General features: G+C 41.0%; 4 protein-coding genes and 2 long non-coding RNA genes across 11 annotated transcripts; 4 read left to right on the top strand and 2 right to left on the bottom strand.

Annotated features, from left to right (window-relative positions):
* Positions 1–15447: 15447 nt before the first annotated feature.
* On the top strand, positions 15448–18216 carry fzd9b (frizzled class receptor 9b). The gene has a single exon (XM_023282894.3). It carries the CDS (start codon positions 15936–15938, stop codon positions 17691–17693), a length of 1758 nt encoding a protein of 585 aa, XP_023138662.2. The 5' UTR covers positions 15448–15935; the 3' UTR covers positions 17694–18216.
* A 22089-nt stretch (positions 18217–40305) lies between these two features.
* baz1b (bromodomain adjacent to zinc finger domain, 1B) lies at positions 40306–58079 on the bottom strand. Of its 3 annotated transcripts, none has more exons than XM_023282890.3 (21): positions 57288–58079; positions 55792–55908; positions 54746–54890; positions 54254–54446; positions 53911–54032; positions 53480–53677; positions 53207–53395; positions 51778–53098; positions 51346–51513; positions 50249–50387; positions 49602–49777; positions 49405–49519; positions 49211–49309; positions 48471–48648; positions 47581–47766; positions 47308–47455; positions 46461–46608; positions 45708–45823; positions 44854–44993; positions 44584–44690; positions 40306–43116 (listed from the first exon to the last, which is right to left on the bottom strand). In XM_023282890.3, exons 1-21 carry the CDS (start codon positions 57404–57406, stop codon positions 42414–42416), a joined length of 4827 nt encoding a protein of 1608 aa, XP_023138658.2. In that variant the 5' UTR covers positions 57407–58079; the 3' UTR covers positions 40306–42413. The 3 variants fall into 3 exon arrangements, with proteins under 3 accessions (XP_023138658.2, XP_035809973.2, XP_023138659.2); XM_035954080.2 differs by having other exon boundaries at positions 49405–49516; XM_023282891.3 differs by having other exon boundaries at positions 51778–53068.
* Positions 58080–58521: 442 nt separating this feature from the next.
* bcl7bb (BAF chromatin remodeling complex subunit BCL7B b) lies at positions 58522–61444 on the bottom strand. Of its 2 annotated transcripts, none has more exons than XM_023282901.3 (6): positions 61286–61444; positions 60726–60801; positions 59920–60007; positions 59601–59759; positions 59293–59396; positions 58522–59179 (listed from the first exon to the last, which is right to left on the bottom strand). In XM_023282901.3, the coding sequence occupies exons 1-6, from the start codon at positions 61396–61398 to the stop codon at positions 59108–59110; spliced, it is 612 nt and encodes a 203-aa protein (XP_023138669.1). In that variant the 5' UTR covers positions 61399–61444; the 3' UTR covers positions 58522–59107. The 2 variants fall into 2 exon arrangements, with proteins under 2 accessions (XP_023138669.1, XP_054868242.1); XM_055012267.1 differs by lacking the exon at positions 61286–61444 and adding an exon at positions 60909–61064.
* A 3399-nt stretch (positions 61445–64843) lies between these two features.
* On the top strand, positions 64844–130696 carry hip1 (huntingtin interacting protein 1). Of its 3 annotated transcripts, XM_055012119.1 has the most exons (34): positions 64844–65148; positions 65483–65635; positions 67924–68092; positions 68232–68354; positions 94663–94726; positions 95571–95713; positions 95945–96001; positions 99116–99196; positions 101143–101219; positions 103221–103282; positions 104452–104592; positions 106166–106223; positions 106421–106496; positions 108013–108156; positions 109342–109439; positions 110354–110426; positions 110537–110720; positions 111184–111272; positions 111478–111594; positions 112458–112559; positions 114900–115094; positions 115276–115423; positions 115523–115609; positions 116986–117093; positions 119269–119405; positions 119624–119734; positions 119843–119901; positions 122728–122821; positions 123066–123166; positions 123415–123520; positions 124549–124672; positions 125961–126022; positions 127816–127933; positions 128034–130696. In XM_055012119.1, exons 4-34 carry the CDS (start codon positions 68238–68240, stop codon positions 128042–128044), a joined length of 3144 nt encoding a protein of 1047 aa, XP_054868094.1. In that variant the 5' UTR covers positions 64844–65148; positions 65483–65635; positions 67924–68092; positions 68232–68237; the 3' UTR covers positions 128045–130696. The 3 variants fall into 3 exon arrangements, with proteins under 3 accessions (XP_054868094.1, XP_054868096.1, XP_054868095.1); XM_055012121.1 differs by lacking the exons at positions 64844–65148; positions 65483–65635; positions 67924–68092; positions 68232–68354 and adding an exon at positions 80037–80488; XM_055012120.1 differs by lacking the exons at positions 64844–65148; positions 65483–65635; positions 67924–68092; positions 68232–68354 and adding an exon at positions 88218–88334.
* Positions 130697–137064: 6368 nt separating this feature from the next.
* LOC129349295 (uncharacterized) lies at positions 137065–140471 on the top strand. Its single transcript, XR_008602246.1, has 3 exons — positions 137065–137293; positions 139238–139338; positions 139910–140471. It is a non-coding gene; the product is annotated as an uncharacterized LOC129349295 (long non-coding RNA).
* A 13-nt stretch (positions 140472–140484) lies between these two features.
* LOC129349294 (uncharacterized) lies at positions 140485–141313 on the top strand. The gene is made up of 2 exons (XR_008602245.1): positions 140485–141028; positions 141092–141313. It is a non-coding gene; the product is annotated as an uncharacterized LOC129349294 (long non-coding RNA).
* Positions 141314–144179: the final 2866 nt, after the last annotated feature.

Here is a 144179-nt window from a genome sequence, read left to right as displayed (position 1 = left end):
CAATTCTCTGTTCAGGTCATGCAGAAATAACACAATTAGATGAAATAATAACACAGTAAGAAAGCACAATGTTATCCTATTGTAGGGCTCCGGACGCACAGCAGCAGTGCGGTCAGACCTTGTGGCTCCTGAGCTAATCAGCAGCACAACACCATTTATTCTTTATCGATGTCACCACACATAGACTCAGTTGTTAATCTGTACATCAGCCCAGTGAGTAGTAACACAGAGTTTTGTTATTTGTTATTTTTGACCAAGAGTGAAATGAGAAGAGTGATAGCACTCTGCACAGTAAATATACACCTACATGCAGCAGCAGGTTAGTGTTTCTAAAGGTTTTTCTTACACAGGAAACTCCTGAGCAGTGGTGGATGTAAAGCACTTTTACTCAGGTTCTGTATTTAAATACAAATTGAGGTACTTGTACTTCTGCTTTTTTGCACTTTTGACTTTGCTGCGTTTATTTGACAGCTTTAGTTAGGAATAAGACACATACGAAAAACATATAAAATGTGTTTTCTTAGGTATTAAACCACCCAACACTTTATACAGATAGAGATTAAATGACTGACCCACTGATCAACTAGTTAATTGACAGAGAATTTATTATTTTGACGATCATCTATTTTCTTTTTTGTTTTTTTTTTCTCAAACCAAACAATCAGTCTGCAGTTTAATCGGGAATGAAAATAATTATTAGTTGTACGAAATAGTTTTAAAAAACAGCTCCATCTCAACCAACTAAAACAGTAAAATCCTGTTTTCACGTTACTGTAAGAGTAATAACAACCTAGCCATAGTCCCAGTGGAAATTGAGTATTTTTAAGTATATTTACATGATAATACCCACATAGTTTTACTTAAATAACACTGTGAATGGAGGAATTTTTCAGTGTTTTTCCTGGACAGAGTACTTTTACAACGTGGCATCAGTACTGTTACTTAATCCAAGGATGTGAATACTTGCTCCAGAAATGATGGTAATTAGTCAGTTTCACAGTTCAGTTCTGTGGAGTGCATTCATTTCTGTACACACTAAGACCAAGCAGATTTAATACTACACATATAAGCGCTATTCCAGTTCAGGAACTGCATCTTTTAAGGATGCAAAGGTCAAACTGAGTGTTGTTAAATGACACGGTCTGGCCAAAAGACAACTTCCTATTTGCGTCACCAGCTGTTTCCGCTCTTGCCCCTGCGTCTCGGAGCACTGCCACTGTTGCCAAGCAGCCTTGGCAGTCGACACTGACATTTGGGACAAAAGCTGGGACTTTAGCCATTTTGACAAGATAGAGCTTAAAATTAAGGTTTTCCAGTTTTGTTTTAAGATATACTGAATGACATAGAGACAAGTAAATCCTTCTTTTTAAAAATGTAGTCATGAGACACCAAAGTTCTGCTTGCGGCGTTCCCCATACTCTCAAAAGTCCAACCTTAAACGGCACACAATGAATCTTGGGATAAGTCTGGCCGTGAATGATCCACACACTGAATTCTTGAAAGCCCGAGAAAAGAAGGGGGCATTTCAAAGAGTCTTCAAAATGGGACAGCCTTGGTTGCACCGCTGTCATGTATTTGGCCTTCAAATGAAGACTTAGAGGACGAAGCCTTTGAATTTTGAGACACAGCAACAGTATAACCACTGTTCCCTCTAAGCTGCGCACGTGCGCATTTGCGCACTGCTGACACGGTCTCCGCGCACAGAAAATCTGCGCTGCGCACAAAAAAAAATCCAACCTAAATTGTAAATAAAATAAACACGTAACAATTCATTCTGTGCTATTTTTCAATGTGAGTCAGTGAGTGACCGGTGACTGGCTGCTGCAGCCAATGATGCGATTCACATACGTATTTACCATAGACTGTATATAATGGTATTTACGCAGCTAATCAACGTCAGGCGTCCTTATGTGCAGCCATCGTTGTTGTCATAGATATGAATGAGTAGATAGGACACGCCCCTTTGAGCTGCGTGCTACAGCGAGGCTAAGCTAGTGGGGGAAAAGTTTCAGTGCATTCCGTTGATGTAGACGGCGTGAAAACGGAAACAAGTATGCCGTCTCACTGTGCTGCATACAATTACACACTACGTCGTACGATTGAGACAAGGAAACTTGGAATGACTTTTCATAGGTAAGAATAGTTTTTGGCTCTCTTTTGGCTCTCAATGTCTGATTTGATTTCCAAATATTTTGTCTTTTTAATGTTTGTTTTTTCAAATGTTTTATCAGCTTGTTTGAGTTTCTTTTTCTTTCCCAATATTTAATGTTTCGATTAAATCTTTAAGGTTTTTCTTTTTAAATGTTTTACCACCTTTTAATGTTTAATTTTCTTTTTAAATGCTTCATTGTATTTTCTGTGTAATTCCTATTTGAAGTTTTATTGTCTTTAAGATGTAATTTTCTAATTAAACATTTAATTTTTTAATTAAATGTTTTGTTTTTTTTGGCCTTTTTCAGCTTTTTATTGGATAGGCGTAGTGAGACACAGACAGGAAACGGGGGAGAAGAGTCGGGGGAAGACTTGCAGCAAAAGGCGACTAGCGAGACTCGAACCCGGGACGCTGCGTCAGGAACCAGCCCCTGTACATGGGTCACCCGCTTAACCTGTTGAGCTATATGGGTACCCGTGTTTCGTCTTTTTAAGGGTTTAATAATCTGATTGAATGTTTTGCATTTTTTGAAATGTTTAACATTCTTCTTGTTTAATTGTATTTTTTAAATGTTTAACTGTGGAGAATACTTTATCTGTAATTTCTAATATTTGTATTTTAAAAATTTTGTATAATTTCATAATGGCATGTATTGTATCTTGTTGAATTATCTCATTCAATATTTTTGTCTGTTTAATAGAGTTAAACATTAAATTACATTAAATGCTATTAAACAGACAAAATATTGAATGAGATAATTCAACAAGATACAATACATGCCATTATGAAATTATACAAAATTTTTAAAATACAAATATTAGAAATTACAGATAAAGTATTCTCCACAGTTAAACATTTAAAAAATACAATTAAACAAGAAGAATGTTAAACATTTCAAAAAATGCAAAACATTCAATCAGATTACTAAACCCTTAAAAAGACAAAACATTTAATTGAAAAATTAAATGTTTAATTAGAAAATTACATCTTAAAGACAATAAAACTTCAAATAGGAATTAAACAGAAAATACAATGAAGCATTTAAAAAGAAAACTAAACATTAAAAGGTGGTATATGTATATATAATTTAATTGTATTTAATGTATAACTCTATTAAACAGACAAAATATTGAATTAGATAATTCAACAAGATACGTCATTATGAAATTAAACAAAATGTTTAAAATGAAAATATTAAAAATTACAGATAAAATATTTTCCATAATTAAACATTTAAAAATAAAATTAAAGAAGAATATTAAACATTTTAAAAAATGCAAAACATTAGATTAAACCTTTAAAAAGACAAAACATTTAATTAAAAAATTAAATGTTTAATTAGAAAATTACATCTTAAATTTCTTAAATCTTTTTAATAATAAAACTTTTTAAAAGTTTTATTGTATTATTTTTTTCCCTTTGATTTAATTGCTTTTTGTTATTTTAGTTTATTTCTTTAATCTTCTTTTTCTGTCAAGATTTTAACCCCAACCTTAAAAATGAAATAAACCCTTAAATCAAAATGAAAATACTTCTGTTGTCACAATCATGAGTTAGTCAGTTATTCAGTTTATCAATTCAACTTTATTTGTTTAGCACCTTTTACACAGATGACAAAACTAAACAAGCAAAGAGAAAAAAACTATGATTAAAACTCAAAAACCTTTTTTAAAAAAACATTTAACATGGTAATAAAATATGTTGTGTCCAGGGGATGGAGGGAGTTTATTGAAGTCTGCTTGGGCTCACATGGTAAATCATTTAAAATATAAACTTGATATTCAGTCTAAGGAAACTGGAAACTGCAGAGCGACAGAAAAACCAACATCTCCTGTTTTCTCCTTTAATGAGTCGACTCTTCTTGTGCTTTCAGACCAAAGAACTACAGACTCTTCACAACCTGCTCAAACTCTTGGTACAGGACCTCACCACACGGGTCAAGAAGGTTTCCGTCTCATTTCTACTCTGAAGCTCACCTTCTCCTGCTCAAACTGCTGACAAATGTTTCTGCTGCTCTAAAGTCTGGTCTACAGAACTTCCTAAAAACTCTCAAAGTCTCTTCTGCTGCAGGTTGCTTTGTAGAACTGTTGCAGAAAACCTCACTAAACCACATGGAGGGGCCTCAAGATAGTCGTCCAAATGAAACCATACAAAAACCAAACTAGCACAACCCAAACGCTAAAGTCTCCTGCAGCCTACCAGAGAACCTCTGAGAACAGAGAATCAGGACAGGAACTCTTACCTTCTGGACAACCAACACTGGTTCACAAACAAGAATACAGAATGTGTCTGACCAAAAACCTCTACAGACTCACTACAGCCAAGATAAAGACACAATTCAGCTGCAACAAATCCACTAATCACTGCACACATTAGCACCATGTGCTAACTGTGGCTAAAGAACCACATTTACCAAGACAACTATCCAGTACAAAGCCCTAAAACACACCAAGAAACACATTAAAGACGATTTTACTGCTGGAAGCTGCAAGCCAACGCCTAAAGAGCACCCTAAAGCAACGGAGCCAAACCCAGTTCTGTGGTGAAGGAAGCAGAGGAAATGTTTGTCTGCAGCCAAATAAAGCAGGAAGACACTGAGCTGCTCAGGTGTTCCTCATAACACCAAGCTGCTCAGGTGTTCCTGATAACACCAAGCAGCCACCTGGACAGCCAATAGGAACACAGCTTCCTGGAAGTCCAGAGGGCTGGCTTAGTGAAGGAAATTTAGTTTAAAGTTGAAGCAGAAAGTTAACAAAGAAAGTTGAAAACCACCTTCTGATACCTGAAATATGAGTTTTCACACAAAGAACACCTGAACATGTCAAACTGGTTCCATAGTAGAACCATCATTGTAAAAATGTCATAGTATGGTGTGTTGCTCAAAAAACATTAGGACCCGGCTGTCAGGGGACAAACATGTAAGAAACATGAGAACAGAGAGAACCCAACCAGTAGGTCACAGTTTATCATCCCCCAGTCATCTCCTGAAGTCCATATGGTGAGAGACATCAGTATCTGGTTGTTCATTTACCAGAGGATGCTTATAATCATGCTGATGTGGTCTGTACTCTACAGTATTTTAGTGACTCAATAAATGCCTGTTGTTTTTTTTTTTTAAATGCTTTTTAGTTTTTAATAAACATTTAACAGCCTATATGTAATCAATAAATGGCCTTTGCTTATCTTAAGAAAAATTCACTCAGAACTCTATGTTAACAGTACTAAATAAATCAATAAATACATGCATACACACAAAAATAAGTTAATACATTAACTGTGTTAAGATTTAGATTTTTTAAAAAAGTTAATGTTTTTGCAGAATCCAGTATTACTCACTGGTTGGTCATTACATTTTGTTAGTTTGATTTCACTGTTTAAAATGATGCCACCTCTTTTCAGACAGAACCTGTGATAATAAAACAATACAAAATTTTTAGTTCCGTGTTAATAAAGCACCTAAAGCTTTAAGTAGGGCTAAATGTTTTTTTCAGAGTTAAATATATCACTCCTTAGGTGGTAGTGGCCCCAAGTTCAGTAAAGTTGGAAAGATATTCACAGATTCGGGCTTCCAGCATCAATAACTCATTAGATATAGGTTGTCAAAACATAAACGGTGCCTCTTTCCCATTGTTGCAAGGCAGACAATGTGCTACAAGCCCAGTTTTATCAAAAGTAGCTTTCTTTCAAGCTACAGGAATAACATTGGTGTCTATGAAGTGAACAGGGTCCGTCTGCAATTTGCAAAACTGCTGCAACAGTAAAGAGAGACAAATATTCAATAACTTCACTCTTATACATTGTAGTGTCACTAAAATCACTGCAGCCTTCAACTGGCTCCTGTTGACAAAGTGTTTTAACAGAAATGTAAATGCTGTAATTTGATTCTTTTAATGAACCATGTAACTTGAATGGACGTGATGCTGGTGTGACCACAGTGCACACGTCTGATGTTGCTCACAGTGGTCCAAGGAACGCTCAGGGAGTTTGTGTGTTTGCTCAGACTCATGAAAAATTACAGGGAACATTGAGTATAACGTCTGCTTTTAAATTCCTTTAAAGAGATATTTAATCAAAAACAACATTTTAGGAAGTAGATTTCTTGTCAAGAGACTGCACATTAGAGTGGTGGCTAGTACTTCTGCCTTGCAGCTAGAAGATCCCTGGTTCGCATCCTGGCTTTTCCGGGATCTTTCTGCATGGAGTTTGCATGTTCTCCTTGGCCAATACCAATCTTAAGATGCATTTTTGTGTTAAATATAGCGCTAGAGCCAGCAGCCAGTTAGTTTACCTTCATACGGCTTTGGGCCGTAGTTTGTTCATTCGTTTGGTGGACATCCGGTTGAGTGAACGCTGGCGCGACTTGCTGCCGCTGCTCGCTGGTACTTTTTTAAACTTTTCTTAAACTTTTAGCTATGCCGATGTCGTATTGTTAATAACCTGACTAACAGACAGACGTTCAGATCGTTCGCAGTGAGTGTTTGATCTCTTTACCTGTGGCATATCGGCGGTCTCCTACTCCTCACCTGGTTGCTACTACCTGACGGCTACCACCTCCGCCCATCCATCATGTGGATAAACAGGCTGGTTGTATGGTTTATCTTCGCTGGGACTTTACTGTCCACCTTACTCAGTCCATCGGCAGCCTTTCTTCAGTACACGGTTGCTGAGCTCCTCCAGCTGCGGTTCCATCTACCTGCTCCACCTCCGGTGCTGCACCTCTCCCCAGGCATCGCTGGCCTCCCGCGTCGGAGGTACATCCACCGTGGGTCTCGTCGGAGCTTCCATGTCAACAACTCGTCGGCCATCAACTCCATCTGGTCCACACGTCGTCGTCCTCGGAGAAGCTCTGGCAGGAAAGCGGACCGCGGTGCGTTCGCCAATCTTGCCATGTCGGCTAACGTTGGCACAACCTCCGACCGCAGCGATGTCAACGTCGGACTATTTAACATCCGGTCCCTCACCGGCAAAGCTCTTCTTCTTCGGGACCTCCTCCTCGACCGTAAACTGGATTTTCTGTGCTTAACAGAGTCATGGCAGCAACCCGACGACTTTTCCCAGTTGAACGAGTCTACACCACCTGGGTTTGTTTACCTCTGTCAGCCTCGTCTCACCGGTCGGGGAGGAGGTCTCGCGATAATTCATCGCGAGAAGTGGAGAGTCTTGCCTCTCTCAGCCCCGACATACTCATCATTTGAATCAGTGATATTACAGGTGATTGGACCAAAACCGACCCTAATAGCCACTGTTTACCGTCCACCCAAACACAACAAGGACTTCATTGATGAATTCTCCTCCCTTCTCACCCACCTCTGCACCTTCTCCTCCAATGTCATTCTGCTTGGTGATTTCAACATTCACATGGACAATATGAATAATTTTCTCACTATGGATTTCTCATCCTGCCTGGACAGTTTCGGTTTTCAACAACATATACATTTCCCCACCCATTCCAAGGGTCATATCCTTGACCTGGTCTGCTCCTCTGGTGTATCCCCCTCTAACTGCTCTTCAACACATCTCCCCATCTCTGACCAGATGTTTATATCATTCAATCTAAATCTGATCATCTCCACAACCAAACCATCACGTACAATGTCATTTCGTAACATCAAGGACATTAACCCAACATCTCTCACCACGGACATCAAAGCACTCCCCACTATCAGCTTCACCTCCACTACAGATGAACTGGTTTCCCACTACAATAACAGTCTCCATACTCTGTTGGACTCACTTGTCCCCATAAAAACTCGGACTGTATCCTTCACTCAATCTGCTTCCTGGTTTACACCCCAACTCCGCCTCCTCAAAGCCAAAGGTCGACAACTGGAGCGACTCTGCAATAAAACCGGTCTAACCATCCACAAAGAAATGTACCATCACCACATTCTTCATTATAAGGACTCAATTAACACAGCCAAATCACAATATTATGCAGGTCTCATCAGTGCAGTTGATGGGAACACCCGGACTCTGTTTTCAGTTCACCCCCCCTCCGATCCCTTAGCTCCCTTCTCTTAGCCACTCTCAAGTTTCCACCTTCCCTCTTCTGCTAAATGTGAACTAATCAGAAAATCTAAAACATCCACCTGTCAACTCAACCCTCTCCCAACACCCCTGATCAAAGCCTGTCTCCCCTCCCTGTCACCTCTGATCACTGCCATCATCCACTCCTCCCTCACCTCTGGTTCTGTCCCATCACCTCTGAAATCTGCTGCACTAACTCCAATCCTCAAAAAACCTGGTTCAGATCCCAACAACTTCAATAACCTTCATCCCATTTCCAACCTGCCATTCCTCTCAAAAATCCTGGAAAAAACAGTTGCATCGCAAATCCACTCTCACCTCTCCAATAACAACCTCTTTGAGCAATTCCAGTCTGGTTTTCGTCCCCACCACAGCACAGAAACAGCTCTACTTAAAATAACCAACGACCTCCTGATGGCAGCAGACTCCGGACTTCTATCCATCCTCATCCTTCTCGACCTGAGTGCAGCTTTTGACACCATCTCCCATTCCATCCTCCTCCACAGACTGGCATCTATTGGTTTATCTGGCACACCCCTGGACTGGTTCACATCATATCTCTCTGGCCGCACTCAGTTCATTCAGTTAAAAACATTCACATCCCATCCACCTCCCCTCTCCTCCGGCGTTCCCCAAGGCTCTGTTCTCGGTCCCATCCTCTTCATCATTTATCTTCTCCCCCTTGGCCACATATTCCGGAAATATAACATACAGTTTCATTGCTATGCGGATGACACCCTGCTCTACCTCTCCACCAAACCCACTTCCAGCCTCCCTCCCACCTCCCTCTGTGTCTGCCTCCAGGAAATCAAATCCTGGTTCTCTTCCAACTTCCTCAAATTGAACAGCGACAAAACTGAGGTTCTCCTCACTGGCTCCAAATCAGTTCTCACTAAAACCAACAGTTTTACCATCACCATCGACAACTCCTCTTTTTCCCCCTCCCCGCAGGTCAAGAGTCTGGGTGTCGTGCTTGACGGCACTCTGTCATTTCAAACTCACATCAATAACATCACTAGGTCTGCATACTTCCATCCCCGTAACATTGACTGCCTCCGTCCCTCCCTCACCCCTGTCAGCACCGCCATCCTGGTCCACTCTCTTGTCACCTCCCGCCTAGACTATTGCAACTCCCTTCTCTCTGGTCTCCCTCTCAAGTCCCTCCATAAACTCCAACTAGTCCAGAATGCAGCAGCCCGGATCATCACCAGGACACCCTCTCTCCACCACATCACCCCAGTTCTCCAACAGCTTCGCTGGCTTCCAATCACTCACCGCATCATCTACAAAACCATTCTCCTGACCTTCAAGGCCCTCCATAACCTCGCCCCTCCGTACCTCGCTGAACTCCTCCATATAAACACATCCAGCCGGACTCTCAGATCATCTTCTTCCCTCAGCCTCACCATCCCTCCTGCCTGCATGACCACCATGGGCCTCAGAGCCTTCAGCTGCTCTGCTCCCCGCCTCTGGAACTCCCTCCCACCTGACATCAGAAACATCAACACACTGGACATTTTCAAATCCAATCTCAAAACCCACCTGTTCAAAGAAGCCTACTCACTTTGACTTCCATTCCTCCTTCTCCTTCTGTTGTTTTAAAATTGCTAAATTTTCTTCTTTTAAATTGTTTAAAAAATCCTTACATTTTATACTGTATATTTGAATGTGTTTTTATTTGTGTTTCCTCTGTACAGTGACCTTGAGTGTTCTGAAAGGCGCCTATAAATAAAATGTATTATTATTATTACCTTAGGACAAAGACTGGAAACGGGGTAAGTTGAGTTGAGCAGTTCTGATAGAATCAAGTCTGTCTGCCAGCACCTCCAACAATCACCATGCTATTGCTAATACAAATTGCTACATTATTTCTTAAACGCTTAATCCAATTTAATGCACCAAACTGTAAAAATTACACAACAAAAGTGTTAGCTTGAACCACACCTGCTGTTTCCTCATTTCCAGTCTACATGCTGAGCTAAGCTAAGCTAAATGGGTCCCAGCAGCTTCATATTTACAGTAGTCTTATCCTACATGTGAGTAATACCAATCATCTCAGCAAGAAAACAAATTAAAATCAAAACACAAGTGCAAGGGTCAATTGACTGTAATGCAGACTACTTCAAGAGTCAAACCTTGATCCACCAGCACTTGCACCTTAATAGACTAACTGATTTTAATGCATCCTGATATATGTTGCTTACTTTGGAGAGACTTACCTCTCTGATAATAATCTGAAGCCTTCTGAGGGCACACTCAGGCTTCTCCAGCTGGCCCCTCTCCAATGACCCCGTGTCTTTGAAGTGTGAAGTTAAAAAACGTTTAAGTGGAGAGGCTGCTGAGTAGTAATGGAACTTCGGTCAAAGGATTTCTGTTTGATTCACCAAAAGCCTCAGCCCTGACGTACAATGCGATACCATCTCAGAGGCTGGAATGTCTTTCCTCCCCCGCTCGATCAGGCTTAATTTGAAGTTGGAGGCTTTTTTTTTCTACCTGAAGCCAGATCTGATAACGCAGCCTTCATATAGCGTTCATCTAGCTCAATTTGTCATCTAGAAACCATTAGAGGAGATTTCCTTTTGTAAAGCAGAGGTAAATTAATGCTGATAATATAAAGTGCAGTACTTAAGCTGCAGTATTTTCACACTTGATTGGACGAGATGAAACTATTGGGGCATTCGGCGCTACTTCACAGTTTGGGGAAAATTTGCTTTCTTGTTGAGAGAGTGATGATGCCAATCCCATCGCTGTAGATATATATTAATGACATAATAGGTGGTTATCTTGGCTGAGTAGAAGACTGGAAAAAAAAGAGGAAAACAGTTACAGTTCTTATGAAAAGTCTTCACACCCCTTTGATTCCCTTTGATTGCTTTTCAGTATCGACTCATGGTCAATTTAGTTTGGCTTTTTGTACGAAAATTTACAAAAAAGATCCTCTAAATAGCAGTGAACGGCTCTTTTAAAATCCAGCTACAAATTCTCAGTAGGGTTGTGGTCTGGGCTCTGACTTGGACACTCCAGAACTTTCTTTGTGTTTGTCTTTTAACCGTTTCTGTGTAGCTTTCACTGTGTGCTTTATGTTAATGTTTTGCAGAAAAACTGATCTCCAGTATCCTCTGTGATTTCACTATACTTTGCTGCATCCATTTTACCCACTACATTTGCAACCTTTCTATAGCCTACTGCAGAAAAGAATCCCTAAATCATGATGCTGCCACCACGGTGCTTCACAGTGGGGTTGAAGTGTTTCTCATGATGTGCATTATTTGGTGTCTGCCAAACATAGCATCTAGTCTGATGGGCAAGAAGCTCAATTTTGATATCATAAGACCAAATAACTTCCATCCAGTTGATGTAAGAGTCTCCTAGATGCCTTCTGATGAGCTCTAATCAAGATTTAATATCAGCTTTTGTCAACAGTAGCTTTCTCTTTGTCACTCTGTCACAAAGCTTTGACTTGTATGCACAGTCTCTTCCATCTTGGCCACTGATGCTTGTTATTCCTTCGGAGGAGTCATAGGTGTCTTGGTGGCCTCTTGCACTATTCTTGCACAGTCACTCAGGTTTTTAGGACAGTCTGCTCTAGTCAGATTTGTGCATGTTCCATATTCTTTCAGTTTGTTAATGATCGATTTACCTGTACTCCCAGGGATATTCAGTGACTTGGACATTTTTCCTTTGTCCATCCTTTGACTTGTGCTTTTCAATAACCTTTTTAGTGAGTACTGATTCACCAGTGACTGGTCCTTCCAGGTACAGGTGTGTTTATCAACCAAGACACATTAACCAGTTGGCTACTTATGCAATCACTTATTATACATTTTACATGTTTATTTAATTTACATTACTTTGTAAGAATCACTTTGACATGAAAGAGTCTTTCTTTGTAGATTCTTGTCAAAAAAGCCTAATAAATTGACCATAATTCAGTGTTCAAAAGCAATAAAAGGGACAAACTTCCAAGAGGAGGGTGAACATTTTCTAGAGACACTGTATATTCAATGACAGGTATGAGAGTGGTATCAGTCTTCTCATGTAACTCACTACAAGAAAGCAAAAAGGCATATTGCCAAAATTTATTTCCACATTCAAGAGGCCATGGCATCTTGCTTATTTCCCAACATATTCATTACGCTGTCAGCATTGATCTACATGTTACAAACACCAGGTCAAGCTCAGGCCAGACAAGTGCAAAACTACCTCCAGCAGACAGACCTTTAACATGGGGCTAATAGAGACAGTATGCAGTTGACAACCAGTTCAGTCCTGCAGGGCGAGAGGCCAAAATCCTCGAGTTCCACCCATTTGAGAAAAAGATCAAATGCTCAGTGCAACAGCTGTGGAGCTGCAGACTCTTCCCATTCAGCCACTAGATGGAAACAATAGCCTGCTCAGCACAATCACTGTTGAATTCATTCGTTGCATGTTGTGTCTGTGCACTGCGCTGTCTTTGCTTATCATGCCAATCAAATCATCATATCTGTTTATGGATTCAGTGTGTGCATGTGTCTTTGTGTTTCTAGAACAGCTGCCCTTCAACTGCTCCACCCTCAAGCACTTGCTCTTTCTGCAGTTTCCTTCAGCAAGGCAGTAGACTCCATGCCAGCTGCAGCACTGCTTCGCTTTTTGGGGGAGCTGGCCTGCAGGGCTCCATAAAGTTTCACATTATATTGCACGAAAACATTAGCAGAAACGGTGACAGAGTAATTTTGAGTCAGCAACAGTGAATTGCCATGGGGACTATCATTTTACCAGAGAAGTGGGTTATTTTCTACAACCACACTGGAGAAAAATAAACTACTCAGTGTTTGACTCAGAGCAGTAGTGGCAGATTTCTTAATAGGGATCCAGAGGGGAAAGTTTTGGCCTCACCTTTTTTAATTTTTGTGTAGTTCTTGTAATTACTTAATAAAGGAAAATAATCATGTCAGCTCCATTTGGTAAATGTTATTAATGTGACTCAACGTGTTGAATGCCGGGCTATAAGGTTTTCTCTTGACACTGCCACCCACCACTGGTGCAAAGCAACTAAATAATCTAAACTAGAAACCATTTATTACTTTTCTTTTGCTTGAGTTTCATATTCCTCCATTGAATTATAGAGGGGAATATTGTATTCCTTACTACATTGACTTGACAGCTGTGGTTATGTTGCAGATTAAGATTTTATCCTATATGCAATACAAGTCCGTAATACAGTAAATTTAACTACTCAATTGTGTACCACAACAAACAGCTATGCTACTTTATACTTCAAATCTGCTACATATCCAACATCTAGAGTTCCTTTACAAATTAAACGCTATTCACAACATAAAATGTTGTTTACAGGTCAATCCACCTGAAATAATAATTCAGTGGATTCATATAGTGAAAAATAACAATGACAAAGGTCATTCTGCTGTATAATGAGCTTTACTTTAGTAAAAAATATCGAAGGCTACATGAAAATCCAGCAGTAAACCAGTAAAAGTACCGGTTTGATCCTTCTGACTAATATATTACAATATATGACATCATTAGATTGTTAATAGTGAATCACCAGTGTGTCAGCAGCTTATTACTGTTGTAGCTGCTGGAGGTGGACCTAGTTTAAACTACTTCATATGCAGTTTAATAATGTGCAAAATCTTTATCTTAAAAGTAACTAAAGTTGTCAGATAAATGTATAGTACAAAGTACAACAAGTCCCTCAGAAATGTAGTGAAGTGGAAGTTTTAAGTGACATTAAATGGAAACACTCAAGTAAAATACAAGAACTTCACAACTGTACCAAGGTACATTACTTGAATAAATGTCATTAGTTATTTTCCACCACTGTTTGCCATTTAAGACCTTTTGCTGATTTAGCTGTCTCTCACGCATGTCCAGATTGCCAACTGGACCATGTAGACGATGACAATAAAGGCTCCAAAGGCTCATTTTTTCCAACTATACCTTTATCTTTGGTGGCCTTTGCTCTGCAGTGCAGCATTTTGTTTTCGTTTGTTTTAATATTAGTTCTTAAGTTGATATTATTCTTATGATGTAGATCCCTGAAAGTCTCTGTGTGGCCTTTCATGAAACCTAAAACCATATTTCTGTGGATCAAAGTTATATATTTAGTTTCAGTTACTTTAAGGTTTTTCCATGGAAATTATCCCGTCCTCCCTTAAAAGGACTTAAATGTATCTCTTCATTGTTTCTTCCTCTAGAAGGTGCAGATGTATGAAGTGTACCCCTTCCTTTCCACTGCAGCTCAGGCACACCAGCTCACCTACACCTCTGCTCAAACACTGCAAATTCAGGTATATATGTTTAAACCGGAAACTTATTCTGAAAAAAAAACTAATGATATGGAAGCCCCCTAGCCTGCAAGTTGACAGAATTAGTCCTTTAGGTTTGTTACATATAAAACCCCAGAAGTCCATTGCAGTTTCAAGGTGGGAATACTCAGCCATAGTGTTATTTCGTTCAGGATGTGTCTTCCAGCATTTAAAAAAAACAAAACAAAAAAACACTATGAGCATGTTAATAAGAAACCATGTGGTATTCACTAGAGGGGGTTTTTATAAACCGGAGTCTGCAGAATGAGAGAGGGGTTAGTTGGGGCCCCTACAGCATATTTTAGCCCCTAGGGCCCCTTTTTAAGTTAATACGACCCTGCTCATACTAAAGAATAGCCTAAATGCAGGACTTTATACATAATGTATTTTCACAGTGTGGTATTTCTCCCTAAATAAATGATGTGAATGGAGGGTGATCCTAATAAGGCTACTTATAAGTCTTGCTTTCAAAATTTTGAAAATATGTTGGCAAAAGTATTCAACATATGAAGAAATGGAACCTCAAGTATTATTATTGTATCAGATGAGCATTTTTTGTGTTGCATTTTGTGCTTTTCTGATGCAATCTTTATAATTCCAGCGACAAAGGTGCTTGATTTTCCTCCTAAAAATGTAAAATGTAAGAGCTTCATGTGTGCACAGTAGTTGAGTAAATGGGATATCGCACCACCCGCAGAGTATTTTTGATGCTTAAAAGATCATTTTGCTGTGGAAACTTCTGCAATTTTTCCCCAGACTGCAGGAGTTTGAACTGTAAAAGAGCTTTAAATACTGTGGCTGCTTTTACTCAAGTAAAGCCTCTGAGAGTACTATTCGGGGCAGAAATGTCAGAGGTATTTGACCATCCTCCAGCATCTGTCTGATAATTTTCCTTGTGTGGTGCTCGCGTTGAAATGTGAGCGTCACGCAGCGCCCACCCTCCTCCTCCTCCTCCTCCTGTCTGTCTCCCCCGGACTGAAGTCCCACTGAGCGGCTCGCAAACTTCAGTGTCGAGGCTGAAAGCGGAGGACGAAGAGCCGGAGCCGAGAAACAGTCAACAGCAGCCATCTGGAGCCGCAACAAACCGCACCGACAGCCGTCTTCCTATCCGCCGTGCGTCGGTCGGAGGATTTTACGCACAGCTCGATGGTTTCCCTCCGCTGTTTATCGAAGTTTCCGACTGTCACGCTTTAGTTACGGACCTTTTATCGCGACTGTCTGTGGGAGTAATCGCTCCAATTCAAGGCTAAATAATCAGTTCGCTACTTCGTGTGTGCTGCTGTGCTTTTTGGGGGAAGAGATTTTCTAACGGAGCGCCGCTAAATTCGCCTCCAGCATGGGGAAATAGCTCCGTATCCGAGCCCGTGTGTGTGTTTTTTTTTTCTTTTTCTTCCTCCACTCTTTTCGTGATCATTTCTTCAAAAGACAGAGCTTTTGACTGAAGAATAATGAGCATGGACGGTTGCCCGTTGAAGGTGGTGATTTTTCTGTGGTGTCTGCTGGTTATTTCTGGCTCCAGCTTCGAGATCGGCTCTTACGACCTGGAGCGAGGCAGACCGGCCAAGTGCGAGCCCATCGTCATCCCCATGTGCGAGGGGATCGGCTACAACCTGACCCGCATGCCCAACTTCATGGACCACGACGACCAGAAGGAGGCTGCCATCAAGCTCCAGGAGTTCGCCCCTCTGGTGGCTTACGGCTGCGACGTGCACCTCCGCTTCTTCCTCTGCTCCCTCTACGCCCCCATGTGCACGGACAAAGTGTCGACCTCCATCCCCGCCTGCAGACCCATGTGCGAGCAGGCCAGGGAGAGGTGTGCCCCCATCATGAAGAAGTTCAGCTACACCTGGCCCGACTCGCTCGACTGCTCCAAGCTGCCCACCAGGAACGACCCCAACGCCCTGTGCATGGAGGCCCCCGAGAACGAGACCAGGACGGAGGGGAAGAAAGGCGAAGGCATGCTCCCGGTGCCCCCTCGGCCCCGGCAGCCGGGCACCAACAGCGGTCGCTCGCCGGGCAGCATGGGCTCCTGCGAGAACCCGGACAAGTTCCAGTTCGTGGAGAAGAGCCAGTCGTGTGCTCCTCGCTGCTCCCCCGCTGTGGACGTCTTCTGGTCCAGGCAGGATAAAGACTTTGCCTTCATCTGGATGACAGTGTGGTCCATCCTGTGCTTCGTCTCCACTGCCTTCACCGTCCTGACCTTCCTCCTGGAGCCTCATCGCTTCCAGTACCCCGAGCGGCCCATCATCTTCCTCTCCATGTGCTACAATGTCTACTCAGTGGCCTTCATCATCCGCTCAGTGGCCGGGGCTGAGAACATCGCCTGCGACCGCGAGCACGGCGAGCTGTACATCATCCAGGAGGGGCTGGAGTCCACCGGCTGCACCATCGTCTTCCTCATCCTCTACTACTTCGGCATGGCCTCCTCCATCTGGTGGGTCATCCTCACCCTCACCTGGTTCCTGGCTGCAGGGAAGAAGTGGGGCCACGAGGCTATTGAAGCCCACAGCAACTACTTCCACATGGCTGCTTGGGGCATCCCTGCTCTCAAGACTATCATCATCCTCACAATGAGGAAGGTGGCAGGAGATGAGCTGACGGGGCTGTGCTATGTAGGAAGCATGGACTCTGGGGCGCTCACCGGCTTTGTCCTCATCCCTCTGTCCTGCTACCTGATCATCGGTACGTCCTTCATCCTCACGGGCTTCGTGGCTCTCTTCCACATCCGGAAAGTGATGAAGACGGAGGGCACCAACACGGAGAAGCTGGAGAAGCTCATGGTGAAAATCGGCATCTACTCCATCCTCTACACGGTGCCGGCCACCTGCGTCATCGTCTGCTACTTCTACGAGAGGCTCAACATGGACTACTGGAAGCTGAGGGGGCTGCAGATGAAGTGTGGATCTTTCAACGGTCACAGCAGCGACTGCTCGCTGCAGACGTCGGTGCCAACGGTGGCCGTGTTCATGCTGAAGATCTTCATGTCGCTGGTGGTGGGCATCACCAGCGGGGTGTGGGTGTGGAGCTCTAAGACCCTGCAGACCTGGCAGGGCCTGTGCAGCAGGAAGCTGGCGGACAGGACTAGTAGCAGGAAACCGTGCAGCGGCGTGAGCTGCGGCAGCACGCACTGCCACTACAAATCTCCTGCTGTGGTTCTGCACATGGCCAAGACTGACCTCCACTCAGACAACCCCACACATGTCTGAGAGGGAACACACACACACACACACACACACACACACACCTATGCCCTGTGTAAGGAGCTGCTAAAAGACTTTCTAAAGGAGATGAGTGTTTGAATTGAACTGTCAGTCACTTCTCTGCTGCTGCCAAGGGACACACAGGTACAGGCGTCACTATGAGAAACTATCTATAAACAGTATTCAGTGCATAAAGGGAAGTTGTTCAGTATTGTTACCCATATTTTCCTGTTCATAGTGTTCTGTGCAGTAGACATGCCCAGTGTTGCAAAGCAAAAAAGAAAAAAAGACTGTTATGGGAGGTATCTTGGGAAATATTAGTCTATTCTCCTCCCTTCAAGTGGCATGATTAGCTGTATAAATCTGTATAAATGTTTTATTTATTGTAAATATATTTAATTTAAAGTTCACCTTGGCTCTTACCAGATTTGTTGTTTAGATGCATTTATTAAAGGTCAAGGGAAATTAAGTGCCTTTTATAAGAACTCTGGTTTTGGCCTTTTGGAGGATAATAAATTTGTGGAATTCATGTTCAACTCTCCTGCCTTGTTGTTATTTTGGTATCTGTTCCTGATTATGCAACCATTTTAACAATCCTGAGGTTTAATAGTGGCAACTGATTGTTCATATTTCAGTCTAGCTTTGCTGCCATTCTTCTCCTGGGAGTTTTTTTTTTTTTTTTTTTACAGCAGGATTCCCGCCACATGTGTTGTCTTCCCAGTGCACGCTACGTCCCAGAGGCATCCCCGACAATAATCCTCAAAGAGAATCACTGATGAATAGAGTGACAAACCGTGGCAAGTATTAATGCTTGCATCATCGGCTTAAAAATGCAGGAGCAGTATGCGGAGGAATATATTTAATTAATGGCTGTTTTAATCCCACCACACTATCGCTGTTGTTGCCCTCTCGTTGCTCCATTTGATCCTTGTGCAAACACTCAGCACTTTGATGTGAGAGGACAAATGTGAAGTGGATTTCAGCCTTATTGCATGGTTTCACTGACAGATTTAAGTTTAGCACAGGCACTCAGAACTGTGGTTGCTCACTGAGTAGATGGATTATTGATATTCAAGTTTATGTGTGGTTTTCGGTGCTTGGAAGCTGCATTTCTGATATAAATTAAGGGAATTCTGCTAGACAAGGAGTTTTCTGCAGAAACAGTGTACCTTCAGGCCTTCAGAAACTAACTAGAGGTATTAATAATCACTGGCCAATTCAGAGAAAAAGAATGCCAAACATTATTTTCATTAAATAAACACTCTAAGTTGGTTCTTGCAAGTAACTTTTTCGTAATAAAGTCAGTTTTATTATGCACAAGAGCCACCATGTCCTCAGATGGTCCATAAAAAAAAGTGAAAATAAATAGCTTTTACATTACGGGACTTTAACAATTTAAGTGCCAGCGTAAATTGTAGCCTCACACAGTGGAAAGTAGAGTGTTTGACAGCTGATTGTTTATTATGTCTGTGTGTAATTGTGTGCTGTGTCACCAGCAGCAGTAGCCGCAGCAACACATGGGAATGATAGTTTGGAAAAATTGTGATGACCAGGAGCTTGTTTTCATTACATTACTGGAACGTCAGCCGGGTGAACCAGGCGTGTGCTCACTGACATCTCCAGAGGTTAAAAGTTGTTCTGTTTTCATTTTTCCTCCATTTGCATTCCAGTGAAGTTAAAGCAAGACTCGTGTACTACAGCTTGTTCCATGCACACTTTACAACACGCACACCAGTTTGAATCAAAGATGCATTATGTCTCAGTAGTAAATTAACCACATTTCCGCCTGGCGCGGCGTTGTGTGGATCGGTGCAACGCCTCAGTTAACTTAAATTACTTATTCCTTCCTTCTCCAGAACAAGATGTGGGTTAACTACCAGCATCCTCCCCTTTTTCTGTTTTCATTACTCAGCCATTGTAGACGTCCACGGCTTGGCAGGCGAGCGCAGCCAGTCCTGGACTCTGACACTGTGTGGATCACATTTAACTATTAAAAAGGGGTGTTTTGCTTGGAGCGCGCTCGCAGCCAGCGTCTCGACTGGTGGTGTTTCAGCCACATGTTCCAGTTCATGGGTGCCTGAACGGGGGCGCGTGCTTCCTCCCTAGTTTACACTCCAGTGACACGACCCAGAGAGGCCAAACACTTGCTGCGTGAGACACAAACCAGCGTGTCCCACCTGCGCTGAGCTGCACTGATTAGATAGGAAGGAGGTAGCTGCAGAGGGTTAAGCATGCGGTGCAGCACGGAGGGCAAGTTTGTCAGCTGCAGCAGTGTTTTGTTTAAACTTCTTTCCTCCTCAGCATTTCTTTTTTTTAAATTTCCTTACCCTGCCTGTGCCTCTTTCATTGTAATTTTTCCATGTATTTGCTGAATATGACTAAGATAGGTTCTAAAAAATCACAAAGGTCAACAGAAATGACTTGTAATAGCAGCAACAGGATGTCTTTGCTGTGTTTCTTTTTCCACAAATATAAATTCTATCACTACATTTCCAGGTCACTGGCGGCTATTTTTAGCTTCTCTCTCTTTTGCAGAGGAAAGGAATCACACAGAGCGTCAGATAGAGGCAAGAAAGAAAAGGTTCTCTCCAAAAGCAGAGTTTGTTTGAGCTGTGGTTCTTTTGGCGCCAGAGATGTGGCTGCCGGGAACACCTTCCCTTCTCACACACGCATGCACGCACACACACACACACACACACACACACACACACACACACACACACACACACACCTGAGGTCTGCAGTGCTGGAGCAGCGCCAGCCAATCAACACTGAGCTTGTTTTGACGAAGACCCCACCCCATCTCCAGTAATGCCCAATTTCAGGAGTAAGTAAGCTCGGTCTCACTGGAAAAGATTTAGTTTGGCAGAGCCTCCGCGCTGTTTTTCTTCTCTTCTGGCTCAGGAGGTTAAATAGTGTGAGGGTCAGTCGCGCTGTGCAGTGAGTTTGTCTGGGCCAGAAGTGAGACTACTCCCAGAAAAGGCAACACTTTTCCTTATAGGCTCCTTCAGGAACATTTCATTGTGTTCGCTGTGAGCCCGACTGTATTTATTGATTCAAAAGCGACAGAGAACAGGTCTATTTACTCAGGATTTGTACAATTTGTTTTTGATTAAACAGGCGTGGAAACACCTCAGCAGTTATCCTGCTTTAGCTGCTGACACCATGTTTTTGTCTGCTGAGGAGAAATCCCTCCATCTGGTCATGGGTCTGATTAAAGGCGATCATTATGGCATCAATGCGCCTCCCTCGCAGACTTAAACCCCTGCCCACCCCTGAGGGTAAAAAAGAGAAAATAAAGCATCCTTCATTACCCTGGCCTCCCTCCTCCCGCAGTCCCTCGCCCCCCTTGAGCACTATCCCTTTCCTGTGCTGTTTTGATGTGTAAATGAGCGTATTGAAAACCTGCAGGCCCCCAAAGAGATGCTTTCCATGAAAATGCAGCAGTCAGAGAGCACCAGAGTTCACACAGCTCACCACTCCTCGTAACCGGACTCCAATCAGAAGCCCAATACGCCGCCGCCGTCTCCACTGTTAGGGCAAGACACAAACAAGCACAAAATCACACAATTACACATGCACGCTGACTCATATCATTATGTAGACATGATCATTTACATGGTGGCTTCTGAGAAGAACCCGCTGCAGGGCTGAAGACACTGTTAGAGAATTTGGCTTTACAGTGTCTTCTTGTTGAAATGAGGATACAGTGTCAAGTGGCTGAAGAGATACAGCAGCTGGAATTTTTCTGCAGCATTCATCAAGTCAATGATATGAAAGTTCGACAGGCTGAGAGATTAAAAGTCCATGTTGGAGTACAGTGGATTGTTCAGTGTCTCGGAATGTCAGCAGCACAGAGGAAATGCCTAAAGGTGTTTTTTTTATTAAGAATCACATGTTTTATCAGCAGCAACTCATTAATCCATGGTTTATGTACAGTTCTCGCTGTCATACTGACTCCCAGTACAATTTCTCATTTTTTTTGTCTCAAACAATTAAACTGTTGCAACAGATCAAAGAAATTACCCTTCATTCAAGAGAATTGGATTAAAAAGACATATATCTCTACCCAACTAGAAGTTTTGCTCACTTTAAAAAGTAAAATATTACATCTCAGTACAGACTGCTGATTTAATATTAGCTAAATGTCCATGCTCAATTTCCAGGCGTCTTCATTTAATCTTTGGGTAAAGATGTGAAGACTTAGAAGAGTTAACTATAAATTAAACATCAGCCAAAAGAGACTCAAATCAAGATTTAAACTTAGACGCTTAGAGAGTCCCTCCACACTAGTTTCGGGACATATAAAATGTTTTTGCACATTTCAGAAATGTAGCATGTGACATGTTATATTTATATGGCAATTTATTATTATCTCTCTACTCTTATCATTTCGTAAATATGAGCAAATATATATATGTGAAAATATAAAATAGTGATGCATTAAGAGTTTCTGTACAATAGGAATGGTGCAGAGTTTTCAAGGTGACAAAAAAGACAAACAACTAATCTGCATTTTCACTCACTAGAACTACAGAAAGTGAAACTGACCTTTTCAGACACCTTGACACCACTAGGCCGAAATTCTAGTTTTGTGTTTTTTGAACCTGTCTTTGATATCTGGATCTTTTTCTTGAAAAGAATGACTGCATTTATTCTGCCGTTATCAACAAATTAAACATTGTGTGTATTGTAAGTAAGGTCAAAATGAAAAGAAGGTGGAGGAAAAAAGCAGGCAGATTACATCAAGAGCACTGTGCAGAAAGTGAAAGTTTTGAGTAGAAGTTTCCAGATTTTTACTGTATCTTTTTTGTGTGTGTTTTTTTTCACGTCCTTTGATCAATAAGCAGAAGACAGAGAAGTAAAGCTTTCTCATCCCTCTATACTTATTCCTGTGCTCCGTCTGCCTGTGGCTGAAGGAGAGATGAATCAGGGAACAGAGGGAGGTTCCACCGCTCGCTCTCGCTCTCTGAAGCCAACAGCATTGCTGTGATCACTGTTAATCTCCTTTGCCACTCTGCTGCCATCTCCTCAAATACATTCATCTCATTTCCAATAGCGTTCACGGCCTCTTCTTCCTTTCTAATTAGGCACCGTCAAGATTTCAGAAGTCACCCTTTGGTGTTCTGCAGCATGCGAGATCGCTCTTTGAGCTAGGGGGTCAGCGATGGCAAGTATTTGTTTGAGGGTTAAATCACAGCAGGCCTTTCATCATGTTGTTATGTTGCACGATCAGAGGCTTGGGATTATGTAGGTCAGACGTTGGAGAGTGAGAGCGCCCCTTTTGTAGCTGCCATTTTTATTCAGTTGCTAGGCAGCACCCACTCTAATCTCTTGTACCAAAGAGTGTCTCCCCAGAGAAAAAAGAGAGGGAGCAGGAGTTACAAAGGACGAAAAAAATGTGAAAACAGCATCAACAAAGAGCACAAACCCATGCAAGGACTGCTTTTACAGACATTCTGAAGGGAGGGAGTGGAAATGGACAGGATGTGGGAGCCTAAGCTCGGCCCTGAAACCTGCTCCGACCCTCCTGAACATCCTTAAACCCCTGTGGTTTGTTTGTGCCATTGACTGGATAAATGAAGGATCACACAACTCCAACAGCAGGCACAATTCAGAATCTGAATCTGTGCCGCTGTGCAAACGCTGGGAAACGAAAGCAGGAGTCTAGCGTTTCAAGACAAGCGGAAGAGGTCCAGCGGGTCAGTGGAAGCAGGACAGTCACAGTTTGGACCCAGATTGTCTGTCAACAGGCAACGAAATGGATCAGACCCACTCAGAACCAGAGCTCCGTCGTCTGGCAAGTGTGTCTACTGTCACACTACTGCTGCACCCCCATCCTAAATGTGCTCATGTCACGCTCCGCCATCAAAGGCTCACCCCTCGGCTCTGTGTTCTCAGAAAGGAGGCACATCCCTCCTCCCCCCACACACTGATCCTCCCCTCCCACCCCAGCCCCGGGCTCAGTAAGGATCTGCTATTCTCCGTTGCATTTCACACTCTTTGATTTGGAGTTTTGAAGTTTGTTCTTGTCTGCCTTTTTTCCCTCTTTTTTGACTTTACTTGTGTTTCATATTGACTGTTTTGACTCATGACGTTTTCAGACGATGTGTGCTCTGCAGACCTGGCACTGTGGTGCTGCTGACTGTGTCCCTGCCTGTAATCACTTCATTCAACATTTGCAAAGACAAAGACAAAGCCACTGACTGTCTGCAAGGGTACAAGTTAGTCTTGTTTTGGAAAATATAGTTATTCACTTTCTCACTACAAGTTAGAGGAAAAGATGGAGGCTTCTCTCGTGTCCATATGCTATGCACAAAGCTACAGTCAGCAGATAATTAGCTTGGCTTAGCATAAAGTGGGGGTGGAAACAGCTTGTCCGGCTCTGTCAAAATGCAACAAAACCAACACCTCTAAAACTCTTTCATTGACATAATATATGTTGTTGTTTTTTAATCCTTTAAAAAACCAAGGGGGTCAAACGCAGAGCAAATTTGACATGTCTTTGCTTTCTTTGTGTCAGAGGGCTTGACAAAACCTAAAAACCCCAGTCAGAGGAAATAAGTATCACAATGGTGGTTAGCAGCGTTCATTGTTAACTCAGGTTTTCTCCCATAAAAAGGGGCATTTGTCATTTGACTCTTCTTCTACACAAAATGGACCAGTCACCTACTTCAGTCATGAGAAATGGGTTGTTGCAATGGAGAGCTATGGGGGATATAAAAAGTGCTGTTACTGCAATTGATGCAAGAGAGAAATGCTGATAATATGTAGTTAATAGAGTAAGTTAATATTTAAATTTTACCACTCTGTGTATTTAAAGTACAGCTGTTATTTCTAATGTGACACCTCTGCATTAGAGCTCTTAAGCTTTATACATTTCTATGCGATACTCATCAAGTGCATGAGTGCACTGTCCCATAAAGAAGGATGAATGAAATTAGTTTTTGGCCAAAACAAAGTTAAATTAACGTTATTAATTAAATATTATCTGCGGTAAGTACACATAGACTTTTCAAATGTCCTATCTGTGTTCTATTTGCTGCAGTTCCAGCAGTGTAAAACCGACGTAGCACTAATTCAGGACCAAACACCAAAACATATTTGTGTGTTTTCTGCGTCACCAGCTAAATACATGTAGCAGCACAATGCACACCAGCACATGCGCTACTGTAACTGCACAGCTTAATTCAGTGGGTTTACTGATATATGGCTGAATAGGTTTGCAGATACAACATATTTCCTCAGTTGAGCATCTGTACTGCTCAAAGATAATATCATCAGGAACAGTATTGGGGAAATTTTGGTGCCGCCTGCCTGCAGCCAGTTCAAATCCTACACTCAGAACAGAACCTCCTCTGGTCCACATTAGCTGTGCAGCATCAGTTACCATGGTGATCTAGCAGGTCAAAATAGAGCCTCCTTCATGACACTGAAACCTGCTAACCCATTAATTTCACTTCATAGAGCACCCCTCAGAGAGTGTTAAAAAAAAAGAAGAAAAAAAGTGATTCAGAGGTGCTGGTGTGCTGATGTTAAAAACTTTTGGACAAAGCCAGGCTAGCCGCTTTCCCATCCATGTCTACAGTCTTTGTGCTAAGCTAACTGTCTGCTGTTTAGTCTTTTGACATAATACACTATTTCAGGTCAAAAATGCATTCACTTTCTTCGAAGAGGTAGACAAAAACTGGTATCAATCTCATGAAGCTGCAGCCAACAACCTGTTAGCTAGCTTTGCATAAACACTGTTAGCAATGGAAAGCAGCGCTCTTTGGTTTACACACACCTAATTATAAAGTCAACTTGTGGTTTCATGGGACATTATATGCACTTACTTTTTGCACAAATTATATAAACATGATTTTACATGTTAATTAGAACACTTTAGCTTTTTTTGTCACCTAGCAAGGCCAGCTGTTTCTAAGTTTATGCTAAGCTAAGCTATGCTAACCAGCAGATGGAGGCAGCTGTATATCTCACACAACGGCATCAGTGCTGTCTTCTAACTCCTGCAAAAGTAGACGGTTTCACAAAATGTTGAATGACTACTTCATAACTAGACAGAGCTAGTGGGGCACAACGAACAGAGGAGCGATTTTACTCCACCAGGCTGAATTGGCTAATTAAATAGATGCTGTGTGTTTGTTTTAGTGCCTGTGAATGTGTGTGTGCAGGTAGAGGTTGGAGGGTGCCCTGATTGTATCATCAGCAGTGTTTTTAGTCCTGGTTTCTGTTCGCAGTTTCTCCAAAAGAACATGTTAATTAACTTTGCGTGTACTGCACATTGTGTAACTATTTGCCGAGGCTGTCCAGGATTATTTGTATTTTGTGGATAAAATGAGACAGAAAATTCAACAGGACATTTCGGGGCAGTTCAAACACATTTAGCCCAAAAAAACTTTCCTATCATCAATTAAGGCCTTTTTCCGGCCAGCACTGTTGACTCAGGCTGATCACTGTACATTAGCCAGTCTGTGTAGTAAAGGGAACCAGCTGGGGCAGCACACACTCTAACACTGGACCTTTTGTCAAGGTCTCAGCCCCCCTACAAGTAAAATAAAAACCTTGTTGTATGAGAGATACTCTTTGTGTAGAAGCAGACATTGTTCCTATTGTGGCGTGTCAGAGCTGACATGCCAGGTCTAACACAGTGCTGAATAAACTGTGGTTTGTGTACATACTGTAACTGTAGGCTGTGGAAAAGGAGTGAGGCAACGGTCTGTGATGATCTTGGCGGCCGGTGAGAATTTGGCATGCAGAGCCAGAGCTGGAGCAGCAGTACCACATGCAGCCCTTTCCCTCAGGATAATAAGTGCTTGTGGAGCAGAGCGGGAGAAAACCTGCAAGGATCAGCCTTCCTGTTCACACCCCATCATGCATGAGCTGGCAGGATCCTTGTGTTGTTATGGTCATGAGACATTTCCTGTGTGTGTTTTGGGGTTGCATCTGGGCTTGTTTACAGCCCAGCGTAGAGCCTCATTAAGTGGAACATGGTACCAGGCGGATGTGGGGGGGCTCAAGTGCCTATTAGTGGGGCCAGCCTGTAGCCCCAAACCAGAACCCAACTGGGCCAGGTGCTCCACGCTGCAGCCTGGTCTCCACAACACAGCCAAACAGGGAGAAAGAAGGCTTACTCATAAGAAAAGTGCACAAGTAATTTCCAACAAAAAATAGCCCCTAAAAACCCTGCATATTTTATTATCCATGATGATTCAAAAAGATCAAAACCAACAGTGGAATAGCTGATCTCTTAGTGCTTTAAGTCCATCACCAGCTTGTCTTTGGCTCTCAATGCCATGTTTCCAGTAATAACGTAAATCTTTGACAAATGTTGATGATACATTCTTACATTTTTATGTAATTAGTTCCTAAAACAGCTGGGCATTGTAGTTTTTAGCAAATGTTACTCAAACAGGAGTAAAATGGGCATCAGTTTGGGTTTAATTACAGCTGTGAATAAACACATTTGGTTGTATTTACAACAGCAAATTACAGACTCAAACTACAACGTTGACATTTTTCATAATGAGTTAAGGAACAAGAAGGAAATCACACTTTGGCCACATGGACAGTACTCGTTAATAGGATCAGTTCATTGTTGTTTTTTGTGTCTTTTCTTGAAATGTATTGGTGATGAGGGAAATATCATTTAAGAAGAAATGTACCTCATGGCATAAGTGTGGCCCCTGAATGCAAACCGAGCCAGAAATATGGTCGTGAACTGATTATACAGAGGTGTCTTTGATACAACCTTTGTTTCTCTTTCTCTTGCATGTGCAAGTAGAAATTTGTCATTGGTGTTTTTTGTGTGCACAGACAACTATGAGACCCTCAGAGCCCCTCACCAAGCTGCAGCTTCATGAATTCCACCACAGTTTCAGTGTGAAGTGTCCTGCAAAGACTAAAACTGTGCAGCAGAGGACAAAGCAGAGAGGGATTAGCATCACCCCCCCCCCTACAACCAGCCCTCCGCCTTCCTGCTCATGCACACCATCACTGTGTAACACTCAACATAATCAAACACTCACCCAGTGTGACACACAACACAACCAAACACTCTTCTGGGGCTATAGCTACTAAAACAAACCCCATGCTGGAACCCCAGGGGCCGAGGAGAGAGGTGGAGGAGCTGAGGAGGCGGATGTGAGGGAGGCCAAGAACTCGTAGTGTTTATGCTGAGCAGCCAGCGAGTGGGAAACGCACGGAACACGATCCTCATGTTTTCCTTACCCCGGCTAATCCGACAAAACGACAGAGGGAGCAGATTCCCTTACAGAGAAAGCTGCCACTTAGATATTTATCCTTGCTAAGGCAAACATCTGGCCCCGGCGGGCTCTTTTCATAAGGCGATATGAGTGGGTGTGATATTCGGCTGCATTTGTTTGGGTGTGAAGTTTTAATTAAAAGTGAAAGCGATGCCCGCCGGCCAGCCACCCCAGCTTTGTCTATCACCCGAGGTTCATCTGAGTGTGGAGTGAAGAGAGAGAATAGCATGATTACAGAGCAGGAGACAGGCGGATGTCAGAACAATGACGAGAAAATACAAACAAATGCAGAGACGAGTAAAAGAAGACAGGAGATATGGAGTAATTCATCTCCTTATGAGGTGCCCGGGGTGTGAAACTTCCCCTCTTGCTGTTTGTTTTCAGTTGCAGTCAGATGGAACAGCCTGAGTTACAGACAAAGTGCCCTCACACACAGAGGAGGGCGTATTGCTTACAGAGAAATCTGCTTACTCTCCAGAGTCTGGTTTTCCAGAAGCACCCTTGCATGCAAGATCACCTCTGTCCACCGGCTAAGAGCAACAAAGGCCTTTCCTACCTAGAGCCTGGAAGACTAGGGGGTAATACCCAACTTCCACCCATCCTGCTTTGTGTTTTTTAGCTGCCTTTATCATACGATATTGCCCTCTGCTATGGTTTGTACATACGGATATGTTTTCGTTAATGTAAATCCTGACACCGCCGCTGCAGCTTTTTGCATTGTGGTCACATTCGAAGTTGCAGTTTACGAGCAGGACTGAGCTCATGTTGTGTTTACCAATCGCCTCTGGATACAAAGTGCTGGGGCTTCGTTTATGAGCTGGCACATGGATTCCCTCATCACTTTAAACTAAAAAAAGCTCATTGTACGTACACCTTGTTTATAGCAACACAGGTAATAAAGCCAAACCTGCCATCTATCAGTTGTAATTGCCTGTAGGAGGCAGAAAGTGTGTGAATGAGCCTCAGTGCCCCCATGTGATAAATGTTTCAGGCCACTTTTAATTAAAGCTGGTTTTGCTGACAGAGCAGGGAACTTTTTTCACATTTGTCCAGTTTAAGTTAAAAAAAAAATGTAAATGGAGATTTCTACATGAGGTACAGATGCAAACATTCATTGTTTCGTCAGTTCATTGTCACATTTAACACCCACAGTGGACCTCTATGTCTTTAAAAAAACTATATTTTCACTGCAAAGCAATAATATTATGTTATGCTAGGATCCTCTCACACACTCTCACAGCTTGTTTTATTGCTGTGACCCACCAGTGGCTCCCCACATTTGAAAAAACACTTGCCTCGGGTCATATGACTGACAGATGTCCGGCGCATGGATAAGCTAATGAGTGTCACCCCACTAACTGTCTGCTGAGGTCTCTGCTAGAACCACTCAGGCCTATCATGTGTTACCTGGCCGTGCTCTCAGTGTGAGAGGATGTTAATTGGCGGTGAGGCGCCAGTCTCTCCCTACCCCTCCTCTGGCGTCAGTCAGAGCCAGGAAAGGTGGCATAAAGCCTGGCCTCGGAGCGCTCCAGACTCCCTGGGTCCAGAGGGAACCGGGAGGCTCGATCCAGTTTGTGGAGGCCATCCCTGAAGCACACACCTGGCCTGAACTTGTACACTGGAGTGGAAAAGCTGCCCAAAGAGCAACACAGCGCAAGTGAAAGCTTTTTTTTTTTCTTTTTTCTGTCGGGAATAAAAGCGAGAATTATTTTCAATTTAAAAGCCAGAGTGGTTCAAAGAAAAACTCCTGTCTCCTGCTTAGTGCAGTGCAGAGTTCCCTCCTGGCTGATTGGAGTTTGCCCAATGTGTGTGTGTGTGTGTGTGTGTGTGTGTGTGTGTGTGTGTGTGTGTGTGTGTGTCTCCTGGCTCCTGTCTGCCGTCCGTCTGCCTCCCCTGGATTGGACTCATGTCGCCTTCGCAGTGAAGGGCCACTCAACCTGGGTGGATATTCTTTCCCTCACATCTGCTATGAATTTACCAGAGCCAAGCCATTCAAAGACTCCTTTATGGAGCCGTCAGCAGCCCTGTGACTGCTTCCTATAAGACACATGCACATTGGCACCCTCATACACACACATAGCGTACACACACATAGCGTACACAGGTTTATATTCATGCACACTTTTATCTTTATATTCATATTTAAATACACATTTTATTGCACTGTGTTTTTCTCTGCCATCAAACACACTCACATTTACATGTACACAACTACCTCCAGTTTCTTACTTAACAAAATTCAGGACTTACCCAACAGCTGCAGCCAAATGAATCACCCATGCATTGTGGAGGAGTGCAGGGGTGGTTATTGGGCCATTACACACTTTAATCTATTTATTGCTGACATCCCTCTCACTGGGCATATGCACACTCCACAGAAACATTAGCTGTGACAGCATCGTGGCCATCATGTAACTTTATAGGATCTGATCTGAACAGAAAAGAGAAAAAAAAGATGTAGTAGAAAGAAAACTATTTGATCTGCCAGGCAATTCTCCATTTACTCCCTTCTATGTTAGACTGCATTTTTAACTTCTTCACTGGGAGGAAACACAGATTTATATGTTTGGCAACTCTGCTTTTTTTTCTTTTTCAAACATCCTTATCAATGATGTGCAGACATCATTTTAAGGCAGCCTTCTCATTTGCTCTAGTTAGATTAGAAGAGAGATACTACTATGATGCCTGTATGCTAAATATTAAGGGGATAGTTTGACTTCTTTCATGTGAGGTTGTTTGAGATACTCAGTAGTTAGTGTACTGCTTGCAGTAGGTGACTTTGGAGAAGCAGACATGTATTTTAGCTACACCTGAAAAAAGGCTCAGTTAGAAAATCTATAACAGTTTAAGTGTGCTTAGTCTAATGGCTCTGGCTTGCTTTTGTTTCTTTAAACCAATTGCAATCATATTGGTCAGAGCTAAGCCCAGGATGCAGCAACAGTGTCCTATCAAAATACTGACAGGGAAAGTATTTTGGTGAAACATTTACACACAGAGAAGCGGGCACTGTCATTAAAATAACTAATTCACCTATAGAACCAAGCAAATCTATCTTACGACACTATTCAAATTGTCTACAAAATTAGAATTTTTTTTGTAGGGTAGGTTGCTAGCCCAGAAGTTGTTGTTTCCTCTAATGAGTATTTTCTCCACTTTATCTTCTCATCAAAGAGCCTTTTTCGATCAGGAGCTGAAGCTCTCGTATCTCTCTTTGTGCTCTTCAAAGCCACCAGATTCCACTGAAAAAACAGTGATTTTACCTTGCTCACGATAGGAGTTGCTAGTTTACCACGTCCTTGATCCTCCTGCACATGGCTCTCTTTCGCTCTCACGTACGCTCACCACTCCCACCTCGACCCCATCGCTTCCCACCATTACAGCAGTCCAAGTGACAACTGAGCTGCTACATCTACACCCTAGGAAGGCAGCAGGTCCGGATCAAGTCTGTCCACGGCTCTTGAAGACTTGTGCTGCTGAGCTTGGAGGACCTCTACAACAGGTCTATAACCTGAGTCTGCGTCTGGGGCGAGTACCCTCACTGTGGAAAACATCTTGCATCGTTCCAGTTCCAAAGAAGGGCCGCCCTCAGGAGCTGAATGACTACAGGCCAGTTGCGCTTACATCGCACTTGATGAAGATACTGGAGCGTCTGGTCCTGCAGTTCCTACAACCTCAGGTGCAGCTGGTAAAGGACCCCCTCCAATTCGCCTGTCAGGAGAAGGTGGGGGTTGAGGATGCTGTCCTCTACCTTTTACACCGTGCCCTCGCATACCTGGATGTTTGGGGGTGCATGGTGAGGATGCTATTCTTCGACTTCTCCAGTGCTTTTAATACGATTCATCCCAGCCTTCTCCAGGAGAAACTTAACATCATGGCTGTGGACCCCTACCTCGTTAACTGGATTACGGACTACTTGACCAACAGGCCACAGTTTGTTCGAGTGGGAGGTGGCAGGTCCTCAACACTGACCTGCAGCATTGGAGCACCTCAGGGTACGGTGCTGTCGCCCTTCCTCTTCACCCTCTATACTTCAGACTTTCGGTACAACTCAGACACATGCCACATGCAGAAGTTCTCTGACGACACTGCAATTGTGGCGTGTATCAGGGGAGGAGAAGAGGGTGAATCTAGGGACCTGGTGAAAGACTTTGTGGGGTGGTGTCAGCGGAACAACCTTCAGCTGAACACCGCTAAAACAAAGGAGGTGGTGCTGGACTTTCGCCGGGCACCCTCCTCTCTGCAGCCCATCGGAATTAATGGATCTGCTGTTGAGATGGTTTCCACCTACAGGTACTTGGGGCTGCAGCTGGACAACAAACTGAGCTGGTCAGCAAATATGGACTCTGTGTACAAGAAGGGGCAGAGCAGACTGTACTTTCTTAGAAGGCTGGCTTCATTCAGGGTCTGTTCTAAGTTACTGTACATGTTCTATCAATCCATTGTGTCCAGTGTCCTTTTTTATGCTGTTGTGTGCTGGGGGGGCAGCGCTAAGAGGAAGGACATCCAGAGGCTGAACAGGCTAATACGTAAAGCTTGCTCTGTGGTTGGACTGAGTCTGGACTCTGTGGAGAAGGTGCTGGAGCAGAGGACACTCTCTAAAATCAGGGCCATCCTGTCCAATGAGAGCCACCCCCTGAATTCGGTCTTCTCCCATCAGAGGCGCACCATGAGCTCCAGACTCCTGTCACTGAGGTGCTCCACTGAGAGACTGAAGAACTCTTTTGTCCCACATGCCATCAGGCTGTATAATGCAGCCATTTCAGGTAGGAGCAGGAGAGGAGTGCTGGAGATGTCCTGAGCATTGTTTTGCTGTGTCTGATAACTTGCACATTTCAGTGTTGTTTTAATTATTTATTTATTTATTGCATTTTTTAAATATGTACTCTATCTTTTATCCTTGTTCTGTGTCTGTGTGGATGTGAGCAACAGACTGTTGTAATTTCCCTCGGGATTAATAAAGTACTTTGACCTTGACCTTGACCTTGACCTTGACCTTGATTATTTTGGATTGTTATTGTGTGACAGACTTGCAACTCCTGCGTTGTGTAAAGTAAAATCACTGTTTTTGTCTATGGAGCATGGTACCTCTGAAGACATTGATTTAACTGCCTCAGTTCCCATCAGCAACAGCTGTCTGACAGCAAGATAAAGCCAAAGTGTGTTCAAAGGTAACAAAATCCTTCTCAAAGCAACTCAAAAAGTTACTAGTTAACACCTTGTCTTTCATTTATTAGTTTATGTACGAACTCCAACTAGTAAAAGCAACAAGTTACAGATTTTACAAGAGCAAGGCTTGCTCTTCTCCTTTTTCTCCTATCTTCATGCTAATAAACTAAGCTAACTGTCGCCTGGTTACAGCTCCATATTTAAGGCACAGATATGCAAGTAATGTAAATATTTTCATTCAGTTCACTGCTAAAAGCAGTTATTTCCAAAAATGTTAAACTCATCCTTCAAAAGAAAAAAAATGTAAAAACAAATTGCTTCTGTCAAAGGTGAAAATGAATTAAGGGTAGCTTCATGTGAGGTTCATGCATTTGAAAGTACTCATAATTTTAAAAAAAAAAATTAATCCCTCTATGTGCCTACTCAAAAACAGTGGGAGGAAGTTAATTGGCTTTGTATCATCCACTGCTAAGCCTCACAAAGAATCCAACAATACTGTATAAGCCTATTCAACATTTGGGATCACTAGCGTGTCTGAACGTAAGATGAAGCCTCTGTATGAATCATGAAAGGCCTCGGCCCACTTATTACGTCTACAAGTTTGACTGCCTTTCATCTTCCCCGTGGCGCGCTCATCCAATTGTTACCGCTGCCATATCTGGATCCCCGAGTTCAAAGAACTCTCTGGGTGATTCTGAGGTTATTCTCTCCGGTCGGTTTTCAAATTGCCTTTAACATTCTTCAGATTTGTGCCTTCATGTAAACCTTAAATTAAAAATATTATTGATAAAGAAGGGAGTAACGTGCACAGGAATATGAAGCATTTACCTGTTTGATGAAAAGTCAGCCGCAGGATATGAGCGCTGTAAGCAGGCCAAGTGTGTCACTGATGTGTCTGGTTGCAGTCATGGCAGAGAAGATATATGAGTGATATGTAAATGTTGCTGTTTGGAGCCTGGTCCACAGGAAGATTCAGTCTGTTTCAGAAGAGTGCAGGATTCCCGTTGGGATGAGAGCTCTGCGTTCCCAAGAGAAAAGCCATCCTCTGAACTCCTCCGTTTCTGCACTCCCTCCCCTCTTACTTTGGTTATATCATCAAAGGGAGAGGATGCACATCAGTGGAGAAAATTGGGGGAGAAGGCTCTGTTTTGTGAATAATGCATTAATAATCATTTGTACTTGCACTTAAAGCAGAAGAGAGAGAGAAATTTAGGGCATGTCGCTGCTGTGGTCATATGAGTTGGTTTTCACACTCAATTTTCAGGACACCTTTATGCTCCGTGAACGATTATGTTACTTCATTTCTTTCTGTTCTGGCAGCCTGTCAGGATTTTTCTGTCTTTTTTTTCCCCCTTGTCCTCATTTTCTCTGTGTGCATTCCTGCAGCTGCCAGCGTGATAGACTATTGACTGAGCTCGTTCTGAAGTGTGCCATGATATGACACAAATCGAGTTTACGCTTACAGCTCAAAACTCTCTTCATGCACCGCAGCATCGACTACTCCGGCAGGAGAGCTTGACTGACTGTGTCACTTTATGTGACGGCACCAGTGGGACGGGTGTCAAAAATGCAGCAAGTAGCACTCGGTATAAGCTCGTCTTAAGCTGAAGACGTGTTCAAAATGACGAAAGATGCTTATAAAGGTTCTTCATGAAGCTCTCTGGAGTGTAACGGTGATAGCTACGAAAGGCTCAGATGGGTGACAAACGTAAAGCAACACTTAGTGTGTTACTAGTGTGTCAGGTCACAAGAACAAGCCTTTAGAATATCAGGGTTAGGGTTAATCACTGCACATGTTATTGACTATCATATCAAATCATTTTTTGACCCCTCATGTGCTGTACAAAAGCATTTTTTTTCAAGATTCAAGACCTTTATTTATCACAAACACAATTATACATAGTATAATGTGCAATGAAATGTATTGAAACCAACATTCACCAGTGTCTCTGTTACTATTATTTCTACTATTTGATACAACCAGGACATGACATTAGCATTGGTCATTTTTATGATGAGCAGTAGAATCAAACACCGCCACTCAATAACTCTGCTGTCCTGCAGTGTGTTGTAATGTCAGTTTCCCGTCATTTCTATAGGATAACGTTATTTCTTTTACACCGACAAATCAAAGTAAAGATGGTTTTACCTTAGCTGACATGTTTCAACTGCAACTGCAGTCTTCTTCAGAGCGTCATCTGACGTGTGCTGACGTGTCCTTTTTATCAGGTGACCGGTCTGACAGATCTGTCAGAATCTGTCAGATAGGCCACGCCCCCCGTCGTCAGGTGGTCTCTGGAGGATGGAATCCCAGGTATTAGAGGGTGTAGGCCCACTCGTCCCGGTTCATGGAGCAGCTCGCCCGCTTCCTGATCTTGATGGCCTCCTTGATCCATCGTTTATGCTTGTTGGTCTCTGATGTTACAATCCTCCCCTGTCCCAGTCCATGATATGATTATTTCTTTTGCAGTGATCCGTGATGGCTGATTTTTTGTTTTCTTGTTCGGCTTTTTCTTTTTGTGTTCTTGTGAGTCGTCTGATTGTTTCCTTTTCACATTCTGTCTGGTGTTCTTTTCGTCTTGTGTTGAATGTTCTGCCTGTTTCTCCAATGTATGTTTTCTCGCAAGATTTGCACGGAATCTCGTATATGATGTTGCATTTATTGTCCGGTTCTATTTTGTCTTTGGGATGGACTAATAGCTGCCGGAGTTTTGTATGTGGTTTTACTGCTGTATTGATGTTGTGTTTTTTCATTATGCGCTGTATGGGTTCTGTTATCCCACGGATATATGGGATGGTGATTGTGTCTTTGTTTTTATTGTCCGGTTGTTGTGTGCGTTTTGTTGTCACAACACTTCAATAAAAATGCATTAAAAGAGCAAAGAAAATGTAAAGTATTACAAAAGTAAATGAAATGTAAAATAGCTATCTTTGCATTGGTCATTTTTATTTTCATCCACTACTATCACATTGATGAGCTGTAGAATCAAACACCACCACTCAATAACTCGGCTGTCCTGCAGTGTGTAGTAATGTCAGTTTCCCGTCATGACAGTGAAAACACGCTTGTTCCCTTCTTGCCAACTGCCCTCTACACTGACTTGGACCTGAGGTAAATATTTGCAGGGTGGGCTGCACTGCTGCAGTGTGGATGGATCTGTCACATGCTGGCGCTGTCAGTTTGTACAGGGTTCAAAGATTAGTCTGAGCATAGCCACTCTTTGCCTATTGGAGGGCGAGATGGCCTGCTTTTGTCCAGTCAAATGTGTGATGTAACACTTGCATGATATTTCTAAATACTACAATTTAGTGGAAGTTCATGAATCCTGATATGTCAAATCAAGGACTTGTGTCCTGAACTGACCCCCTGTTGCTCAGCCATTTGTCAAATCACACCTAACTACTACTACTACAAGGAAAAAACACGCACACACAGTGAATTATTTACAAGTATGTGTAATCCACGGGACTGTGCACTGACACAGATTTCACAAGAGCTCCTTAAAAATATCACTGCACTACACTTGTCCTCTTCTGTTTGTTGCATAACAGAGAAAATCTCAATGTAAAGCACCGAGCCATGATGATTAACAGGAATTAGTTTCAAGTAAGCTTGTGTGCGTTTCAGCAGTGATCAGGCAAATAGCAGCATCAGGAAGGATCACAGCTTATCATCATTTATCTGTCTGACAGAGGCAGACACACTGGCTGCTGCTTAGGTTCAAACTGTGAGCTGACACTTATTGTGAACTCAGAAGCTCTGACAAATGCTCACCAAAGTTAATCCAACAGATTAGTCTAAAGTGTTACGTTTTTACATGAAGTCCAGTATTATGCATACAGTGTTAGACTGTATCCACATCAGTTCCAGTGCAATTAAGTGTGCTCGCACTCCACACTACATATTCAGGAATAAAACAATGTGACAACATGCCCAGTCAAACATAGAGAAAATAAAATGATCTATAGATAATCCAACATGAGCTGTGGTGTTTTGAGTTAAATGTTAAATGACAACATGTTCACAATAATATTGCATGCTAATTTTTTTAGTTTGTATAGTGTTTACAGTGTTTACCAGCTTAGTGTAACAACACAAAGTGGATGCTACTGGGCTGTTGATAGGCTCAAGTTTTGCTGGTTAAAATTTTAAATGGATCATAGTGTGAGAGGAAGCAGAGGAGGCCATAATTATTTGCCAAATTTCAGATGACAATCCATCCAATAGTTGTTGAGATATTTCTGTCTGTGGCAATATGGTTGACAGACCAGCACAGCTGAAAGTTTAACATGAGGCAATGTCTTGAATGAGTACAGTCACTATAACTATAACCAATTTTAAATAATTCAAAAGCAGCTTCCACTGTATAGACAGTCACAAACAGGTAAATGTAGGCATCTGCCAGATAAAATAAAGGGCCCGAAAGGTGTCTTTGTTTTTACAATGTGAAACACAATGCAGTATTGAACGAGGAATTTTTTCATATAGTATCTGAAACTGGTCCTTTAACAGGCAGCCTATTTGTTTAGGGTATGTAAAACAAGTTGTTAGCTAATTATTTTGTTTAGCAGCTAAAACTGTTCATGTTAGAAGAGCTAAACAGTTTGGTTGTTAGTTATGGCTCTGGTTTGGCCCAGGTGGCCCAGTTTAGCAGCCAGTACAGTTAGGGTCATGTTAGCTAATGGTTCAGTTTGTTAGACAAACTGGGTTTTGGTTAGCTAACAAGTAGTTTAACTAATGACTCCGTTTAGCAGCCAAAATGGTGAAGTTCAGATTAGCTAACAGGTCATTTTAGTAAACATACTAGTTCAGGTTAACTAATGGTGCTTTATACCCCCTAAATTGATAAGTTCTGTTCTTATAGAATGATCTACCGATAAATCTGATTTTAAGTGTTTTGGCTGTGAAACTGAGTCATTAGCTAAACTAGACCAAACCATTTAACCAATAAATTGAACTGTTAGCTAACCAGAAAAAAACTGTCATTAGATTGTTGCTAAACTGAACCAGTTTAGGTTAGGAAATGGTACTGAAATTTTTCATTGAGCAGCTCTCCTTGGATAAATTTCAGGTTTCTGGAAAAACAGTTGTGGTTGACCCTTGGTGATGTCAAACTTAATTTGCAGCAAGGCCATATTTTAATTAGCAAAGGTTGTGGCAAATCTGCGATAGAGTTCAGGCTAACTTCATGGAAGATGTATAGAAAATGGTCACATCTCTTAACTTTACCCACTTTATTTACCACCAAGGCTCAGTTTGCTTGAGAATTACCACATAATGTACCATGCAACCCACAACCTGTTTGTGCCACTGTTCAGGTTCCCAAAAAAACTAAATTTGGAATACTTTAAAAAACACATAAAATATGAAACTGCATCAAACCTGGCAGAAAGTTTCCACAAAATTAGCCAGAAGTCCGCCTCAAGTTTACTGCAAATCTAACTGGCATATAAAGATGTGAACTTGCTGCAAATTTGTGGAAACATTGCTGAACACAACCACAACAGAAATGCTATCTAGTGTTACCAGTAGGATAAGTTTATTGTCTGGTTAACTGTGGGGAACATGTTTGCTATTTGTGGCAACTTCTCATTATTGGCAGAATGTTGAATGAAGCTGGACTACTACTGGCCAACACTGACAAACCCGTAGCAGCATTTTGTTAAAAAACAATTTCTGTGCTGCATATTAACCATGTTTGCTGCAAATAGGCCACAACCATTTATATACTTTTGTTCAAACTTATTCTGGAATTTTTTGCCCTGCTACCTATAAAAGCTTTTTCATAATATAGTAGCTTGTACAGACACTGACTGCTTTGACCTCAAAAGGGAGTGAAAGTTGGGTGATTAACGCACTGCGTAGGATGAACTGTGTGAGGAATGACAAATACTTCACGTTTCATGAGTTTGGAAAGTAACTGACAGTCATACTCAACTTCTTTGGAGTTAAGGCATCATGTCTCTATTGTATTTTATTCCAATTACCAACAAATTCTTGAAGGCTTGTGAAAGCAAAGTGATTTATTTCCCAGAGTTCATTAGAAGTTCAAATCACGCAGAATTCCTTTTGGTATAAAGCAATATTTCACTAAACTGTTAAGCCAGGCTGTCAATGAAATTGAGTCAATGTTGAGAATTAACAAAACAGACGCTGTGATTTCCTTTCAACACCTTGAGACTTGTAACTCTTAACGTCGTCAATCTGCCATTAACGTCCTCTCTTACAAGGGAAGGGATCTTATAGCTCAGAATACTGCCATTAGAGATAAAAGAGATTCTTCTCTTTGCATTTGTTTCCCATTTTTGTACTGGGAGTAATTAAACTGTAGTATAGGGCAATAAAATGCACCAAAATGAAAGATGACTTTGGGTTTATTATAGCTGAATGCAGCTGCCGCCATGCCTGAACTGTCACTAATAAAGTGCTACGTTTCCAATGACTTTTCACTTCTCTGACCTTTACTCTGATCCATCTTAGCCTCTACACCTGTTGCCAAATTACAGATGGCTCCCAGGCTGTCACCACCTCACTACTAGATATTTCATCAGGTCCTGCTGTCCTCCTCGCTATCTCCTCTGTCCCATACATCACAGACATGACGTCTTGACTGCTTAACTGTTGGATCGTAGCTTCAGCCTCCTACCTGTGCAGACATACTTTTGCTATGGGAGATTCTTTGGAAACTCTCTTGCAATTCTTCTCAGTCTAAACAAAACGATGCTACTGTCTTGTGTATAAAAATGTCTGCAACCAGTTACAGTTGTGAATAAAAAGTTGGATCGGTTCAGTGCAGGTTGTCTGATCTGAACATCTGAACTCAACTACCTTTTCCAGAGTGCGTTTGTGGAGGTTTTAGTCCGAGTTGATCGTTTTCCTGTGAATAATGACATTATTTATTCTCTTTTATATGAGTTTTGGCTACAACAGGCCATTTTTGTAGATAAAGTAGTGGCTTCTATGCAAAAAGTCAGATGTTCTGAGAAAAGAGCCAACACCACAGAGTAAGACAACTGTTTGATATTTTATTAAAAAGTAAAGAAGACATAACTCGGCTGTCAAAGGCAGCCCGTTTTCCTCCTTGTCCATAGTCTTATCACAAGGTTTTACAGATGGCAGTGATGTCTGTCAGTCTGACCTGGGGACACTCGTCAGCTCGACACAAATAAAACAGGGAGAACTACGGTCTTCGTCCATAGCCTTTATTTGAAATTCTTTACATGTGAATCCTCAGACCCTGCCCAAACCCAGCTTTAGAGACTATAAATATATATATAAAAAAAGGAAGTGTAAAAGAATTTTGCAGTCCCTCCAAGAACAAAGAAAGCATTTACATTTGGGTCTCATTTTGAGGAGGGCAGTCACCTTTTGCTTGATCGCTGAAATGTCAAACGATAAGTGATTTTTGACAATTCTTAATCACGTCAGGAACAGAGTCAAATTTAGACAGCAATAATAGAGAAGGGTAAAAACAATCAGTGGCTGACTGAAATCAGGAAAGTCTGGATGACAACGGCACTAGTAAAAACACAGGCAAACAGCACAGAACAGACAGATGAGGGCAAACCAACCACTGCCTTATCAGTACACATATATATATGTAGATATACACACTGCTGGCAACCTCACCAAAAACTACACAGTTCTCTCTTTTTTTGTGGTGTAGTGGGTGTTGTTTCAAAAGTGAAACTGACTTTTTTTCAGAAGATTCTCTGCTCAGTGTCGAGAAGTTACTAGAAAACAATTCGAGAAGCTAAAATATACCAGCACTATGACGCACTCTGTCCTTTGATGACCAGTGAGAGCATAAAGCAGTGAGAGTCAGGTGTTTAGGTAGCAGTGCTCTGACTGAATTCCTTGGAAAATGCTAGGACGAGAGTACTCAAAGTGCAGGAATAGAGCACCACCTGGTGACTGAACCAGGACATGTGCTGGAAAACCTTCAATTTCATTTAACCCACTTATTCCATTTAAGTGAACAGCAGGGCCATTATGTGTTTCTCACAAAATGTACAAGTGACAATTTCTCGTGTGATTGAAAAGCAAAGCGACGCTGACATGTTCTCTGCACTGACTGGGAGAGCCCTGGTTCTACCTCGCAATTTTGCTGGATGTGATTAAGATCCACTAACAAGTTATCATTTACAATACCAAATAAAATGTGCAAAAAATATCAAATATTCAAAAATGCCCGTTTTCTTAACAAACATCACATTTGCCGTTTTAAACACTGTTTACAAATGTTTATGCACATAATTTCAATAAAGTATGGTCCTGCAGCTGCTGGCATAATAGGTGCACTTTACACAGGAGGAGTGCAAACTGACGGATCATTTGAGGTACCGGTTCGTTTAAAGTGGCAGGGCACTACAGAGGAGAAAAAGGCTGCTCAGCTCTACAAGCCAAAAGAGAGACTCCAAGTCAGGTCCCTGAAACATCCTGGCACCAAGAGCTGACATGAAACTTTTTTTTTTCCTTTTTTTCTATTTAAAATGATGGGACTACAAATGTGATCTGCAGTTTCAACCCAGCTTTCGACAATAAATTTGAACATGGGCCGCGTAAACAAACAAACAAAAAACAAATACAACAACTAGTAAAATTCTATCATGTTTATCTATAGACTTGCATTCAACCAAAGATAAATTTGGTGGCAAGAAATAAGAGCAACTTAAAGATGAGGGCCATCAGCATTGTTAAGCAAAAATGAGTTTCAGCTGCACAGACATCATCTCTTGTAGTCAGTGAAAACACGATGACCTGACAGAGATGTGGATGGGACAAACATGTGACAGCTAGATTTACACTGCAGTAAAGTGATGGCTTGACTATGTGTGCCGAGAGTGACGACAGACCGCTGATTACACTGCACTGGTGTTTGGAAAAAGCAAATGTAAAAAAAAACCAAAACAAAAAGCAGTTCATGGGACAACACTAACGTCAAATTACACTTGTGTGAGGTTGTCAACTTGGAAGTGAAATTTCAATCGAGGAGTCTTAAGACCTATGAGGACCTCCTCTCTGTTATCTCAAGCATCTCATTTTTCTGGGTTGAAAAAAACATCAAAGATAGTAAACATGTTTACAAATATAAATCAGTTTCTTCTGTTGTTTTTTTCAAAATAGGAACATGAATTCAGGAACACAAAAAAACAGTCCTTCTGAGGATAAAGTCCCGCTGGCTGTGGGAGGAGGAGATGGAGGTCTCATGGTCATTTGTCGGAGGAGCGAGACTTTTTTTTTTTTTTTTTTTTTGTTAAAGCAAATAGAGATAACAAAACAGCACCCTGGATTTCATGAGCGTTTCTGTCTCTTGGAATGTCGCTGCTGGCTGGACCGGTCCTCGTCGCTGCTCGCCCCTCCAGCGTCGCCCCGGCCCCCCCGGTGACGAGTTCTCCGTGTTTCCCGCTCGCCATCGCTATCCTGCTCCCTGTAATCCTTCCTGCCTGAGGTGGCAGAGGTCCGCTTACTTCTCCTCTTGCCATCATCATTGTCTTCCTGCTCCTCCTCCTCCTCCCCATCATCATCTTCATCGCTCTCACTCTCCTCATCCTTGCGTCCCCGGCCATTTCTTGTTTTCTTCCTGTTTGATTTGCCATTTTGCATCTTCTTCTTCGCGTCGTTGTCCTGCTCCTCATCTTCCTCCTCCTCATCTGCTTCTTCATCTTCTTCCTCTTCTTCCTCCTCCTCCTCCTCAGATGATGCAGGGGCTTGGCTGACACGCTTACGTGAGCGCCGCCGGAGGTAGCTGAGGCCGGGCAGCAGCTTCTGGAGCAGCTCAGTGAGCGACTGCTCCGTCTTGACCATACATGAGAGCACGGTGCTGCCCTGCTGGTTGTACTCCTCCGCGTTGGAGAAGACCAGTTTCATGTCTTCCAGGAAATCCTGGGCGTGGCGGTACGAGTTTTGGCTGAACTTTCCCAGCATTGTCTGGAAATCCATGGGCTGGGAGATGATGTCTAGGTAGTCCTCTGCCTCCTCTGGGGAAACAGGCTCCCTGAAAAGGGGCGAGAGCACGTGATGAGTGCCACATTAGACTGAAGATCAAGGACCATAATAATTCATGGTGGCTGAAAACTCTCAGGCAGATGGAAATGGATAGTGACGTATAAATTAAAAAAAAAAAAAAAAAATATATATATATATATATGTGTATATATATATATATATATATATATATATATATATATATATATATATATATATATATATATATATATATATATATATCAGTTTAGTTCTCAGGAATGAAAGAAACACCTTCAAAATATAAACTGTCATGAATTGTTATGTTGCAACTATATTCGTAAATTAAAGACTGATATATTACTTGTTAATTCAGGATATCTTAAAGTTCTGCACTCCTTAAGTGACAAAAATTGACACTTTTCAGCTAAACCGGGCTGAACTGCAGGCTGTGTTTCTACGGGCCAATAAGGAGACAAATATGCAAACAAAGAAAAAACGTAAGTAAAATATTTCTATGTATAGCTACCATTTGTCCTATTGTTGGTATCACCTGCAGTAACTTGGAAAATGTTGTGGATGTTGATTTCAGGTTTTTAATTTTTGGAAGATAATTAATCAAAGAATTTCAACTTTTGTATTTTTTTGAATGATTTATGGCACTACACCTGAGTCACACTACATGGAAGTCAAGAGTTCTATCTACTTCTAGCCATAATTGTGCCATTTCTATGGAGGTGCAGGAATTTATATTGGCTAGAAATTGCTTGGGGTTTAGAGGGTTAAACATTCACTAATTCTTTCTGTGTCTGATGATATGTTGCTAGGATGAAAAGCATAAGCTTAAAAACTTCATCATCCTAATAAAATAATTTGGGGATTTCAACCAAGTGAATAAATTTTATATAAACAAATTTTAAGCCTTCTTCACTCTCAGAATGGCCTTTTTTGTACACAGATCTCTCCTATACTGGGATTAACACTTCAAACACAACCCACACCTTAGCTGTGTATAGCAAAGGAATTAATCATAAGTAGCCATTATGATCACTGCCCGAAAAGAAACTCCGTGTGTGGCAGAAACAGTTGCTGTGAAAACTGAATGCGAGGTGTTTTTATTCTCTTAAAGACACAAAAACGCTCGACTCAGAGTTAGCTCAGCCTTTAGCAACAGAGGTCACAGTCAAATACTTCTGAAGAGCCGAAGAAGTGGCTCGTGAAGCTAATTGTTTCAACAGAACACTTGGATACAATAGGACATAAATTTCAGACAGGTATTTTAACGCAGGACTGGTTTCCACAGACAAATGCTTTCCCCAGCGGTGCAGGCGTACCATTAAGTACAAATCATGAATCGGTTGTTATTACAGTTGGCTTGCAGCTGATGTAAAGCTACTGTTGATATTCATTGTTGCTTAGCAATCAAAGGGAGTCCAGCTTGATATGCACTCACTGTGAGACTGTATTTTTAAACACAGAGGTCATGTTCTGTGCTCACCTGAATGGCCAGCTGTAGCGGAATTTCATCAGTTTCTTGAGGATTTCCTCACACCTCTCCAACTCCAGCACCTGCCTGCGCACTCCTGTTTGGGAACTAAGTCGCACCTGCACAAAAAACAAACACAATTAGAAGGAAACAAAACATAACGGGTTTATTGTATTGTATTATTGTATGCTCTCAATGACAATTTTTGATCACAAATTTCGGTAGGTTTCTGAAAAGATGCTTTCTTTCATTCTTGAAGCAAGTGTCCCTGCGATTCCTTACCAGTTCGTCAATGTCTGCAGGGCTGTTGGGGCCTGTCCTCTGCTTGCTGCTCTGATTACTAGAAGAGGATGGCTTCTTGGATTTACTTTTGGAGCTCTTTTGCCGAGACGAGGACTGCTTATTTTTTTTCCTTGGTCTCACTGTAGAGCAAAAACAAAGTGATGAGAACAACTTAAAAGACAAAAAGTGGACATTCAGATGTGCACAGTCCACTTCTATTAATGAACATTAATATTGGTATAATTAATGCTTAAATGCTACATTGTTAACTGTTTGAGGTTGATTAAACTGATCCCAGGCCATCATGGACTGAATACTAGATGGTGAGAGCCTCACGCTAGAACTGAGAAAAATAATAAGCTCTTAAGTGTGCTAACATCCTCTCTTGATCTGTTCGGCATCGATGCACTAAACTTCTTAATGGCTATCCTTGACATGCAGACCTGAACTGACAGAGGGGATCATCCTGCCACATACTCTGAGTGAAGCCAGAGTTAGACATTCAAAGCTTCAAAGCAAGGTCCAGACCTGAGCTGTGCTACATGACAACACACAGACAATAGAGAGAGAAAGAGGACAAGGGCTAAAAATTCCCCGTCAGCATTCCTCTCATTCCCAACAATTAGCACCAAGGACGCACATTTTCCAAAACCAACTTAGGTCATGTTTTTTTTTTTTTTTAAATCACCCTACTTATTATATTCTATTTTTGTTACATGCTACAAGTTGTAAACTAAAATGTCGCTGATTACCTGGACTGACATAACATTAGACCCTATTCACTACCATTTGTTCACTGATGTGCGACATGAGTCGAGGAACCTAGATTTCATTTTCTCTCATCAAACACTCACAGCTGTGTCCCATGGCTTTGTAGTCGTTATCTTCCTCATCCTCTTCATCTTCCTCAGATTCCTCCTCCTCAGACTCCTCCTCACTCTCCTCTTCATCCGTGTCTTGGTTATAGTTTCTGCAATAGAAAAGTTTAAAAATGTTAATAATAACTTTATTTGTAATAGCACCTTTCAGAAGAATATTTACAAGGTGCTTTGACAGGTAGAACATAGCGATAAAAGAGAAATAAAAGAGAACTTTAATGGAAGACAAGTCTATAAAAGTGAGTTTTAAGAAGTGTTAACACAGCTGATAAAGAAAAGGGCAGATAAAAGTAATCAAACACATTGGCTTTAGTGGTAGCTGGTAGCGGTGGAGCTACTGTTCTGATGTTTGCCTGTGTGTGGAGCAGTTGACCAACAAAGATCCTCTTAAGAGTAGCAGCTTCTCCATCTGTCAATAAGCTCTGCACAGACTGCTTTTGCACGACAGAAATTGGGACAGGTAACATCTTAAAGACAACTTTTTTCTTCTGTCCATTGTAAACACTGGACCTTTAAATGTATCTAAAATCAATCATTTCAGTCAGAGACCTTGTAGTTAAAATTCATTCTAAGAACTATCTAAACATAAAAACTAAAACTGAGATATGACATAAAATAAATGTACTTCAAAGTACCAACATGAGGAGTTGTTCATTCTCAGTTTCCTCGGTGTGAATACAACAGTATATATAGGGTTTGGAGAACAGACAGCACAAGGTGGGCAGTTACCTTGAGCGGGAGCCACGTCTGGCTACGGTGGGCTGGCAGGCCGGACACAGCCACTCTCCAGCAGGGATGCGGTACAAAGCCGGTCGCAGGCAGAACAGGTGGAAGGCCTTGTTGCACTCGTCACAGAGGATAAGTTTCTCATCATCACCTGGAAAGAGATGAAGCAAGCCATAAGATTGAGATAATGTTTCAGTTGGACTGTATTTAGTATTTTCACAATTATCTTGTTCCTGTTCTACACGCCCTGGAAAGACCAACAAAGCTCTAGCACATTGTCCTTGTGTGTCTGCATTTCTGAGCCTGTGACCAAGTTCTCACTGTCCTCTTATCATGACTGGTTCACCTGTGGGCCTGCGGAGCTGTCGGCTCTGTATGTAGACCTGCCTGACACTACTAGTCTGCTCTGCTCTGGGCCTGCAGCTGCTGCCCTGTCTGGATCTGGGCCTAGACTCCATCAGTGTCAGCACAGATGGGTTCTGCCTTAGCACTAGACAGGAAGCAGAAAACCATGTGGGTAGTGCAGCACTGCTTTACTCAAACAAGACCGACCATCTATGATTTTCCAAGTTTATACACAGGCAACAGCACAGTAGTTGTATTGTTAAAGCGTTAGAGGAAAAAGGACAAATTATATTTTTGTAGCACAGTTCGGTTCTCTCTCTCACATAGTTTCTTTGTCCTCTTGTTGTTTTTTGAACTGCATGTAATTACAGTCAAAACACCAAAAGCTAAGTGACAACAAAAATCCTTCCTAAATCAATATAATCATAATACCCTGTATGCTTACTTAATTACTTACTGACTTTGTGACCCAAAGAGTGAGACATAAGTGGAAAACATTGCTAACCTTTCCTGCGACAGACTTTGCAGCGAGCGTTCTCAGCAGACATGTCCCATTTTATGCATGCGTCCAGCATTCCCAGCAGCACGTGCATCCGGGAGAAGGTCTGGGCCTCTCGGATGGCCGTCCTCCACTTCTCTACCGCTGTGGCTACCTAAAATGGAAAGTTCAACATTGCACAGCGTTAGGCAGACGGCACTAACACGGACTAAAATCCTTGTTTTAACTGTATTCACTGACTGAAAACTGAATAAGAACTCTGCAGCGCTGTTCTCTTACCCTGGCCTCTTCTGCCAGCCTCTTCTCCTCGTCCACCTCTTCGGTCTTGCTGCTTTCTTCCCCTCCTTGCTTTTTCTTCTTTTTCTGCTTAGGAGCCATGAAGCCCTGCAGGAACTTTTTGATTACACAGGCCTGAATTGTGATGATACACTCGCCGAAGTCTTTCAAGCTCTCCATGCCTTTCAACTGTTAAGAGGAAGAAGCAGACAAAGAGCTCTGAATTACAAGTCAATTACAACACTTTGTGCAAAACGCAGACGTACAAGATGAGCTGTAAAACCAGTGACACTTAAAATAAAACATTAGGCACTTCACAAAAATGACAACATAATCAAACCACCATTCGAGTTTTGGCAGTTTTACATGCTTGTGTACATTATTAATGCTTGTAAAGACAATTAGAAGGTTTATAAAGTCATGCATGGGTTTGCTTTTGCACCATCCTCTTTCAATCAAATGTTCTTTCTCCTCTGACATTTAAGAAAAATCTTAAGACACACATGTTTTCAATGGCTTTTGGTGGCTCACCAGGTCTTAATATTTTAGCATTTTATATTTATTTGACTTTAAAAGTTGATCTTACATGTTGTTCTGTTTTGTCTTTTTTTCCTCAGTATTTTAGATGTTCACAAGTTTGATCCTGTTTTCTGTTTTTGTCTGCAAATGTTTTAGTTGGAGTCTATTTTACGTCATGTACACTTTGGTCAACTATGGTTGTATTAAAGTATTGCACTATAAAAAACAGAAACTTTATTTGATTAAGTGTATCAGAACTATATATGCAAATAAACCTGTAATGGGTAAAACAAAGCTGTCCTTTAAAATGTACCACGTTTGGCTCTGAACATTATAGAGCCTCACTGTGTTTTCATGCAGCCAGACAAACTCACTTGCTCTTCGATGTCTGTGTTGTCATCCAGGTATCCCAGACCTCCCTTCTGGAGTCGTGAGGCTACCTCCTGGATGTCACTGCGCAGATATTTGAGCAGCTCCGAGGAGCCATCACAGGTCCTGAGGCCCAGTTTGCCCTTACGGGTCAAATGGATGGAGTGAATGATGTCCTGGTACCTGAAACAGGGAGGGAACAGCTTTGCATTCAGTTTCACAATCACTTCATCACTGTTGCTGCTTTAACATGATGGGTTGGTTTCAAATGCACAGTAACACGGTTTTATTCTAAAGTTTTCTCCACTATCTACTGCTGCTGCTGGTTTTATTTCCAACACAACCAAAGCTGAATTTCAAAAGAAGTTTTTCTTTCTTGAGAATGGACACCAAAAGCAAAACTCAACAGTGTTTGGGACATTTTCTCCATCTGATCGCTGACAGCTGGTCTAACTACAGGACTGGATAGTTTCATACACGACCAGTCAAAAGTTTGGACTCACCTTCTCATTCAATGGTTTTTATTTAATTATTTACATTGTAGAGTAATACTGAAGACATCAAAACTATAACAGAATATATATGGAATTGTGTTTTAAACAAAAAAGTGTTAATCTTCAGGATTAATCTACAATGTAGAAAATAATACAAATAAATAAAAAGCATTGAATGAGAAGGTGTGTGCAAACTTTTGACTGGTAGTGTATGTTGAGATAATTTTTCCATATGATAAGAGTTTAATCACCTGCTTTGGATCTTTGCCTTCAGTTCACTCTCTCGGACACCCTGAGGATGAAGACTTTCCACCAGTTCTTCCAGCTCAGGTATGTTGTCACATATGAACCTGGATTCAGAGGCAGGAAAGTCAGAATGCAGATATGATCGAGGATGGAATGAATCAAAGTGAAAAAGAACAAAAACAGAGAGGCAGGCTCTTACCAAAGGTTCTGTCCCTGTTTGGGGACAGTAGTTTCTATGCAGACCTCTGCTGCTGCTCCCGGCTGGGCTCCTTCACTGACAGCACCATCCATACTTCCATCATCCTTTTCAGCTACTACAAAACAAGCCATCATTTATTACCTCAATATTTACAACTATATGTATTTTATGACTAAACTAAACTTTAGCTGGTGTACCTTGTGAATCGGGAGCAGCAGCTGCCTCAATGTCCTCTTCGTCCTCTACTTCAGGCTCCACTGGTTTTTCCTCTGGTTTTTCCTCTGGGGGAGGGGTGAAGCTGTAATCGATGCTTTCATGCACCCAGCCTTTCTCAATGTACAGACCAGGAACCACGTCAGAGAAAAGCCAGTACCTGAACAAAAACATCACACAACTGTGATTAGAATAATCCTGAGTAATACAAAGAATTTACATCCCTTATTAATATGCTCTTCGTTCTTTAACTTCTGCCAAAAACAACTCTGACCCACCAAGGTAAGACCTCTGAAGGTGCCCTGTGACATGTAGCATTAAGATATCAGAAGATCCTTTATATCCTGTAAGATGTGAAGACTGCACAGTAGACACACACAACTGCTGTCATTAGCAGACCATAGGTTTTGTCATTCTGACCCAGTCATATGGGGAAAAAAAAATCTGACTCTTGTCAAAATCATTTAGGTCTTTACACCTCCTGCACCAACAATTTACCATTTAATATATCCCAGACCTTGACATCGGCTGTTGTTACAAAACAATCAGCATTAATTGCTTTGTCTGTGGGTGATTATTATGTTTTGGCTTGGTTTGTGTTGAATCTTTAGCCATCTGGTGCAGAACCAACCTGTTATGATTTCTGTCGGTACCCAGTGGGGCTCTGCGCATCACGAGCCTGGCTTTGGTTATTCCATCCTGAAAGGCCCGTTCTGCAGAGGCTCTCTGTCGGCGCATCCGTTCCTCCTCAGCCTCCTTCTCCATGCGCTCTAAGGAACAATAATACATTAACACAAAGAAATCATGACATGTACTGACACAACATTCTAACTTTGAAAGTTTTGCTCCAAATGCCACTAAAAGGTTAGTGTTGGAACAACTATATTCTAAGTAAACAAAATCATGATTCATTTTGGGTGTAACAGTACACAACAATCACAGTTTGATATGTACTGTGGCTTAAAGATCATGATTTAGTTCTTGGCACATCAAAAATAAGAAATACAAAACACTAAACTGGTTCTTTTTTAATATTTCACACTGGTTTCCTCAACAGACTAATACTATGTTGGTTTTAAAAAGTCTGTAAATACTGCTTCAACTGACAACCTACTAATTAAAAAAAAAAAAGTCAATTTTACAAGAGTAAAACTAAATATTCTTTAAAATATAGAAAAAATAAAATAATAATCCATTAAGGTGCAGCATTTAGCAAATTAACTGCGCTTAAACTGTACAATATTTACATAAATGTTTCCTTTAAAACCACCTTTAGGCGTTCGATATCACTTTGGACCAGTCTAAACTGTTAGCAAGTCTGCCTAAATGCCATGAGGAGCTTTGTTTGCACTGCACTCACTTTTTTTTCTTGTATGACTGATGTTGATGCCGTCTCAAATGAGAGAGCAAGTCTGATGTATAGCCAGCTACATATCCGATCACACTTGAACAATGCTGGCATTCAGTTTTCATCCGATCCACCTGTCCTTGTCCATCATCACTGTAGATCACTCAGAAACTGTAGTGTTCCCAAACAGCTGACTTTAATGTGCACATGGGCTCAACTAACAACATGTGTTCCTTTTGCTAAAGTTGCAAGAAGGGAAACACCATACTGAAATTTTTCCATACAAATACTGTTACACGTCACACAGTACACCGACAATTATTATCAAAGAAGCACATTTTGAAAAGGATGACCTGCTTCACTTCCTGCAACAAGTTTACCTTTGTTCTGTCTGTCCATCTCCTCCTTTTCCTTCTTGGCCTGCATGGCCATCAGCCGCCGACTCTTCACTGAGCTGATCATGTCTTCAGGCTCTGGCTCTGGCTCCACCTTTACTTCTTTCTTCTTCTCCTTCTCCTTCTTTGCACCACCCTCTTTTTTCTTCTCACCTTCAATCCCACACAAACAGAGCAAAAATCAATATACTACAATCAACTTGTATTTGCACTTAAAAATTAGGGATATTATTTGAAGGAGTAATGATGATAACTATGTTAATGCTGAACAGGTTTAGTATCCTGTTATCTGGCTATTACAGGGGCTTTGTTGTGTAATTAAATGAGCAGAGGAAGACTGAAATTTCAGAACCTACAGTGTTAAATCTTCTATATCTAAGTTTTAACTACATATAAAACTCTGAGGATCCTGCGTACCTTTGCTCTCCATCTCCTTGCGCATCTTCCTCTCAGCCTTTTTGCGGTCATTGACCTCTTTCAGCATTGCCAGACGCTCCTTCCACAGCTCAGCAGACCGTTGCTGCGTTGCATCAACATGGTCCTCCACTGAGTATGTCATGAGGATGCGGTGGCACAGTGCCACCAACAGGGTGACCTTCTCCTCCGGGCTCAGCTCAAACACCTCGATTGTCTCAAGCTTGTCCAGGAACTCACTGGTCACCACATCATCAAAACCACCCACAGCCCCCGAATCCTCCGAACCCTGGGCACTCTCCTCACCATGAGCGTCACATGGTCGCAGGCACAACCGTGCCAGCTCTGACGCAGAGTGCATGGTAAGGGGGATCTCAGATAGGGGCATGTCAAGTTCACTGTAGCCTTCAGCCAGCTCATCCTGCAGCAGTGTCTGGAGCAGCACCACCAACACACGGTTCAAGTAGAGGAAGCCGGACCCTTCCCCGACCAGCGCTTCCATCAGAGCCACTGCTGTGATGGGATACTGGTCTTCTGGCATCAGCAGCCCTGCATAACAGCTAAGGAAGTCCACAACCATGGCCACATTGCCAAACAGGGTGTTGGGCAACCCCTCAGGCATGTCTACAAGCTTGAATGACGGCAGGGTCTTGCCACATTCGATCTCTTGGTCCTCGTATCTACGTGACTGTTCGCGTCGGACCAACATCTCCTTCTCGCGTCTCTCTTTGGCCTTTTCTCTCAGTTTCTCTTTGAGTTCCTCACGTTTCTTCTTCATCTCTTCCTTCCTTTCCTCTTCGCTCATGGCTGCCCATCGCTTCTTCTGTTCCAGAAGCTCCCAGCGTTTTTGTACGAGTTCCTTGAGCTCCTCTGGCAGACGGCCACGGTCATCTGAGGACAAGGTCTTGGCAGCTTTGGAGATGAGGGAGGAAAGGAAGTTCTTTTTATCCTCTTTACCCTTGTTCTCCTTATAGTAACGGAGGAGGTGAAGAGCCATAGGGTGCAGTGGTTTCCCCAGTTTAGGCGTGCCCTTGCCTGTACTCCGGACTCTCTTCTTAGGGCTCCCTGCAGGAGTGCTCTTAGCCAAATGTAGCAGAGTCATCTGCTTCATCTTTGGTGTCTTAGCTCCAGCTTTACCGTCCTTTTTAGAGGTTTTGAGAACATTGAGCTTCTTATCGCCGCTCTTTCCAGTTTTCTTTCCCTCCTTCTTATCCCCCGACTTTTTGCCAGATTTAGGAGTGGAGGGAGCTGAGCTTTTTCCTTCCCCTTTCTTAGGAGTTCCAGAGTTCTTTACCTTGAGAGGAGAACCATTCATTTTTATTTTCTGAAATACAGACACAAGAATCCATTAAGTAAAACTTTGACTCTTAGTGGATACGCCACATATTATATCTTAACAGAGACTTCATAATGAGCATACAAGCCAGCTAACCTGCATGTGGCCCCAGATAGTGGGACTAAGTGGCATGCCTAAGGAATCTTTCTTCTTTTTCTTCTTCTTTTCTCCCTTCTCATTTCCTGAATCTTCTCCAGGAGTGTCAGTGGTCTTAGGCTTCTTGCTGGGTTTACCCTCTGGAGATGTCAAGCTCTTACGCTTTGTGGAGGGATTTTCTGCCAAAAACTTTAGACAAAAAAAAAAAAAACATGAGAAAGGATCACAGCATTTGTAAATCAAATGATATGCAAGAAAAAAAATGTGTACTACCTTATGTGGATCAAGAAGAAAGTCACTGAATTTGCTGGGTAGGTTAAATTTCTTCACCAATTCATCTTCAACCACCCAGGGAGCGCTCTCTCCTTTTCCCAGCCTCAGAGCATAGTGCCTGATGAAGTAGCGCACAATCTCCTTGGTCGGAGGACGCTCTGTTCTGTAAAGACTGTCTGCTGGGACATCACTGATCACCTATGGCAGAAATCAAGGGGAAAATTTTGGGTCAGTTTTAAAAAAGAAAAAACAAAAACAAAGTCTGAGAATACCCTAAAAGCACAAGAATCACACACGTAATTCTGAGACATCAGTTCTAGACAAAATGAAAATTTAATAAAATAAAAATAAATAGACAAGTAAAGACAAACTCTTGCTGAAACAGAAATCTTTACAACATCTGTTCAATGCTGATGTCATGACCAACAAACCTTATCCTCATTGACGAGCTTCACGTCGTACTTATGAGGAAGGAATTTAGGCATTGCCCATTTCTTCCGCTCCTCTTTCATGGCTGTGGAAGCTTTCCTGGGAGAACGACGTGCTCTGTCACCTGCCAGAAAGTAAAACATATTTGAAATAGACAATTTTTCTAAAACAATAAAAAAGTTTTTTAAACTAAAATGCAACTAGGTAAAATAGGGAGAATAGGGGCAAATGAAAATAGACCAAAAACTGCCTATTCTGGACCTGCTTTATCAAACATCATTCACCACACGTCTGCGGTCTTATCCCGGCTGCAGACTACTCCTATTAGAAGTGACTACAACTCACTTAGACTCTCTCTCCTGTTCTCTTCCTCTCTGGGAGGCGGCTCCTTCCTCTGGTTTTCCTGGCTTGCGTTTTCCTTGTCGCTGGATGGAGAGTCACAGGCACCTTCAAGCTTCTTCTCCCCTGGCTCACCCTCTGGGTTTTCTAGGGGATGGATCTTTACCACCTTCACTCGCAAACTTTTGTCCTTCCCCACCTGAAATGTAAAAGTCTTCTGAGTCTTGTGTCTTTCAATACACTATTAAAACACCTTCTTACCATTGCACTACCACTACAGAAGGCTATCATTTAGATGTGGCATTATAATAGACAGACTTAACTGTAGTAACATGTTTTTGAATATGAATTAAATTTTGAATTGCTTTTCAGTTTCATGGCAGGCAAAAATATTTATCTTTTGGGTAACATGAAAATGTGTAACTCAATGGTGAAAAAAATGAGGTATTATAATTTCCACGTTTCATAACAAGCAACTCTATAAGAAGTCAAACTGACCACGAAGTCACACTCTTCCCCGACTGCATACTTGGTGAGGATTTCCACCCAGGCCATTTCCACCAGTTTGTCTAAAGACACTGTGTTGTGGTGAACCATTTCGAGGACTGGCTTCTCAAACCACTGGGGATACTCCTCCTGGAGGCTGTGCATAGAACATGATCAGCAATTAGCACACAATAAAAATTGAAAATGACAGTAATGTGAAGTGTAGGTTGTCTTAGAACCCCATCATTTTGTGCTACAGGGTTGGTATGACACACTATTGATGACATGAATTCTTTTACAGTGTTTGGATCCCTGGGATGCATCTATCACAGATATTGGAGTGTTAAATAATAAAGCGACAAAAGGCTGTGAGTGGCCAGTAGGGGGAGTAAAAGCTCTTGGCTGATATAATTAGACAGTGCTTAAATACAGCTCATGATCCTGAGTGACTTGAGTCCCGGGCAACTGAGCATTGTTCGGCACAATCTTTGTTGTGACATCTCCTTGGACCACATACATAATATGATTCACATGTATGTTTACCTGCTCTGTTATAAGTGAATTGAAAGAGATCAATTATTGTAATCTTTTTTCCCCATTAGTTTTGTTTCTCTTTTCCAGATCAGGCTAAGGGAACTCTCATCAGGACATTGCAGATACAAGGATGACTCAACCACACACCCTGTAAATAGAATGAGAGGAGGAGCACCACATTCATCCAATCAAAGCAAAGCAGTAAGCCTTGCGACCTTCACTTGGAGAGTATGGTTCTTTGTCAATAGTACTGAACTTATGTTAGAGTGGCTAATCAGTATCTTTTGACAAACTGCATCTTAATAATTAGCAGTGGTTTATATAATCACAGATTTATAGGGATCAGAGTTCTACTGGACTTCTGGATACAAAGCATCTCCACCTATCAAGCTGAGTCATACAACAGCCTTTACAAAACCTGTATAGGTCACAAACTCATCAGCAGGGAATAGACTAATGGTTGTTATATCACTCGTTGGATGACATAGTGAATGGGCACATACAAAAGTCTGGATAATACTAACAGTTCTGTGACTTCTTGTTCTTCCTCCCATGCTTCCTTGTGTGTGAGCTGGAGACTTCCTGTGCTCTTGCAGGTCCAGATGCGTTCACTGTACCTCTGCAAGCGCGCCTCGTATTCTCTGAACACATTTTGTCAAGGAAATTACAATAGTCACATGCAAACAGACTTATTAAAAAAATGCTTATTAACAGCAAGCAAGATCATTGATTGCTGACAAACTAGCGTCACTCACTGATGCCAGTGATAACAGTCAAAGTCAGGGACATCCAGGATACGCATACATTTCAAAACAAAAACTAACTGCGTGGTTACATAGAGAAAAATACTGGTAAAAGATTAGGGGGCTGCATAAGAAGTCAGAAATAGCACTCACCACCTTAAATGAACAGATGTTCTACCTAAAACTTAACATTTGTATAGGTAGTCAATGAGTCTCAAAAGTTTAACAGTACCTATTGCAAAATGATTGTAAACATAACAGTAAAGACAACTGCTTTCCCAAGTGAAGCTCTTAGTGTTACCACAGACGGGACATATTCAAAAAGTAGATGGGAGGCCTGTGCTGCACACAGCTTTCTATAAGCTGACTTCAGTTCAAATACACACAAACAACTAAATGGAAATCATGTCACTACAGGAATCCAACTATAAAATAACTTTAAAAAAACATAGGAAGCCCTAACACCTTCTTCGGACAACTTTTAGCTTTAACTGAGTTTTTAACATTGGATTGACAGAACCGGCTTTATAACCTTGCTGACAGTTACGGACCTTTAGCGTTTGAAGCGTTCATATGAACAGTTTGTAAACAAGTACGTAAAGTTATCCAACTACTACACCCGAAGAAACCCAACTGCCAAAAAATGCCGTCTTAAATCAATCTATAGTTGTCAGTCAGTTGTTGTCATAGCTTGACAAACTCCAAGATACAAAATGTACCGGCAACGAAAGCTAGCTAGCTTTAAAGAGGCTAATGTTAGCAGCTAAGTGAAGGCAGCCGAGCAGCGGCTTCAGTCTGTGGAAGCAGACGACGGGCTATTGTGACATAATGGGATACCTAACCTTAGCAGCGTGCTAGCTAACCCTATTAGCATTAGTAGCTGACAGGGAGGCCGTGTATGATGAGAGTGAAAGACGTCTTTTAGCACCTTTCGACATTTAGCAGAGCACAACTGCCCTATGTGCTGTTTAATTTCTTATCTATTTGCTAGCTTGGTTAAACAGACAACTAATAGCTACAATGAGCTGATTAGCAGAGCGGTGTGAGTGTTAGCTAGCAGGGTTGTCATCCAGTATAAACTCTACATGCGGGGAAACAATTCACGGCTGGAGAAATGTCATGTAACGTCGAATTTGGTACTTTAGCTAGCTTTATAGCCTACTGCATGTGACTACAGGAACATCTATGTTGCTAACCAGGTAGACACATTCGGCTATCCAGCATACCGGGTGGCTCGATAAGTCGAGACTGAGCATCAGCATCATGTTAAAGGATACTCTTTGTTCCTGAAGGCCTCCTTGGTGTGCTCGATGATGTAGACCTCCTCTCCCGGGCCTGGTGGCTCGGCTAGCGGCTTAGCCAGTGGGTACGGTTTCCGGCCCAAAAGCGGTGCCATTTCAATTTCAGAGGTGGCACGAGTGCCGAAGGTAAAATTAGATCTTCTAGTGACAAACTAGTACAACAATACACGGTGATATATCCGTAGCATGTATCCAAGTGCCCGAAATATCAAAGCCGAACGATAGCACGTCTCACGTTACCGCCGGCAGGCCCGGCACTCAACGTGTAGCAGCTAGCTGACTAGCTAGCAGCTTGGATTGCTATCTCGTTGCAAAACAATAACAGTGCGCTTCTTGCCACCGGCCTCATCGCAACATTCGCCGCTCCTCGAGCAGCGGTGCCATGCTGGGTCTTCGCACTGTCTTTAAATGCAAAACACGTTGCCGGACTTGCTTCCCGGGATAGTTGTTAAACTTTCAGTTCCTTCACATGAAAGGATGCAACCCGCACCGACACTAAACTCGCGGCAACAGCCAAAGCTCGGTTCAGCGGGAGGTCTGGCGCGCTGTACAGTCCCAATGAAAGTCTGTGCAAATTAGGCCTGCTCTTGTTTAAACTGTATCTGTTGCATGATCGTAGTGTCGGAGCTTCTTGTTATCGATAACAGCGCTAGCAAGAGTTACGAGAGAGTAACCTGATCAATCAAGAGGTTAATTCCTTGTCGAAATGGCGGGAGTTTCTAGTCCACCGGCACAATCCCGTACACCCTCAGAACTCCGTTTCCCCGGCAGCAAGCGGCGTCGCAAGCAAGTCCCGCCCCCTCACCACGCTTACTGGCTGCCTCGGTGAAGCGCCGTCGTCGAATCGGCCTACTCGTCTCTGATTGGCTGATGCGGTCTGTCTATTGTCAGCGCTGGGAACAGCCACTTCAAATAAACCACGCCCGCAGAGAATATGAACCACAAGCTCGGCGGATGACAATAAAAATGGAAAGGGAAAACTAAACCAGCAATAATAAAACATATTGCAATAGTGTCATAATATTTTTTTTCAAAACTAATGTGAAATTCAATTCTTCTTTGAATTGTCACATTAATTTGTAAACCAATTGTCCACAATTCATTGTGATCATGCCTGATTAGACAATAGGTTACCCTGAATGGACCTGCCTTTGTAATACAGTAATGATTACTAGCTAGTATCGTGAATAAGCCTTGCAACATACGTGAATTGAAATGAAAAGTAGCATTTATTATGAGATACAAAACGTTTTCAATTATAAACATGGGCAAATTATATATTCTATGTAGATTACAAAAAGCACTTCATTCTTGCATGTGATGAGCCAAAAGAAGCCTTGTTCCAGAGAGGGCATCATATTTAATACATAATGGCACATCTAAACATCACTCTGCATAAAGCCATGGGCAGTAAGGCTTAAAAAAAAAGCAACAGAATATGGAAACATGCAAAAGTTCAACTGTTCAGCTGTGAATAGAGTAAATTAGAAACAGTTGCCAGGAAACTACACATTTACAGCATGTGCATGGAAATACACATGGCCTGCTACGTACAAAATCAGGAAAATTATCTCCATTCTTTTCAAAACTCACTTCAAGCAAGAAGACTTCAATGACCTTTAAAACTGAAAAAAGATTATGCAGTAAATACATTTTTTTTTGTCATTAGCTGAAATGTAATGAGTAATATTTGCGTAAATATGTGAAGAGAACCCGAATAATTTTAAAAGCTTAGCTAATCTTACAACAACTCAGGACAGGTATCATGTGCATTTTGACAAAATGATATAAATAAGCTATCTCAGAACAGTATTTTCTCCTGTGCAAATCTTCTTTAAAGGAGGTGCTCCTGATTCATCCAGTTCTTCCTGTTGAATAAAAGAAAACATATTAAATAGGCATCAGAACCTATACACATGAAACATTTAATCTAGGAAAAATGTTATTGGTCTTCCTTGGACCTATTTTTTATAAAATAAACCTGTGCGTCTGGGTTGCTTCGTCGGACAGCTCCTGAGGAAAGAAGGTCCTCCTTGATGAGAGTAGGTGGCTCATCTGCTCCATCTTGCACTGAATGAACTGGCTCTGCATGAACAAGTAGGCAAGGAATAATGTAGTCAATAAGAAGGCTTTGTTACCACCAGTCAAATACAGAGAACTGAGCATAAACATGTATCTGTAAGTACTGTAAATCCATGAATACAAAGTCTATCTCGTGTGTCTTTTTAGATTTACAGGATTAATGTGTAAAAATGAATGAAAATGTGATTCAGAAAGGTATCCACATACCATCCACACTCTCCTGGCCGAGCATCGGAGGCTGAGAGTCTTCAGTTCGGAGGCTGGAGGTGTGTGGAGGGCTGACTTGCTGCGAACTGGAAGTGCTGCTGCTGTTATCCATTTTAGGCTGGTAAACATCCGATAGAAAGCTCTGGTTGCTGTTTTCATCTGGGGCACAAGAGTCGCATAAGACGTCAGGTGCTTTAACTCTTGAAGTATGTTTTTTTTCCCGTTTTTTAACTCATATTTTCTTTTGTTTTTTTAATATACAGGCATGTGTACAAAAGCTTCTTTGTTTTCTGTTTTAATAAAGAGCCACCAAACTCACCAGTGAAATCCAACAAAGAGTTTGTGTTTTCCAGGACTACATCTTTCAACCCTCTAACATCTCCACCGGTGGATTTGGTGCGAAATATCTGATAACAGAAATTGGAATGTCAAATTCAAGTCAAGTCAAGCCAAGTCACACTTATAGATCATATTTAAGCCAACAGCTGTTGGCCCAATGGATTTGCAATAGAAAAAGATTGACAATACAAATTACCTAACAAGTTCAGCTATTGAGGGAAAGCTACTACAATGTTATTTATGGAGTGAACTTATTTGAGCATTTAAAAATTCTAGATTAAAACCATACATATATGTTTTAAAACTTTACCTGATCTGTAATCAGAATCAGTTTTATACAAACACATACAAGGAATTAGACTGTGCTGTTTTTGCTGTCAGTGTAGTTACCCAAAATAAAACACATGTGCACTGAAACAAGGGCAACAGGTTACAGAAAGAAAAATATATTTAACTGCAATGTAATGCAAAAATGTAAGAGCAGGCTTAAGTGTACCAAAGTTTAGTGCAACACATAGTTATTAACAACAAATACAGAGTTATCGACACCTTATACACATGAGGTAGGTGGACAATAGGGCAACGGAACAGAGTGTCCCTGGGATAAAATATTAGCAAGACTGCTATATACAGTGTGCATATATATAATAATTATTTATTTTTAGGGTTTTAGCATGTGTATTTTTTTCTGTTTTGTAAGGAGGATGCAGCAAGTTTTTTAAAAAAGAAAGAAAGAAAGAAAGAAAGACCATCAGCAGAGAGACTGTACGTGACAGAGTCCCACACCTGCTTTGTTTCTGTGACTGGCACCCACTTGAATATACGCAAGGATGTGTCTCCAACTGTCACCCATTTCTTCTCCCTGGGGATGAAATCAGTTTGGTTAATTTCACAGGGGAGCTCAGTGGGCGTCTAACACCACCATCTGGTGAAATAACATTAAGCTGTAATTACAGTATATATGCTCACGTCTTTCTCTCCATATCAAAGATGACAGCTGATCAAATACATTACTGTGCTCCCTTACAGCTCCCGCTTACAGTGCAGGAGCGTGTAAAAATCCTTCAAAGATGTCCGAAGGTTTTAATTACTGTCATTGTTGTGTGAGTAACAGGACAGACGCCTGGATAGCAGCGCGCCATGTGAGGCTGGAGCCATATTGACAGCTCTCGGCGGAAAAACTCAACTAGCCCCGCCTCCCCTGTCAAACGAGCGCCTTGATTGGTCAGCGGCTCCGTCAATCATCTAACTTTTCCGACTGAAGTTTGTTGAGCGACGCAGCAGATATCAGGCTGCGGTCTACTAATACATTTCCCTCCATATTGTCCCCCAGAGAGCTTACATACCATTTGCGCACTTTCTCGATGGCCGCCAGGACCTTTTTGATGTCGTCCTTAGCCCGACTTCGGGTCTCGGCGCGGCCTGATCGTCCCGACATCTTGATGCTGTTATGATTCATCTACAGATGCATCTGAAAACTTCAAGACCAAGCCCCAGTCCTCCGTTACGGCGGTAATCTCGCGAGATTTCATCTTCTCATTTGTTTTTTTGTTTTTTTTCCCCTCCAATCTCCTTTTTTGCCTTCACCTACCTCGCTGTGCTCAAACTGTGTAAACTGTAATGATAGGTGGACACATGTGGTGTTATTTATTTTTTATGTCATATTTATTCATTTTAATTTTCGACTCAGTTAGAGGTTTTTATGAAACCTACTACTTTCTCCAGTGCTATATAATTTTGTACAATTTTAAAGCTGCTTTAAAATTGTAGTTGATGCTGCTCTATACATCCATCCCTCTAAAATTCAGCAATATTGTACTTTTGTATTTTTACTCTGCCAAAATTTCCCATCACATGTGTAGCTTCATTTTCTAACATTAAGATTTCACATTATATACTTTGCTAAAAATAGACCCAATGGCTCCCAACGCAAACAAACACACACACACACACACACACACACACACACACACACACACACACACACACACACACACACACACACACACACACACACACACACAAATACAGAGGCCTTGGTAATCTTTAAATAGCATTTAAAATGCTTCAAGCGGTCAAGTGGAGGTATGTTGACACAATGTTTAGACAGTACAAAACACAGATCTGTGATTTTTTTTTACAGAAATATACATATACAAACTTTATCTACCATTTAAATTAGAGTTATATGGAACGTTCTTAGTCTACAAAAAATAAACACGTTTTGAGCAATACTTGAAAGTGTAAGAGGAGGACTTTTAGGAGAAGATGCCCCCCATAGATATCAAGGATTGTACATTTTACATATTTAAGATAGATAGATAGATAGATCGATAGATAGATAGATAGATAGATAGATAGATAGATAGATAGATAGATAGATAGACGGACAGACAGACAGATAGATAGATAGATAGATAGATAGATAGATAGATAGATGATTTATATAATAGAACACTTTTACTAATTATTGCTGATAGATGTAAATATAAATAAGTAGATTTTGATTTGTATATATATACTTTTATTTATTTCAGGGAAATTTTGTTTCCTAGTACTACATTTACTTATTGTCATACTTATTTAGCTCTATTTAATTGTTTAATAGGAATATATGTTTAAGCATTTATTTATCCATGTGATATTAAATTTGAAAAAGCATTATATACCTAAAAACAAACACACCAAAGACCCGAGCTTAAACGAATGCAGACTTGAGCCGTGGAACATTTCGTTTTCTTCTCTCCTACAAAATCAGACACCTCAGAACCACACCCAGTTTACCCCATGAAGGGTAAATCTCTCCAATGGGTCCTTGCTTGGTTGGGCTCTACTAAACAAAGTGGCAAAAAACATCCAGCTGGTCGTTACTTTTCTTTGGATTTACATCTACTTTTGTGTGTGATTTGTGAATGTATAAAACTAGACTTGCCTTGACTACTGATAGTTTATAGACACAAGCTTGGCTACATAGTTGGTTCCCACGTTCCACCAGCAGATGGAGGCCTTGTGTGAAGCAGAGAAAAGAGGCTCCTCCTGTGTCTTGGTGTCTCGGAGCAAAGGTTGGCAGTCTGTTGCAATTTTTGATTTATTAATGCGATAGGAATAACCGCTGACAGGAAATGATCCTTCTGTGGCTCATATTCTTCAGGGAGTACTCAAGCAGGGTCAGCTCTCTTTAAACAGCTCCTTCCTACGATACCAAAACTGATGCAAGTGAGCTGTGTGGTAGACAAAACCACTGTGAAAATACCATGGAGTGACACAAAGGGAACAAAGAATAAGACCTTAAAGTTCTGTATGACTGTGTGGCTCCACTAACAGTTTTTAGTATCAGTGTTTTGATACTGGAGGGAAATTTTGCAGAAATCCTACATGCTAAACTAGTGCATTCAGACTTTGTAAGGATTTGTGTTGCCTTTACTTGGCGAACACAGCTGCCTTTGATTGTGGTTTTGTTGTCATTACTCATCGTGTTCTTTTTTATCAAAGCTTCCGATTAAAATAAATGATGCAGATTAGTCTTATGATCTGAAAAAATCCACAGGAAAAAGCAACAAAGGAAGTGATTGTGCTGCTGCGTCCAAATCAACAATACCTCAATCGGCTGTGATAAAGACAATCTGCATCTTATTTTTATTTTTCTGCCTTAATCTAGGTTCTCAATTGTCTACATATTGCGCCTGAAGCTTCACCCATTACCCATCCCAGCTGAAGTGACATATTCTTGTAAATATGTATGTGTCATATCTGTTTGACAGGAATTTGATAAGACTGCTTGTGCAGCTTTTAGCCAAGGCTGGAGAAAGAAAAATAAATCTCCACATATCAGTGATGGTGTGGGCGGGCTCTGCTGCAGCTCCAGCCAGTGTCTGACAGCGCTGGGAGGAGTCAGGGACAGTTGCCAGAGAAAATATCCAGATAACAGCGACCTTTATCAGCGTGACAGGTGTCATCATGCCCACAGCAGCAGCTGGAAGTCGTTCCTGTTAGGACCCTGTGCATAAAAGCTGCTCATGGAGCTGCTGTGATCTGAACAGCAACGTTTGAAGACAAATACTGTGAGATCTGTAAATTCACCGCAGGTATTTACACACGGCACTTCTGGTTGTTGTGGATGCCCTTTTGTTTACATGGAGAGGTTTACTAACCATATTTGCTGCAGTTTTTTAGATTTGAAAAACAATCAGCAACAGAAGGCGAACGGGAAATGTCACCAACAACAATGTTTACAAGTGGGAATGACTTCAGGGTTAACGGAATGACAAGTCAGTCTTCATTTCAGGTCTTTTCTTGGATGATAGTGGCCTTGGTAAACTTTAAATAGCACTGAAATAGTTTTCAGAGATTTGGAGGTATGTTGATATGTCTTGACAAAACATTATGCCTGTTTTTATTTTTCCATTTTTATTTTAGCGTGTTTTAGTATGGTTGGTCTTTAGTTTGAACAAAACAACCCAAAACAACACATACATACACACACACATACACAAAAACATCTTCTGTGTCTATAATGTTCTCTGTGTTTTGCACTGTGTGTTTCTAATTTATTCTTGTACTGGCTTTATACTGTTTTTCACATTTGGAGTTGCTGTAACGGTCAACTTTCCCCACTGTGGGATCAATAAAGCCAGGGGTGGATCTACTGGGGTGGCATAGGTGGCAACTGCTACCACTAGAAGATGCCTTGCCACCCCGGCTGCCACTCCAGTTCTGAACAATCTAATTCAAAAATATGAAAGGTTGTGGCCGGCCGTAAAGAGCGAAAGTCCAGGAAAGACGAGTAACGAGTGAAATTCCGATGTCCGAGTGCTTTCGAATGCACCATGTAGACGTCACGTCCTGTACAGTCTATGCTGCTACAGATACGAGGCGACACGACCCCACTGAGGGGGCTGCTCTTAGACCTCACTCATGTGGATGACAGCTGGACTTCGGTGTGGCAGTGAGACACTAGTTAGACTGGGTTAGACTACATGCTAATATAACTGTTCACAATGTATTAAATGCTAATAGTGTCTAAATTCACATAAAGTGTTTGCTTGCGAGACGAGCCACGGTTTCCAGTGGACCTGAGCCTTGCTAATTTTTACTTATGTAGCTAGCTAATGTTAGAGAACAGCCACAGAAGGATGGTGGGGGATCGTCTGTGGAAGTTTTTATCCTTTTTTTTTTGGATAATTACAACCTGTGGTTCTGACAACAGACTGTAAGTCAAAAGAAATCACACATTCACTAAGACTTTACATGACATTAAAGTGTAACCAAACCCCCAGTCACACCAGGTTTTCATGCACTGTTTGAAAACTACATCCTGCTTGTTTAATGCTGTTTTTTTATAATTTTGGTGTCAAGGTCATAATAACACCAACATTGATGTGTTTCATCACAGTACAGTCATATCATTTAGTTTACAGCTGAAAAAACGTTTACATGTTAAGTATCTCTTTAAAGGTTTAAATTGTACACATCAGATTGCATCATAGTTAATAATGAAAATTATCAAAGGAAAAAACATAGTTCAGTCAGTGTGATTCTTGTAGGAGACAGTAAAGAATGAAGAGGAAGGGAACCACCAGCAGCTTTTCCCAGCCTAAAAGAAGAGAGGAGGAAGAGCATCCCAGAGAGGAGATGGAGGAGGAAGAGTTCAGAGAGAGAGAAAGAAATGAAGGCATGCAGAGCTCAGACAGAGAAAGGTAAATCAGAGACTCTCTCTGGTCCAACTGGTCCACATGCTATGAATATTGCTTCAGTATAATATATCTGAGTAAGAGGTACACCTGTTGCAATAATTACCTTGTAGTTAGTCTTTTAATTTTGAGGTGATAAGTAGATCCTTAATTCTTAGGAATATCCAAATATTGGAATTATAGAATTATTGTAAGAAATGTCTCAAATAAAGAGCATCAAAAAATAAAACCACAAATCTAAGACAATAAATAAAATGATCTGGACTCTGACTCTGTTCTAGATGAATTGATAATGTAATCATTGTGGCAAGCTGAACATAAGCATAGATCACACAAATGCAGATTTCCCAAAACAGTGCATAAGAGAGACATTGTCTAGTCTTAATCTAATTTGTTGCTAAATTTAAGAAACATTTTTAACATATCTAGCATTTGGTTTCTTCAAAGTGTATAAGGTTGACTTTATTTCAGTTTAAATCTTTTCCCCTTTCTGCTAGACATATCAAATCACATATTGTGATTGGCAGCTAATAAGAACAACTCATGTTTAGGATTGGCTGACAAATGCAAATGATATTTACTTATTTAACATACTTATTTCAGCAGTATTTGCGTCAATTTGATAACGCCTGCTGGTTGGTTTCATTCAAATCCATCATTGCATTTTTGAGTAATGTTGCTAACAGACAAACCAATGCCAATCATCACATAACTCTGCCAAGGCTCCGCCTCCTTGGCAGAGTGTATATATGTATATATATAAATATATATACATATATACAGTAAAATGTATCATTATGTGTCAAATTTGTTCATTCAGGCATATTGCTTGTGTCAGCAAGCTGTTTCCTGTTTTCTGTTACTTCTGGGACACACTTCTTAATAAAAAAAAAAAGAAAAACAAAATGTTGTTAAAGGGGTGTCTTATTCCATTTACCCTACAACTAATGGGGTTAAATAGGCTTTTGCAGTGAGGTGAAAAAAAAAGATTACTATCAAGTTTTTTTTTTAATGTGTAAAGATAAGTATGGGTAATAATTAAAGATAAATAATAAAATATTAAATGAAATACTTAAAACTAAATCATACAAATAAAAAAATCAAACATTAAAAGAAAGCTTCTTCACAGGGAATCCAGTGAATCCTTGGATTTGTTTAGTTTTCATACATATTTTTGCCAGCCGTAACATTTCCTCTAAATCAGTCAGTTTAATTTCCATAATTCATAACACTGTAGGGGCTTACTTTTAATATTTATTATAGTCAGGTACACTTGTGTTCCATATTATTTTGTGGGGTTTTAGTGCTTGAAATTTAAATTACTTGGGTAAATCCACACAATATATAGCAATTTTTATTTATTTAGCAATTTTATTTTATTTAGTGTGAATTTCCCTTGGGATTAATAAAATATCTATCTATCTGTCTGTCTGTCTGTCTGTCTGTCTGTCTGTCTATCTGTCTATCTCTCTATCTATCTATCTATCTATCTATCTATCTATCTATCTATCTATCTATCTATCTATCTATCTATCTATCTATCTATCTATATTTAACCAGGTTAGTCCCACTGAGATCAGCGATCTCTTTTACAAGGGAGACCTGACCAAGAGGGCAGCACCTTAATCACATTAAAAAACAATAAACAACAGCTAAAATTAACAACACAAAACTTGCTCATATATAACAGTTGCACACAAACAAGGTAGACTGCAATGATTTCACCAGAACTTTAAACTCATTTAGTGTAACAAGGGCTTGAAGTTGAAGTTGAGATTGTAGTTTACTCTAAGCATCAGGTACAGAAAACCTAAATGCTTTCTTGCACAGTTCAGATCGTACTTTGGGGAAGACAAACTGCAGAGTGTCCATAGATCAGAGATTGTGACTTCCATGTTTCCTTGATAGAAGACAAGACAAATAGGACGAAACAGTACCCAGAATGGTTCTGTAAATAAACACATACCAATGACTAAAGATGTCCAGTTAACTTTAGAATAGAGCACACAGTGGTGAGTAAGGGGACCACATTTGATAATGAATCTCAGTGCCCCATGGTACACACTATCCAACATGCTAAGACAATTAGCAGAAGCAATGTAGTGCTTTAACCTAATATTTGATCTTATTAGGTAAATTCGTTTGTCAATCTTTTTTTTTTTATTATTCTAAAGCACTGTGGCACAGGGGCTTTTGCTTTAAATGTGCTATATAAATATCTCGACTTGCCCTCAATATATTGCCACATATTGTATGTCTGAATTATTCGCATTTTCTCCCATTGTACGTATTAGTGTGTTTTATTGTGAAGAGAGGAAGTGGGGTGTCCTCCTGCAGTAGCTTCCTCCAGCTTCACTCTCCTGCCCGCTGCCTGCTGTCATTGACTGGGTGTTGGACTACAGACCAAATGCTCCAGTGAACGGAGCGACGAGTCCAGCGCAGCATGGACGGCTGCCCGCCATAGTTGGTGCTGCTTTTATTCTAACATTTCACAGCTCGGCCTGCTTATCGGCTGAAAGCTTTTTTTCTTCTTCTTCTTCTTTTCTTTTGTCGCTGCTGCTGCCGCCGCTGTGTGTGTGTTTTTTTTTTGTTTCTGTCACAGACGACAATGGATCGAGTGAAGAGCTCCATGCAGCAAGTCCCCAACGCGATCCCCAAAGTGATCCGACGGACCGGAGGGGCGAGCAGCCTGGAGCTGGAGAAGGAAAACTTCGAGAGAGGGCAGGTAGGGAGCACAGAGGGTCGTTTTATTCTCATTATAATAACATTATTCTGCTGGCAGCGTGGGATGGGGGTCCTGGCTGAGAGCCGCTTTATGTGGTGGGAGGATTATAAGCATGTCAGGCTGCTGGTTGTCAGCTAAACTCAACAAGGAAAGTGACACACACAAACCACATCTTTGCTTTGGATGTGACTCAGTGGTGACAGTTTTGCTCCCACTGTGTCTGATCTGCATTATTATTATTATTATTATCATTGAGGCTTTCCCAGATGTCTGTGTGTGATCAGCAGATGAAGCTGAGTCCACTGTACAACAAAAGAGCTGTTGAAATGTGGGTCAGTGGCCTTTTTGGATCCAGATAACTGCACTGTTTGGAGTATATCTGCAGCAGAGGGAGGCCGACTGGAGCCTCCATGGAGCTGCTAGTCTTCTGCTGAAGGCCTCTGGTCCAGTGATGGAGATGATCTGGGAAGTGATTGACTGGATGTTTGTTGTCATTACTTTTATGGCTGCTGATGAATAATGAATGTCAGGGCTATATATGACTCCCAGTGAGCATATGTTTGCATGTAGGCTGCTGTTATGCTGTGGATCCCGCTTCCTTCCTGCTTGGTGGTCTCACCCTCCCCACTCCTGGCTCCCCCAGACCAGGCATAGGGGAGGAGGGGGGGGAGAAAGTAGGTCAGATGAATCCAGGCAGCCCAAACTGCTGTGGCAGCGCTGCAAAATGCCTCTCCCCGTCCACGGCGCCTGCTAAACTCGGACGGTACGGTCAACACAGCCCTAAATGTGCACAGCAGGTATTTGGCAGCCCTGTGTTCAGTTTTGCACCCCTCCCTCCCTGCCTCCCTCCCTCCTCTTCATCTCCCATTGACCCTCCATGGCTCTTCTCCCCACATCATCCCACCCACCCTCTATCTGGGACGGTAGCAGCGTGGATTATTGGAGGTGGGGAGGGACGCATGCGTGGGTTTATGTGTCCCGAGCCGAGCCTGGTCACTGGGTCACTGTCAGGCTCCTGAGATCACGGCTTCTGCAAGTGTGTCAAGGTAAAAGTGTTTCTGGAGTCTGAGGAGAAACGTGTGTGAGAGGACGAAGGCTTTTAGTCCCGCTCTGATGGCTTTATGCGTCTGCTGTCAATTGAAGCAAAGAGCTTTGTTCTTCAGCTCCTGCCATTAAGGAGGATGAAAAAATTCAGGCAAGACGAAACAAGCCCCAGTTTGATTTTTCTATTAGCAGTCAGTCTTCCTACATGAGTAGCCTGCAGCGTGACACCTTCATCTGTTTAGGTCTTCATACCAACAGTGCCGGCTTCTCCTCTGTAATGCTCTAACAGTGTATTTAGCTGGGTTTTTAAGGTTTATATCCCATGTTTCCTTTATTTCTCGTGGCTGATTTTTGACTAGAGATCCAGAGCTGTGGCAGGAGGTGCAAGAATCAATGAATCTGCTGTCTGCTTTACAGGGGATCAACGGGAGATAATCTCATCTGATCTGTTGTGCTGTAAAGCTGCCTAAATCTGCTGGGCGGCTGCTTTCACCTCCTCCATAGAAAACCAACTGTCTGCCCGCTTGTCTGTCTGAGATTTTTAGACCTCTCGCCTTTTCCACCATAAAATACGTTCCCTCAGTCCTTTTGATGTTTATAGTAACAAACCCGTGTGCTGCATTATTCATGTGTCTGGCTTTAGAGCTGCAGCCAAGGATTGTTTTCATTTCTTGTTAGTGTGCTGGTTTTTCTCAATTAATCAGCTCAATGAGTGAAAAATAATTACGTGTAGATCGACTAATCAATTGAGCAAGTAATTCTTTCAGCTCCGGAGCCTCTTTATGATCGCTTGCAATGGATTTGGAGAAGTTCAGCAGTGTAAAGACACACTAAGTTAAACACTGGCTGCTCATGTGAATTCCTACATTGGCTTTCAAACTACATGCCTATATATCCATGTTGTGTTCAAAATCCTCTCTGTCCGTGGGTCCGGGTTATAAAAAGCATGAGCTGGAGCAGCCAGAGAGCGCACAGCACTTGCTTTTAATGACATGTTTAGCCTCATAATAGCAGCTGACTCTTTAATTTAGGGGGGATTTAATCTTTGGTGTGTTTGTCTCCGAGCGTCATGGCATGTTTTGGTTTCAGTGTTAAATTGCATTCTCAATAGCCGTAAGAAAACCAACGAGTAAATAACAAGCTGAAGCATTTTTATAATCTTTATCTTCAGGCTCCAGAATGTCAGCGATGCCAGCTCCCAGTCTGCGAGCTGTCAGAGGCCAGAGGAGGTTTTTCATTTGAAAGCTGGTGGAGGTAGTAATCTTTGGACCCCTATGAGCCATAATTAGTGCCTGTGGAAAACTTCTGGGGCACCAGTTCCTCAGCTGGGATGTGCAGCGTGAGCCACTGAGTGACACCACATTGTGTGTTACATAATTAAGGCCTTAAAATTAGACTGCCAGCCTCCTCCTTCCACTTCACTTGTCCATACTGAGGGCGCTCCTGTTTGCGTCTGTAATTGAATGCATGTGTGTTGGCGTCACTCTGTACGAGGGCTGGGACCAAATATCAGAAATGTGTTGTATCACTTCATCTTGTGGTACTTTATTGGTACACTGGTGCCAAATATCTTTTTTTTTTATTAATGTTCTGAACCGTCAATCCAGCTGGTGGATTTGAAAAGCACGCCGTCCATGAGGAAATTGCCTACATTACACCATTAATCACATCCACAATCTGTAAAAACAGAAAGAATCATGAGATTTTCCCCTTTTCCTGCAGTCTTTGAACTACTCGTCTTTTATACGCCGCTCTGTTGGGAAATTTAATCAAATCTAAGCTGAAAATTTTAATATTTGATCAAGATAACTTAAAGAATTTTTAAATGCAATACTGCATGCCACATTTTTACAAAATGCCCCAAAAATAAACTATTTGCTCTAACTGTAATCTTTAAAATACAAAGAATTCTGTGCTCCGTTGCGCAACCGAGAAGTCATCAGTTACTTGGCTGTGATGAACAGTTGTGTGACAAAGATTCAATGACTTTTCAGCTGAACTAGGCTGAACTGCAGGCTATGTTAATACAGAGCAGATAGAAGACAAATATGAAAACAAATTTAGAACCCTAAATATTAAGATATCTAGAGTATGTAGAGTCACTGGAGTTTCCAGTATTTGTAACACCTGCGGACACCTTTAAAATGTTGTGCATGTTGGTCCCAATTTTTTTCCCCTATTTTTGTATAAGTAATCAATGAAGTTTAACTTTCTTTAAAAAATATATACATATATATATATATATGTATATATGACATTATACATGTATCATGCTGCACAAAAGAGATTTCTGAGTTCTCTCTCCTTCTAGCCAAAGTTGTGCTGTTTCCATAGAGATGCAGAACTTTGTATTCCAGTGAAAAATGAACCCACAGTCAGTTAACATGTGACAGGTGCCAAAAATGAGCAGGAACTGTTTGAGGTTCTGAGGCTTAAAACGGCATTCTAAATAGATTCCCATAAACAGTCAGACCTACCAGAGTGGCTGCTTCATGACTATTGGCAGGGCAGCTGCTTCTGCTCGTACATAAAGCATTGTGTTGCTACAGAGTCTTCAGCTGTAAGGGAGCGTACTTGTTTGGTACAGACCACAGCAAAAACCATAATTTTTATGTTTCTAATTGGATATGAACTGGAAAAGTGGCCATTCTGACTATTCTGGTGACTTATTATTATTGCAGTAACTGTCAAAACAATCACAATACAATAGTTGTGCATATCATTAGGTCCTCTTACTTGCAAAACATCTTGAGGTGCTATCTGACTCAAAATGCAAATATACATGTTTTACATCACATTTTATATCTGTTTTTATCAGATAAGTAGAGGTACTGTATAATCTTCTCTCATACCTCATGGCAACTGCAGAAATATCCCCTGGGGTGCTTTGTTGTGAACCACTGTTTACCAGTTTATGTGGCGCTGCACTAATGGCCTGCCCTCATCCTGCTGCCCTGCGCCCGCTGTTAGCTCTGTTTGGTTCCCTGGCAGCTGTGGAATTCAGAGGAGGAGCAGGTCTATGGCCCTCGGGCGTAAGCAGGACTCAGCAGGGCGGACGTAGACAAGCATTTTTATAATCACCCTGTCTTTCAACCCCTCTCTCTCCTGTCTTTTGTCTCTTTACTTTGCTCCGTTCTTCTCAACTCCATCGCTCATTGTCTCGAATTCTCGTTGCCTTCTTTTTACATCCTGCCATTCAAAACGCAGGGAAGTTATAGAGGGATATCCGCATACATCAGGTACACACTCAGACAAGCATGCAAGCCTGAAAGTGAGACCATTAAAAGCACTGAGGCAGCAGAAACAGCAGGCGGCGGTTTATGGCCTCATTGCACTGGCTGTGCGTGGGACAATAGAGCTGGACATGAGTGACAAGTTAGTAAGTGGAACAAAGTGCACCGATGAGTTCCTGGCGGCAGCAACAATGCTTCTGAATCTACAGATTGTTTTGGAGTTCTCGTCTGTGTTTTACAGCACAGCAAAGCAGAAGGGGAGGAAGACAGAGATGGAGTGGTGCTTTTTGTTTCGCAGGTCAAAAGTCAGACTGAAACCTCCATCAGGGGTGTAAGTGTGTGGTATGCAAATGAGGCTGCTGCAACATGAGTGACCTTATTTTAACTAACCATCAAAGTACATACAGTCCTCAGTGATGTGGCAATAAACATTCTGCACTGACTAAGGCTGACAATATGGTTGGAATAAATATTGCCGTATTAATATGTATATTTTCCTGCAACAGTTACAGCAACAGGTCTACATTGCTTCAGGCTCTTCATTTTTCTCAGTTTTTGCTTACTTGCTTGAATTGATTAACTTGTACAATAGAAAATTTACATTGAATGATTATGATCAGGACGTAATCTGATAACACTGAATTATTGCGCAGCCCTTGTACTCAACATACAAGCACACGTGGATGGTTGTTTAGTCATCATGTTCAGAGTGAAAATGAAAGCATATTTATGGCCAAAATCATCCCGAAGGTCAAACATTTAGCCTGATCGATGTCAGAGCAGACAATGAGCATGTTGCATAAAATCACACTAAGTTAATGATGAAGACGTGGGTGGTAGGTTTCAGTATTATTGAAGAGAGTTCCATTTGTTGAATAATTCATAGACATTATTTGGCCTTTTCACTGCTGTTGGTGGACTTGATGTAAACTCCCACTGTCACCACTCACCCACAGACTCTTGTATTTGAACTAAATGCTTGAACGGAGTCACTCGGAGACGTAAAGTCATTTTTTTCTAAAGAACATGTTGTAACTATTAAATGAGGGGAGGATTCATTGACTTTAGTGGACTTTAACCCCTTTTAGCTCATTTGCTCACAAGAGACTGTGTTTTTGCTTTGAAACTCGTGAACTACTTAATACAACAAGCTGTACTGAAGTCATACTCTGTGACTGGATATAAAGATGGACGGTGCTTTTAAATGTCACTGTCTTGGCAGTGCCTGACTGTTCCTAACTCCTGACTAGTCCAAATAAGAGGTGGAGTAGAACTGAGGTGGACCATGCAGGTGTCATCATTATTGTAACTGTCTTAATTATGTGTAACATTAGACCTTAATATAACTTAAATGAGCAAGTTTTATAAAATTCCACCAACGTACCGTTTTCATAAACAAGGAAATTAACTTTAGAGACCACAACTGTTAATAGTTCTAGGCTGTAAATATGTTTATTTCTACTGTAAAGTTGGACATTTTAACATGGACGTCTATATGAATTGGCTCATTGTTTTTCTTTTGGAGCCAACCTCAAGTGGACATTTGAGGAACTGCAGTTTTGACACTTTTTCTCAACCCTGGAGGTTGCCATTTGGTCATACCTTTTAGGAAATATTTAACCTGAGGTATATGACCCATTTTCCATTTCTTAAATAAAGACAGACTTTAATTTTTAACAGAACTTAGGACTCTGCACTCAGATTGCTCTGCTGCTTTGTAATGAAGCATAAAACAATCTTCACATGTAAACAGACTAAGATTTAGAGCATGTCATGACATCAGTATGGGAGGAGGTTTGTGACGTTGGATAAGTAAACATCTGTCTTCAGCACAAAGGTGGAACTTCATCTACACAAGTAACACATTCCAGAAAGTCAGCACCATCTTAATGTTGATAGGTTAATAGACTTTTTTGACTTGTCACAGCAGAGAAAGAGCAGGTACATATCAGTGGTGGCTGCATTCCTCTCAGAAGAGTCTTGTTTTTGTGGATCTGGGTCACTGTTGTGTCTCACTGGGACACTTAATGCAACTGAGCCTTCATGAATACACCTGTGCTTTCCACACTTTGACAGAATGTCTGCTGTTGAAATGATCTATTGGAAATGAAAAGGTGTTGGAGAGAAGATGGCACAGAGTGGACGCTGACCACACAAAACAGCCTGCCTTTATTAAATTGCACTTAGTCAGCATTTGTTTAACCTGTTTATTCTGACAAAACAAAAAAAGTACTTTACTTTTCAAACAGACATCAAATGCAAGGGGACTTGATTTAAAATGAGATGAAAAAAAGCTGCATTACATTGCAGATATCTGCATCTGTGTGTCTTTTATGTCCATGTTTGCCTTGTGATGGTTGCTTTCAGGCAAAGAAAATGTATTTTTGACTCATGTACAGTCCAAATTTCTTACTGTTGGACTCAGCACAAAGGGAAATAAATCAAAGTTATCCAAACTGAATAAATATATACTAAAGAAGTCACTTTATATTCAAGCAAACTCTCTAGTTTTTCCAGTATTTCTAATATTTTTCAGTGTCATGTCCCAGGGAACAAGTAAATCATGTCGGAATATAAATTTCCTGAACTATTTCTATTCATTCAGGAATTATTGGAGACTCTCTGCTCAGACATTTCCTGGTTATTGTTTTTTTCACTACCTGCTAGAATTTACAATAAATATCTGACCTGCTTCCTCATCCCAGTTGGTATGTTTCCAAAATAAATAACACAGAAATCCAAATCAAGCTTTAAGCTTATGATTAATCTGAACTCTCACCATGTCGACCCTGCAAGAATAAACATTAGGACATTTGGATGCACCCAAAGCATATAAAAATGACACACAATCCTGCGTTCTAAAACACTGACCAAGCTCAGGTTTGATGCTTTGTGACTTTTTATTTTTAGCGTTATGAAAACCCTTCAAGTGTTCTTCCAGGTGCAAGAGCAGTTTTCTTTTAAATACTTTATGTACGTGAGTTGGGACGAGGGTTGAACGCAGGACGTGTCCTTTATCCCAGGTGGGTAGACTGTATACGAATGAGACAGAGTGGGATCGTTGTATGTGAGAAATGCTCTGCCCTCGGCAAAGGGCCCACGCCGTACCAGGATGTGAAGAGACTCGGTGGAAAATAGCCGGCATTGTTTGGAGACAGACTGTAGAGCAGCCTGGAGGTATAGTGCCCAGCCCCAGTGGTCTAATGAGCAGCGTATTGATTATCGTGGCTGGCCTGGCCTCGCTCGGTCAGCTGATGTCCTGTGATTGTAGAGAAAAGCCTGGCCTGGATTTAAAAATGGATCTTGTGGGTTCATTGTTCCTCTGTGGCTTCAGGCTGTCTCTGTGTCTTCTGTCTGGTCATGTAACCCCAGACTGACTCCACAATGCTGAGATCAGACCTCATCCTTGTTCTGCTTGTCACTGAAGATGCTTCTTTGTGAATGTAGCTGCACGTTTTATTGTTGTCAGGCTGCAGAATAAATTTGGGACAATCAGGCGCCTCCCTAATGGTGTTTTGTAGTTGATAAAAATCTAAATGCTCTGTACTGTACATACCCTGGCTTGTTTATTAAGTATAAATATGCAATCTAGGGTTTTTCCAGGCTCAGAATGGCATGTGTGACAATCGGCATTATCTGTCCGAGTACAGTAGTCTGAGCATGTTTTACCTTGTTTGACTTAAATATATGCAATTTCTTGTTTTTTTCAGACAATTAGATAAACATATCTGTTCATTATTCTCCATTAATTAAGGAAACTTGTTTCAAAATTGATCGTTTATATAGAGGTTTTTTTTTATCTATTTGGTGCTCGCTAAAACCTCTTTAGGAAGTCTCAAAACATCCTCTATGTAGTTACCGTAGAAACCTTGCAATCTAAGGTAGCTGAGCCACATATTCTATTTGTAAGAACCTTATCATATATATGTTTATGATTGAAATAATAATAGTTTAAAAAATTGCTTCCCAAGAGATGTCAATTCAACTGTACTGTCATTATTAAGCTGTACTGTTAGTGAACTGCCTTGTATTGGAATCTGTCTCTAGTATTTCTCCCCCGTTGTGTTTCTAAAAGAGGATGGCAAAGCCTTGAGAAACTCCTCTACACAGCTGCTGTGTTGGGCTACAGTAGAGTTTATAGGCGACACCTAATACAGCAGCCACTGAGTGCATATTTATGGTTTATTGTAGTTGATAACACACATTTATTGATGTTGGGTTGTGTTGAGTCGCACAGACATAGTTCTCCTTTCCAGCATGCAGTTTGAACAGCATTTAATCATAACAGATACACTGGACATAGTACAAGTTCCCATCTTGATAATCAACAGGGTGTTCTGCAAGTAAAGCCCAGCAATCGAGCATTTGTTCCAAGCAGGCCAAAGAACTGATCTTATAGGTGATGGTTTCTGCCTCCACAAGGGAAGCAGAGGTTTGAGGTGGTGGGAGGAAAAGTTCCAGCCAAAAAAATGTAGTGAATTGTGTTAAATCAGATTTAGAAACTTTATAGATTTTTTTTCCAAGAGGCTTAAATGTGTGAAACCAAGAGTTTTTTTTTTTTGTTTTTGTTTTTTTACCAGCTGAGTAGAAATACTGATGCTATTGCTAACACAATGGCTCTGTTCAGTTCAAGTGTAACCAGTGACAGTGCAGCAGCATGCAAAGTGTAACCATCATGTGGTTTTCATGTTTTTACATGACAGCATTTCTTGTGTTCATATGTCCTGCTCTAAAACTGTCATGGTGCTTTGACTTCATGAACCATAAACACAGAAACACAGATTGTAGTCAACAGTCTCAGAGAAACCAGATGGGGGCGTCAGCTACCTAGAATTGCTCTCAGAGTGGAAGCACAGCTTTTTTCACCTTTTGAAAGTTGCTCTTTTCAAGGCACCAACATCACTGCAGGCCGAGTAAAGAGAGACACTTAAAGGTAGTCTGAAACTGGCTTAATCTTTCTACAAAAGAGAATATTGGACAAAAGTTACATGGCTACCACTATATGATTTCAGTGGTGTTTCTACAACAGCAATGTGTGGTCATTGTTACATTTTGTGTGTGTTGTTTTAACCATGGGTGTAGATTTTGTTTGAACACATTAACAGAGGGCACATAAGGTGATCTTGGCCTCCTCCCCCAGAGGCATTGAACATCAAACATTTCATTTCCTTCTCTCTGGTGAATTTGTATCCACCAATTATGTGTTCATACTCTTCTACATCAGTTTACAGTGGAAATGTTTGTGTTTAAGTAAAAGAAAACACTAAATTGAAGCACAGTGAGGTGTTTTTCAAGTCTTTTTCAAATACACACGCTCTTAATGTTAAGGTGACGTATCCCCTGCAACCCCCTGAATTCTACGGTTGTGGTTTTCGGTGTTTAGTTGTTGTCGGAAGAGGTAGAGGGTTGGCCTGGCTAATAAAATGACAGCAATATGTACCAGCAATAGACACTTCATCAATACAATAAGAAAATTATTCAGTAGACTGTTTAATAACATCCAGAGGGAAAAGTTTAGTTGCATGAGCAAACACCAAGCATGCTCCCTCCCTGATTGCCAGCCGTCGCTTTCCCTGCTGGCCTCTGTGCAGGTCTCCCAAGGCGCACTAGTCTGTGTACATATGGACCTCTTATAGCTGCACCCACAGAGCTCCAGTGTCAGAGGCTGCAGCTGGTGAAGGCTGGTGGTTAACTTTTCCAGACTGGCTTTGATGTGGGATCCGATGACACCCAGTCCAGGCCCTCCATCACCTCTGGGTTTGGCTTGCTTTTGTGCATAGATTTATTTAGATAAGATCCAACTTTAGAGTGCTAAGACAGTTTAGCATCTAATCAGAAGTGCAAAAGAAACAGAAACATGAACTTTTTGCAGTGTTTGTGTGATGTGGCAGCATTCAAAGTATGACCTGCAAACTTTAATAAATACAGTCAAAATTGAAATTAAAATAAGACCTTGAGATCACAAGTTTCTCTACACTGTGTGCTTAGTGCTGCCTAATAAAGCAGAGACAACATCCATGCATGCATGCAGCTTTCAGTGTGTCAAAGACATGTTTGGAACCATATTTAAAGTTGCATGTATGGATGCTGTAAATGGCTTATTAGCTATGACATCAATATATATAGCTTTAAATTGTATAAAGTGCTTCTAAGATGTGTTTGGAAGCACTTTGTACATGTTTCAAGTTGCATGTATGGATGTTGTAACTGCTTTATCTATTAAAACATCCATACGTGCAGCTTTAAATGTGTAAAATGTGTTTAAAAGAAAGATTTTGAGGGAATTTATTCACATTTGAAGCTGCATGTGGGGATAGATTAAAGCGTTACTTCGAATTAAGGCGTTTTTCTTAGTCTTTATTAAAAATAGGTTATTAAAATGATCGATAATTTCATCATAGCAGGCCCTAGTGTTGCACTCATCACACCTTTTCCTGCTTATGACCCTGAAATCATGAGTCATGATTTAGTAGCTGTAACATTGATATATATATATATATAGCTTTAAATTGTGTAAAGTGCTTCTAAAATGTGTTTGGAAGCACTTTGTACACATTTAAATCTACATGTATGGATGTTGTAACTGCTTTATCTATTAAAACATCCATATGTGCAACTTCAAATGTGTAAAATGTGTTTAAAAGACATACTTTGTGGAACTTTATACACTTTTAAAGCTGCATGTGGGGATAGGTTAAAGCGTTATTTGGAATTAAAGCATTTTTCCTGGTCTTTATTTAAAATAGGTTCTTAAAATGATCAATAATTTCATCATAGCAGGTCTTAGTGTTGCGCTCATCACACCTTTTCCTGCTTATGACCCTGAAATCATGAGTCATGATGATTCATTAGCTATAACATCGATAAAAAATATCTTTAAATGTGTATAAAGTACTTCTAAAATGTGTTTGGAAGCACTTTGTACATTTTTAAAGCTGCATATATGGATGTTGTAACTGCTTTATCTATTAAAACATCCATATGTGCAACTTTAAATGTGTAAAATGTGTTTAAAAGAAAGATTTTGAGGGATTTTATTCACATTTGAAGCTGCATGTGGGGATAGATTAAAGCGTTACTTCGAATTAAGGCGTTTTTCTTAGTCTTTATTTAAAATAGGTTATTAAAATGATCAATAATTTCATCATAGCAGGCCCTAGTGTTGTGCTCATCACACCTTTTCCTGCTTATGACCCTGAAATCATGAGTCATGGTGAATCTCTGAGGAGGAATTGTTTCTGTAGCTGCAGGTGAGATCATGAATGAGTCCACAGTGCTGGTGAAGCTGCTCTTCTGTCGTTTCCTGGGCTCTCCCTCCACTTCAGACCCCTCCCTCCCTCCTAGCAGGACCCCCCGGCGGTCCCCGGACCCCAGCTTGGGAACCACCGGGGGTTTGAGCCATCCCACTCTGCGGGCTCCATGCTACTATTGTCTCGCAGGGGGAGAGCGGGCTATTTGCAAAATAAAGGTGGCCTCCTGGTGTCGGTGTGGGCTGATCCAGTCGGCGTGAAGGCGGTGAAATGAGCCGCGGTCCTCCGGGTTTGTGCTCCCAGACAGCCGCGGCGCGTCGGCGGTCGGATGCTGGAAGTCCTCGGCGGTAAGGGGGAGAGAAAGAAAGGAGAAGGGACGCGGAAGGAAAGGAAAGGACCCAGAGGCGCATTTTAATACCAAATCGGGACACATGTTGAGCTAACGGAGCCGCTCCACCTCCTCCCCCCTTCTCCTCCCAAATGCGTTCGTTGCCTCAATCGCTTTCCGTTACTAATTACTGCGCGTCAGGATAAAGCCTCCTTCCTCCTCCTGCTCTCCGGCTCCGAGGATCACCGCCGCTCCGGGAGAATGGATCTGAGTAAAATTGTAAGTTCTCAACAGTCGATGTGTGTGTGTGTTTTGTATTTAAATAACACCACCTATAGCAGCAGCAGATACACGGCGTGTTTTTGTGGAGGTGGGGGTGGTGTCCAAGAAGTCCTGGCGCACACACACACAATCACACACACAATCACACACACCAGGGCTGTTTGCACGAATGCATATAAGTTGGGCTCCGTGCAAGCAGCGACTTGTTGTCTGCTCGTGTTGCAGCTAAATGTGGCCGTGGGAAGTTTGGGTTGTTTTTTTTTTGTTTTTTTTTTGTTGCTGCTGTTGTGGAGGAGAAGAAGACACGAAGCGCAACAGTCGCACCAGTGTTTATTCCAGCGGTTTTTTGCAAACTGGGGCACAGGGTCCTTGAAGGGGGCCCACAGGGTCCTTGCTGAACAGAGAGGCAGTTAGTGTAAGGAAGCAACACAAGACCTGGAGATCACAAGCTGCTCCACACTGTTTTTGACGTACAGCAACTAAGGCATCCATACATGCAGCATTAAATATCTTAAACATTAGAAGCTGCATGTACATTTTATGCTCATGCAGCTTTAAATGTGCTTGAAGTGCTTCTAGACATGGTATTGGAAGCACTTTATGCACATTTAAAGCCACATGTATGGACACTGTAGCCAGTAAACCAGTTAGCACATCCACACATGCAGCTTTAAATGTGTAAAATACATGTTCAGATGCTCTGTATACACATTTAAAGCTACGTGTGTGGACGTTGTAGCTGTGTTATTGGCTACAGCATCCATACGCGCAGCTTTAAATGTGTAAAGTGTGCTTCAAAGACATATTTTGAAGCATATTGTGTTCATTTAAAGCTTGAAAAATTGATGTTGTAGCTTGTTTATGAGTTAAACATCGATACATGCAGCTGCAAATGTGTAAAATGTGCTTCCAAGACATGTTTGTAAGCATTTTATACACATTTAAAGCTGCATGTATATGTTACTCCTTTATTAGCTGCAACATCCATACATACGTGTACATTTAAAGTTTGTGCAGCTTTAAATGCGTAAAATGTGCTTTCAAGACATGATTGGAGGCACTTTATACACATTTAAACCTGCATGCAAGAAGGTTGTAGCTGCTTTATTAGCTTCAAGAGCCATGCAGGCAGCTTTAAATGTGTAAAATGTTTACATATTTAAATCTGCATGTACACCCAAAGCTCATGCAGCTTTAAATGTGTGCAAAGTGATTCCAAACATGTCTTGGAAGGGCATTTTACACATGTAAAACTGCATGTATGGACAATGTTGTTATCTTATTAGTGACGACATCCATGCATGCAGCTTTAAATGTGTAAAATGTGCTTCCAAGGCATGAAAAATGTCTCCTGTGTTGCTCGGAGCTTTCTGTTTCTTACACAGCTCAGTCTCCAGCTGCAGGGTAGTGGAAAAAGTTCTGCAAGCACAGTCTAAACGCACCCTGAATGTCAATTACAGAGTGAAGTTTGTTGTCTCCGAATTCAAGAAAAAGGACGCCACAAGCTGTGAATTCATAGTCATTTGAGATGATGTGTCGTCTTCACCGCGAGCAGATTAGTAAAAACCGTTGAACAATGTGGACTTTTATTCCACATTTGAAGGCTAACTCAGCCGTGTGCATTTATCTTTCTTTGGCCCGGAGCGCTGTGAATGATGCGATAGAAGCTAACCGGCAGGTGCACGTAAGCCAGAGCAACAAGACCAGCCTTTCACTTGCCAGCATGGATGGATGGGTGTACTTTTAGCCCCTGTATAGGTGTGGGGGAGGGTGTGTGGTGAAAGCAGAGCCCTCTTTCCAGTAATCCTCAACCAGGAGAGGGGGGAGACTGAGAAGTTTGTGGAGGAAGGAACCATAAAAAAGGAACAGTAGATGGTATAGAAATGCAGCGGAGCCAGTCGGCCCCTTTTGATAACTGCTGCAGGAAAATCAGTCTTTTTTAGCTGTGAAATAAAACTCAGCTGCCCACACGAAGTCAGCCGGGGCATGTAGTGCAGACATGGCGTAGGTGGAGCGATGGAGTGACTCTTTAGTGGATCTCCATTCAGATGCACTTCCAGGTTGTTTCAGACGTGATGTGAGTGGGAAACTGTTCAGTATTGTGGCTCTAGCACAGATTTTCAAGGCTGTTTTGTGCCGCTGTGTTTTGACTTTGCAGTGGTATGAAGTCCAGATAGGTGCAGGACTCCCAGAGAGACAACTTTTCGTTCTCACACTGTGGTGATGCACATTAAAGAGGAACTCTTTCTGAGGAATGTGATTGCATGCATGTCTTGTTAGATTTGCGTGATGCTGAAATGTTTAAATCGTACGGACACTTTGCTGCTGCAGACTCGTGTGTCTAGTTTCGCCTGTGGGTTCTATAATTGCCTCTGAGAAGGGAGTGCTATACAAGATGGTTGGCTAGAGCCTGTCGTCATTTATTGCTAAACACGTCTCTGCATCCAATTATATAGGAATCCTTCTTGGAGTTGGGCCCAATGACCTAAATTCAAGTGAAAAAGGTATTTCAGACATCTTTCAGGCTTTTTATTTGGGACATAGTGGTGCAGACAGTCAAGAATATAACATGCAACAAACCAGGGACATTATAATATCTCAGTGGGAAGTGATATTGTAGCTTAAAATGAAACTTTTTTCTAACATCAAAAATGGCAAATTTACTTTCATAAACACTCAGAGTTAAAGGTTAAGTCATATAAACATTAACTGGAACTAAAATAATTATTCATTTGGCAACCATTTCAAAGGCTAATTGATAATTTTTTATTTCCATTTTAGGATGACTGATGCCAATATGAAACATGACTGACATTTTATAGACCAAGTAACTCAGCAATCGAAAAATAACTGACACATTAATTGATGATGACAATCATTGTAGGTTTCAGGCTGGCATGCAACAAGTTAACTCTTTGATGCGCAGTGTGGGTCAGGAGATACCCATTTTCCATTGGATTTGGGTCACTTTTGACCTATGTTGCGTATCAAAGGGTTACAAAAAAAGTGGACAAGCTAAAATAAATGAAAACACACTCTCATTTGTATCATCCAGCCAAAGCAGGTCACAATCATACTGATTCTGTGAACCTGTAGTGTTGTTTAAGCCTGACTGATTTTGGGGCTGACGCTGGGGCCACTATTCTTTCTACATGTCAGATTTGTGTGGTGATGGGGTCATTGTTTATTTATTGTACAGAAATGTATTTCACAAACCAGCACCTTAACATGAAGGCACTACCTGACTCCGCACCATCAGTTGTTCTACTACATGTGCTGCAGACAGCGCTGAGATTGTTGTTAACAATGGAGTCGGAGCTGCTCTGCTGAACAAACTGCGATGACACAATTTCTAAATTACCCCAAGCGACAGGCCAATATCAGCTCTAGGATTATTGATCAGATATGGATCAATAAGAGCTGAAGTCATTTTTCAGGGCCTAAAGTTCAAATTGATTGATCCCTGAATGACGTAGCTGTTTTTGCCTCCACATAACTTCAGAAAAGTCCCCTGAGGAGAAGCACATCAGAAGGTTTCTTGAACAAATTTACAAATTTAATTTGGCAGTTGCCAATCAAACAGTCTGTGGCTCCCTAAAGAAACCACTGACAACAGTCTGTTTGCTGCAGGAGATTTACTGTTTAATTGGTGTCAGATCGCTACATAAGCCATCATCCAGTCCTTCAGGAAAACACACCCACGCTCACACAGGCGAGCTCTGTGATGTTCACTCGTTTTCGGTGTTGGCGAGTTGTGAGCAAGTGGGCTGAGCTGCACTTCACAGATGTTTCTTTCATGCTGCGTCTTCGTGAGATCAGGAGTCCTGCAGGAAGCTTCAGAGGTGAAGCTCCTTCACACGGGGCTGCAGAAAGCTGCCCCGTTAGCAGAGCCTCCTAAACCTGCCATGGGGGTGTTGGCCTGAGAGTTTAATTATGCTGGCATGTGTGTGTCTTTAACCAGCTGCCGCCCTCCACCTCTTTCTCAGCAACGAGCCCAGCACTCCGAAGTCACTCTCATGTTTTCATGCCTTTTTAATGGGCTCTTAAGAGACGGCGTCATCCCACTGGGCTTATCTGCTTCACCAAATGCCCTGTTATTAATGGGTTAGAAGATATTCAGTGCATTTTGTGGAAAACAAGCTCCCTGTTCCAATCTCAGAGGCCTGTATGAGGCTGATAAGTTCTTACAGCCCATTTTGACGAGACAGAGGGGTGGCTCACCATCACTTAATGATGAAATTAGGGATTTTGAAGCTGATTTAGCTTACATGGTTGATTACGGTGCAAATCAATATGCAGACCTCCTCAGTGGCTCCACAGATGCTGGTGTAACATGATTTCTGTAAGTTTCTCCTCTCACAGTTGGGTCTTCCCCTGTGCATACATGCAGGCACACAAGAATAATAGCACTCTAAAAAAAGACCGCCTTTTCCACTACCCTGCTCTCCTCAGTACAAACCAGACTGCCTGTCAAGAGATGTGGAGTGAGTGTTGCATGAGAGCGGATGTTCCTGTCAGGTGCAACACGTAAAATGGTCCTTAAACAAGCAACACTGAGGGCTCTGTTCAGAGCATTGACCTTTTGAATTGGGTGGAGTTGAGCTTGGAAAAATATTTGGGCCCAAAACACTTTTCCAGTTATTATTTGATATTTGAATGCATTTGTGGTGGAAAAAAAGAAAAAGAAAGAGCATTTTCATGCTGCTGTAACCTGTGACGAGGGATGGGCGTGTTTGTGTGAAATGCACCACGGCAAGGCGAGCTTTCAGTTTCAAGTGTTTATTTCTGGTTGCATGTTGAACCGTGAAAGGAGTTGTGTTATTTTCTAGGAAATAGGTGTATATTTTTAGTCAATAAAACATCCTTTTAGCTGAATAACAAGTACACAAGAAGAAATGCTCATGTTAAAGACCCAATCTGTCATTTGTGGATCATAGAAATTGTGATTAGTGGTGTAAACTAACTGTAAAGCTGCTATAATCTGTATTTTTATATGAACATTTAGATCCGATTACAGCACGTATGTGAAAGAGGTGGCTATTTTAGCTCATTGTTTTAGTCTTTCAGTCTCACAGCTCTTATCAGCATTGTTTCCAGATGCAGCTGTTTTCATCAGAAAAGCTCAGATAAAATATGTTCTACCTGCTCAGCACCAACAGGAATCAGGCATAGTTAGCAACCAGTGGAGCATTTATCAGCTAGAAATACAGATATACAGAATAATACAGTTAAAAGGAAACTAAGTATTAGACTTTTGTAGAGCTCCCATGAAAGACTGTCTTTCCATTGATTAATCAATGTGAATCTAAATAATTATTTTTTTCTCCACAAAATCAAATTGAGTGTATTTTATTTTGGCAAACTGCATGCCATGGCAGAAGTAAAATGATATTTAGATAAGGAACATGCATGTCCAAACAAGCCCTACAAGTTACACAAAGTCACTTTTGAATAAATAGTTGATTTGAATAAAATGATCACGATTTTAAGCTGAGATTCAGCAGAACACAGGCGTGTTGTCGCAAGTGACTGTGGCAATGTTGAAAATCTGATAATTCTTTCTGTTTTCAAAGTTTCTGGTTCTGAGAAAGGATGTAATTCTGATTATTTTTTTAAAGATGACATCCCTATTAAACCTGCTGGTGAATTTTAGGGTTGAGAGGGTTCATGTGAGGATTATTTAATCTGAGAAATGCTAAAAAATACAAAAGCAAAATCAGAAAAAAACTGAGGATAAAGGGAAGGAAATATTAGCAAAGCGTTACATGCAAACCCTAAGTATTAGTTAGAATGAAATGAGGCATTTTAGAAGTTAAAAAAATGCAGCATCCATAGTATAAAAGTGACATCAGTGATTTTGATTATGTCAACTCATTGCTGCAACCAGAGACATTTACTGTGTGTTATGTGTAAATAAGCTTTTATAAATAAGTAAAATAAAGTTTTGCCTGTATATTGAATAATCTGGATTAAATGGAATGATGGGTTTTTCAGATTCTGTAATTTCATTTGAATGTTAAGGTTTTTTATTTACAGTTTTGATCTAATAATCAGTACTCCAGCTTCTCAGGTCTGTGTGTGTTCACACAAAACCACCTGGCAGATCCAGCAGAAATGTGAGCAGTGTAGACGGACTGAAGCTTTGGGTCTCAGTCGCTGCCCGTCTGGCTCGACTGAGCAAGGTTTCTAGCTGAACGTGGGTGGATGGGCTGGGGGGAGTGGAGGTGGAGGAGCTGGGCATTTTTCAGCAGGCAGGCAGGAAATGGGCAGTGCAGGGTGTGCCAAGACAGGAAGCCTGACTGAGCCTGTACCCACCTCCTCCCCAGTACCTCCACCCCCGAGCGTCAGCCACAATGACCAGGCCTCTGCCGCCGCACCTCAGGATTACAGAGCTGCTGCATTCACAGACTGCATGTTTCCTGTTTTCGTTCGTCCCTCAGTCCCCTCGCTGTTTTTACCGTCACCCTGGGCCATCTCAGCAGCAGCCGCCTCCATGTTGTGAACCATCACTCTTTTATACTCATATCTCAAGAAAAAGTGTGAAAAGTGGTCTTGTGTCTTCTCTGTTGCTTGGAATTATTTATTGACAGATGGAGTCAGATATGACTGTGAAATACGCTTAAGAGAAAAGGCTTCGTGTTTTTGTGCCTTGTTGGGTTTGGTGAGTTTTGAAAGGCGAGTCACTCCACTGTGCTTACAATGACATCACATAGATTAATGAATACACAGTCAAGGTCAAAATCACATTTGCTGTAAGTAATCACATTTTTCTGTTGTTGGTGCTACATTTTATGTGTATGTAACATTTGCATTCTCTTGCAAGTACACAGGTCACGTATTCAAATTAGGGTTGTGACTTATGTTTATTTTCACTATTTCATAACCTTCTGAAACCCAGTTTCTGGCTGTTTTTTGCTCCTGCCACATTTTTACTCACTGTAGGCTCATTTTTCACTAGAATATAAAGTCCCGCACCTCTATGGAAACCATGGCTAGAAGTAAAAATAAATCAAAATATATTTTGTATAGTATACCAAGGTTATAATGCTATCAATCATTAAATAGAGAAAAAAACATTTAAATTACATGTTTTACAAAAACAACTTTTTCTAAGTGCCCAAAGGTGTTGCCAATACTGGAAAAATGGTGATACTGCTTACTATATATATTTTACTACTAACATACTTGTCTCCTATCTGGTCTGTATACACAGCCTGCAGATCATCCCAGTTCAGTCAAATTCCCTGACTTCTTGTCTCGTAGCTGTTGGTCAGAGCTGGGTCACTCAGGACTTTACGGTTGCAAGAAGGAGTCTAGAATTTTTTTGCTTTTTGCAGTTCCTAGTTAGAGTAAATGGTATATTTTAAGCTTTTTTTAATGAGACAAATAGAGAAAAAATACAATTCGAAGCTTAGTTTTATTTAAGCTTCCTGACTGAACGATAAGTTACAGAAATGTCATATCACAAAAACTGAGAGTAAATCATCCATCCATTATTTATACACCGCTTAGTCCTCATTAGGGTCGCAGGGGTGCTGGAGAATATCCCAGATGACTTAGGGCAAAGACAGGGGACACCCTGGACATGTCATCAGTCTATCACATACTCATAGAGACAAACAATCACACTCACATTCACACCTACAGACTATTTAGAATCACCAATTAACCTCAGCATGTTTTTGGACTGTTGGAGGAAGCCGGAGAACCTGGAGAGAACCCACACATGCACAGGGAGAACATGCAAACTCCACACAGAAAGATCCCAGGTCAGGATGTGAACCAGGGATCTTCTAGCTGCAAGGCGACGGTGCTAACCACCGATCCACTGTGCAGCCTGAGGGTAAGTCGTGATCAGGAAATATTGCAAAAGCATTAGGAGTGTTCTACCTGCGGCCCTTAAATACATACATCATCAGACATCGTAGGATAATGCTTGTGTCAAACTCATCATGCATTTAATCACAGGGTGTAGAGTGTCGAACATCCATCTACGTGCCCTGAGATGCCTGTTCATCAAAAATCAGCCCAGATGAAGGTCATGAAATCTTTACTAGTCTTTGTACCTCAATAAGATGATTGAGATGAGTCAGAGGGAAACATTTGACATGCTGTGAAAAAACTGTTCAGTCTATCTCGAGGGCTCCCATCTCCGTCCTCCTCTTTCTGAATGACTGGGGTCACATAATCATAGCACTATAACTAAGATTAATCACTCCCAAATCACCAGGGTTGCTCAAGGATGCCTCCTCCGCCTCCTTAACCATGAGACTGTAAATCCTCAGGGAGCAAGTGTTTCCAAATCCGCTCTGCTTCTTTTTATTTGGCCCTGCAGAGGTTTTCCGTCATCATTTTCTCATGGCTGAACATTACAGGCTGTAGGATGGGCTCATCACTAATGCTGACGTGAAATTTGCCTCAGTAGAGACAAGAATACCCATGAGCACTGTTGTCTTTCTGCTGCCATCATGGAGTGGCCGCGATGCGACGACATGTCTCCAGCACTAATATGGAAATTGAATCGGCAAGCATGCATTAGTCACGTGAATCTGTCAGAGGAGTTGGTCAGAAGCGAGGCAGAGGATGAGGAAGTGAATCAATGAGTGAAGGCTGCTTCATTTAGCAGGCAGAAGATGCTTCCTCCCTCCCTCTCTGAGTGCTGTGGCCCTTCAGTGGACACAGCCAGGCTACCATCAGCATATCAATGCTGTGCTTTCTACAGGAGGCCTGATTGGAGCTTGGAGCTTGCCAGGCCTAACTTAACATGCTTTCAACACTGTATCAATAACACTTTGTTCGAAGGCAAAGCTGTGGAAAAGAAGATCTTTCTGTAGATACCAAGAAGCAGAAAGGATTTCTGTGTTGAGCTTGAGAGAAATTGATTGAATCATTATTAGAACTGTTTGACACTGGGTTGACAAAGAAAGGACAACATTGAGGTTTGCCTCCTGTGGACGTGGTGATGTAGATTTCTGTCTACATTGACAAATCCAAGGAGTCCTCCCTCGTGGCTGATCTTTGCTCTTTATCCTCATAATCACTCGCTTCTCACCTCCGATTTCATTCCTCATAGTTTGACTTTGTCAGCTGGTCTGCGTGGCCGCGCCGCCAGCAGCTAATAGGCCATTGATTTATTGATGCCAGCAAGCTGCCTCGGCCAACGCCAGGAGTCCCAGGCAGCTGGCTCTCTCATTCAACCCCAACACAAAGTACAAAGTCTCACTGTGGGCTAATTGGGTCATCCTCATGTGGGAACCAGTTGCACTGGCATTTACTCAATCATCCCTTGATTTTTTTTGTGTGTGAGTGACAGACCGAATAGGGGAGGCAAAGGGAGCCGAATCGATGCAGCATCGCGAAAAATCTAAGCGATGACATTGATCTTGCTCCCTGTGTGACATTAACATCCTGCTGATGTTGTAACTAAAAGCCTGGTGTCATCTTTACTGCGCTGACCTCTGTACAGATGACAGCATGACATGGAATCACTATTTGTTGTTTTGACAGATTAAAAACCAGCCACAGTGACAGCAACTGACACAAAAGTCACTTCCCTCATTGCTAAATTCAAGGCAGATGTGTCCGCAGTGTAAACGGAATGCTTTGGCCAAGTTTTACACTGAATTAGATTTGAAAAAAGAAAGTACAGCCCTTGTACTGAAAGAGCTTCACATGGTAGAGGAGGAAATAGTCTAAGTTTATTGCACAGATTAGATTTGAATAGTTTGGTGTGAACAAATCCAATTAAATGTAAATACCTGCACCATGTTAAAAGTCTTCTACAGCAGCAAGAGGCTGATAACAAAACAGTGAGACTGAAACTTAATAACAGGAACTAGCTCTGAAATATGAACTTCTCTGGGTTTTAAGGAAACAGAAGTTTATCTAAAAAAGAAAGCAGTTTTTCATGCTTGGAGAACTTGACAACATAAAGTGAACCAAGGGCAAAACACAGCGCTGTCTGCCAGTAGTTCACTTCTGACCTTGGAAATACAAGTATGAGAAAATAATCATAAATCAACGTCTGCTTTTTGTTTTTTAACTTCAGCTTCCTACCACATTTCATGATCCAAGTTCCATACACTGGTCACAGAAAGTTTTAAATTCAATTCAGTTATTTGAAAATGCTTATTTTTCCATGATGATTTGTACGAAAGAATGTTTATTGCTCCTGTGACGTTTTTACTCACTGGTCTTTTCCACAACAATATAAAGTCCTGCACCTCTGTGGAAACAGTGACTAGAAGTAGAGACAACTCAAAAATGTCTTTTGGGCAGTATGACCAATTTATAAATCATTAAAAACAGAAAAAAACTAACCATTTTCAGTGCCCGCAAATGTAACCAACACTGGAAAATGGTAACTATACACTGGATATTTTTGCACCGAGTCTTGTCAACGCATATAGTGAATGTTTGGCAAAGTTTTCCACAAGTATTTATACATGAAGAATGAATTATTAAACTTTTGATTCTTGACTGTGTTTATTACATCCTTCTAAAGGCCCTGCATGGTGTTATTATTCTGTTATTATATTCACTTCAAAGCAGTTAATGGAAACAACGCCAGTTTGCATTTTGTCTTATTAATTTTTTTATCTGTTGTAACATATCAAAAGTTTACTTCAAAATTGCTCGACAGTAATCCGATAATTTGACTCTTGATTGCCTTTCTGAGGTGTTCCTTTGTTTCTGTGTAGATGATGTCTTAACTGCAACACAGTTTACATTTTATTTCCAGGGATGAGACTAAAATTAGAAGCTAGATCCCTGCTCATTACTAACCAGTTCACATGAGTTTGTAGACAGAAAGTGTAACTCCATACAAAGCAGATATCCAGCTTTAACTCGGTGACCTTTCACTTGTGGTTTCTATCAGAGGAAACAGGCTGCAGGTTTGACCACAGCTTTAATTCAACTCTGGCTGAGCAGGACGATGTCAGACCTGCTGAGTTTGACCTTCACAGTTGTGTCACACAGAGCCAGAGTCTTGGTTGATGCAACAAGACAGGAGTTGGATTTGTAGTCCCTGTGCTCATATTTACTAAATGAACATCATCTGTTGGTCTTTGTGACACGCTGTGATGCCTTTTTGTCACCAGCAGGATTATGATCTGAGCACAGAAGGTGGACGATGTGAAATTTCCAGCCAGTTGTTTGTTTGTGCTCCTGAATTCTTTGCGTCCTCACACTCCCTCTCCTTCATTGAATTGCTCCTGTGACTTAAGCTCATTTTCACTTAGAAATTAGATTTTTGCGAACACAAAACTTGTTTTTGCAGAGTTGCTCGAGCTGGTGATGATATGTCATTCAGAGTGCTGGTGGTTGGAGGACGCGCTTGATTCTCTGCAGTTGTTTTGACACGGCAGGAGTCAAATCTTGAGCCAGATTGTTTGCCTCTCATCCCAAATTAGTTTTTGGTTGCAGGCTGTGTATTTGAAGGGATTATGGTTATGAAGAAAATATCTTCTGGACAGAGTTTCCAGACATTTTATTTTCAAAGCAGCCCATGACACCAGGTTGCATATTTCAGACGCTCATGTTGAGAGATTTTAATGCCATTGTGTCAGACTGTGTTGGGCTTGTCTCGTTCTGAAAGTAACCAGTGCTCCTGGATTGTTCCTCCTCTGTTCTCTCCTTTGTCCTGCCTCCTGCTCCTCCTCCTCCAGTGATTCCTCACGGTGAACTTCCAGTCCTGACAGCTCACATACTGGAAGAGGAGGAGCAGACTCAGGACATCTGTGGAAGTGAGATTATGAAACAGGCCTCCCGTCCTCTGCTGACCCCGGCCGACACTCGCAGTTCACGATACCACGACAGCGAACAGGATACACGTTTGGCTGCATTTACTGAACGCTGGCATTTCTGGCCCCGTTCACGTCCGTGGTTGAGATGTATGATTTACTTGGTTTGATTTTCCTCTCGTGTGTGATGTGATATGTGAGCCAGATGCTGCTTCAGAACACCTTGTTTTGAAAACCATCTGAAACGGATTAAACTCTCAGTAAAGGGTCTTATAGGAGGAACATTTTCTGGGCTTGTTTTCATATTTATTTCGTCTTACGACTTTTCCTGTCTGGCTGCCCGGTCTAACCTTGAGGGGACATAAAGAAAACCTTTCACACAAGAACCACGACAGAGTTTATAGCCTCGCTAGCAGCTTGGATCTAATGTCAGTCTGTCCACCACTTTGGTCCAGACTGAAATATCTCGGCAACTATTTAACAGTATGTTCATATTTGCCAGAGGATGAATCCAAATGACTTTGGTGGTCTCTTCATGTGTGCTCTCAATCCAGCCTTGCGTCTTAGAACTATTACATAACTTCAGCCAGATGGGGTGGGAGAGAATATAGATGTGGCAATAGATCATATTACTGTCTCCTCACACCTCCAAGCAACTACCTACCACACTGGAAATATTGGGTTTTTCCAAATGTTTGGTTCCATAAGGCATCCATTCTAGTTTGTTTTTTCAGTGCATCAGCCATTTTGATGACAGTTCGTGTCTCCTTGCGTGCAAATGTACTCCTTTGAGGGGCACCGTACCTGCATCCTGGGCTTAGCACCAACCACATCAATTGTGATTGGGGTACAGAAATGCAAACAAGCCAGGGCACTTTTTTTTTTCTTACACAGCGCTTCTGAAGTGGTAGAGAATGATCTGGCCATGCAAGTCTATAAATACACTGTTGCCAAATGTAGACATTTTTGCTAGAACAGGTGCTCCAAACAGATCTCCATGACCAATTTGCCTTGCTGGAGTCACTATTTCATGTCTGCTCGTGGTGCCAGGTATCAGCAGAATAATGATAAGAATCCACACACACGGTGCCATGTGGTGAATAAATACATAGCTCATGTTTTCTGGCTTTTTATGACACTTTTTCCTTCTTTAGTTGCTTGGATATCATGATGTATCTTAAATGTTTGTCTTGCAATGTATCGAATTGTTGCATCGCAATATTATCATTATTTTGATTGCATCTTAACATGAATTACTTTGTGAGTCCCAGCCCCAGTGGCCCATCACCCACGAAACAAATGACATTTCACTCAGCTTCAGCTGTGTTTTGATTTGTGCCATTGAGCAAATATGGGAATGGTAAAGATTATACCTCCTGAATATGGCATTTTAGCTTTGCAGTTTCCAGTACAGCCTCACAGAGCTGCCAGAATGGCTGTAGGTTCAGTTTGTTTTAGGATGTACCTGTGGTTTAGACTGTTTTTCGTTGAAATGACATTTTCATCGTTTCTTAGTAGCAAACACGGCCATCAGAACAAGTCACGGTTGCATTTCAGCCTGTTAATATGAAAGACCACTGCAGCAGCTTTGTTATAGTCACGACTGGTTGCACACTAGGCGTATCATTGTAAATCCTTAAACTGTGTTAGTTTGCATGACTCGAGCAGAATTCAAAGGTGTTTCTGTTATACGAGCTGAATGATGGTTTCATTTGAGCCGAAGCTGCAGGGGGTTCAGCTTCATCCTGGCCAACATTCCTCAGTAGATTTCACAGCACAGACAGATACTCCCCTGCTCATCCAGTCGTGAGTAGTTGTTGGTGCCATCTGATCAGGTCCGTCTGCTTAGGGTCCTAATGTTTACTAAAGAGTAGTGGTAGTCTCTGGAAATGTAGACATGCAGACCTCTGGCTTCGAAATGCCTCCGAGATGTTTGTTTCAGTGTTTATACTCTCTATACTTAATTGTTTTCATTCTTTTCTGCAATTTTATGATCCCAAATGCTACGATTCAGCCAGAAACAGGATGATTTCTTCACATGCTTACTGCGCTCTGCAGCCGACACCTGTAAAGAGAGATGTGACGGCATACACGTCGTTTGATTAGATAGTTGTTTGCCTGTGAGGCTGTCGAGCTCCTCAAAAGCAGAGAAGAGCTCAGGCCTCTCAGCTGCTGCCTTGAATACTAACTCTGAAGAAAATGGGTCAATCACCCTCCTGTAAAAAAATCTTTGCTGCTTCCCATTCCCCAGGTGGTTAGAGGAGGAAAAAGCAACTTTCAGAAAGGTAGAAGGATGTCAAGTTTTCAAAATGAAACGCTTGACACTTGATGTTTTTTTTTTTTTTTTGTAAGCCCTGAATAAAAAGCTGTGGGCTGATTTGTGTTCTCCTTCTCTCTCCTCTGCCCTTCCTCTCCTCCTCTTTACAGGCTGTCAGCATCAATAAGGCCATCAACACACAGGAGGTCGCTGTCAAAGAGAAGCATGCCAGGAATATCCTCTTATTGTCTATGTGTGTGTGTGTGTGTGTGTGTGTGTGTGAGAAGAAGTGTGTATTTCAGAATCATTTCTCCCTGGCTGGAGGGTCAAGTTAGTGCAAGATCAAAACAACAAACTTGGTGTAACCCCATCTTGTACATGTGGCCTTGCTGCAGAGCTAAGTTAGTCGTGTGTGAAATAAAGCACAAAGCAGCACAGACAGTGGGGCGTTTCTGTTTCATCAGACAGACTAAAGAGCACAAAACTGCAATCTGGAGATTCTGCAGCGAGGAGATGAACAAAGGCCTCAGTATTTATGGTTTTCATAAAAAGAGATCTTGGAATTTTAATTTATTTATTGTGATTATCAGATAAAAAAATACACAGTCTGGCACCTAAAAATATAATTGACAGTGCAAACACTGTTGATTTACGAAAAAGAAACTCATTTTCACCTCCTCAGTGGTGTTTGTTCAACAACAAAAAAAGATTTTCTGAGCTTTCAAAATTATTTGTAAGACATCCTCATTTAATTTGCCATTTTTGCAGCAAGAGACAGAAGAAGTCAGTTTAAAATTCTGTTAAATATGTCGATTTTCAATATCAAGTTTTGTAAAGATTTGTAAAACAATAACTATAAAGGATAATTCTGAATTTTATTGTTGAAACAAATAAAAAAAGACTTAAAGACATTAAGGTAGAAGACCAGACAGTGCAGAGGGAAACAAGTAAAAGGAGGAAAGGCCAAAGACAGAAAGTGTGATGATCAAATATAACATTAGCCTGGAGCCAGACTGAACACTACAGAAACAAAAATGCCACAAACTGTAACCCGGTGATCCTTGACTGTCGCTGTCACCCTGCATCTTGGGGACCCATCATGAGAAAGGCGCCCACACTTTCTGGGCAGCCGTCAACCGGCTTCCTCTGTCCAGCAACGCCGTGCTCTGCTGGAAGTTCTGCCACGTCTTCCACAAGCTGCTGCGGGACGGACACCCAAACGTACGTAAACACAGAGCAACCTTTTCTACTCGAAGGCCAGGAAGAAGATCAGTCACTCTAGTGATTGTTTGGAAAATTTAGTGTTAAAAGTAGGCAGCTATCCAGTGTTAAATGTTTTCCCCACAGAAAACCAACATCTATCTACATTTAACCTCTTGTACCTGTTCCTATAGTAACTCTTTTCCTGTTTGGTCTCTTCTCTTGTCTCTGTTTCCGCTGTTGTCCATCCAGGTGATAAAGGACTCCATGAGGAACAAAGCTGATTTAACTGATATGAGCAGGATGTGGGTAAGAAATGACACACAGATTATTTTTATTATTACTTTATGTCATGCATCATATCAAAGCATGCAGTCATAAGTCTAAGGACTATGACCAGATGTCATATTTAATCTTCATTACTGATGAGTCATTTTTTAGATATTTAATGGTGAAAGGCAGGTGAAGAAAATATTTTTGGTTGTCAAAGAATGTCAACCAGTAAATTCTGATTTTATCTTTTAAAAGTGAATACATCAGATCAGTAATTTCAGTTTGGCCTGAGCTAGTCACTGATTTTCTCAGATATAATACATAATGTTGTTCTTGTTGTTGTTACTGTTTTATCAGCTTCATAAGAGCAACTACAGAAAAGTTGTTCTACCATCATGACAAAAGTACAGATGTTTTGAACGCAGCACTAAATACAGTTGCAGCATTGAGCTACAGGTTATCTGTCTGTTCTGATCCACCAACTTAGACATATTTATTTAAAGCAGTTAATAATCATTTTCTTAAAAAAATCTTATTAACATTCAGTAGTTTGCAGGTGACTGTAATTAAAATATAGCTGAATAGTTACATTAAGTAATACTGCTAGCATTGTCTCTTTTGTAACCTGGCAGTGGCCAAAATAACTCCCGGAGCCACAACTTTTGTTACAAGGGTAGGGTGGGGAAATACTTTATTACTGTACTTTTCACAGTTAAAGCAGAGTGAAAACACCTTTTCACAATTCAAGTATATTCCTCAATGCAGCATAGCGGCATTCAGTGCATGAACAAAGTGAACTGTCCTGAAGGAACCAGTAGCTTTTAGCAGTGAAGCTCCACTTACTGGTGACTAAAAGCACCTCTTTCAGCTCAGCTGTGATTCTCAGCACATTAAAAGCATATTAAAACCACAAGAAAGCCACAGAAGCAATCATAATGTGATAACTCGGTCGTAAATAATAGGCAACTGAGCTGTAAACCTTCTGCACAGTGCTGGGACAGACTACTGAAGTTAACGGCTCGAGTTCACAACAGGCTGAAGTGAAGAAAGCATGAATCAGAGCTGAAGGTTGGCTGAACTTTGTGTTCACTGAAAACGTGGAATACGTAACATTACTGCTTTATCTAACTGTTAAAGTGATGCTATTATGTCATTGAGACTTATGCCACTTTTACTTCAACGTTCCTCGTGGCTTAATTCTGACAAACACACCTCAGTGATAGAAAGAGTAACAGCATGAATGGAATATTTGTCATACAGATAAGATTGGACAGAAAATCAAATGATGTGCAATGAATGAATGAGTAATGCACTAATAAACAATAATTAGCAATAAGCTTATCAAACTGTCCAAATAACTGATAGTCTAGTTTATTAATGATTTCCTAAACACTGAAAATTTTGCCCATACATCATGGTAATCTAACTACTACTTTACCAACAGTAAAATAAAACTATCCTGTGATAGAAATCAGGACTCAGCCTGCTGTGTTGTGATGTACGACATCAATCCTGTCTCCATGTCGGAGATAGTTATATTTAGAAGTACTTCATGAAGCCGCTGCTGTTGTGTGTAAAATCGTGCAACTCTCACTCTTTGGAGACACTCATACGGGTCCTGCTGTGGGCATTTAATAGACTCAGAGAAAAAAAACTCCTGCAAACAACTGGAAGCAACAAACTTTAGCTCCAGTTAACATTGTGTTAAAACCTTGATTGCATTTATTAATCAATGAGTCTCCTTAATCTGTCGTAATAGATATTAAATTGTATAGCTAAGTGAACATAAAAGGTATTTTGACTTTGGCTTTTGTTCTCTCTGTGATGTTTTTGGACCACTATTGGTGCTTAAATGTGGAAAATCGTAAATGATTTCACATAACTTGAAGTATGTCACTCGTGCACCACCCATTAATGTGACAGGATGCAGTTCAGCCTTGTTTCGAAAGTGATACAGAAATGTTACTGTTTCTGACCTGCTACCATCACTGACTTTTACGGAAAAATCCCAGCAGGTTCAGATACTATGAGATTAACGGAAAGTGTGAATGTGAATGCTTACCATAGAAAACAAACCACCAGAGAGAGACGATGAATCTTAACCAAACAAAGTGATTTTTGATTTCCTCTTCTGATTGATTGCCACTGAAACTCCAGGTGAACTGTGTAGATCAGCATCAGAGTACAACTGTCCGTCGGAACAGATTGCAGGATCGTTTACAGTCAGTCTGCTGCCCTCAGAGTGGAGCGACAGACGTTGATGGGCCAAAGCTACGTAAAACAAGCCAAAAGTGATTGCCAGAGCTCGCCACACATCATCTAGCAGCCATGTGTTGTGGCTCACATACAGTAATTATACAGAAGCTGGTGTGTAGCTTCTCTGTGGGGAAATCCAGCTCTCACCTGTTGACGTTTTTCTGAGCTAATAATTAAACAATATTAAAGAAATGCTCTTTGTATAGATGAAAAATCTCATTGTTGCAAACATTTGCATTGATCTACATGAGCACAAGTCTCTTCATAGTGTGGATGCAAACGTTGTGATGAAATTTATAGCATGTATTGTGTAAACTGGTGGACACTGTAATCCATGTAGCCACAAAATCTGTACAGTCACTCCTCTGTTATGTCTTAAGCAACAGGGCGGAGGCCTCAGTCTTCCGTCTCAGTTTTTTGCCGATGTCACTGCAGGAGGATACGGGAAGTTTGATCACTGTGACCGGGGCTGTGGCCTCGCTTTCCTGTTGTGTCATTACCACCCGAACTGCCAGGCTCGAGGAAAAAGGAAGCGAGAAGCAATTGGCCAAATAGCTGCAGATATAATTCTTCCTTTTTCCTCCCTGGCAGAACAGGGATATTTTAACAGAGGCTGAAGTGAACTGTGGGTTGAACTTCAACTCTGGAGAGTCTGGAGATGTGCAGGGATAAGAGAAAGTGTCTGACCTGCTGCGATTTAGTTCAGCCCTGCAGAATGATAGTGGCTTTCTGCACCTCCTCGCCCTTCGTTTGTATGTTAGCACAGTGAATTTCCTTAAAATACCAACTGATTCACTTCTTTGTTCTTTACCCAGCGAACACTCCGGTCCTCCAGTAGAGAAAAGGATTATATTCCTATTTTGATCGTTTCTCTTTCTTGTCTTTCTCCCACAGGGTCACCTTAGTGAAGGCTATGGGAAGCTGTGCAGCATCTACCTCAAACTGCTCATCACCAAAATGGAGTTTCACATCAAAGTGAGTTGGCCTGGCCTATAAAACTCAGCGCCAGCCTCCCTCATCACTCATTATCTTTGTCTCAGACTCTCCTTTTAGTGCCAGTGAGTCTCAGCGGGGGGCCTCATAGAAAATTCTGTTAGCTTTTACGCTAATGGCCTCTCAAGAATCTGTAATGTAGCTTTTTTTATGAGACAGCGGAGCTGAGGGGGGAGCGACAGGCAGCGCTGATGCTATCACAGGAAGATGTGGTTAGCTGTTGCTCCACATGAAGGCTGGAAGTTCATTCTTAGCCAAGGTTGGGTTTATTCTCAGAGGGCGGTTTGCCAAGACGCAGATCCAAAGGAGTAATGCGACACTTTGGCATATAAATCTTTTGATGTACTTTTATTTCCCCTCTTTACTGTCAAATTTAGCTACATTTGTTGTGATCCACATCACAATAAATGCTGATCTGTCTTCTTCATGTGCAGAAACATAATCTCATCACATGATCTCATCACACACTCCAACGTAAACATTGTAAGCAATGGATAAAACTTCCCCAGCCTATTTTGTATATTATACACCACTATTTTCTGTATTAGAAGTTCTAAAATACCGTATTTCAATATGCAAGTGAGCCATTATCTAATTAAATCTGCACACATTGGTTACAGAACAGAAATCTGAACACTGGACAAAGTCACTATAAAAATTCTTGTTTCATTTTGTTGACATATTTGAGCTAAAGCTTTTTTTTTTACAGAAGGGATTTTCTTTTTATCACTCTGTAAATCAAAAATTACCGCAAACTACAATAAAACTACAATAAAAAATCCATTTCACTGTGTTTTTAAGAATAGAATATTCTATAAATCTGTCTATGAATGATGTATGAGTAAACTCCTCTGTAAAAGCCTTCAGAATATACTGTAGATAGGAATAAAAGTTGACAACTAGTGCTGCTGAAGTAGAGATTCATGGCTCAGTGTATGAGGAAAGCAGATTTTTAAAGACGACGGCCTTGAAATTACACATTGTAATTGAAATTTTAAGATCTAAACAGGCAAAGTGCAGTAGTATCAACACCTAAATGTGTATTTTGGACAGTTTTGGTTCCTGTAATCTGAAAAAAGACATGTTATGGAAGCAAAATTGCTCAGAAAGTTAGACCAGTTCATTAAAAACTGCATTTAGCCTGCAAAGAGTTAACAGCCTAAAAAGAATTACTATTAAAATAACCTCTATGTATGTCATACATTCAGAATTTGGTAGAACAATGGTGGTGTCTTTTTTCAACGTTGCTTCTTAAACAAAATCAGCTTATGTGCATAATATTCATATAAAGACATCCGCACCGTGTTTCTGTTTCTGTTGTATCCTTAAATATCCTCACTATGAGCATATGGCTTACTTTATGTAGTGTTATCTGGTAGTTAACCTCTCAGGCAGCAGAGAAACAACTTCGTAATAGTTTGCACAGATTTTCATGCTACAGTTTTATGCAAATTCTGGGTACCGAGCATTAAATGGACAGCCTGCATGATACAGATTCTGGGTTTTGTTTTGGTTGGATTCAGCCTGTGAGAGAAAACATACAGTGATCAACAAGGTCAAAATCTGAAAACAGTCAAAGTCCAAAAAAGGCATTTATTCAACAGTTTCAAGAGGTGCCTTTTTGGCCTCAGCTGCTATCAGCAAAAAACTCAAAATAATAAACTATTCGATTACAAGTAAAGTCCTGAACTTCAAGTATCACAAGTAAAAATAGTAGCAAACCTCAAATTTGTACTTGGTTACAGCTTTTGACCATTTCTACTAACCCTCTCCACCACTTTCTTTGCTAAATACCAATTTCAGAAGATGTTAAAGGTTGTAATCATCAGATTTCGCCAGTAAATAGTTATGATTTCGCTTCAGATGGACGCTGGGATGCCTGAACTCTGCGGTTTGAATTTAAAACTTTGTCCTGTTGTCTGTTTCAGAACCCTCGTTTCCCCGGCAACCTTCAGATGTCAAACAGACAGCTCGACGAGGCGGGAGAGAACGACGTCAACAACTTGTGAGTTTGCCACTTCGACTGCTCTTATTGTTATTGCTGAGCCGAACCACTGTGTTGGCCGCGGGATCGTCATATTAATGAGTGAAATTAACTGAAAAACCGCCAGTCGTGACCTGATAGTCAAGCATGAATAAGCCAAATGGAGCCATTCATAGTGGAAACAGTGTAGCTGATAATGGTAATAGTCAAATAAGGCTCATTCTTCACTGATATATGAGGTGCAATCAAAATGATTAGAAGTTAGAAGCAAAAAACTGATTTAGGTTTGGAAGCCAGTGAAGTATTCACCTTGTGTAGCGGTGCACTGCTCCCAGTGCTCCTGCCACATTGGGTATGTTCCCTGGAAGTCCCATTCTATAAGAGCATCAAGCACCTTCTGCTGAATTGTCTAAACTGTATTAAAACTGTGGCCGTTCAACCTGGAAGAAGTCTCAAGGAGCCAAATCTGGCACGTCGGACTTATGGAGAACGATGATTGGGTTGTTGTGGCCCAAAAAACTTCATCAACACACTGTGATCGTGCACTGAATGTATTTCATGTCATCATGCTACAGTTAAGTCGGTTGTGCCGATTGTTCTTCCTCAAACACCTCGGAATGTAACAGTAGAAGTCTGAATGACAGTCTGCACCTGGGGGATTCATTCCTGGTGTGCAGCCACATGAATGTTAAACCAAATGACCTTGATGTGCTCCACTTTTGGAGGCTGTGGACTTTTCCACTGAAGACTACTGTCTTATCTCAGGGTTGTAGCTTCAGACTCACCTCTTGTCATCACTGACCATCTTCCAGTGGTCACAAAAAACTGTTAAACACACATCTCGCTGTTGATCAAGTGATGCTGTGCGGCAGTTATTGCTTGCACATATGACTGTGATGTGCTCCATACACACATTAGGAACAGTATCTCAACTTTTTGATGGCACCCAGAGAAAGATTTTAACTGCTCCAAGCTGCTCTTCTATGGCACGGTAGACAAAATGATGATTCTCAACCTTGTTTTTGTTTACGTTTTGTGTATCTCCTATTTTTTCTCTGTTGAGCTACGTATCAGACAAAATCGGAACTAAAACTCTGGGAATATCTGCTTTACTACTGTGCTTGTGGGGTTTTGCTTTAAATCAAACAAATCATCGCCAGTCATCAGCAGAGGTTTCGGCTTTCGTGTGGACTGCATTGTTCCCTCATTCTTTAGGTTTTCAGAAACCTGAAATATCTAGAAACTAGCTTTGAGACCAGTCAGAAACAGAGGTATACATTTCTTTCCTTAATTAACTTATAATCCTTCAGATTTACTCCCAACTTGTATTATTCAGTCTTAGTTTTGCCTTATTGCATCGCGAAAGGAATGTGGCGGAGTTATGTGACGATTGGTGTTGGTTTGTCTGTCTGTCTGTGCGTTCGCAACATTGCTCAATAACGAATTTGGATAAAATTTTCAGGGAAGGTCAGAAATGACACAAGGACCAAGTGATTAGATTTTGGCAGTGATGCAGCTTATAGTCTGGATCCACTAATTTGTTAAAGATTTCTGTATCATTGCAAGATGGCGGCACTGCGTCACTGTAACTATGACAACAAGTGAACACTATGATTACGATCCTAATACAAATCCACCACTGCTGACCACAAATTTTTTAAAGATTTCATCCGTCAGAAATCATACAACGACTGGGCAGCCTTGGCGGAGTACTGCGCTCTCTGAGTGCTTTTCTTGAATCAATTAGAATGCAGGAAGTGTGCAGTTGAGTAGTTTAAAAATATAGACACTGATTTGAGAAAAACAGGAACACATTCATCTGCAACTGAAAAAATCATGAGGTGATCAAAAAAAAAAAGAAAATCAATCTTTTTGGTACTCATGACCCATTTGTTGAGTTTACCGGAGCTGCTGTAATGTGAGAGGAAATATTACTTTTGAATGCTACCAGTGTGATAAAATGAAAATGGACCTGTATTTGTACTGGCATGTAAAATAATAGTCTTTCTCTCTGCCCTGTAGCTTCCAGCTGACAGTAGAGATGTTCGACTACCTGGAGTGTGAACTCAACCTCTTCCTGGGTGGTGAGTTGTTCTGCTCTGAGCTGCCAGCTGTGCTTCTCTTGAGCGCACACACACAGAATAATGCACACAAGTTCACACTATGGCAGACAGAAAGACAGTCTGACTGGCACATTAATGGTGCACAGAAACAGACGCTGACGTGGACGGATGATATCAGCCGTATCATCTGCGCTCCACCTTTATCTGCCTCAGCGAGCTGCAGGGCAGTTAGTGGTTACATACTGTACCGGAGCCGAGCTGTTGTCTGGCTGAGTCATCCCAGGTTAATGTCTCTTAAAGTATGGCCCCGGATAAAAATAGACCAGGAGCTCAGAAGAAATGCTGGAAAATCTGTGCGCCTCCACTCATGAGTGATCAGGAGGAAATTACATTCTGCTTTCTATTTATCATGCCCCTCATTCTGTGTCCTCATGATGATATTATCTCTCCCTCCTCCTCCTCTTCTCTCTAGAGAAATGAGTTCTTTGCCAAAGTCATATCTCTCTTTTAGCATTCAAGACAACAATGTGCAGCTTATGGTTTGATGTTTTTTGCAAATTTGATGCTTTCCATGATTGGATGAACCATTTTTTTTAATACAAACAAAGAAATCCTCTACATATTAGAGTTGCTGGCTGACGACCTCACACCCAAATCTCAAAGCTGCCGTCAGCTTCCTCCTCTGGTCTGGTGTATTTTAAAAGCATCACGTCATCTGGGGGTAAAGAGGCCAAGCCTGAGGTGTCTGTGTTTTGTAGCTGTGCAGGAAACCACGCCTCTGCTCTGCTCAGAGGCTCTCAGCGTCCGACTTTGGGGACGTTGTGAGCGAGGCGGCTGGGAAATGAAAGAGGGGCGTAATGATGGAGGCAGAGAGGGACTCAGACAATCCTGTTAGTGTTCAGGTTGTTGCTCCTTCTCTACTCCACTAAAAAAGCCTGTTTCCTGTCTTTAAAAAAAAACAAAAAAAAAAAACAAGAGTGAGCTGTGTTTTGCTTAGAAGTTAATTATGGTCCAGGCAGTGAAATGAATAAAAACTCAGGAACAATATGTGACTGATGAGCTGTGTGCATGAACATCTGTGTGTGTGTTTGTGGCTCCTGGTTGCATCGATACCTGATGAGCTCATACAAGTCTGTGTGTGTGTCGGTTTCCAGACTACATTCATTGATCGGGTCTCTGTCTCCCCACAGTGTTCAGCTCCCTGGACATGTCTCGGTCGGTGTCGGTGACGGCGGCGGGTCAGTGTCGTCTGGCTCCCCTCATCCAAGTCATCCTGGACTGCAGCCACCTGTATGACTACACCGTCAAGCTGCTGTTTAAGCTGCACTCCTGTGAGTCACACAAACACACTGCTACAGGGGAAACTGTACAGCTACAGCCTCAAAAACAGCAGCCCTCACTAGCAGGTGCTCAATATTGGTGGTCCAAATAGAAATATCCTGCTTTTTTTTGTAATTCTGCAAACCTTGTTAACTCCAATCTTGGTGATTTGCATTTATTGACTCCAAGTTAAAGCAAAACTCCCCTAACGTCCGTATGCCCTGTTGTCCACACTTCAATGCTATATAGTACACCAGAAAAGATTTAGGATGTTCCACTACTTAGTATGTAAGTTGCAGTAAACTATAAGTTTGCAGTATGCAAGCCAGCATGCTTTTCTTACCATTTTAATTCACAATCCGTTACGTCACGGACAGATGGCGTAGACATAGACGACAGATGACATGTTCTTTAGCGCTACAGGCTACAATGGTCTGAGTTTAAGGTGCACCATTATAACAAAAAAGTATGTCCCAGTTGTTTGCGTCCTGCGTGCAACAGTTCGTACTTTGTGAGGGCAGCTGCAGCACGTACTTGAAGTAAAAAGGAAAAGAAATGCGATTTAAATTGCTTTCATGGTTCGTTCTTTGTTGAAATGATTGATCATCATTTGAGGCTTCACAGTAAAGCAACTTTGTAACAGGTGTGAAACTTTATTTGCATGCAATTACTGCAACAAACCATTCTTACCGCTCAAGAAAACCAATCAAATCAGCAACTGGCCCTCATGCAAAAGCATTTTCATTTCGCATCCTAAATCTCTCCTACATTTGTCCTTCTTCAGGTTTGATCAGGAATGAATCTGAGGCTACATCCACATCCGCATAACTTTTGCTACATTTATTTGTAGTGTCTACGCTGCAGATGGTTTAAGCTCCTAAAATTGGGGCAGTTAGCATAGTTAACACTTGTAAATTGATAAATGACACAACCTGAGAGCATTGTGTGTTACAAAATTAAGTCAATTCAAACTTTTGTATGTAGCACATTAAAAACCAAAGTTGACTTGCCTGTGTAGTTTAAATGCTAATATCATTACGTTATAATATTATAGAGAGAAGACCCACAGTTCCCTTTGGACAAGCACTTGGTGACAGTGGAGAGGAAGAACTCTATTCTTTAGTCTCTTGAATCAGTCGTACACACCATATAAGAACAAATCTGTTCGTACAGGTGGTTCTTGGTCTCTTGAGCTACATGGCTGACTTTCTAACTTTACCTTTAGTCCTTAACACTCTGCAATACAGGCTTAATATATGGGAATACATAAAATTGGTGACAGTTTCCTTCAAAGACTGAAAGAAGACATGCTCCTCTCAAACTTAAAGCATTTCTCAGACTTCTTGGGCTCCACAAACTTTTCAAAGCGCTGCTGGATAAATTCACACATGCAGCTCAGCTTCAAAAGGCTTTTTCTAAGTTTGTAAAGAGTCGACCTTTTGGAGATTTGGATGCTTTCACCTCAAATCCCATCATACATGTGTGCGTTCAGACTTGCATTAATGCAGTATCTATGTGAATATGTGGTTAGTTCCTGACCGCTTAACAAGCCCTGATGTGTTTGTGTTTTGTTTGTGCTTGCAGGCCTTCCAGCTGACACTCTGCAGGGCCACAGAGATCGCTTCCAGGAGCAGTTTAAGAAGTGAGTTCACTTGCAGTCGCACAAACAGGCAGGAAACCAGCCGGTCACAGTTCATCTGAGTGTGACCCAGATGACTGAGCTCTTGGTATCGTGTTGAATGAATTCACAGTGTCACACTTTTCTGCTTCGTCCACCCTCCTCACTCTGATTTTCTGTCTCTTCCTCTCTCTCTCTCGTCATATCGCTCCTGCTCTCAGGCTAAAGAGTTTGTTCTATCGCTCCAGTAACTTGCAGTATTTCAAGAGGCTGATTCAGATCCCACAGTTGCCTGAGGTGAGAACTCAATCCGCCGTACGTTTCACACATTCTAACCACACCAAAGGCCCCAGTTGACCCATGACGGTTGCTTCACGTTTTGAGGGTGTCTCACTACATCATCTTTGCTTAGATGTTATAATATTTGAAGTTCAGAAGAGTTGCAGATGAATTTTTCTGTTGTTCAAGTGATTACAAATAGCAGGATGTGTGTGTACATTTATCTTTGCATTGTCATTATGACTGTAGGATGTCCTGTGTACATGAAACTGATCATTGATTTTTTTGAGCTGTAAGCAAACATAGACATAGGAAACAAAATGCAAATGAGGCAAAAATAGCATGAAGTCATATTTAGTCTTCTCATCAAAATGAAGCAGCTGAGCAATGATGATAAAAAAAAAAAAAAAACCCAAACAGCAATATTCAGATTGTGGTTCGATTTTAACTCTCTGAACTCCAAAACCGACCAGTGAGTTTGAAAGGCCTGTTATCTTTAAAAAAAAAAAAATCTGTAAAATGATGCCATTTTTCAGAAACTTGAAACTGAACTGTAAAAAAGGAAAGTATTGCCAGATTTCCAACTTTCAAGCTGATTGTAAGAAATTCCAAAAGCATGAAAAATGTTTTTGCCATGCAGTGTTTTGTCTTAAACCCGACAAATTTACATTTAAAATTCAATCAGACTCAACAGATTCTCCCCAACAACACATGTTGAAATATCCAACATTATTTACAGCAGCTTCACTTTAGTAGAACCCGTGATGTGCTGCTCATTCAGAGGTTTAAAAAAATTCAATTGTGATATCTCATTAAAAACACTTTATTCTACGTGTCTCCTTTAAAACATTGGCTAAAATAAACCAGATGCACCAACTGGATTCAGCCTTAACCGTGAAACCGTGTGTGACACGTGACAAAATTCAGTGACTTTTGGCTGAACTGCAGGCAGTGTTTCCACCGAGCAGTTAGGAGACAAGCATACAAACAAATTAAGAATACAAGTAGTACGATATCTATACTGTGTAGACTAATATTGTTAACACCTGTGGACAAAATTGTTGTACATGTTCATTCTAGTTTTCTCAATTAATAATCGAAGAAATTTAATTTTTTAATGATTTTTATGATTTATGGCGCTGTGATTGTGCCACACTGCACAGAGAACATTTCTGAGTTCTCTCTCCTCCTCCATGGTTGTGTCTTTCTATAGAGGTGCATCACTTTATATTGCAGTGAAAAATGAACCACAGTGAGTGAAAACGTGACAGGAGCAAATAAACAACCAGAAACTGCTTGTGGTTCAGCAAGTTAATGCTTTCATCCCATCGTATCATACATGCTAAATCTCACTCCGACAAGTTGCTATGGACACTAGAATCCTGACCGAAGGTGAATGATTAAGACGCTTTCATGGGAATGCAGGGAAACTGATTTGCAGGCATCATATATTTCTGTAACCAGGATCTAAACTGGGCAAATACACATCCATGCAGCTTTAAAGTAATACACTCTTGCTCTCTGGTTCTTGCAGAACCCTCCTAACTTCCTGCGTGCGTCTGCTCTGTCGGAGCACATCAGCCCCGTGGTCGTGATCCCCGCTGAGTCTTCGTCCCCCGAGTCGGAGCATGTGGTGGAAACAGACGACCTGGTGGACACAGACATCCCAGCGCTGCCGGTAACTACACATACCTCCGAACGGTACCATCTGTCTTGTAGCTGCCTGGCTCCCTGCCTCACTCGTGTGCTGCTGTAATCGGCAATCAGAAATTGAAGAGGGATGTTGTGTTTGTGGGAGCAGTCAGGAGGAACAGATGCAGAAGGATAAAACAGGAAATAACCTGCTTCACACATAGACTCTTTAGAATCTTGAGTAAACTGAACATCTGGTATGTATCTATACCGGTATGTCACTGGTGTTAATTAGATTGACTTTCACATACCTGGCTGTTGAGGTTGAACTGCTTGTGACCAAGTGAGATAATGAAGTAATTAACAGTGTTTTGGACCCATAATCTACTGAGCAGCTGGACCTAAAAAAATGATTTAAAGCCTACTGGGTTGATAGAAGACATGAAAACTGCAGCAGTACTGAGGTGGATGGTAATGTATAAAATCTAATGAAGGTTTTTCCTACAACTACACTCAGTGACCGTTGCATTAGATAAACTACCAACTACCTGTTAAAGGAAATATCTAATCAGCCAATCATGTGATGGAATCTCAGTGTGTTTAGTCCTGTAGACACAGTTAAGATCTGTTAAATGAAGCATCAAAATGGGGGAAAAAGGTGATTTATGAACTTGAAATGGTTGTTGGTTCCAGATAGGCTGGTTTGAGTGTCTTAGAAAAAGCTGATCTCAAGACTTTAAAAAGAAAGTTACAAACAAGAACAAGTTTGGATGGCATCTAACTGAAAAAATGACCTTCGCAAGAGCATCTGTGAATGAAACATGTTGACCTTTGACAGGCGACAGCGGCAGAAGAGAAGTCCACACCAGTCCACACCTCTGCAGCAACTGAATGGAAGGAGGTCTAACCTGGTACTAGACCAGTGTACCTAATAAAGTGATCACTGAGAGTACATAGTTGAATTTTGTAGATACAGCAAGTACATTTAGAGTATTAGGGGCACCTCTGTAACTCAACAGGTTGAGGGGGTGACCCATAAACAGGGGCTATAGGCACTTTGCTGCAGGTCCTTCCTGCATTCTTCTCCCCACTTTCCTGCCTCTCTCTCACTGCTGCTCTGCCAATAAAGCCCAAAAAAAGCCCCAAAAAATAACTTGAAATAAAATGAAATGTTAGCTCACATTTAACACTTTGCATACATGCATTACATTTCTGTGTTTTTCCTTTTCAGGCCGCCGTGGAGACCAAGTTTGACGACCTGTTTGGCACTTCAGCTGCCATCGATCCGTTCAACTTCAACAGTCAGAACGGCATGCGCAAAGACGACAAGTAAGTTCATCACCAGAGAATGCTGACGGTTGTCCCACATGTCAACCAAGGGATCATAAATATGTCTCACTAAGATATCATGATGATTAAAAATGATCTTACATTTGCTACTTCTTCACCATCTTTCAACAAGAACACACAGCATTCTTAACTGCCTCAATTTAAACCTCTTGAGATCCAGCCTTTCAGGACTCTAAATGCAGAGGGCCGCTTTGGCTGGAGTTTTATCCCTCCAGCGTTCGAAGCTGTAAATAAAATACCTTTATTGTTCTTTTCTACGTTCAGAGGAATCAGGACAACGACTTGTTTTTGTACATGTAGAAGAATCTGCACAATATCAACAGTGTCTGCGTGTTTCCTAGGTTTTTTGTTCACCACATTTTTGTACTTTCCCCAATGTTGTTATAGCGCTGCAATTTTCCCTGCTCTTGGATCAATGAAGGATTACACAATCTAGTCTCTTATCTTAGAATATCACAGTGAATATGTGGTTGTGTGCAAATAAGTATGTAATTATATGTGGGCTTGCTTGGAGGGCATTAATACATACACTGTGCGTATATATTTATATGACCGTCGGTACACTGTATTTATTTGTGTATGTTTTGTCCGTGAGATATGATAATATTCAGGGTATTAAAATGTTTCCTCTTGGGGAATTATCTGTCTAGACAACACTGTATATTTACTGCCAGTTTAACCCCAGACATGGATCTTTCATTAAATCACATTTGGGCTGTTTATGTTAAAAATAGTAACATGTAGCTTTAAAATAGAGTGAACAGTTAGAAAACTTTAAGGGCCAAAATCAAACAGAAATGTTCCTGTGGCAGATGGCTAGCAACTGTGACAACACAGTTTATTTAACAGTGTTTATTCCCTTAATGAGGGTAAATTTTGTCTGTATTCACCAGAGACCGTCTGATCGAACAGCTGACGAGGGAGATTCAGGCCCTTAAGGAAGAGCTGGAGTCTTTCAGGCTGGAGGTAGAGGCGCTAGTTTGAAAACCTTGTCTGCACAGCATCTGCAGAACCTTTTCTCCATCTCACTGTTGTTGCTCTGTCCCCCTTTTTGTCTCTTCTCCATCCGTCTCCAGAGTGGCCGGTTGTGTCAGGCGCTGAGGGGACGTGTCAGCGAGCTGGAGGCGGAGCTCGCCGAGCAGAGCCACCTGAGGCTGCAGGCTGTCGGAGAGAGCGAGTTCCTGAAGGCAGAGCTGGACGACCTGCGGAGGGTCCGAGAGGACACGGAGAAGGAGCAGCGCAGCCTGACGGAGATCGAGAGTGAGGATTCATTTACTTACATACACTTCAACAGAACACGGACACATTATTTGAGCATCTTTGGACACGTCGGCACACTTAAGACAATGTAAAGATTTCTAGGTTCAAGTGTTATTCTTTTATATTGTATCCAAAGTAGTGTTGAGTGCAGGAATGTAAAAGTTAGTCTTGTTATTGTGTGGAAAAAAAAGCACTTCAAGTAGTAGCCTTTCAAGATTACCTCCTCTGGAATCACAAGTGACTTAATTACTTGAATACTGAAGAGATTCTTCAACACTCATTAAAACAAGAAAAGGAAAAAACAGCAAATTGGGGATTTGAAAGTACTTTAATTTCTGAAAATGAGCTATAGCAAAGGGAAGGAGAAACAGGAACATTTGTCACATGAAAAACTGTGCAGAATTTATTAAACTTGATCTCTGTTCACCTTCTGTCTTTATGTGTTGATGCATGTTTTAACCAGGAAAAGCTCAGGCCAACGAGCAGCGCTACACCAAACTGAAGGAGAAATACACGGAGCTGGTTCAGAGTCATGCAGACCTGCTGAGAAAGGTGAGAAAAACGCCTTGTTCCACTTCATGACCGTGAGGCTCTTCTTTGTGTCCTTATACCAGCTATAAAACCCGAAACTCTCAAGTCAGGTTACGCACTGTCCTCCGAGTGTCCTTTTTACTTCCCCCCCAGCTGAGGATGACGCCTCTGTCCTAATTATTTTGGTGTGTTTCTCTTTGTCCCACATCCTTTTGCGTTTGAGCAGAACGCTGAGGTGACCCGGCAGATGACAGTGGCTCGGGCAGCACAGGACGAAGTGGAGGCCGTGAGGAAAGAGATGCAGGAGAAGGTGAAGGCCGCTCACGAGGCTGCAGACAGACAGGTGAGGGGGAGATACACTTTGTTGTCGCTGCCGAATATGTACTGTTAGGACTTTTTTTTATCTCACAAAGGAACTAATAACTGAACACTGAAATTGATATTAGATATGAGTTTTATAATATTGATAAATAATAGTGCACACACTAACAAAGATAGAGTTTTGGCTTTGATACACAGCACATTCCTTCTTTCTTATAATGTAACAATTAATTCTACTGCAACTGCTGACTCAAGGTTGTTTGAGGGAGAAAACCATATTAATCCTCCCCAAGGGACACCTGCACCCCCCTGTGAGATACCACTAATGGCTGCATCATATCTCAGCTAACAAAGGAATAATACTAACTGATAGAAAGCGGGAAAAAGTTTGCAGGAGGTTCTTTTTACAGGATGTGGCTCCTGGGGATTGGATGAATCATGTGCCAAGAGATATGGACATATCTGTGCACCAACTAATGAGGAACTACGTCTAGACCACGGTTTATCCCCACCTTTAGCCAATCACATTTCAATATTTGAATTAGATGTTTATATCTATGACCTATCACACAATACTAGACTGAATAAAATGTTGTGTTCACTTTTGATTTTATCCTTTTCTGGGAGGCTGTTCCAAACAAAAAGGTCCTTGTACAAGAATCTTTTGAGACGCTGATATTTAGAAAATAAACAGAGAAGTAGTTTGTCTTCTATCTCAAAAAACGAACACGCTCAACAGTACAAAAGATCAGCACCGCGCTGTGGCTTCATTTTTGTCACCCCGCTGTGCGAACCTTCTGCAACAAAGTGACCCAAACAGCTTTGAGAAATTGCACTTTTTTTTGTTTTGTGAGCTGTCTAAAAGAGGTTTTTTTTCATGCTCAGGAGAGAGAGCAGGTGGACCAGCTTCTGGAGCTGCAGAGAGAGTTGGTGTCCAGCCGGGCAGAGCTGGACTCCCTGAAGACCACCATGGCTTCATCACAGCAGGTGGCTCACCTCTCTGCCGTTTAACACTCCATACATGAAAAGATCCTCTGACTCGACCACGGAGCTGCTGTTTCAGTACTAATTTATGAAGCACCAATTTTCTGTCATTTAAAAAAAAATACCAGCTGCTGAAGAAAGTGTGGAAAGATTAATGACAGGGATTTTGTCACTGTGACTAACAGACCTTGGCAATTCTAATGGAGCACAGTCTGGATAAAATCTAATAATGGGCTGCTGGCGTCACAAACTCTTATTCTAATCATGAATTATTTAGTCATCTCACTTACACCCCTCTTTTACAGCATTAGTCATACGAATGTGCTGCTCAGTTTTAAAGTCTGAACTCCTTTGCATAATAACCCTCTAAATTCCAAGCAGTTTCTGAGTGTTTTTGACTTTTAGTCACTGTGAGTTCATTTTTCACTGCAATATAAAGTCACCTCTACCTCTATGGAAACAGCACAACTGTGGAAAGAGCTAAAAAATCTCTTCTGTGCACAGCCTGCAGTTCAGCTGAAATGTCCCTAAAATTGGTCAAATGACTGAGGAGTACAAAAAGTTAATTTTTTTTGCGGAGTCTAGTTAATGAAAATAGTTTATTGTTGACAAATCTGTAAATGAGACATGTAGAAGTAAGAAGTAATTTTGATGAAATATCAAATTTTTAGCTTAGATTTGGATGTTTTTCTGGACAGAACTCTCAGATAAATGTTGTGATTTTGGTGATTATAAAAAGAAGTAACGTGCCTTCTTACCACACTGGCAGGTTTTGGGATGCAGACGGTTAATTAGCACAGAAATTTTACTGCAGATAATGATCTCTATCCTGGATCAGATACATTTTTACCTGGATGCTGTTGTCAGTATTCAGAAGACTAAATCCCTGCTTTCAATGCTAGCAACAGATCCTGACTACAATGGTGGATGATGGCTGCTTTTAAGCTTCTGTCAACATTCAAAAGTAAAATTTTAACATTTTCCATTTTCTGTCACATTGACATCTCTTAGAATCCCCATCTGTCACTCCCTTCATTTCACTGTTTCTTTTCCATGTCAGCTCTCCTCTTAGTCACCGACTGTTCTTTTACAGAAACCATTTCAGACTTCAGCCTCTGACAGAATTGATATGCTAATACATTTTTTTGACTTTGGTGATGGAATGAGTTGGTATTTCAGAGTGCAGGAATTCTTTAAACAGTAACTAAACTGTGTTTCACCTCCCCACTTCTTTTCTCCTCTTAATCGTCTCTCTGGTTTGTTTTTGTCATCGCCGCACAACTGAGCCAAGAACTTGCAGAAGCTGATGTTCATAACAGGCGACCGAAGGCATTTATGTGCAAGAACACGGAAGCAGAAAAGTCCAAATCAAACAGCTGCTCATGTAGATACTAACATTTGGACCACACTTACATTAGTGGAGCATTTCATTGCAGAATGTTAAGTATGAATTTGATTTTGGAGTGTTTCAGGAAAAAATGTGCTTCTATCAGTAGCTAACAAAATGATCTGCAGAAATATGTGTAAGGTGGTAATTGAATTAGTTTAATAAGCATTAATTTGTGCTATTAACCCTCCTAATCTGTGTCGACTCCGCTGATGGACTTCTTTCAGATGTTTCCCGGCACATCTCCGTACCTCTCCTCTGTCTCAGCCTCCCACTCCTGACGTCCTATTTTTGTAGCTACCACTTATCAACTCTGTCACTCTCGCTGTCCTCCTCCATCTCCCTCAAATCTCCACAGTCCTTTTCACACACAGCCCACGTTTCATCATCGCTCTCCTCACGTGTTTCCCGTTGACGCAGCTTTCGCTAGCTCCTGTCATAAAAAATCATATTCTTAACAGCTCTGTTTCTCCTTCATTCCTCCTTGTCTGTCGGACCTGCTGGCTTCCAGGCTGTAAGTCTTTCTGCTGCTTTTTTTTTTTTCCACGCATGCACCTCGTTATCTAACTCCCACCTGTAAAAAACGAGAGTTAATGAGCTCAAATTTCAGCGCTTTCACATTCACAAAGCTCCAGCGCACAGGATCTGATGTAACTTCACTCTGTTGCTGTAATTCATGATGGTTGCATTGCAGCCAAGTTGCACAACCACAACTTCCCAGTGCTCCCTTTGATTGTAAACTTGACCTCGACCCAAACCCTCTCTGGAGACTGCAGGGCTCTGCACAAACTTAAACTGAGACAATGTTGCTAGTGGCTAAAGATAAAGCGTTTTTGTTTTCTTCTGTTTTTATTTATGCATCAAACCACATCCTGACAGCTGTGTATTATCCCGACCATGTCCTCCTCTCACTTTCCTTCTATTGTTAACTTCTTGATTTTTGTTCCTCGATGCAGTCTACTGAGGTGCTCGGCACTCAGCTTTCCGCCCTGGAGTCTGAGAAGGCTGAGCTCGTACAGACCTTGTCGAAGGTGGAGGCGGAGCTGGCGGTGCGAGGGGAGGAGCTCGAGCGAGTCCAGAGCTCTCTGGCGACGGAGAGGGAGAGCGGGGTGAAGACGGCCGAAGCCCTGCAGAATCAGCTCAATGAGAAGGTGAAGAATCGTCTGAGTTTCGACGATCTTTCTTAATCAACTCTCTTAATTAGCTGCAATGAATCAAGCAGATGTTTTATAGGAGAACCACAGAGATCCAGTGTGGCCAATGATTATCTTAACATCAACATTTAGACCCTCAGTCATTTCTAACCCTTTATGTGTGTGTTTGACTCCACAGGAGAGCAGGGAGCAGGCGTTGGAGAGCCAGCTGGTGGCGGCCCGGTGGTCCAGCCTGCAGGGAGCTGTGGACGAGGCCGAGAAGATCATCAAGGACTCCCTGGCTCAGATCGACGACCCGGCACACATCAGCTGCACCAGCTCCGCAGGTCAGACGCCAAGAGTTTCCTTCTATAAAATGCCGAGCAGCGCCGCGGTGCTAATTAGCTCCGTGTGTTGTAATATGTTTGTGCTCTCCATCTCTGCAGACTACCTGGCATCCAGATGCCAAGCCTCTTTAGACTGCGTGGGCCGATTACATTCTGCCAGAGATGCCTTCTTGGCTGACAACACAGGTGAGACACCCTTTAAATGCCAGAACAGGAACAACTGTGGGGTTGTTATTGACTGTAAAACGACACGGAGAAGTTGTGATGTGAAAGCAAACTGAAATGTAATCATCTGTTAATCGTCTGTCAGGGATGAGTTGTTTCTATATTGACTTATTTTCAGAAATGTTTTTTGTGTTACCAGGATGAGTTGGTCAGAGATTGCAGCAATGTGAGAGATTAGGGTCAGAAATAGGAAGTTCATGCTGAAGAGGCTCCTTGATCAACTTATGGGATGTAGACTACGCTCCAGGTCCTTCTAGAGAGATGCCTTTACATCTTTGAGAAGCAGTTTTGTCTTTGAATAGTAGGACTTACAGTTGCTTGTACAGTATGGAAGCGTTCCTATAAGGAGCTACTGACAACAGGCAAGTGGGAAAATAGTTTTGTGTTCGCTGTTGTGTTAAAAATAAGTTGTTATTCTTTGGGAGAGAAGTCGGTTCTGGGCAGATTTCCTCCCTCCCTGTTACAATGGAATAAGTTTACCAACAATGAAATGTTTTTAGCTTCAACAGTTGCAGCAGTTTATTCCAAAATCAAATAATGAGGGTCTGAAAAATAATATACCCACTTAAAAATATATTTTTCTTAGTTATGTTTGTAGAACCATTTTGAAACTCCAGAACTGTGTTTTATGTTGATCAACCTCTCAGTTATAAAAAGCTAACATTGACCTTTTTTTTTGTGATTTTTTTGTATTTGATATTTTAAAGTACTCTGTACGTTTTGTGTTATTCTGACATGCAATTAAATACAGTTCAGAAAGTCTCACTAGTTGACCTCTGCATCATCAATTAGTTGTTAATGTGTACGCAAAAGATTTTCATGATGCTTCAGTTTTGTTTTGTTTTTTTTACATATTTCAACTCACCTATTTGATCTGCTTGTCCAATATTGCAGATTCTGAATTAATGACCTGATGAGAAAACTAAAACAGTGAAAACTTCAGACCTTTATCTTCGATAGGTCCTGTAATATTGTTATTTACAGCCTCAAATTTCAATCTGCGAAAAAACATGCTGAGTGGCTAGGCGGGTAATATCTTTTTAAAAATGATCTCAGAATGTATTTGATATATTCAACAAATAATTCACAATTTTTTTTACATGAATATCCATATTTTAGCTGTAAAATTTTCAAGCAAATCATAGATGGTCATGCAGAAATTGTTCTAAAAGTGTGATGATTTGACATAGAATGACCTGACAGTGTTTATTAGTGGTTCAAACATTAATGAGTCAATCTCATGTTGAGGTTTTAAGAGACTGTTTAATGAACAAGGAACCTCCATATAAATTTGGTACGATTTTTATAAGTTTTTATTGTTGTTTCTCTCTGTGCAGGTGTGTCTGAGTTAGTGCGAGTGGTGACCCAGTGTGGCCACCTAGTGGGCGACACCATCGTTCAGGGCAGTGCCACCTCCCACATGGTGCCAGTGGAGCAGGCTGATGGTAAGTCTGTGATTGTAGACTGCAGTCTGGGCGTCTCTCTGATTTTAATCTGTGGGTGCGTCACTCGGCTCACACATGTCCTGACATGTCTGTGAGAACTTTTCTGGATGTGTTCAGTAATGCTGGGCAGCGTCAGAACCGTCATCTGTGTCGACATTCGTGATGTTCGCTATTTGTACTATTATAAAGTAATATTCAGATGAATTTGCTGTGATACCTGGTATCAGTCTATTACATAAAGCTCCAGTGCAGCTGAACATTTGCATTGATTGCAATTGTTTGCCTCACATTAGGCAGATCTGTCTGTCTTTGCAAACTTTAAGCTTTATAAACTGCAGAAACTGAGTGGAGACTAGAAGCTTCTCTGTGCTTAGCTGCCATCTACAGATGCATGTGAGACATTTATGGAACATCTGTAAATTGTAGAATCTACCAGTAGTCTGCTTATGAGGCGTTGAACGCAGCCGTACCCAACCACCAGGATGTGGGTCGTTTGGTACCAGGCCGCACAGAAAGAATAAAAATGTTTTATTTTTTATTTTATTTCCAGCAGAATCTGCTGGGTGTTTTATTTTGAAAAATGACTAAATAATCTTGACATCACTTCCATCTGTGCTTGTTTCCCGCTCTTCACTCTGTCATTTTTCCTGAAGCCGTTAAATGAAGCCGTCAGTCTAACCCTTACCAAAATTAATAAGAAACAAATGTCTCTGGAGAACTTCTTTGGAAAGAGTGAGAGGCTGCAACAGAAAAAAAAAATAATTACATATTTAGCAATAAAAAGTAATTTTACTCCTTTAGGACACTTCTTAAAATAAAAAAAATGATTATTTGTTGTGTGCACGATGACCAGTCTGTAGAAAATTGTCTTGCTTGAAACCGGCCCATGGTGCAAAAAAGGTCGAAGACCGCTGATTTAGAGGACATCAGTAGAAAATAACCTGAGTTCCAGTCTCCTCTCTAAACTGCATGAGTCTCTGTATGCACACTGGAAACGCTGCACCGCCACAAGTAACTTCTCTCTAGCCACCATTTTGATTGCATTTATTGCAAAGCCTGCAGCCAAATCGTCTCTGGGAAGCAGTGCTTTTATTGTCAGATCATTGACAGTCTTAATTTAAATGAGTTAAAAAAAACACAATGGCCCAAAGAAACTCATCCAGACAGTTATGCATCTGGAGTCAGATACGCTAATGGAATTTACCACTGCTTATAATATAGCCACAGAAGACTGAACTTTGACTAACTTTGAGTTCTAGACCAAAAAAAAACATTTGTCTACACCTTCATTGATGCATAATGTGTGTGGGAACTAATAAATAAGGTGACACTTATAATCTGTTTTTCAGCCATAAGAGGCATACAAACCTTTGGATGCATCTAAATTATGTGCTACATGAAGAAGTTAGGCACACGATGTTAAAAGTCACCCTGCAGCCCCGATAAATAATCAGACTGTCCTGCCACAGCCTTCACATCACAACCACAAATGGCTCCTTAGTTGTGTTTCAATGCAGATTATCAGCCAACACATGCGTAGATAAAACAAAATCGCTGACTTCATACAGAAGTAATGTGTTTTTTTTGCTCTCTTGGGAGATGCCAAGTGTAAACAAGCCCAAACATATCAAAGCTCTGGCCAGCGATCATGTTGTTGGAACAAAAACCAAACACACGGGACTGAAACTGGGTCGAACGGTCGTCTGTAGCTGTCAGACTGAGGATCAATGAGAGCACTTTGCTGTGACCGTGTTTGTCCTAATGTGGTTCAAAACATTTGAATACAGCATTTGAGAGCTTGTGTACAGTTTGATGCTAATCAGCTGCATCTAAAAAACAAACAAGCAAAAAAAAACCAGGCCAACAGATTTAGTTTCTCCACTTCCTCCCGTCAGAGTGGCTGTTTGAGCTGCAGGTTGACATTTTGCCGGAGGGGACGTCGGTTTAATTAACAGAGCAGCTGCAGCCACCAGTGGCCCCGTCACACATCACAGTTCTAGAAGATGTTTTCATAGAAGACAAGTGTAAATAGCACCACTGTGTGGAATCTGATGGCTCAAACACTTCAAATACGGTGTCTGTGTTATGCATTGGTGCTTCTCTTTCTGTGTTTGTGTGTTAATTGACATTTATTTTGGTGATGACATGTGCGTCTCCCGTCCATGTCCTCGTCAGCGCTGTCAGAGAGTGTGAAGCTGTGCGGCGCTGAAGCTCTGGCTCTGCTGGGACGCATGAAGCAGCAGGACAGTCTGGCTGCAGCGGATGACGGCAAGCTGAAGGCAGCTCTGGAGGCCATCCTGGCCACCGCAGAGGTCTGTACTTCATCATGTTGGGACTCTGATGCGGTGAACTGTGGCGCTGAGACGTATGAGTCACAGAGCTGCAGGGGGGTTTTTTGCTCAATCTTTGAATTTAGCGAGATTTGCCTTGTGATGAACCGACTGATTAATTTCTGCTGCCATGTTTGACGTCAGTCTTGTTTTGGCATCTTTAACACCGAGTTGAACTTGAGCTCCTTTTGCCGTTGCAGAAACTGCGTCCTCGGGGTTTGGAGCTGCAGCAGGGGGAGCTGGGAGATCTGGTGGAGCAGGAGATGGCTGCCACTTCTGCCGCTGTGGAATCAGCCGCTGCCAGGATAGAGGTGCGTATGTGAGAGAGAGACGCAGCAGATGTGTATTTGTGCAGCTATTTGTGTGCTGTTTTAACCTTCAGAGTGTCTTTTTTTTCCCTCCCTTGTGTGTCCCAACAGGAAATGCTCAACAAGTCTCGAGCTGTTGATACAGGAATCAAGATGGAGGTCAACGAGAGGTAAAACTCACACTGTGGCCGGTTTTAGACGCCACTGGGAAAGATACTAAAATCACTCTTCTTTCACTAACGTCGCTTTAGTTATTGCAGCTTCAGAAACATGATTGTGTCTCCCAGGTGAAAACACAGGGTCAGACATCTTCCTGACAAATGAATACTGGGAAAATCTTGTATCTGAAGGAGTTGAGAGCGACAGAAAAGCGGATTTGAACTAGATCTGCCCTCATTACGCTCGTCTCATTTTCCCAAAATAGAAATACAGTTGACCCACAAACAAACTTTTCTACTTTCTTTGGCTTTGTGTTGGTTTCTGTCTCCTCCATTGTAGCAAGTTAGACTAAGTTTAACCCTCTGAGTCCCAAAGCTTAAATGCTAAGCTGAGCTGCTTGCTAAAAGGCAAAGGTGAAAGGCGTGTTATCTTGCAAAAAAAAATCACAAATATTTTACCATTTATCAGATAAAACAGAAGGAATCATCTGATTTTTAATTTTCTAAAGCTGATGTATGGTGTAACATTCAGTGGGAAAACATAACCACATCTGAACTTAAAATCTTGACAATTCATTCAAATCCCTTTATTCTACAAGTCCTGTTTTTTATTGTTCACTATTATTACTTTAGTTTTCTTTTATTGCCCTTTTTTAACCAAATTTTTATTTAAGCGACGTACATATTTATATGCAGCTCAAAAATGGACAAACGGAAACATGCACATGGTAAACAAAACAATTATACAATTCAGCAACACAACTAACACATGGCATCATCTAAACCCACATAAAGAGGAGCATTTCAAATTAAGTTTAGAGAAAAATTAAATTAAAGAGCAGCCAGGGGTTATGAAACATAAAAGTACACAATCCAGACACAAATATTGTTATATCTCCACTTGCAATTCAAACAGAAACATCTCCCCCAGCCTGTCAAATATGTAAAAACCAAATGAAGTTAAACTGAAGTAAGCAATAACAGGAGCCCATAAATTCATAAAGGAAGGAACCAAACTTCAAATGAAGTTTTGCTGTTATTTTTTCCATCAACTACACTTTATTAAATCTCTCTCTCCATTGGTGGAGGGTGGGAGGTAGTGGGTTGAGCCAAGACACAGTGATCATTTTCTTTGCCACCAGTAGGAGGATATGTAATAGATATGCCTTTTTTTTAATCCATTGCTTCCTCTGGAATAGAACCGATTATATAGAACAGTGGCTCAAGTGACAAATCAAATCGATCTTATTTCCGCCTGAATCCCCTCCAAAAATAGTTTCAGTTTTGGACAGTCCCAAAATATGTGAGTGTGGTCTCCAATTTTGCCACAGAGTCTCCACCATAAATTGTTGTTTCTTTATTTTTGCCCTTTTTAAAATTAGATAAAAAATAAAACAATTTATGCTACCCAGATGCCGTAAAAATACTAAAAATTCCGTGCTCCTTGAAGCAACTGTGAAGCCAGTAGTGACTCAGCTGTGACCAGCAGTCATCTGGCAAAAAAATCACTGACTTCAGTTGAACTGAAGGCTGTGTTCATAGAGAACAAATGAAAAGTGTACGATGTAACATATCTATACCATGCAGACTCACTATTTCCAATGTTAGTAAAAACCTGTGGACAGTCGAAAACATGTTGTACACTTTGTTTCCAGTTTTTTTTTAATTATTTTTGTGCAATGAATTGTCTTTTTTTCTAATATTTTATTCCATTATGACTGTGTCATGCTGCACGTAGGACATTTCTGATTTTTCTCTACTTCTAGTCATGGTTTGTGCTGTTTCCGCAGAGGTACAGGACTTTATATTGCAGTGACAAATGAGCCCACAGTGAGTAAAATTGTGGCAAAAAAGTAAAAAATAACACAGAAACTGTTTGGGGTTCAGAGGATTAAAGAAAAAACCATAACGTGTTAAAACTGGGACAAACATGCATCTGCATTGAAGGAGAAATGAAAGTGACTGAACAAATATTCCTCCAAGAATGAGGAACTAATACATCCATTATGAATCCACGACACGGCAAGCAGAACCTCCAATTATTTGTTTGTGAATTTAATGTAATAGATGCAAACAAAGGCAGCGAACTGGAAATAGAGACGCTGTTCAACAAGGCGAGCAGTCAGACAGTCACGCACTGAGTGCTGATGTGCAAAGAATTTCATCAATTCAGCCACAAAGCCTGTGCAAACTGTGAAGTCTGAAGCCAGTGTGGCACGTAATGTTTGTCTGCATAACCCCTTTGTCGCTTCCTTTTCCCATTGGAGCAGCTCCACAAACTGTTACACTCAGTGGCTTTATTTATGTGGTGCTGCTAACAGCTGCAAGAGCTTCAGAAATCTCTATCTGGACAGAAGCTTTTGCTCTCTGCTCCAGACTTCACCATCACAGTGATTTGCTGCATGAGCAATGCTGCATTAATGTGAATTATTTCTCTTTGAGTGCAAATTAAGCCAATTAAACTTTCTCTCTTCTCTCACAGGGACTTACTTATTCATGTTAAAAAAAAAAAAAAGTTGTTTTCTCAGTAGCTGCCCCCCCCCGCTGTAGGAGATGATTAATAAAAGAAACAAACTGCAGCTAGCAGTACTACACTGAGAATGTAGGTCAGTGGCGCATCAGTCATGCATTAACTAGAGGGAACTAAGGGTTATTTCTTTATGTCTTGATCATCATCTTATGGAATTATTATGTTTTGTTTTTTTAAATGGCATCTCAGAGGTAGAGCAGATCAGACTAGAACAAGCTGCATTCAGGATATTTGTTGAGCTTCCTGTCCATTAGACATATCAGTGTTACATCAGTGACAGTTTGGTTCTGCTCTGTCGCCCCCTGCAGGATCTTGGCCTCCTGCACAGAGCTGATGCAGGCGATCAAGGAGCTCATTCTGTCTTCCAAAGATCTGCAAAGGGACATCGTGGAGAGCGGCAGGGTGAGTTGTTCTGCTTTGTTGCTTCTGAAACAACGAGGAAGTGATTTTCAGTGTGATTCCTGAGAGACTCGTGGAGACGTTGGATCATCAGCAGAGTTTCTCTAATTTATCCAGACTGTGAAGCTAAACAATCAGCTGACTGTACAAGATAATAAGTGGCAAGCTGATTGACAATGAAAAGAATTATTAATCCTGTGTTTACATCTGAGTTTGAAAGCATGTCATGAAACATTTTGTCCACCAGGGGGCAGCCACCATGAAGGAATTCTATGCCAAGAACTCCCGCTGGACCGAAGGCCTGATCTCTGCGTCCAAAGCAGTAGGATGGGGCGCCACGGTCATGGTGTAAGTATAAAAGTGCTCATGTTCATAAAGTCAGCAGTGGAAAAGTGTAGTGTGAGCAGCTGTGCTTACTCTGTGAATCGTAAAGGTCCTAAAGAAGCAAAGAGTTGACCTTTACAAGGAAATAAATAAAGAGCAAACAACACAGTAAGCCTTGAGGCACGTAAGGTCACCCATAAATCCTGTGTCTCTGGCTGTGTTGTCAACATTAAAGAACACTGGGTTTATTTTGCTCTGTGCTGCTGTTCCAGAGATGCTGCTGACCTGGTGGTGCAGGGCAAAGGGAAGTTTGAGGAGCTGATGGTTTGTTCACATGAAATAGCTGCCAGCACTGCACAGCTAGTGGCTGCTTCCAAGGTGAGCAAATAATCCCTTGTTTTAATTCTTCCAGTATAGATTTTGGATTTGCTGGGGGTTTTTTTGCAAATTTTTATTTTGAAATATTGAGAAGATAAACAGATACGTTGAAATTGCCTGTAGGTTACAGAGACAGTCTGTGGCCAATTCACAAATGTCCCTTCTCAACTTTTTTTTTTTTTTTTTGGGGAGTATAAACATAAAATTGTAAAAATGAACAGAAACATTGAACATTGGATGCAATGTAACACAATAGAAAATGGCCAAGCAATTTCTTCTCATGACAAAAATAAATGTATTTAAATTAAATGAAAAAAAAACATTTCCCAAGCCAGGATGTTAACCCCTCCCCTTACATGTCCTCTACATTCAGGGTTGCTATATGCTGCATTTAGTTAGCTGAAACATATGGTATCCAATTTGACCATAGCTTTGAAAATTTAGTTATCTGTAACTACAGTGAAAAAGTCAACCTTTCCATCTGATATATTTCATTGACAATATCTGTCCATTGTCCTATATTGGGTGGTTCAGGGAGGAGCCGGCGTCTGGTAATCGCCTTTATTACAAGCAGTTATATGAATTCTATACAAATATGTATTGTCTGGGTGCATTTTAGTCATTCCCACAATAAGCGTATTGCATTCAAAAGGTAATGTATCATTCAATATAGATTCCATAATTTTGTGAATATCCTTCCAGAGTTGTATTAGTTTTGGACAATCCCAGAATACGTGCCAGTGATTGGCGTCTTGACTTCCACACTGCCTCCAGCACTTAGGCTCCTCCCCGGTACAATGCATCTTTTGCTTCGGAGTAATAAGTCTTCATCGGTTATTATAATAGTGTCTTCTTTTTCCCATTAAATTTTGACATACTGTGTTGAGTCTGGCTTTTTACTGAGAAGATCATGGATTTGTGATGGTAAAGCAGATGTCTGCATAATTGAGTTTTATCAAAGAAAATGGCTAAAAAGGAACAGAGTTATAATCAGTGTTTCTTGTGATTTTGCGGCTCTGTCTATTCAGGTAAAAGCAGACAAAGACAGCAGTAACTTGCAGCGGCTGCAGCAGGCCTCCCGGGGCGTCACACAAGCCACCGCAGCTGTCGTGGCCTCCACCAAGTCTGGCAAGTCCCAGATTGAAGAGACAGGTGAGAGCATCGCATTGTCCACATGGTTCATTTATAGCCGCTTGGCTCGCTGTTTCTTTTGATTTTCACATCTTTTATGACTGCAACCTTCTGAACCCCTGAACCTGTCTTACAGAACTTATCAGAGCCAGAAACTGTATTTCAATAGAAAGAATTGCTGGATTATTAACTTCAGCTAATAATTGATGAAATTTAATCAAACTTAAGCTTAACATCATGACATTTAATCAACATAATTTTTCTGCAAATGTGTCATTTAAACATTTACCAAAAATCAACTATTTATACTTCACAGTTTCTGTAAAAAACAACAGAAATCTGTGGTGCAACTGTGAAGTCCTTAAAGGCTCAGCTGCAAACAAAAGTCACATTGAAAAATCAGGGATTTTCTGCTGAACCACAGGCTGTGTTTAAAGAGAGGAGAAAGGAGACCAGAATAGAAGAAAGAATAAAATACAAGTAGTAAATCTGTCTCTTGTATGAAGAGTTGTCACTTTTCCCCAACACTGATAGCAGCTGTGGACACAATGTACATGTTGAATTCAATTATTGTAAAATAAATCATCAAAAAAATTAAACTGTGTTTTTTTTAATGATTCATGGGAGCATAATTGTGTCTTCTGTCCGCTTCCAGTCACAGTTATGATGTTTTCATTGAAATGCAGGACTATAATCCAGAGAAAAATGAGTCCACAGTGTGTAAAAATGTGACCAGAGAACAAAAATACCCAGAAACTGCTTTGGATTCAGAGGGTTAAATTCACAACTTTGATGTTTTGATTGTCTTGTGAAGTGTTTCAGTTCCAAATTTAATAATTCTTTGTTTGACTTTAAGGGGCTGCACAGTGGCGTAGTGGTTAGCACTTTCGCCTTGCAGCAAGAAGGTCCCTGGTTCACGTCCCGGCTTTCCCAGGATCTTTCTGCATGGAGTTTGCATGTTCTCCCTGTGCATGTGTGGGTTCTCTCCGGGTACTCCGGCTTCCTCCCACAGTCCAAAAATATGCTGAGGTTAATTGATCATTCTAAATTGCCCGTAGGTGTGAATGTGAGAGTGCTTGTTTGTCTTTGTATGTGGCCCTGCGACAGACTGGTGACCTGTCCAGGGTGTCCCCTGCCTTCACCTGAGTCAGCTGGGATAGGCTCCAGCACCCCCCCCCCCCCCCCCCCCCCCCCCCCCCCCCCCCCCCCCCCCCCCCCGCGACCCTAGTGAGGATTAAGCGGTGTATAGATAATGGATGGATGGATGGATGTTTGACTTTAATTTGTTCTTCTTTGCCTGTGTTTCCAGATACGATGGATTTCTCCAGCATGACTCTGACTCAGATCAAACGACAGGAGATGGATGCGCAGGTAAACAAAAGCAAAAATGATAAACTCAAGCAGCCACCAGTTTTGGAGGTAACACACTGAGATGTCACATATTTCTGTAATCACATTACAATTGTAACTCGATAATATAGGCATGACTGATCCTAAAGCTAGTGATCGCTTTGTAGTTACTGATCAGTAACATGTAATCTATTACTGTGTTTGAGTACCAACCCAAACACTGCGTGTACATAGTTGAGCTGTGAGTCTTAAAATGTGTGTTTTTAATGAAATCAAGAAGTTACTGTTACAAGAAATGTTCCCACAAAGTACTTTTTATTGGACTTGGAAGAAAAACAGCCTCTCCCCTTTGGCCCATAACATAGAAAATCTTATTTTAGGCATGAATGGTTCAGTTATGCATTGATTGTTAAAACCCCATCTTAGACTCTGAAGGTACATTGTTTTTCACCCTGTGAGAAACCCAACTTCAAACTCATGTGAACACTTTCCTCTGTGTTGTGGCTCAGCTTCACCCACACTGAAAGAAAAACAGTCTGGACCTTCTCTCACACACATGCTTCATTGTTGTAAATGCACAGAGGGCTCCTATTGGAACATCAGTCAGTGTATTTTTAGCCCAAATCAAACCTTTGAAAATAACATTTTTAACTGAGTTACAAAAGACACAAGAAAAATTAATAAAAATGTATAAACAGCAACAAGTTTACTTACCAGTATAGGCGACCTTTTGTGTTTTTTATGTGTTTAGGGAAAGAGAAAAAAAATGTAGTATATGAAAAGTAGCATTTTGTGACAGGTAGCTGGAATACTAGATAGTTTAAAACATGATAAATGATGAAAAAATGGATAAATATCTATATGATTCCCACAAAAAGACCAGAGTAGATTGTAGAGTGGCTCGTACTTGACATTTATTACTGTATACTGCTTTAACCCTCTAAACCCCAGTCGGTTTCTGAGCATTTTTTACTCCTGAAAGAACTTGAGAACTTAGAGAACTCAAAATGTCTTTTGAGCAGCACAACACAGTAATAATGCAATAAATCATTGAAGAAAAAAGAGGAAATGAAAGATAAATTTCTTTGATTGTTTATTTTATCTTGAAAAACCCGGAATTACTATGTACAATATTTTTTCAAGAGCCCACAGGTGGTCCCAATAGTAGAAAAAATATTTGCTCCACATACTGTAATTATTTTTACTATTTACATTTTAAATTTGTTTTCATATTTGTCCCCTATCTGCTCTGTGCAAACACAGCCTGCAGTTCAGCTGAAAACTCTCCCAATTTTTGTCACGTGACTCTGTGGCAGTTATGTCACTTATAGCTTCATAGTTGCACTGAGGAGTGCAGGATTTTTAGTTTTTCACAGAGATTAGTTAAAGCAGACGATTTATTTTTGGTTAATTTCTAAATGAGACATGTAGAATAAAGTTATCTTGATGAAATATGTTGATATTAGGCTCAGATTTAGTTTATTCTACCAACGGAATTCACACACGATAAGTTTAAAAACATTTGGAAAATTAAAAATCAGACAGTTCTTTCTACTTGTAGAGCTCAGAACTCTAATAATTTTTAAAATTTTTGTGTGTTTTTTTAATAACGCTTTCAATCCTGCTCGTGGGCTTTGGGCTTTAGAGGGTTAAATGAAGCACGTTATTGATTACAGCTGCTTTATTCTCAAGTTTGTTCTGTTTTGATCTGACAAGTTGACAATTCTGTTTTCCATGATTTTTAAGTGGAAATTAGAGGCTACGGGACGGTGACAGTCTGTGTCTTTGTGCTCTGAATGCGTCTGTCTGCTCAGGTTCTGGTTCTGGAGCTGGAGACTCGTCTACAGAAGGAGCGAGAGCGTCTCGGCGAGCTGAGGAAGAAGCATTACGAGCTGGCAGGTGTAGCAGAGGGCTGGGGCGAGGAAGAGGAGGGTGAGCACGAAGAAGCACAATCACATTGCAATCAATATATCTGAAAATATGGCAGCGAAATGTCTAAAATCTGTCTCCTCCTCCTCCTCCTCCCCCATAGGGACAGGCTGAGACCTGCCGCCCCGTCGTCCACCTCCTCTACCAGAAGACCGACTTCCGTCTGCCTCTTTCTATTTATAGACACACTTTTCAGTCTCTTTCTCCCTTGTTTTTTTTTCTTTTTGTTTGTTTGTTTGTTACCTAAGCCAAATGAAAAGGTGCTTCTTTTCTAAACCTGCTTCGGAAGCTTCCATTAAAGGACAGCGCCAAGGGCTCAGCGTCGGGGGGGCATCTGAGGGACAAACTGAGGGATTTTAAGGGTGAAAGAAAAGCTGCAGCCCATCTTCACAGCCTCACGTCTCCCCCCTGCTTCTCCTGTGTCGGGGGGAAAAGCAGCGATGAAGTCTATCCATGCTGAGTATTTATTGTCTTTCTTTCCCTGATTTTTTTTTTTTCTTTTTTATCAACGAGCACAAGTTCATCCCAGGATGCTTTACACGAGGGCCAAACTCTCAGCAGCAGCTGGAGTGGAGATCAGAGACTATCCCTGCCCCAGCTCCATGTCTCTGTGTAACATAGATGGCATGCATGCTCCTCCTTTAAAACGTTTTTTTTTGTTTGTTTGTTTGTTTGTTTGACGTCGTGAGCTTTTAAAGCTGTGGGAGCTGCTCTTTGTGTGTCAGTGCAGTCAGACGCTCCTCTTCCTCCCTAGTTTCTTCCTATTCTTTTTCTCACTGTGAGTTTTCACCTTATTAAGTCCGTACCTACCGCTTTACTGGCTGGTTCACTGGACTTTCTGCCTTTCACCTCCTCACCATTGTAACGACCGTGACTGTTAACTTAAGCAACCCCTTCCTTTTTTTGTTTTTGTTTTTTTTTTGCTCTTCCTTTTATTCTAACAGACGCCTGCGTGGAAACTCTTAAGGCGACTCCAGATTGTTGCGGAGCAGAACAGAACAGGAAAGTAGCACAAACAACAACAGTCTTCTTCTCCCTGGAAACTTAAAGACTGCCGACTACCTCATGCTACATCGTCAGAGGTCAGAGGTGCTTCACAGGGAGATTCGACGAGCTGCTGAAAAACACTAAGAATTTTTGCTGATTTCCCCTTTAAATGGTTAAATTATGGAACAGCGTAGTCCCTGTTTTTTATATAGAGGAAAGGCTACAACTCATTCTGCTACCTTTTCTGTTCAGCAGCTTCCTTACAAAGCTGTTTAATAAAGTTTATCGATGCATTTGTTTCAGTCGAGCAGCAGTAGTAGGTGCAGCTGGGATCCAGTCTTGTAACAAACTGCTAACAGTGTTGTTTTCTGACAGACAGCGAGTGTCTGAGGAGGAACAAATGTGCCAGCAGGACGGCTGTGCTCCCGGTGAGGGCGGTAATCCTTTTAGGGTGTTTCAGGAGCCGGGGCCACCTGCTTAGTCAGATAAATCTGCAGGAGAAGCAAATGTAAATCCAAAAAAAAAAAAAAAAAGTTTGACATCCTGAAATCAAACTTGAACTCGAGGCCATTCCACTGCACAAACCTTTATTGAGGAAGATTTGTCTCCTGATCCTGCCTCTTCACACTGCAGTTCATGGAACCCTTCTCAAGCTAACAGCCTGCGTTTCCCAGGACCACGGTGGACTCTGAAGTACACAGACTGCAGTGTTTTTTTGTTAGCTTCCTCAAGACCAAGTAGCTGTGTATGAAAACTACAAGCTTTCTGTTTTGGAAAATAATCTTTTGCTTTGTTTGGATCAGAAAAAGCATCCGTTTTTGCATCTCTCCAAGTAAAGGATTCAGTTGAATTGAATTAGGGATACAAAATGGTGCACATGAATGCCACATAAAACTAATATAAGTCATTATGTTTTGTTTTACTTTCAATAAGAGGTTGTTATTTAACTGAATTTCCTGCTGAGACTGATGAACTGATATTCAGCTTGGTGCCAGTGGACTGTGTGATTAAAGACTGACCCACGCCTTTGTGTAAACCACAAGATGAGCAGGCATTTCTTTTTTTTCCAACCCAAAACCTTCTTTCCATTTGATGGTGATTCTCTGACTTCGTCTCTCTCTGTGTCTTAACATACTTACTTCTGACGCTTTGCTTCAGCTGTGTATAAAAAGTTGTGACACTGGGTATTTAACAGACACTGGTCAAATAGTATTTGCCAATAATTCAAACCACCCGGAGGAAGACGGTTAATATACTTTTTAAAATGTCCCTTTTGACACCACCTGCAAACAGCAAGTATTATTTGCAGTGCTATTGACTCCAGATTTTTGTATTTAATGATTTTTAAAAAAAATTTTTTAGCTGTTTTCGGTCAGTTCTTCCACATCTTTGCAAACTGGTGGCTGATTTTAGTCGAAATTCAAACATAAAGCAACAAAAAAAATGCCATTAAAGGAGGAAAAATCTACTTTTTCTGGTATTTCAAGTGTCTTGAAAGCTGAATTGAACGCACTTTGAGTGATGCTTCGTTTATTTTTGCCCAGTATTCTTTATTAACCTCTCTTACGTGTCTTCGCTCTCTCTCTCTCTCGGGTTCGTGTCTGTAGTCCTACCAGCTCAGCCAGCCTTTCAAACTGCCTCACACTGTAGTCAAAGAGAAACAAATACTCACATAGCAACATTGAAATATGTCTTTGTATGATATACTAAAACTATGTTGGTGGGTTTGTTTTTATTTTTTCAGTTTTTAAAATAAATATTTCAACTCATTAATACAGACTGAAGCTTGGCTGTGGTTTTTCATTTACTCTCATACAAAGCAGCAGCAGCAACAGTAATTATGAAATGTGATGGGTTATTTTCAGATCATTCAGCTGAGAGAGAATGCACTTTCACCCGCTGTTTAATGTATTATTCTTGGAAAAGCCAATATTACATAACAGTCGCTGATTAATAAATTGCTTCAGTCATTGTTCTATTAATCCTTTTACCTGCTAATGCAACACTGGGTGGAGAAAAAACTCCAGGATTTCCAAGAAGTGAGTGAATAACAGCTCTTGCAGAGGAGAGAACATGTAAAAGGATGACATTAATGCTAACAAAAGGATGCATATGTGTGTATGAGAGAGAGGGAGTGGATGAAAAGTAGGTTGTGTGTCGGCTCAATAACATTTTACAGAGGCAATAACCCCACATGTACATCAGAGCACAGCTAAAATCCTAATGCACCTAATTGATTTTTTGGGGGTAGAGGGAGTGTGTAGATTGTTTTCCAGTAAAAGGATTGACTCATGCACTTTAAAGTGCTTTGTTGGCATTCAGCTTAGAATAAAAAATGATCAAAGAAGACACAAAAAGATGAACTTTGACCAAAGTCTCTTCCTACCTGCTCCTTTACTGGGAGTAAATTACTGCACTCTGAACATCCCCCACACACTGATAAGGCAGAAGCACTGCAGGACTTGAGAGTAAATGAATCAGCGTAATCTAAAACCACTGTGCTGAGATTACAGAAATCCCTAATCTGGGCTAAAGTGTGCACCAGGATCGAACACATCTTCTGATAAGAGTCTTATTTCCTCGTAACTGCGACACAACAGAATCCCACTGAGACACTAACACAGAAAAGCTAATGGCAGCAAGTTAATATTAACCCCTGATGATGTTGTCTCATATTTCCCTGCTTTGCATCTTTCTGTCTAAGCACTGGGGCATGTTCAGCTTCAAAATTAAGCTCTTAGTATTCTTAGGCATGAACAGCAGGCTGTAAACAAGCAAAACTCAGTAAATGAGAGGTGTTTTCAGCGTTTAATTCAACACTGTTCATCCATTCATATCACTTTAATGTGCACAGGTGTCCTGCAGAAATGCACTCCCTCGGTGGCAGTTAATGAGACACACCTGCTGTCAGGTACAGACAGACCAGGTGTTCCTCTTTTACTGTCAGCAGACCATAAACCTGCAGGACTGCAGCCCAAAACAGCAGTAATCCTTGAGCAATTTGGTAAATCCTGTAAACTGTGAAGTGCTGAACAACAACAACAACAGGGTGAAAAAAGCAACACATGATCCCTGAGGATGACTCAAATGTGGTGAAAGAAAATAAATGGTAATTAAAGTATTCTGGATTGCATGGCAGGGACTCCAACAAATCATGAAGTTCATGTGATGCACTACATTTTGTAGATTTTGCACACTCCCACCAGTCAAAGAAGTGACTCTTCCATCCATAAGCATGATTTATTGTGCTCAGGTTGGCTGTGAAAGGTTCATGTGTCTCATACATACAGTCATGTCAAAAAACAAATGACTCCCATGGAAACTTGATGTTTTCAACATATTTGAGCAAGCAAATATTTGATTCTCAATGAAGCAGTGCCTACAAATAAATGTGATAAATTCAAACAAGTGAGGAATAACGTCAAAATTTTGTAGCCACAATGTAAGTAAAAAGGAAAAACAGATGAGCCGCATGGGAAAAAGTCTACATATCACCGCTTTAAAACCATGAAATTAGAATTAGAGGTTCCAGATAAGATGCTAGTGATTAGAAGCTCCTCAAGTGGTGACCTTAAGGAGGAATCTATGTTATTTAAACTTCTGACATCGAGGCTCTGCTGTTCTGTTTGATATTCAAGTGTGTGAGGTCATCATCCCAAGATCTTTAGCACTCTAACGAGCACCTGTACGTTTTGCAAGGAATTTAAAAGACCTCCACATTATTTGAAATAAATCATTCAACTGTAAGAAAACTCATCTACAAGTGACAATGATTTAACAAGGTTTGTCCAGGACTTTCCACCTTAACACATTCAGCCCTAGAGTGAAGACTGTTTGATGCAAAAAGAAGTCTCCATAAACCACAAGATTTCATCACAGGATCTGCATGAAACGACGCAACAGCAGCCATCAAAGTGTTGCATCTACAATCAGGAGAAGATTGCACAAATCTGACCTGCTCAGGAGGCGTGGCATGACTTTTGGGATAATGTGCTCTGGACAGATGAAATAAAGACATCTGTTTGTCCACAGTAACAGCAGAAAAGTTCGGTAAGGATTAAACGCAACAATCAGCAGAAGAATCTCATAAAACCTGTGAGGAAGCAGCACGTTGGTTGAAATGTTCTGGTTTTGGAGCTGCTCTGCTCCCACATTAACCCAGCAGCTTGCAGTCTTTGATTCAACTATTAATCCTGCCTCAAGATAACGTGACGTCATCCGTCCAAAAGTTGAAGTTGAACCAGAAGCAAACACATTAACATCCACCAAACAACGGCTGAGACAGAGAAGTTATTTCACCTAAAGGGGGCAATACTAGCTTTGGAAGTCACTTGTTTCATAAAACACTGACATCTGTTGATATTATTGTTTAATAAACGACTGAGAAACAAGCTTTCCCTGTGATAGTGTTCACCTTTATCTTTAGACAATGTATGAAAGAGATATGTCAAGAAAACAGGTTTCCATGAGATGTACTTGTTTTGTTCGCATGAATAGCATGAATGAACCATCATTAAAGAGTTAAGTAAACCAAGTTTGAATTCATTAACAGAAACATAAATCATGAGGTTCTGTTTCTTTTTACAGCTGGCAATGTTACCTTTCAGTAGATTTAGTTGTTTTTTTTTAAACTGAAACTATATGATAGCATTTCATTGTATTTTGTCACTTTGGAGTTCTATAATGTGCTTTTAAGTACATTATGTTGATGAAATGTTCAATAAACTGATTTTATGATGGATACTTTGAGTGAAGAGCGTTTCACTTTCTGCAGAAAGTTTCAATAATGAGTGAAGCACATCAGTGTAAGTGTAGTTTCAAAAAAAGCCCTTTAACTTCACATCATTGTTACAAAGGGAAAACGGAGCTATCGAGTGTTTTTGCCAACTTACGGAAGCCAAAATAGTCCAACACTCATCTGACACTAGTGTTGGAGTAAATGTGTTGGTGCAACACTACAGACCAAAACATTTTAGAACAATGAGCCCCTGATCTTCACTAGAAGAGCCTCCATCAGTCCCAGTTGTTCTGCTGCTCCCTCAGTGACTCAGTATCACTCCAGTCAGCAGCGAGCAGGTTACCTCTGGACTGATTAAAATGTAGAGCAGTGTGCAGTGGTGCTGAGATGTTTTGCTCTGTGCTGCTGTTCTGTCACATGGGTAATGTGGTGGGTGGTGCCTGTGAGAAGGACTAGAGCTATTTATATTCTCTGCAGTCTTGAGCTGGGCTGCCTTACAGCAGGTCTCCTGGCGGCAGCAGCAGCAGCAGCAGCAGCAAACTTGGAGTAAGTCTGAGGATCCAGCAGGGACCAACCTGCCTCACATATACAGCTGCTTTAAATCAGCAGGTACTGCAGGACTGGTGACTCACAGGGGAAGAAATGTACCGATAGTAGGCCGTACACAAGGTTTCATTGTGAAACTCTGTGAACCAACATCTGAGGTGTTTGCTGCTACTGAAACAACATTTAATAATGATAAAGTTAGAACTTATGAAGCCAGCATTACAAAATGCTTTACCATTAAACATGAAATACAGTCAGTAAGATACACAGTCATGCAAAACAGGATTTAAAATGAATATATATATACATAAACTGCTGTTCAAAAGTTTGGGGTCACCCAGGCAATTTCACATTTTCCATGAAAACTCACATTTTTATTCATGTGCTAACATAACTGCACAAGGGTTTTCTAATCATCAACTAGCCTTTCAACACCATTAGCTAACACAATGTAGCATTAGAACACAGGAGTGATGGTTGCTGGAAATGTTCCTCTGTACCCCTATGGAGATATTCCATTATAAATCAGCTGTTTCCAGATTCATTAACACATTAACAATGTCTAGACTGTATTTCTGATTAATATAATGTTATCTTCATTGAAAAAAAATGCTTTTCTTTCAAAAATAAGGGCATTTCTAAGTGACCCCAAACTTCTGAATGGTAGTGTAAACCTATCTGTCTGTCTGTCTGTCTGTCTGTCTGTCTGTCTATCTATCTATCTATCTATCTATCTATCTATATGTGTGTATGTATGTATGTATGTATATAGGCTGTATACATATTTCTTCTTCAAATCAAACATGGAGGAGGAGACATTTATAAATCACATTTTCTATTTAAGTGTAAACAGTCTCAGCCTATCATCACATTCTGAAAACATTTATGTGATTTATCTCTGTGGTTGAAGGAGCCTGTGTTGCGTTTGTCAGGAGGCCCAGCGTTTCCCAGTAGGCCTCCTGACCCCTCAGAAGCTGTCACAACAAAATAACAGCAACACGATCACATAACACCAGAGCAGCCCTACTTTCTCATTTTCTATAATTAACCCTCCAGCGAAGATAAAATTCTTCAGCTCGAGAGTCTCAGACCCAGAAACCCTGAGTGTCGTAAGACTGCTGAGTCAGAGTGTATTGAGGAGGAATTTTATCATAATTAATTGACTGTTTATCAGCATGTTTGCTTGACGGTGTTGTCATGGAGATAAGATCCAGATGCAGCCCAGGACACTCGGACCGTTGACGTGTTTGTCAGAGAAGAAAACACTTCAGGTGCCTCCATCTTCCTGGTTGCAATGATAGTGTCACCCAGCTGGATGACTATTTATAGTGCGACACTGTTTGCTTGGATTAAAACGCTGGCCATACAACTCTGACAGCATTTATGATAATCCCTGAAATGTTGGTTATCTGAACAATTTGAAGTGCTGTTCATCCTTCCAACTAAAACTGCTCCTGGTCACAATCAGTCGCTGCATTAACAAATTAAGTAGCGCACACACACAAACATTTATACTGACAATTATTCAAAGCCAATAACATGATATATTGCCTCTTAGCTTTATGGATTTTCAAAAACAGTACAGAAATGTCTATCAGGCAGAATGTCAGTCCTCATGTGGTCAAAGCTAAGATAATTGTTCTACTACTACTACTACTACTAATGCAAATACTGTTCATTTCTAGACACAAGATGTCTCGACTTTACAGTAAAGTCCACAGTGTGTGCAATAAAGGTTTCTGGTTTCTGGATCACACTGATTCACTCCCAACTGACCACCAAAAATGGTTTTGTCACCACAATATTCTGCTCATACCTTTCACGAGCTACATTCACATGTAAGATGAGCATAGAGGAATTTTTCCATCTCAGTAGATAAATGCTACAACAGCCTTGTCAAACTCTGCACATGCATCATTCTTCACAATGAAGTGCGATCACCCATGTGAGCAGAGACCTTTGGATGGGCAGGTGCTCAAAGTTAAAAGGGGGCAAATGGAGCACGAATTTGAAGCACCATACAAAGACACACCTTACAATATAACTGGCTGAATTGTAGCAACCCATATTCATTGAGAGTGTAACATGGAAACAGTGGTGCAATGGTTAAGTCAGTGGATTGCTGATTAGTAGGTCAGTGGTTCAAACACTGATGTGGCCACCAGTGTTTTTAAATTTCATACCTTTTCAAGACATATATTGTATAGCCACGGATTTGCTCCATGGCGCTAATTCATAATCTGCCCTTTATTATTTGTAGTCTTAATAATAAAGTAAACAAAAAAAACCCCAAAAAACCTAAATGACACAGAAATCATGTATTTAAATGTATTTGTGATTTATTTAGTTTCACTGTCCACTTCGCGCAAGACAGCAAAGTTATAAAAGTTTATATTTATGCATATTATATTTAATTTGTCTATATTTACAAATGTTATAAACAAGTACTGATATCTTTAAATGAGAGGTTGAGAAAATCACAATTCAAATTGTTCTAATTATTATTGTCATTGTATTTATTCTGCAATTATACAGAATTATGTGAAAATGCACGTACATAGTTTTAGTGAAATAACATATCCTCTGCCTCATTGCCTCCAGAAACGGTCCGTGTATTTATCTGGCAATTGGATTTTCCGTTCTGAAACGGGTATTGAAAAACAAAAAACGAGTGGTTATTTGATTTTCGTTTTAAAATGCAAAAATTAAAATTGAAATACAAGGCGTTTTTCCTTTTCATGATCAAAAATGGATACAGGAAATTTTAAAAATGCTTTGATTTTCATTTTATATTTAGAACAAAAAAATAAAATCAGTAAGAGACAGAAACGAAAAAAGGTCCGTTTTTTTATTTTCTGAGACCGGAAGTGGTCATCAGCAAGTGTGGAGCCAAACGACAACAAGATTCTCAGAGGGCGGAGCCAGAGAGCAGTGATTGGTCAGACTGACTGAGAGCCAGAGAGCAGTGATTGGTCAGACCATAGATAATATAGAAGACAGCGCGCTAGCGTATCTAGTCTATGTATATCTATGGTCGGCACGTCTGGTAGCATCTCTGGCTGCTGTTGACCTTGTTTTTGGAGTAAAACACGGTAAGAAGATAAATACTTCTAACCAGTAGCGTTATTTTGTTGTACGTTAAGTCAGCGGCTTGTGAAGAGTTGTGTTTTGTCGTGTTTGAGCAGTTGGTCCGGACGCGTTAGCTAGCTAAGCGGCTAAGTTAGCTAGCGGGCTAATAAACACAGGTGGCTAACTTACCGCTGAACACCTGTGTTAGTTGCTGCCTCAGCTGTCCGTCATTAGTAGAATGAACTTCTCAACCTGTATTTCTCTGCTGTGTATTTTAGCTTTTAAAAAAGTTATTTTACTTTAAGGTTAACTGAAACCCGTTCAGCTGCACTGAAGTTTAACATTCAGCTGGTTTGAATTAAACCGCCCTTAACTTAACATTGCGCAACATCACCTCTCTGAATCTCCATAATTTTATTAAATTCCTTCTCTCTTCCACTGCTCAAGTTCAATCCAGTATATAAAATGACATTAATAGTAGTGATGGCGAGATGAAGCTTCATGAAGCACTGAGGCTTTCCATCCAATTGGTTCACTCATGGTTCGAAGCTTCATGGTGCTTCATTTGCTCTACTGCGCCATCAACTGGACAAATAAAAGTAAAACAGGCAGAGTGCCTATAATGACACACTAGCTTTGCTATGTGAAGCTTTGAATTGTGCTTAAATGATAATGCCAATAAACAAGTAATATACTTAATATAGTGTCTGCTTTTCCTGATGGCAGAGACAGAGGGGGAAATGGAAACAAATTGGGGAGAGATTTGAGATTTGTAGCTTGATTGCTTGATTGATGTCAGGTTCTGGCTTTCTGTAAAGTGCTTAGATACTTTTAATTGTAATAAGGGCTATATAAATGAAATTTATTGTGCTTTTGCTACTTGTTGTTTTGTGACTGCATGTGGTACCAGTGACAACCTGTAAAACAAAAGTAGGGACAACATTTTATTTGTTTTTATTCAAAAATATCAATTTTTCCACAGTGCTGGGATCCAGGCAGCTTCTTTTTTTGGACAATATTTCTCTCGCTCCTTGGAACACAACAGACACTTCACCTTTTAAAATACCAGAAAAAAAAATTAGAACAAGCGGTGTGGTGTTGTCACAGTTATTCATATTACACTTCACTTGTTATGTGCCTACTATACTTTATTAGGAGAAATCAGGTCAAAGTGTTGCCAGGCAGGGGAGAATCTTCTCTTTCTGGCTGGTTCTATTTAAAAAAAAAAAAAAAAAAAAAAAAAAAAAAGTCTCAAAACGTTTGAATGCAAAGATACAGCAGGTAAAAATCCAACAAATGTGAACGGGGAATCCATTGCGTTTCGCTACACTTTATATTTTGAATTGCACGTCAAACCTGCGAACCACTTCCTGAACCAGTCACGCGGTACGACCGGCTTGCGAGGCTTCGAACATCATCATTTTGGCTCCTCCCCTAAATGAAGCAAGCCTCGATACGCGTTTCGTGGACACGCCCCCTCCATTACTCGACACACGCTTCGAAGCCTCGGCACATCTCGTAACATCACTAATTAATAGTGAATAAACTAACATTCAGCCATTGTATTTATTTATTATTGCATGTATTTGTAGTAAAACATGAGATGAAACATCCTACTTTTGGATCTAGAACTGCACAAGCCGTTCATTTTCAGTCACCTGAAGAGTTAAACTTCCCTTTTTATGTGAGGTTAAAGCAGAAAGTTCTTTATAATTTGCGATACCTGTTACCTCTGACTGAGGCTTTAGTTTTTGTTGAGCTGATTGACACGTAGAAACTTTGTTCAGGAAGATTTCTCAGTAGCTCAGAGGACAGGCTGCTTTTTACACAACCTTGTAAGAGAATGTCTGTCAATGCTTTCAGCAGAATTTAGAAACACAACACTTCCTAAACAGATATTTTGAGGCTGTGAGGTTGAACATTTGAGAGTATATCAGTGTGTTTGTTTGTGGTCTTTCTGTTTCTAGGTGGAAGCTGAATTAGTGAGGATGACTCCTGCTCCTATCATCTCTAAGCTCCTCACACATCTTTACCTGCACATGAGGAAAATCACTCCTGTAGAATGCAGGTATGTTTGTCATTATTATAAAAAGATGTTGCCTGGTGACCTGTCAGAAACCCATTATACAGAGTCAGCCAAAATAATGTTTACACACATCAGGAAAAGAAAAACTTGCATAAATATTTCAATACCAAATTTATTCAGACATCACGAGATTTATAAAAGTTATCTTTGGCCTCTACAATTACAAGAGGTGCTTAAAGTGGTGGCCACTGGCTTCCAGACATTTCTGTCTTTCATTGTACATGAAATTATCTGCAAACCAGCAAAGTGCATCAGTCTGAGGTATCTAAAAATAAATAAGTAAAGAAAAATGCTTCTAAAGCCAATAATAAACAGAATATTATGAGGGAATATTCTAAAAAGGAAAGAAAAGCTCCATTCTCACTCCTCTCAGGATAAACTATCATTAAGATTGACTAAATTTAGCTTCAACATGAGATGAAAAACATTTACTTTCATTACTGATGTTGTCAAGTTTTAATAAAGTTCATGCTACTTTTATAAAATGATGAAAGTGAATAAATTGTATTTCTGTGATCTGTGTTTAATTTCTGTCTTTTCTCCTGTCATCCAGATGTTCAGAGGGAGATGATGCCACATCTGGTCCAGCTGATGGAAGGTCTTGAAGTTCTCTGACTGGCCTCGACTGAAGATGGTCGTCTCACTGGATTTAAGGTTCAGATGCTCAGTAACAAACTCCACCAATGAGCCAACAGGGAAGCTTTAGGTTTATTAAATGTTGCTATGAAGGTTTCGCTGTTTTTCTTTGTGAATGCAATGTGCTCCAACTGAAACTTGAATTAGAACTTAGAAGTAAATCCTGCCATCTGAAAGGATTTAGTTGCATTAATAACCTCATAACATTCTAATTTTTATTCCAGTCTTAGTTGGAAATAGAATCTCTGTATTGATTCAGGTAAAAACTGAACTTCACAGCATGTTGGAGCAAAACAACCAGATGAAAACTGTGATGGTGTTGGATTGTCAGACCGTAATGTTGCAGCTCAAAGCAGCTTTTCTAGCTCAGTTCATTCTGACATTCAGCTATGAATCAACACAGCAGATGGTGATCCATGCTGTGGAAGTCTCACATCTCCTGATTTAATGGAGCTGCTTTGCACTTTTTACACTGTTTATTCACTCAACATTTACTGGACTGATTTAAACATTAAAATCGCTCCTTTCTAATCCTCTGCTGTACGTTCAAACCTGAGGCCTTAAATAGAAACACACAAGTATCTGTTTGAAGGAACTTCTGCAGAGTCCTGGTTCCAGAACATGATGATAGAATTATAGACAAACTTTAACAAAAGCTGCCTGAGAGTTTACAGGTTTTTATGTTGGATTTCTTCAGTAATTTAATGAGAGTTATCAGCAATAATCAAGTGTTCATTTGATGAACTTCATTTACTAAAACATCCAGAATTGAAGCTCATATCTTTGGCAGCTGTAAAGTTTCTGCTCCTTCAAAGTTCACAACACAATGAATGAATTCCTAAAACACTCTCAATGCTGGAGAGCGTTTGTGATGCTGAAGCAGTGACCAGTTTTTCTGTTTCTTCTCTGGAGATGCACAATGAGGGACGTCTGCAGAGACTGAGAAAGAGTCTCACCACATCCTGACATGAGGAAAAAGACTTTATTGAAGACTACAATGAGAAAAACTATCAGACAGCAGACGGCTGCATTCAAGGTGAGCTCTGAACATTTGATCTGGAACAGGAATTCAGTAACGGCAGCATGAGCTTCATTTCAGTCTGTAGCTGCTGAATTCATGGATGAATCATCTGGCACTAGAGAGGAAGACCATCAAACATCCATGTCAGCTGATGGAGGTCCAAGAGTCTCACCAAGCAAACAACCTACAGAGTGAAGACCTCGAATCTGATTGGACGGCCTCCTATTCAGCCACATGTGTGAACAAATGCCTCTAAGTTGATTTGTTTTCTAAAATAAATCTAGTTTGAGTCCTAATCTATGCCTGTGTGTTTGCTTCTTTACACTGCTGTTAACAGTTTAGGCTGTTAGATTGTTCCAGATAAGACAAGTACAAGATTCTTCAGAGCCATTCTACCACGAGCCTGACAGGAAGAACTCCAACAGCTACTGAATGTTCCTGTGGTTCCCTCAAGGCTACAGGAGGAGCCCTACGAAGACGAGCCGGTCCACCTGATGGTGGCCAGTCGCTGCGGTTCAAAGCCAACACCGACTACGTGGACTTCTACTGGACCACACGGAGGCCTTCCAACCGGACCAACAAGTTCAGCGACTCCCCGACTCGTGGGTCTGAGGACGCCGCTGAGCCTCGGTCCAGCCGGCCTCCTGTCTGTGGGTGTTTGAGTGCTGAGAGGTTTGTGGATGCATCTGAACGTGTCTGTGTTGAAACAGCAGCTTTGGACTCAGTAACGCCAGGAAAAACCAAGAGCTCCTTTATTTGTGACTTCCACTAAAAAAACTGATGAAAACAAGTTTGCCAGGGGTCTGACTGATAACAGATTATTGAATAATGAAAATAACAGTTTAAATATTCCTTTAAACAATCCTTTTAGGTCTACATTTCCTTTACACTGACTTCTTGGTATTTTGGGTGGAATATACCATTAAGCCCAATGTTCAAGGGTTCTTCTGGGAATATACCATCAAACCAACCTTTTAGGTAAATGTTCCAAGATGTTGAGTAGAATATACAATCTGATCAACCTTTTAGGTCTACATTGGAAGATTTTAGAGTAGAATATTACTCCAAACCATCCTTTAGGTCTACATTTAAGGTGGAACACTCCTTTACACCAAGATTTTTTGGTCTACATTGAAGGATTTTAGGTGGAATATTCCTTTCAACGAACTTTTTAAGTTTATGTTAAAGGATGTTGGGTGGAATATACCATCAGACCAACCTCCAAGGTCTACAGTTGTGAATTTTAGGTGGAATATACCATTAAACTCACCTTTTAGGTCTACATTGGAGGATTTTAGGTGGAATTTTCTTCCAAACCTTCTTTTAGTCTACATTTAAGGATGTTGTTGTAAACTTACTCTTTCAAATAAATACCCGCCTAACCCCCTGGAAACCAGCGTTTGTCCTGTTTTTGTGTTGCTCCTCAGCGACCCTAGACAGCCGGGTCATAATGTTTTTTGAGCAACACACCATACTATGACGTTTTTACAATGATGGTTCTACTATGAAACCAGTTTGACATGTTCAGGTGTTCTTTGTGTGAAAACTCAGAGATTTCAGGTATCAGAAGGTGGTTTTCAACTTTCTTTGTTAACTTTCTGCCTCAACTTTAAATTAAATTTCCTTCACTAACCCAGCCCTCTGGACTTCCAGTAAGCTGTGTTCCTATTGGCTGTCCAGGTGGCTGCTTGGTGTTATCAGGAACACCTGAGCAGCTCAGTGTCTTCCTGCTTTATTTGGCTGCAGTAAAATGTTTCCTCTGCTTCTCTCCACCACTGAACCGGGTTTGGCTTCGTTGCTTTAGTTTGTTCTTTAGGCGTTGGCTTGCAGCTTCCAGCAGTAAAATCATCTTTAATATGTCTCTTGGTGTGTTTTAGGGCTTTGTACTGGATAGTTGTCTTGGTAAATGTGGTTCTTTAGCCACAGTTAGCACATGGTGCTAATGTGTGCAGTGATTAGTGGATTTGTTGCAGCTGAGTTGTGTCTTTATCTTGGCTGTAGTGAGTCTGTAGAGGTTTTTGGTCAGACACATTCTGTATTCTTGTTTGTGAACCAACGTTGGTTGTCCAGAAGGTAAGAGTTCCTGTCCTGATTCTCTGTTCTCAGAGGTTCTCTGGTAGGCTGCAGGAGACTTTAGCCTTTGGGTTGTGCTAGTTTGGTTTTTGTATGGTTTCATTTGGACGACTATCTTGAGGCCCCTCCATGTGGTTTAGTGAGGTTTTCTGCAACAGTTCTACAAAGCAACCTGCAGCAGAAGAGACTTTGAGAGTTTTTAGGAAGTTCTGGAGAGCAGACTTTAGAGCAGCAGAAACATTTGTCAGCAGTTTGAGCAGGAGAAGGTGAGCTTCAGAGTAGAAATGAGATGGAAACCTTCTTGACCCGTGTGGTGAGATCCTGTACCAAGAGTTTGAGCAGGTTGTGAAGAGTCTGTAGTTCTTTGGTCTAAAAGCACAAGAAGAGTCGACTCATTAAAGGAGAAAACAGGAGATATTGTTGGTTCTTCTGTCGCTCTGCAGTTTCCTTAGACTGAATATCAAGTTTATATTTTAAATGATTTACCATGTGAGCCCAAGCAGACTTCAATAAACTCCCTCCATCCCCTGGACACAACAGATTTTATTACCATGTTAAATCTTTTTTTTAAAAAAGGTTTTTGAGTTTTAATCATAGTTTTAGCATAGTTTTTTTTTCTCTTTGCTTGTTTAGTTTTGTCATCTGTGTAAAAGGTGCTAAACAAATAAAGTTGAATTGATAAACTGAATAACTGACTAACTCATGATTGTGACAACAGAAGTATTTTCATTGTGATTTAAGGGTTTATTTCATTTTTAAGGTTGGGGTTAAAATCTTGACAGAAAAAGATGATTAAAGAAATAAACTACATACCAAAAAGCAATTAAATCAAAGGGAAAGAAATTTAATATAATAAAACTTTCAAAAAGTTTTATTATTAAAAGTATTTTTTTAAATGTTTAATTATGGAAAATATTTTATCTGTAATTTTGAATATTTGTATTTTAAAAATTTTGTTTAATTTCATAATTGCATGTATTGTATCTTGTTTAATTATCTAATTCAATATTTTGTCTGTTTAATATAATGTAATTGTATTTAATGTTTAACTATATTAAACAGACAAAATATTGAATTAGATAATTAAACAAGA

Source organism: Amphiprion ocellaris, chromosome 7 (assembly GCF_022539595.1).
Source record: "Amphiprion ocellaris isolate individual 3 ecotype Okinawa chromosome 7, ASM2253959v1, whole genome shotgun sequence".
Classification (NCBI taxonomy): domain Eukaryota; kingdom Metazoa; phylum Chordata; class Actinopteri; family Pomacentridae; genus Amphiprion; species Amphiprion ocellaris.
Note: the sequence above shows the minus strand (reverse complement) of the source record. Positions and strands in the feature narration are given on the sequence as shown.

Bases quoted from the DNA above. Each gene is read 5' to 3' on its own strand.
- fzd9b (XM_023282894.3), top strand. From the start codon at position 15,936: ATGAGCATGGACGGTTGCCCGTTGAAGGTGGTGATTTTTCTGTGGTGT.
- baz1b (XM_023282890.3), bottom strand. From the start codon at position 57,406: ATGGCACCGCTTTTGGGCCGGAAACCGTACCCACTGGCTAAGCCGCTA. The intron at 54,891-55,791 runs GTTAGTATTATC...TTCTATGCACAG, and splicing joins GAACAAGAAGTCACAGAACT to CCTCCAGGAGGAGTATCCCC. The intron at 49,310-49,404 runs GTAAGAGCCTGC...CTCTGAATCCAG, and splicing joins AAACAGGGACAGAACCTTTG to GTTCATATGTGACAACATAC.
- bcl7bb (XM_023282901.3), bottom strand. From the start codon at position 61,398: ATGAATCATAACAGCATCAAGATGTCGGGACGATCAGGCCGCGCCGAG. The intron at 60,802-61,285 runs GTATGTAAGCTC...TTTCATCCCCAG, and splicing joins ATCGAGAAAGTGCGCAAATG to GGAGAAGAAATGGGTGACAG. The intron at 59,397-59,600 runs GTATGTGGATAC...TTGTTCATGCAG, and splicing joins CGGCCAGGAGAGTGTGGATG to AGCCAGTTCATTCAGTGCAA.
- hip1 (XM_055012119.1), top strand. From the start codon at position 68,238: ATGGATCGAGTGAAGAGCTCCATGCAGCAAGTCCCCAACGCGATCCCC. The intron at 99,197-101,142 runs GTGAGTTGGCCT...TGTCTGTTTCAG, and splicing joins AAATGGAGTTTCACATCAAA to AACCCTCGTTTCCCCGGCAA. The intron at 126,023-127,815 runs GTAAACAAAAGC...CTGTCTGCTCAG, and splicing joins GACAGGAGATGGATGCGCAG to GTTCTGGTTCTGGAGCTGGA.